The following is a 121896-nucleotide window of genomic DNA, read 5'->3' on the forward strand; positions in this document are numbered from 1 at the left end:
GTCTCTAGAGACACCTTGAGAGCTGTTCTAAAGCAATCAGGAAAGCAGTCATATCGCATCCACTAGTTTGGTAGCTCAGCTGGGTCAGACAGAGGCAGTCCTGAGGTTAAGGCTTTCTGAGCAGCTCTCAAGCATCGAGGGGCTGCAATAAAACTGCCATGCTGGAGCAAAGCCATTCTCCCTGTCCCCAAAGCTGGTGGGACACCAGAGAGAGTGGACCTTTGGCTGGGGGCCAGATGGAAGCTGAGGCAGAGTTTCATGGGTCTGCAGCTGGGGGTGATGAGAGAAAGCCAAGACAGCAAAGAGAACAGACTGTATCCTCCACTATAATGCCTCGTCACCACCACCCCAAATAATGTTGAAAGAAACCTCTTCAGTGTGACCTCAGACCCCTTAACCACTCTGGGCATCCATTTCCTCGTCTCTAAAATGAAGAGGTAGTTGGTATAATCTCCAAAGCTCCCTCTAGTCATGAAAGTTTGTGATTCTACCATTTAAATCAATGTCAAACCTCCTAATGCATACAGTTTGTAGTATGAAGACAACCTAATTAAAGTCACAGGTACCCCAAGAGTTGCAAAGGAGTTATAAGGCCTCATACTTAATGAATTTCAGGGATACTACCTTGACAAAAATGTCCTCTGTTATCATATCAAGTAACCAATTAAACAGAATTAATGAGCTTCTACTTTATGAATTTTAAGGTCAGATATTAAAACTCTATATTCCTTACTACTCAGCAATAAAATGCAGGAAACTATTGATATATAAAACAACATGGATGAATCTCTAAATAATTATTGAGTGAAGGAAGCCAAGCACAAAAGATTATGTACTGACCGATTCCATTGTATTAAACTTTCTGTCCATCACAACAGAGGCAGATCAATGGTTGCTTGGGAGGGCGGTTTGCAGAAGGGATTACAGAAAGTGCTTGAGGAAACTTCCGGTGGCGATGGATGTATTCACTATCTTGATTATTGGTGATGGCTTCGTGAGTGTATATATATGTCACACTCAGGAAATTCTACATTTTAAATATATGCAGCTTTGTCGTTTAGTCACTCAGTCATGTCAGACTCTTTTGCAACCCCATGGACTGTAGTCAACGAGGCTCCCATCGGCAAGGATTTCCCAGGACAGAATACTGGAGTGGGTTGCCATTTCCCTCCCCAGTATGTGTAGCTTACTGTATGTCATTTATACTTCAATAAGTCTGTATTTTAAAAAGTTTGCATTTTACAAAGCAAAAGAAACTTTATATATTTTTTCATTTGTCAACTTCAGTAGGAAATATGCGCTGAAATAAAATTTTAACTCAGTTATTATATTGATAAAAAGAAAACAGTAAGAATATATGAATATAGCAGAATATAAATATGCACAATACATAATATGTATGTTATATGCACGTGCTCAGTCATGTCCAAATCTTTCACGACCCCATGGACTGTAGCCCACGAGGTTCCTCTGTCCATGGGGTTTTCCAAGCAAGAGTACTGGAGTGGGTTGCCATTTCCTCCTCCAGGGGATCTTCCTGACCCAGGGATTGAACCCTCATCTCTTGAGCCTCCTGCATTGGCAGACAGATTCTTTACCACTGTGCCAGCTGGGAAGTCATGTATGATTATATGGACTCCAAATAAGTTTTAGAGCATATAATCAAAACACAAAGCATATAATCAACATGCTTTGTGTTTTCAGGGTGCTAAGCTAGTGGGCAACACGATTAAGGCCATATCCATTAGACTTCACGTGTCTGGAGTCAAAAGTTGATTATAGATTCTATCTAGATTGTAGATTCTATTTAGATTCTTCTGCTTTAATGGGTCACAACACTGAAATCAGATTTGCTAGACTTGAGTAGAAAGTGGTCATCCTATAAAGCAACAAAATATTAACTCATGAGATGCCATACATGTCTAAAGTATATATGGTCCAAGATCCTTAAGCTTCAAGATTTAAGTAATCATATTGTCATTTGTTTAGATTTTGTTCAGTCAGGACTGAGATGCTGTTTACTTCCTTTTGAATGCTTTTCCTGCAACTAAAATACAGTCATCGGTGAGCGGTTATGTCTCAGGTATCATCAACAGGTGTACATGGCAAGTCTTCCATCTCAGGTGTGGGTCACTGAGGGAGAGCAGCAGAGAGGAGCACTCGCCTTTAAAAAACTAAGCAAAACCTCTCTCTAAAATGATATTTATCAATATTGGTTATGTGCATTTGTTTTAACTTCAAAAGCAATTTTAGAAATCAGTATTGAAGTATAATTGGATTCTTGCAAATTCCTAATTGTCACACCTTTTGGTCTTCTTTGGAAAGGAAAGCTTTTTAAGAAACAAGCACTGCAACTCACAGAGAGAGCGGGAGAAAAGTGTGTCAGAGTGGCCAAAAACAAAAGTCCCTTGTTCTGAAGAAATGTGTGGATTTGAAAAGATTAGCAGAAGAACAACTCAATTCACATAATGGCATACACATTCTCCATAAGAATTCAAATGCTTTGTGTTTTCAGGGTGCTAAGCTAGGGTGCAACAGATTAAGGCCATATCTGTTGATTATGTGTGTGTCTGGAGTTGAAAGTTGATTTTAGATTCTAAAGTTTTCTTCTAAAAATAAAAAATAAAGTTTTCTTCTCTGTTAGGCAATGAGATTTTCAAAGATGAGTTTCAGGGCACGTGGTGACTCAATTTTTGTGGGGATGGGTTGACAATTGCAGCTATATTTTGAATGCATTGAGGGACCCTTTCATCCTGGAGTAGTTGAGAACTTGAAACTCGTCAGGTCAGGACTATCCATGTCTCATCATTCTGTTGTTAAATGAATAGCAGTGGAGAATGAGGCCAGAATACCAGCAAGGGAGAAGAGTCTGCTGCAATATGGATAAAAGAGGACAAAACACATGAAATCATCCTGTTTGGGAAGGTGGGTGGGAAGTCTTGGGAGACCAGAACAGAGTGTTTGCAGTGGCCATTTCCTCTGCTGGTAAGAGCCCTCAGGTTTTATTCTGAGGAAAGCACCCCTCGGCCATTATCAGCTGTGTGGTTTGCATGGGGTTGACCCCGGCTTCAATTCTGGGATGGACTGTAATTGGTTTAAGCCACCCTCTGCCCTTTGATCACCATCATCTTTCCAAAATAGGCACACAATGCAATCTTAGACTAGGTGCAAAGAGATACCATGATATGGGGGGTGTGAGGAGGGGTGGGTTCCTTCTATTCATTGGGAACTCTATTCCCCTGAAGAGTGGTTTTAAGGAATTCCCTGGAGATCCAGTGGTTAGAATTCAGTTTTCACTGCCGTGGCCCTGGGTTCAATCCCTGGTCGGGGAACAAAGATCTAATAAGCCACACGACATTGCCAGGAAAAGAAAAAAAGAGAGATTATAAAAGCTAGAGGCCCGGCCCACTTGGTAGTCATTTTCTTAACTGAGTTCGGGGGTGCCCAGAGCTTCCAGGAAGGCACTTTATGGAGGATAGAGTCAGCCCAGCAGAGGGCAGAGGGAAAACGTGAAGAAAAACAAGTCCTTAAAGTCATTTGAGCTACTGGATCAAAATATCCCCAATATCGGATACCACTGTACTTTCAGTTAAATAAACCAATAAACTCCATTTATTGCTTAAATGAATTTTCTATGACTTGAAACTAAAGAGTCCTAACTAATCACTGATCATTTTATAAGGTTTGTGGATATCCCTAAAACATGCATAAGATTAAAATGGTTAAATGGCAAGTTGTATGTTGTGCTGTGCTGTGCTTAGTCATTCAGTTGTGTCCGACTCTTTGTGACCCTATGGACTGTAGCCCCTGGGCTCCTCTGTCCATGGGGCTTCTCCAGGCAAGAATACTGGAGTGGGTTGCCAAGCCCTCCTCCAGAGGACTTTCCTAACCCAGGGATTGAACCCAGGTCTCCCACATTGCAGGCGGATTCTTTACTGTCTGAGCCATCAGAGAAGCCCAAAAATACTGGAGTGGGTACCCTATTCCTTCTCTGGGAGTTCTTCCCGACCCAGGAATCGAAATGTTATGTATATTTTAACATAATTTTTTACATGCAGCAATATCTAGAAAAAAATACCCAAGCTTATGAGTCTAGAGCTTCTGAGTGTACCTAAAAATCCCTGGAGAGGTCACCTAATTGTTCAAAATTCACCTTTGCCAGAGTCCTCTAAAAAGGCTTTTTTTTTCTCCCCCCAGCAGGTCTGTATAGGCATCCCTTCAATGGTAGCAGCTTTTTTTTTAACCATTCTTTTTTTTTTATTGATGTATAATTTATAATGTTGTGACAGTTTCAAGAGTACAGTAAAGGGATTCAGTTATATATACATGCATATAAATAAATTCTTTTTCAGACCTCCATCAGAGGTTATTACAAGATATGGAATATAATCCCCTGTGCTATACATTAGGCCCTTGTTGATTTATTTTATATATAGTACTGTAATATATGTTAACGCTAAACTTCTCATTTATCTCTCTCCCTCCCTACTAATCTCTTTGTTAACCATACATTTGTTTTCTATGTATGTGAGTCTATTTCTCTTTTGTAAATAAGTTCATTTGTATCATGTTTTTAGATTCCACTTATAAGTGATGTCAAATGATATTTATCTTCCCCTATCTGGCTTACTTCATTGAATATGATAATCTCTAGCTCCATGAATATTGTTGCAAATGGGATTATTTCATTCTTTGTTATGGCTGAGTAATATTCCGTGTGTGTGTGTGTGTGTGTGTGTGTATGTGTACTCCATTGTATATATGTACCATATTTTCTTCATTCATTCATCTGTCAAAGGATATTTGGGTTGCTTCCATGTGCTGGCTCTTGTACATAATACTGCTATGAACATTGGGGTGTTTTTCAAATTAGAGTTTTCTCCAGATATATATATATGCCCAGGAATCAGGCTGAAGGATTGTATGATAACTCTATTTTTAGTTTTTTTTAAGGAACCTCCATACTATTCTCCATAGTTGTGTAGCTTGTATTCTTTTATTGTTTCCAAACCATTTGGGCCCTGTAAAAACACACACATACACACACAACAACAGCAAAATTAGGACTAGCTCTCATTCAGTTGGGTGCTTGTTCTGTACAGGTACTGTGCTGATTAATTTATGTGTATCATTCAATTTTTTAGTAACAATTATTCTTATTATCATAACTACTTTATACATTGAAAAACTGAAGACTGGAGGAATTAAGAAACATGCCATGCTTGCACAGGAAGCAAATGACAATGCTATGACATGAACTCTTTCAGGACCATGTTGAAGAGTAAAAGCTCCCTCTAACAATGTTAGCTACCAGTGGAAGAAGCCAAAGAGGCTGGTCCAAAGCCTCTGAAGCATAGAGATGCTCTAGCCAATGTTTCCTCTTCTCCAGGCAACAAAAACAGAAAAGCCAGTATTGGTTAGCAGCACACACACTTGCACATAAATTACATGAAACCCCAGGATCGTTTATTTCTGATTAGAAATTTCCCAACAAGCTCACTTTCTTCTGCTTTTGTTACTTTTGTACAGTCAGTATATGTGCTAGATTTGTGGTCAGCTGTGGGGTAAAGGAGATGAGCATGGAACAGGACAAGAGCTGGGAAGGAGACCGAAGAGAATCTTGAAGGGTCCCGAATAGTTTGCCAAGGTTGTGGATTTTGATCACAGTAGTGACTTGGACAATTACCCAAGGACACAGATGAATTTGAGATATTGCATGAGTTGGGCTCCAAGGATATGAACTGAGGATGCCTCAAATTATAAAATGGGCAGATTCATTAGCAGAGAATGGGCAGACCAGTGTCCAGATCTCCAAGTCTCGTTGTTGTTCTTTAGTCACTGAGTCGTGTCTGACTTTTTAGTGACCCCATGGACTGTATCCCACCAGGCTCCTCTGTCCATGGGGTTCTCCAGGCAAGAATACTGGAGTGGGTTGCCATTTCCTTCTCCAGGGGATCTTCCCTACCCTGGAATCAAACCCAGGTCTCCTGTGGCTCCTACATTGACAGACAAACTCTACCACTGAGCCACCTGGGTAGACCCAAGTTTTACTTATCGTGTCTCATTTAATCCTCATCTATGATATAGGTATGGATGAGGAAAGTGTAATTTAGAAATCCATTTAACTCACCAAGTTAACTCAGTTAACTTACCAAGATGTCCCGTCTGTCTAGCTACAGACACCTGGTCCTTGACATAGTCTTCCTCGGTGAGGAACTGAGATGAGGCCTTGGGATTAGGAAGAGCATCTTGGCTATTGGTCTGGGGATGAAAGCTGTGGTTTTCAGTTAATGAGAATAAGTCAGACTCTGGAGGTCCTGATAATTGCTAAAGCAGAATTGATTTTTTGGGTAGTCATAACTTTCATAACTTTTATGCAGATGACACCACCCTTATGGGAGAAAGTGAAGAGGAACTAAAAAGCCTCTTGATGAAAGTGAAAGAGGAGAGTGAAAAAGTTGGCTTAAAGTTCAACATTCAGAAAACGAAGATCATGGCATCCGGTCCCACCACTTCATGGGAAATAGATGGGGAAACAGTGTCAGACTTTATTTTTGGGGGCTCCAAAATCACTGCAGATGATGACTGCAGCCATGAAATTAAAAGACGCTTACTCCTTGGAAGGAAAGTTATGACCAACCTAGAGAGCATATTCAAAAGCAGAGACATCACTTTGCCAACAAAGGTCTGTCTAGTCAAGGCTATGGTTTTTCCAGTGGTCATGTATGGATGTGAGAGTTGGACTGTGAGGAAGGCTGAGCGCCGAAGAATTGATGCTTTTGAACTGTGGTGTCGGAAAAGACTCTTGAGAGTCCCTTGGACTGCAAGGAGATCCAACCCGTCCATTCTGAAGGAGATCAGCCCTGGGATTTCTTTGGAAGGAATGATGCTAAAGCTGAAACTCCAGTACTTTGGCCACCTCATGCGAAGAGTTGACTCATTGGAAAAGACTCTGATGCTGGGAGGGATTGGGGGCAGGAGGAAAAGGGGACGACAGAGGATGAGATGGCTGGATGGCATCACTGACTCGATGGACGTGAGTCTGGGTGAACTCTGGGAGTTGGTGATGGACAGGGAGGCCTGGCGTGCTGTGATTCATGGGGTCACAAAGAGTCGGACATGACTGAGCGACTGAACTGAACTGAACTTTCATAATTTGACCAAAAAGAAATTGCTGAGATGTATCATAGCTAATTATCATAAATTATAGTGCTTTGAAATTTTCCATCTCTTGCATCATATGTAGGTGTATTGATTCATTCAACAAAGATGCCTTGATGTCCTACTGTGTGCTGGACACTGTCCTAGGAGCTGGGGGTGTAAAGATTAACAGGATTCAGCCTCTGTTTTCAAGTTTGCAGTATATTGAAGAAAATCAATATTGTAGAAAATAAAATACTATGTGCCAAGTGCTATAATAGAGATACTTGAATAACTCTGCTGCAGAAGCTTCAAAAAGGTAATGCTAGAACTGGGCCTTAAAGAATAAGCAGAATTGCTTCAATAACATTGTTGTTGTTTAGTTGCTAAGTTGTACCTGACTCTGCGACCCCATGGATCGTAGCTTGCCAGGCTCCTCTGTCCATGGGATTCTCCAGGTAAGAATATAGGAGTGGCTTGCCATTTCCTTCTCCAGGGGATCTTCCCAACCCAGTGATTGAACCCACATCTCTTGCATTAGCAGACGGATTCTTTACCACTGAGCCACCAGGGAAGCCCTCAAGGACATTACAGGAAGGAAAGATTCTAGGCAGAGAGGAATTGGGGTCTGCAAGGATGTGGCAGAACAGTCTGTCTATAGATCAACATCAGAGCTTGTGATACTGGAGTATAGGTTACATCAAAAAGGATTTGCTGGGGGAAGTGGGTAGTATGGAGGAAGTAAAACCCAGCACAATTCAGAAATCAAACAGGGATTAAAATGCAGTGCATGTGTTCATCCTTTTTGAGTTGGCTGAGAGGTAAGCTAGCAGGGTATAAGTTATGATTTGTACCAAGGTAAAGCAGTCTGGGTATAATCAAGGGAGATAAACCATATAGTAATTAGTAGGGAAAGCCTAATATAAAGAATTATTAACTATAACAGGAGTTTGGAGTCATGAGGATTGGCTCTAAAGAATATGGAAACAGTAGATTTAATGTATAACAGCATGTCTATTTTATAATATCTAATAGCCCTCACCCCTAGGATTGAATTAGAGCACTGAAGAAGAACCCCCATGGCCACCAAGGCTGAGATCCAGATCTTGTTGGAGAGGGCATGACCATGGCTCTCTGGATGGCACAGAGGTGTTGGGATGCTGCACCAGCAGGGCTTACCAGCTGTGTCATACACATCATTATGCTGGACACTTCCAACTTACATAGTGCAGGACGTTGCTGGAAGAAAAAGATTAAATGGAAAAAAGAGATGTGTCTTGAAGTAAAAAAATAAACAGGTAGATAGATAAATAGAAGCTTCCTGAAGGCACTAATTACTTGCTGGCTAGGCCAGAAATAGAATTCTGGTTTCAAATTTCAGTTGAATATTCTTTCTACTAAACCCTGAAGTGTGAAGAATGGTCATTAACTCACGCTGTGTGAGCTTTTAAAAATGATCAAGGAGGGTAATTTTGCTTGAAAAGGACAATTTGCAGTTATTTGGGCTTTAAATTAATATTCAATTTATTAAAATTATACATCAAAACCAATTATCTTAGATTTTTTTTTAACTTTACCTTATAAGTGTTATTTTAGTTACAAATCTAGTAATATTTTTTGACACTCAATTACTTAAAGTTTAGCAGGTTTAATTCTCCCAAATAACTAGTTTCAAATTTACCGTGTGTTAGTCACTTAGTTGGGGGAAGACAATGGCACCTCACTCCAGTATTCTTTCCTGGAGAATCCCATGGACGGAGGAGCCTGGTAGGCTACAGTCCATGGGGTCGCACAGAGTCGGACATGACTGAGCGACTTCACTTTCATTTTTCACTTTCATGCATTGGAGAAGGAAATGGCAACCCACTCCAGTGTTCTTGCCTGGAGAATCCCAGGGACGGGGGAGCCTGGTGGGCTACAGTCCATGCGGTTGCAGAGTCAGACACGACTGACGCGACCCAGCAGCAGCAGCAGCAGCAGTCACTTAGTTGTGTCCAACTCTTTGCCACCCCAAGGACTGTAGCCCACCAGGCTCCACTATCCATGGAATTCTCCAGGTGAGAAATACTGGAGTGGGTCGCCATGCCCTTCTCCAGGAATCTTCCTGACCCAGAGATCGAACCTCCCCAATGCAGGCAGATTCTTTACCATCTGAGCCACTGGGGAAGCACCTCAAATTTACTCATGTAATAAATACTTTAAGCAGAATTTGCATAATCTCCCCCCAAGCACTTCAAATAATTTATAGGTAAGACTTACAACCTTATTTGTAAAATCTTTTTAAGCACTTAAGCACTTCTTACAAATGCAATAAATAAAATGCTTTAATGTAGTAAATCAGTTTCTCTTGCAAAGAGTAATTCTGTTAATAATTATCATATCCTTCAGCTTAAAATAACAAGTCTAAAATAAGTCATATATTCCGGATAAAATAAGCTGTCTGATTCTCTGATATGCCAGATTCTCTCACCGTATTAGGCACTGTATCAGTCAGACGTTAATGCTCAGTAGGAAACAATTCCAAAAATCTTAGTGACTTAAAACAAGAATTTGATTTTTCACTCATACATCATGTTCACTTTGTGTTGACTGGGGGGTCTGCTGCAGGCCCTCCTCACTCTTGGACACGGGCTGATGGAGAAGTCACTAAATGGAGTGTTGCTGGTGGCAGAGTGAGAGAAAGGGGCAAATTGTGTCCTAGTTCTTAAAGCTGTCACACCAACGTGACACGTTATTTCTGCTCACATTTGCTTTGCTGAAGAAGTTACTTGGCCACCCCGAATTCCAAAAAGGCAAGAAAGTATAATCTTTACCATATTTCTCTGCTCTGAAGTGGAGAGCTAGAAACACTTTGTAAGGAAAGCATCAGTAGTCATCATAGACACTATAAATAGGAAATGTACATGTGATCCTAATGACTAAAAGCCACAATAGTAAACGTGTTGTTACTGATTTGACTTACCCAGTGGTCTGTTGGAGAAACCAACTTGTACCCACTTTTGGAGCTGACTGTAAAATTTACAGGAAATTTGCAAACCTATAAACAATCACTATTAAAAATTATTTTTAAAAATTAAATTATTTAAACTTACCATTAAATAAATTATATTTAAAACAGAAGTAATAAATACTCAAAACACTTTATTTTCAAATTATTTAGAATAATTTGACTTTTAGAGCTGACTGTAAAATTTACAGGAAATTTGCAAACCTATAAACAATCACTATTAAAAATTATTTTTAAAAATTAAATTATTTAAACTTACCATTAAATAAATTATATTTAAAACAGAAGTAATAAATACTCAAAACACTTTATTTTCAAATTATTTACATATTTTAATGTTATCTCTTTTCTTGAGGTTATTTCCATCTATTGTATCTGTAATGGTAGAAATAATTTATAATTTTGATGTTTTATGGTGCATCCTTTTCCAACTCTGCACTCAGTAACATCTCCTTAGATTATAATTGGCCATGGTAGGAGTATATACACCATGGAAATCAGCAAACACTATAAATCAGGGTTTGATTTATTGTTTTGTCAATTATCTAGACTTAAGGTAGTGAGGGAACAAATGTTAGTAACACAGTTTAAATTTCAAAGTGTATGATGTCTGTAACAATTACACTGTGACTAGCACAAAAATAAACTGAAGAAATATTCTTCCAGTGTTTTAAAACCATTATCTCATTCAGTAAAGATGTTAATCATGTTATCGACATGATTAATAAGAGAAGTCCTGACACCCATCTTTTTTGTTTTGTTTTCATCCTACCAGTTCATGTGAAGGAAAATATTTACCAACATTCATGTTGAAACTGTACTTAGCAGCAGCAACCAGTGGTTGGCTATGGCTGTAAGATTTAGGTAAAAATCCAGAGCGTTTTGTGACAATCCATTGTTATGTAGAATTTAAAATAAGTATTATATCTTATTATAGGTTATGTTCTAGCCTTTCATAGCCTTAAAAATAGCAATAAAAAATATATATGTATGTATATAACATACACACATGCAATCACACACTTTCCTCCAGAGAACTGGTTGTTGATAATTCAACAGCACCATGGGGCTTATCTCATCTCAATATACCTTACTGAATTTGCAGTCTTCTGGAAAAAGTTCAAATCCTCAATTCTTTGAGTCTGACATTGTGTCACGCGAGTGTATGTTCCTTGGTTCTTTGTCTTGTCACAACAAAGATTTGGAGCAACGGACATTAAAGCCCTCGGTGCATCACAGCTCTCGGGTCTTGGACAAACCGTGTTACAGCTCTTAGGCAAATCAGTGTTACAGCTCCATTTTATTTAGAAGATAGCAGGAGAATCCAAGACTTGAAGAGAAGAGAGTGGAAGAGTGCGTGGGGAGGGAGAAAGAGAGAGAGAGAGAGAGAGCATGCGCGCGCATGCGCGCACATGCACGTCGGAGAGAGAGTCCGTGAGAAAGCGCTTTGGCTCCTCCTTTTATGTTTTTTTTCCTCCACCTGGGCCTGCCCTATGCAAATTGGGCTTAGCCAGGAGTGCTGTTTGTTCTGCCTGAAGTTTTCACTCTGGTCCTCGGACCTTCCTTTGACCTTCCTTGTCTTTTAGTCACTGCCATTTTGGACTCCTTTACCCTATTCTACCTACCTAACATTCCCCCCTCAAGAGATGGGAGGCCCAATTCTTTGGGAATAGGGGCATCAAGGTCTTTCTGGCTACTTCCTGCTGAACTGGGACGGCGAGGGGTATTGGGCCTCCCCCTCTTGCTAGTCTCAATCCTCAGAGTCCTTATAGTGGTGTCCAAGGGTATGTGATATTTTCCGTGGTCAGCTATAGTTTTATATCTTTGTTGAACTGGCACTGCATGTTGTAGCTGGTTGACCTGGGCAGAGACAAAGCAGGTTAGACAATTGACAGTACATAGAATAATCATAAGCATCATCAATATAGCATAACAAAGACTAGTAGGGACATTGGTCAATTTTAAATTCACATGGCCAGGATGGTTTAAGTCCCTCCTTGTTCAGGGATCAGAAGATCTATCTCCTGTCTGTTTTGGAGTACAGTCTCTGTCAAGCTGTATTGGCTCCTTAGAGTTATCCTGAGAAATCTTATCCCCAGAAACCAGGTTTTGGGGGTGTTCATTAGAATGACACTCATTGGTAGTTCTGAATAGGTATCTGAGATCTCCCAGGGGCTCACAGGTGTATTGAGTGTCCTCTTCTGTTTTCTTCCATGGCTTGACTCGTGAGTAGTGAATCCAGGAGTCATGTCCTGGTACCTTGACTGCTGTGGGGGTAGAAAGTATTACAGGGTAGGGGCCCTTCCATGTGGGCTGGAGTTGAGCCTTTGGGGACCCATCTTTCCAGACTTTAATTAGGACTTGAGTTCCTGGAACATATAGTGGTAACTCTTTAGAATCTTTTGGGTCCTGGTTCATACCCCACAAGTGTATATCCTGTTGGAATTGCCCAATGGCTATGGTATAAGACTGGAGGGTCTGAACCTCTGGATCTAGGAAGAGGTCATTGACATAAACAAAAGGTCTCCCATATAGCATCTCATAAGGACTAAGACCAACCTGTTCCTTAGGGGCAATGCGGGTGCGGAGGAGAGCTATTGGTAAAGCCTCCTTCCATCCCAGGGAGGTCTCCTGGGTTATCTTTTTTATCGCTGGTTTTAAGAATTGATTGGCTCTTTCTACTTTTCCTGAAGATTGAGGCCTCCAGGCACAATGGAGATAATAAGTAATGCCCAATGCTTTCGAGACTCCTTGGGTGACCTTAGAAGTAAATGATGTCCCATTGTCACTTTGTAATGACCTGGGCAGACCAAATCTTGGAATGATTTCATGGAGCAGTTTTTTAACTACCTCCTCAGCCTTCTCGGTCCGGGTGGGAAAGCCTTCAATCCATCCTGTGAATGTATCTATCATAACTAATAGGTATTTATATCCTTGAGAAACTGGCATCTGGGTGAAGTCCATCTGCCAGTCCTCTCCTGGGTAGGCCCCACGTCATTGGACGGGCTGGGCCAGCTGGGGTCTTCGAGCTCCTTGAGGGTTGTTTAATTGGCAAGTGGGACAAGAGGAGACCACCTGTCTTATAGTTGTTTGGAGGCCTGTTCCTCTGAAGGACCTTTCTAGTAATATTTGGAGGGCCTTTTCTCCTAAATGAGTAGTGGCATGTAAGGAGTTAACCAACTTCCATTGGAGGTTTCCAGGCAGAAAAAGGAGTCCCTCCTTTTGGAACCACCCCATATGATCTTCTTGAAAGCCCTCACTCTTAGCTTTAAGAGTCTCACCTTCAGTATATGAAGGAGTTTCTGGCAAATTAGTCTGTGGAACTAAGGTGGCAATCCCTATTAGGTCATGGTTCTGTAATGCTGCTCTCCTAGCTGCCTGATCAGCTGCTTGGTTCCCTCATTCCACTTCTGTGTTCCTTTTTGGTGTCCTTTACAGTGGGAGACTGAGACCTCAGTAGGCAGATGGACCACTTCCAAGAGTCGAAGAATCTGATCACCATATTTGATTGGGGACCCTCGGGTGGTCAAGTGGCCCCTTTCTTTCCAAACAGCCGCATGTGCATGTAGCACCAGAAAGGCATACTTGGAGTCAGTGTAAATGGCTATTCTTTTTCCTTTTCCCAGCTCTAAAGCTAGAGTCAGGGCTATGAGCTCAGCTAATTGGGCTGAAGTACCTGGTGGCAGAGGCTTAGCCTCTATGGTCTCAAAATTGGAGACTGCTGCATACCCGGCTCTTCTTTTTCCATCCAAGACAAAGCTGCTTCCATCAGTGTACCAGATTTCCTCAGGATTGGTCAGAGGATCTTCCGACAATCCCTCTCGGGGTTTTGTCCAGTGGTCCAAGGTTTCTAGACAAGAGTGAAAGGGGAGAGAGCCCTCAGGGGTAGGGAGGAGGGTGGCTGGGTTAAGAACCTCACAAGGGGATATAGTGAGGCCTGGATTTTCCATCAGCATTACTTGATATCTGAGGATTCTTTGATCAGACATCCATAAGTGGCCTCTCCCATTTAGGAGTTGTTTTACTTGTTGGCTGGTAAAAATAGTTAGTTTGCCCCCAAAGGAGAGTTTTAAAGCATCTTCTATCATGATTGCAATAGCTGCAAGATTTCGAAGGCAGGGGGGCCAACCTCAGGAAGTTGGATTGAGCCTCTTGGATAAGTAAGCTACAGGCTGGGGCTCAGATCCCAACCTTTGAGTTAACACTCCCAAGGCTATTCCCTCTCTTTTCATGGACATAAAGTTGGAATGCTTTTTCTGGGTCTGGCAACCTCAAGGCAGGTGCCTGAGTTAAGGCCTGTTTTAGTGTGGCCTCTGCCTCCTTTTGAGGAGTTCCCCACATCAGTGGGATTGAATCATTTCGCCCCTTTAAGCTTTCATATAAGGGCTGGGCAATTAGACCATAAATGGGTATCCAGATTCTACAATAACCAGTTAGCCTCAGGAAAGCTCGCAATTGTTTTCAAGTCGTGGGGGAAGGCAACTGGAGGATTCCTTGTACCCGATCAGAGGACAGCCTCCTGGACCCGTGTGTAATCTGAACTCCCAGGTAAGTGACCTTTGTCTCAACCATCTGTGCCTTAGCACGGGAGACTTTATATCCCCTTTCTGCCAAGAAGTTTAGAAACTGAATTGCATGTTGTTGGGCACTTTTCTCATCTGGAGAGCAGATTAGTAGGTCATCTACATATTCTAATATTTTCCCATTAGGTCCCAGATCCAGATCTAGGAGATCCCGGCTAAGGGCCTGTCCAAACAGGTGGGGGCTATCTCTGAACCCCTAAGGTAATACTGTCCCAGTCATCTGTTGGTGTTTTTCTCCTGGGGCCTCCCACTCAAAGGCAAAAAGGTATTGGGATACTTTAGCCAGTGGTATGCAAAAAAATGCATCTTTGAGATCCAAGACTGTAAACCATTTGGCACTGGGTGGGATTTCTCCCAAGATTACATAGGGATTGGGTACTGTGGGATGGAGGGGGACTACAGCTTCATTTATGATCCGGAGATCTTGAACCATTCGCCAGGTTCCGTCTTTTTTCTTTACTGAGAGGATTGGGGTGTTACATGGTGAACTGGTGGGGACCAATAGCCCACAAGCAAGGAATGTATTTATTAAAGGCTGTAGTCCCTCCTGAGCCTCTCTTTTGAGAGGATATTGTTTCTGGTTAGGAAACCGAGTGGGATCTCAGAGGACAATGATGACCAGTTCAGCTTGGTGGGCTCGTCCAGGAATCCCTTGGTCCCACACCTGGGGGTTAATTTTGTCTTCCCATAGTTTTTGGTCCCTCTCTATTGAAGGTGTAATGGGTTCTTCAGTAGTAACCAGGAGCTGTAGAGCTCTAGGGGCTGAAAAACTTCCTATCACAAGGGTGGTCCCCACTTTAGTGAGTATATCTCTTCCCAATAAGGGAGTAGGACACTCAGGGACCACCAGAAACTGGTGGGAAAATATTTGTCCATCCCAGCAACAAAGAAGTGCTCGGGTGAATCTTTTAGTAGTTGCTTTTCCTGTAGCACCCAAAATGGTACAGGTTTGGGAAGAGAAGGCTCCGGAGTAGGAGATCAAGACAGAGTAGGTAGCCCCAGTGTCAACCAAGAAATTCTTGGACCTACCTGCCACACCAGCTGCACCCTTGGCTCCAGCCCCGTGATGGTTATCTGTGACAGGTGGGCTGGCTGGAGCGGGCCGCTTCAGTCCTCTTGAACCATCTGAGGGAAGGCTTGGCGCTTGACCTTGAGGCTCTTGGGTCCCGAGGGCAGAGTGCCACCCAGTGTCCCAGTTGATGGCATTTGTGGCAAGCCATTCTAGGAGACTTGTCATGGTTTGGACACTGTTTGGCCCAATGCCCCGCCTGTCTACAGATCAGGCATCTGTCTCATGCCTTGTGCCTCAAGGACTCGGGGTTTGCCATAGGGCTTCTCTGGAGGGCGGCCAGCATCTGGGCCTGCCTTGTCTCTTTCTTTCTCTCCTTCTCTTGGGCCTTGGCCTCCTTCTCCTGTTCTCTGTTATAAAAGGTATTGGTGGCTGTCTGGACCATCTCATCTAAAGAGGCAGCAGGGTCCTGCTGTTGCAGCTGCCGTAACTTAATTCTGATATCTGATGCACATTGGGACAGGAATTTGTCCTTTAAAATCACCTGTCCCTCATAAGAGTCTAAGTCCAGGTTGGTAAACTTTTGGAGTGAGTCTTTTAGCCTCTCCAGAAAGGCAATGGGGTTCTCATTGGGCTCCTGAGTTATTGCTGAGACTGGGCACAGTCCCACAAGTAATAGGCTTCTTTCTGTTTCCATAGGTAGACTTCCTTAGAGGTGAGTCTTTCTGAAGCTTATCCTACCCAGAACTGTTGCAACCTGAGAGCCAGGTGTCCCCGGGTCAGGGTGCAGATCCCCAGGCAGGCTGAGGCGTGACTGCCTCCTAGAGATCGAATCCCCGGGCAGGTCGAGGCGTGACGGCCTCCCGAGGATTGGGTCCCTGGGCAGGTCAAGGCGTGACGACCTCCTGGGACCCCTGGGACTAGAGGATCCCCCAACAGGTTGAGGCGTGACAACCTTTCAAAGACCGATCCCTAGGCCGGTCAAGGTGTGATGACCCCCTGGGATCCCCCAGACTGGAGTTTGGGCATCCCCAAGATCTCCAGTGTTAACAATGCTGGGTAGAATTAAGAGATTTGTCCTTAAGGGTGAGTCTTTCTGAAGTTTATCCTACCCAGAACTGTTGCAACCTGAGAGCCAGGCGTCCCTGGGTCAGGGTGCAGATCCCCAGGCAGGCTGAGGCGTGACTGCCTCCTAGAGATCGAATCCCCAGGCAAGTCGAGGCGTGACAGCTTCCCGAGGATTGGGTCCCTGGGCAGGTCGAGGTGTGACGACCTCCTGGGACCCCCGGGACTAGAGGATCCCCGAACAGGTTGAGGTGTGACAACCTTTCGAAGACCGATTCCTAGGCAGGTCAAGGCGCGATGACCTCCTGGGATCCCCCGGACTGGAGTTTGGGCATCCCCAAGATCTCCAGTGTGACCAGTATTGGGTAGGATTAGGGGGTTCAAGAGTGGGGTAATGTTACAGAGTATTTCCCTCACAAGGCCAACTAGTTTCTGGTTGTCTCTCCAGAAGATTGTAGAAACCTTGTGGGTCTGGATGGGGCTCAGGAAAAGAGCATGAAACAGGAGGGAAGGGGGCAGAGCACAACCTTTGAAGAATGACATAGCACAAGGGTATAATGTAAACCAATTAAAATCAATTGGGTCCAAGATGACAAGTCAACTTCAAGTAAACCTTAATCCCCAATCTATAAACCAACAGACACACCCAGAGGTGGCAAGACAGCTCCAAGGCACAAGGTCAGAAGAGGGAGGAGTGGGTGGTTCCCAAATGGCTGGGATGATCCTCTCACTCATTAGCATATGAATGCCATCCCCTCTCAAAACCTAGCCAGGCCTAATTCCTTGGCCGAAGCCCTTGCCCTCGGCAATGGTTCACACCCTGAAGGGTGGCTTCTCTGGATCCTAACAAATCTGCCTCTTTGTCTCTCAATGAATTTTTGCAATGAGACATTAGAGCCTGAGTTTCACTAGTTTTGGCCGGGCTTGAGTCCCGGGAGAGAGCTGAAGGACAGGAGGAAAAAGCAGTGGGAAAAACATGCCAAGGAATCCCCTTCATAGCCCGCCAGAAAATTTGCTAAATATCTGACCAGTGCTCACAGTTTCATTGGTCTGATCTTTGGCACAGAGAAGAGAAAGGACAGAAGAATCCCCACCGACTTGTGTAACAGCTACTGGGGCTCAGCAGATAGCGCCTTTGGGACATGCTGAGGAGTAGCCTCTCCTGAGTCCCTCAATTGTGCCCCTGCCACTCGCCTGTTTGCGGGAGGTTCGAGGAAACAAGAAATGAGAGATTGTAAAGGTCCCTCCAGCCATAGGAGTGAGGACCTCTTACCTTAACCGGAGGTCTTCTGGAATCTGAGACTGGGCCGCGTGAGCTTTCTGCTGAGTTCATTTTTTGCTGTTCCAGTTTCCAGCACGATGAGTCTTCCCCTGCACTGGATTTCTTTGCCTTCCGCTTCTAGCGTGGGAGCTTCGCTGAGTTGGGCTCCTGCTGTGCTTGGCCTCTTCCACGCGGAGGTTGTTTCATTAAAATCTACCAGAGGGTTTAAAAAAAAAAATCTACCAGGGTGTACTGAGGTAATCCTTGGGTTCTTGTGATAGGAAATTAAAAAAAAAAATTGCAGTAATAAAATTCTCCATGAGGAAAGAAAGACCCTGAACCATGGACTTGCTTCTGTGTCATGCAAAGGAAAATGAAGATACTGGGTCCGTGAGAAGGCCCTGACTTGCCCTCCTAAAGAAGCAGTCTTTAAGAGAATGATGGTGTGGATGACGCCGAGTGGCTGTGGCATCGGGAATTCAGGGTGATCTTGGCCTAGAGCACCTTGGGGATAAAGACCAGCAGCCCTAGCCCTGCCTCTGCCCTGCCAGGGTTTCAGCAGGCCTAGCCCCACGGCAACAGTGTTGAGCAAAAACTTCTCCACACAGAGGGCCAGTTTTGATGCTGAAAACTTGGCCTCTGTGCACTGGTGCTGAATCGATTCTTGGAGGCAGAGTTTGGGGTAAGGTAGAAAATAATAGCTTTACTGCTTTGCCAGGCAGAGGGGGACACAGCAGCCTGGTGCCCTCAAAAGCTGTGTGTCCCAACCTGGGAGGATTTGATGAGTTTTCAGGGTGGGATTCAAGGTTCGAGGGTGGGGTTGCTGATAAAGGCCTGCACACCTTTCCTCTAGCCTCAGGTTCTCCTAATCTTGATGCTCTTCTCCGGTTCCATTAATCTTGCCTCAGGTGGTTTCTTGGCTGCTCAGTATCCCCTCCCTTCCCCAACTAGCAACTGTTCCAATCTGCCCTTTGGAACGCAGGGAAGATCAGGGAGCCTGAAGTCTGTTCCCTACAAACAAGAAAGATAGAAAGGTTTCTGTGCTCAGGAGCCCCACAGTTTCCGTTTCAACTGAGTGAGCAGATAGCATCCAGGAGCAAATGTAGCAAACTTGAGACTCCAGCAGATCAGTCTGACTTTCAGCTGCAAAGCTTCAGAAGCCAAGCTATGCTAATGACCCAAGGCCTGAAGGTTTTTGGCTCTGAGTAAAGTTTTTGTGTCAGGTGAGATTCTTTTTCTAGAGACGTAGCAGAAGTTTGACTCTGAGAAGGAAGAGAGGAGGAGGAAAGAGAAAGAAGAGAAAGATAAGGAGGAAAAGCTTGGCCTTTAAGACCAACATGAAGTTGGGATTGAAATCCAGCACCAGGGCAAAGGGCAAGATATTCACTCTTTAAAAAAAATTTTTTTTAATTATTTATTTATTTAGCTGCACCTGGTCTTAGTTGCAGAATGTGGGCTCTAGTTCCTTGACCAGGGATCAAACCCAGGCCACCTACTTTGGGAGCATGGAGTCTTTCTTAGCCACTGGACCACCAGGGAAGTCCCAAGGACATTCACTATTAGTAGAATGGGAATGAAGGTACTCCATAGACAAATCGTGGTAGGTTCAGAAAACGAAGATCATGGCATCCGGTCCCATCACTTCATGGGAAATAGATGGGGAAACAGTGGAAACAGTGTCAGACTTTATTTTTCTGGGCTCCAAAATCACTGCAGATGGTGACTGCAGCCGTGAAATTAAAAGACGCTTACTCCTTGGAAGGAAAGTTATGACCAACCTAGATAGCATATTCAAAAGCAGAGACATTACTTTGCCAACAAAGGTCTGTCTAGTCAAGGCTATGGTTTTTCCTGTGGTCATGTATGGATGTGAGAGTTGGACTGTGAAGAAGGCTGAGTGCCGAAGAATTGATGCTTTTAAACTGTGGTGTTGGAGAAGACTCTTGAGAGTCCCTTGGACTGCAAGGAGATCCAACCCGTCCATTCTGAAGGAGATCAGCCCTAGGATTTCTTTGGAAGGAGTGATGCTAAAGCTGAAACTGCAGTACTTTGGCCACCTCATGCGAAGAGTTGACTCATTGGAAAAGACTCTGATGCTGGGAGGGATTGGGGGCAAGAGGAGAAGGGGACGACAGAGGATGAGATGGCTGGATGGCATCACTGACTCGATGGACATGAGTCTGAGTGAACTCCGGGAGTTGGTGATGGACAGGGAGGCCTGGAGTGCTGCGATTCATGGGGTCGCAAAGAGTCAGACACGACTGAGCGACTGATCTGATCTGACAGGGGAGCTTGCTACCAAAGCCAGAAGTACAGAAATATAATGTTTCTTAAAGAAAGAAGTACTTTAAAATATATAGTCTTTTAAAAGAACTGTTTTCTTGCTCTCTAAATTTTAGGCCCAACATCAGACAAAGCCTCAGTTACTCTGACCTAAATTATAGCTCTAGATCTTGGCGTGAGTGCTCAGTCATGTCTGATTCTGTGTGACACCATGGACTGTAGCCTGCCAGGCTCCTCTGTCCATGGGGTTCTCCAGGCAAGAATACTGGAGTGGTTTGTCATTTCCTACTCCAAGGGATCTTCCCAACTCAGGGATTGAACTTGGTCTCCTGTAGTGGCAGGCAGATTCTTTACCACTGAGCCACCTGGGAAGCCTAACTGTAGATCTTAGATAAGTCATTAAACTCTCTGATTCTCCATTTTCTCATATTGGTAAAAGAACACCCACCTTGCTGAATTATTGTGAAGATTAAGTGAAAACACATATGAAGTGTTTGGCATTTTTAAGTGGCCAGTAATGGGTAACCATGATTATTTCTACTTAGGCCTTTCAATCAGAATTAGACTAGCAGTACTTCATACTACATTTCTTTTTTAAGTCAAAGAAAGTACTGGATATTACTCAGGGCTTATTTTTTAATTATTTCCTTAAAATTTATAATTGCTTCATTAATGATTTGTAAAGAAAAATTTATTAAGAAATCTTGATTAAGGACCTCCCTGGCTGTCCAGTGGTTGGAACTTCAGCTTCCAATGAAGGGGGTGCGGGTTTGATTCCTTCTCTGGGAGCTAGGATCTCATGTCCTTGTAGCCAAATAAACCAAAACAGAAAACAGAAGCAATATTGTAGCAAATTTAATTAAGACTTTGAAAATGGTCCACATCAAAAATCTTAAAGAGAAAAAAAAAAACAAAAAACGATTAGAGGAGGTTACCTGGGACTTGGGGAAAACAACCCAGTTTGACATATAGTCCTATACAGGTACCATCACATCTTTTTTATGTTACCTAAATTTCAGGTATCAGAGAAGGCAATGGCACCCCACTCCAGTACTCTTGCCTGGAAAATCCCATGGAAGGAGGAGCCTAGTAGGCTGCAGTCCATGGGGTCGCTAGAGTCAGACACAACTGAGCAACTTCACTTTCACTTTTCACTTTCATGCATTGGAGAAGGAAATGGCAAACCACTCCAGGGTTCTTGCCTGGAGAATCCCAGGGACGGGGAAGCCTGGTGGGCTGCCGTCTATGGGGTCGCACAGAGTTGGACACGACTGAAAAGACTTAGCAGTAGCAAATTTCAGGTATAGTGTATAAACAGAGGGTGACAGAGGATGAGATGGTTGAATGGCATCATCAACTCAGTGGACTTGAGTTTGAGCAAAGTCTGGGAGATAGTGAAGGTCAGGGAAGCCTGGTGTGCTGCAGTCCATGGAATCACAAAGAGTCGGACAAGACTCAGCGACTGAACAACAATAAAAAGGAAAAAGTAGCCTCTGAAGGACTATGCAGAGCAAACTCATTAAGATGTGTGATTTTGTGGAAAAAATACTCCTGGTGATTGTGATGTGTGCTCATAAATATTAATTTGAATGAATGGATTTCCAATCCCCTAGACTCCACGGTGGAGAACCTCTGGGAGCAAAGTCAAATTCTGTTGCCAAGTTGTGCTTAGTTGCCCTCATTTCCAGTTAACTTTATCATGCCCAGAGGGTACACAGCAGACTTCAGACCTTTTAAAGACTTATCAGACAGGAAAAAAAAAAAGACTTACCAAACAGATATTTTACTTCCTGGTAGGTCCTTGCCTCTGCAAGGGTTTGTCCTGCCCTTGCCTGGAGCCAGAGTACACAAAGGTACTCCGGAGTGTCCCCTTTCTTTCCCATAGCCAATCAAAGGGAAGGGAGGGCCCCATATAAATCCAGTCTTGTCTGGAGAAGTTACACAAGTAAGCTTATTTTTTCTCTTTTCATGGAGACTAACGGACTAAGTTAGTGTAACTTTGGGTCATCAGTCTCCTCTAAAGACCCCATGGAGGTTTTTGTTCCCCTTTAGAACACTGGTGTCAGAAGTGGGGGATTCTACCCTCCATCCCCAGAGAGTTGGGCTCTGACTCAAAATGCCACTCCTTTCTCTACTGTACTTCCTGCTCTGTGCTCAGACTGAACTTCCAGCATTAGTTTGACTCACACTCCAGTGTTTCGGTCTGAAAGAACTCACATGACTTTTCCCTCTACCTAGCAGCAAATGATGGCCAGGAGTGATTCACAGACATGTGTGATTTTTCCCTGGGAACTTCACAAGCATTAGGAGAGAGAGGGAAATCTGAGATGTACCATACCATCTTCATATCAACTATTAATAAGTTAGGGCTTGGAGCTTGGAGATTCTGGAGTTTAGGATCAAAGGTGTTGCTAGAATTCAAGTCAAGTGTCAATGAGGTTACTCTTACATGAATATTCCAAATGTCACTTCTCCAATCCTTCTCAGATAGTTTCAGGGAAAAGATTAGAAACTATTTGGGTCCCTGCCAATCAATTAGGTAAGGTCTTGGAGCATCAAGATAACAGTTATTGGTGTAATTGTGACTCCACTTATATAATTCAGCTTGTGAAGTCTGAGATCTCAGAGTTATCAGTAGTTCTTGGTGGTTCAGGCAATCTCAGTGCTTCTTAGTGGAGCCAGACGCCTGATTCAATCACTGCTGAGCCTTCACAATCAAAGCCCAACAATTCCACTGGGATGCGGCTTTAGGCCAGCCTCTAATTCTACTGGATGCAGTACAAATCTTTAATTCATTAGGTAGCACTGCTCTGTGCTAGGCTCCTGAGGCAGTTGCTCCAAAATGTATTTCTGGGCTCCATAGTATATTCTCTGGAACTAAGCTGACATCATTTGAATTAAGACCAGATCCTCATACTGCCCCCATGCTGAATGTATTAAGGTCAGTGGCATCAAGTTGATACCATCTAGAGTGAGTGGCACCAAGCCCTTTGTGCATTCGATCAGAACCTGACATCCTCTGGGAGGTGGCTGGGACTAATCTACTCTGCACTTTCATCCCTGTTTTCACTGCCACATTAGTGACTGGTCTTCCATTACATCCATAGTCTGAGAGTGTGGTCCTTGGATCAAAATAGCCACACCAGCCGGGAACTTGTAGTGCGAATTCTCAGCTACTCAATCAGAAACTGTGGGAGTGGAGCCTGGCAATCTGTGTTTTAACAGGCCCTCCCCCTGATTCTGATATACTGGAAAGTTTGAGAATGACTGCACTATGCCGTCACCCCCATAATCCTCCCTATTTCCTTGTTCCTGTATTGGTTCCCCACTGTTCTAATACACACCTCCCCACCCAAACTTTTCAGCGTGCCCTCTGGAGCACCGGCCCTATGATCAGAAAATCCCCCTGTAGCTACTACAGTTTCCAGGAATGTTTTCCATATCTCCTGGCATCAGTTGAAACCTGCTTCCTTCTAAAGCAGCCCTCTGTGATGGTGGATCAAACTCATATCTGTTTACTCTGGGACAGGCCCTTGTCCTCCTTCTCCCCATCACCATCTCTAGGCCATTACTTCTACCCCATCCTCTTGTAAAATCTCCTATTCCTTTGAGGCTCATGCCCTGTGGTTAATCCACCCTTCCCCTCCTCATCTTTCAAGTCTTTTGTACCAGGTTCATCCTGGGCCACTTCAAAGTCCATAGTGATGGCTAACACCCAAGCCCCTCAATTTCTTGACCATCTTATCTCCAATGACCTTCTCCTTTGTCCTATACTACTGACTTCCACAGTTACACTGAGAACCTTTGCACTTTGAAATTGCTTTCCCTCTCAAATCACAAATATAAGCATCCCATTCCCCAACCACAGATTCTTGTATTACAGTTTGCTTGGTCAGGTGTTTCCATCATGATCAGTCTCTAACCTCTTTGGGATACCTCGGCCCAAAAGCTCCCTTTAACTCTATTTACGTTGTCAACTCCTTGGTTCCTTACCCAACTTTGATCGGATGGTCTATCACTGCAATCAGTCTCTTGCAATTATCTTCATTTGCTTTGTTTTTCTAATCTTTTATCACTACTCTGGTCAAACCCAACATGGTTATCAACCATCAATACATCACATATTGAATAAGCATCCACTTTGTGACGGGTGCTTTTATAGACACTGAAGATGCAAAATGAACAAGAGAGATCATGGCCCTGACCTTGTGGAATTTATATCCTGCAGAGGTGGGGGGTGGGGGTTGGTGGTGGTGGCAGAAAATAGACATACAGAAGTTTGATGCACATTAGCTCATGATAAGTGCTTCAAGGAAATATAAGTGCGGGGAAAGGGACAGAAAGCAATGAGGATAGGAGGGCAGAGAGTGGATGGGCAGTGCTATTTTAGATGTAATGGTCTGGAAAAGAACCACCAAAGAAGTGGCTTTTAGCAGAGAATTGCAGTGAGGTGAGAACCATGGCAAGGGAGGACATTCTCAAGAAGACCAGGTGCAAAGACCTTGCAGTGGGAGTGTGTTTTGCCTGTAAGAAGAGCAAGAGGACAGGTTGCCTGGAATGCAGAGAAGAGTAGAAGATGAGGTTGGAAAGACATCCAGAGCCCACATCATGAAGGCATTACAGACCCCAATGAGGACTTGGGACTTGGTTTGTCCAAAGAAGCCACTGAAAAGTTTTAAGCAGCTGATCAAAATAGTCTGACTTTATTTTGAAAAAAATACTGTGTAGAAAATATTTTGTGGGGAAAGCATGGAGGTAGCTGGGACATGGTGATGGGAATGTCACTGTGGTCCAACCCCAATTGAGAGATAAAGGTATTCAACTGTGGAGGTAACTGTTGAGGCAGGCCCAGCGTGGGTTGGAAAAGAATTACCAGACACAGGGCATTTCAGAAGGGAGTGAGTCAATTAAGAATAAAGAGCAGAGATAATGTGGGCACTGTGAGGGCAGTGGGCCAACCTCCTGACAGACCAGGGAGAGTCGACCATCTTTGTGAGTTAATAGTCAATTTTTATAGCCTCAAGACAAAGAAAATTCCTGCTTCAAGCTTGGCATTAGGTGATTGGTTGGGGCACTCTAGGGTGTTTACTGGAGTGGGCGTCTTTGCCTAATTGGGAGTCAGTAAGCTTGTTAGTGATTATCAGAGGGCTTTTGGCAACAGTTACAAAGGAGTTCAGTCAGCTTTGGAGGTGTCCTTGGTTCTGGACTCCTCTTCTGTGGCCTTGGTGCAAGGCCTCGCACCTGTGGCCGGGGGCAGGACTCAACAGCACCCATGTGCTTTCTCCGTACTGCTCTCTGAAAGTGCAGGCCCTGAACTAGCATCATCCGTATCCCCTGGAAATTTAGAAAGCAAATCCCTAAAGCACCCCCAACTCATTTACCTACATGTATTAAATTTCTGATCTCTTACCTCTCCCTTCATTCTCAGCAATTAGCCCTCACTTTCTGCTTCATGGCGGGGAGGGGGTGTGATAAAAGAATCTATCATGCAAAAATTCCTTCAATTTGTGGCTGCTGCTGCTGCTAAGTCACTTCAGTCGTGTCCAACTCTGTGCGACCCCATCCCTGGGATTCTCCAGGCAAGAACACTGGAGTGGGTTGCCATTTCCTTCTCCAGTGCATGAAAGTGAAAAGTGAAAGTGAAGTTGCTCAGTCGCGTCCAACTCTTGGTGACTCCATGGAGTGTAGCCTACTAGGCTCCTCCATCCATGGGATTTTCCAGGCAAGAGTACTGGAGTGGGTTGCCATTGCCTTTTCCCAATTTGTGGCTACCATATCTATAAAATTATTTCCTTCTATTCATACTAAATAGGTATCCCTCCTTCTAACTGTAGCCTTTCCTTCTACCTGTGAATGGCATTCATGAAGACTTGTCTGCCAGAATGTTACAAGTAAATAATTTCCCTCACTTCGACCACCAGCCATTAGTCTATCTCAAAGCCAAATATCTTAGAACATGTACTCTGTCTATCCTACAATCACCTTACTTTCTTTTTTTTTAATTTTTAAATTAATTTTATTTATTTATTTTTGGCTGCACTGGGTCTTCATTGCTGCACATGGGCTTTCTCTTAGTTGCAGCAAGCGGGGACTACTCTCCATTGCATAGGCTTCTAATTGCAGTGCACCTTACCTTCCTAACCTGCTTGAACCTGACTTTGATTCCCACCATTCTTCTGAAAGATCTCTCACGAGGGTCCCCAGTGATCTCTTGCTGCTAAAACAATAGAGAGCATTCAGCCTTGTCCCACAAGTATGCCTGTACCTCAGATGAAATTATTGGAATAATTTTGTATCAGTTTTATAAAGAGCTGCCACCCCAACTCCATCCCAATACTTCCACACTTCTCACTCAGACCCTTCCCCTTAGTTATCATCATCTAATAACTAAGAGGTTAATACCAGGACCAGTAAGGGTCTCCTTACCCAACTCCTGTGTCAGGCTAATATGCATTCTCCTTAGTTTGTGCCCAGCCACACCAGTTGTTAAACATTAAAAAAAAAAAAAAAAAAAAAAAAAAACCTCATCCAAGTTAAAATCAACACGTTTTCCAGACCCCATCGTCACTGTTTAGAATTATTTAGCACAATCAACTGTTTAAAACAATCTCTTCCTTTGATTTCTGTGATGCTACATTCTCCTGGTCTTCTTCCTGTGCCTCTCAGTTTCCTATTTTGACTTTCCTTGTTGACATCACCTTTATTTATTTATTTTTATAGGAGTATAGTTCCTTTACAGTGCTGAGTCAGTTTCTGCTGTATGGCAAAGTGAATCAGCCATATGATATATATATGTTAGTCACTCAATCGTGTCTGACCAACTCTTTTCAACCCCATGGGCTGTAGCCTGCCATTCTCCTCTGTCTATGGAATTCTCCAGGCAAGAATACTGGAGTGGGTAGCCATACCCTTCTCCAGGGAATCTTTCTGACCCAGGGATCAAACACAGGTCTCCTACATTGTAGGCAGATTCTTTACTGTCTGAGCCACCAGGGAAGCCCATATGTATGTATGTATCCCCTCTTTGGGGGACTTTCTTCCCATTTAGGTCACCATAGAGCACTGAGTAGAGTTCCCTGTGCCATACAATAGGTTCTCATTATTTATTTTATACATAGTAGCTAAGAGTAGGACTCGACTGAACTTCACTTTCACTTTTCACTTTTCACTTTCATGCATTGGAGAAGGAAATGGCAACTCACTCCAGTGTTCTTGCCTTGAGAATCCCAGGGATGGGGGAGCCTGGTGGGCTGCCGTCTATGGGGTCGCACAGGGTCAGACACGACTGAAGCAACTTAGCAGCAGCAGCAGCAGCAGCAGTGTATATATGTCAACCCCAAACTCCCAAGTCATCTCATCCATCTTCCCCTTTGGTGTCCATATGTTTTTTCTCTACATATGTGTCTCTATTTCTGCTTTGCAAATAAGATCATCTATACCATTTTTCTAGATTCCACATATATGCATTAACATTTAATATTGTTTCTTTCTGACTCACTTCATTCTGTATGACAGTCTCCAGGTCTATCCACATCTCTGCAAATGACACAGTTTTGTTCCTTTTTATGGCTGAGTAATATTCCATTGTATATGTGTACCACAACTTCTTTATCCATTTCTCTGTTGATAGAAATTTAGTTGCTTTCATGTCCTGGCAATTGTAAATAGTGCTGCAATGAGCACTGGAGGGCATGAATCTTTTTGAATTATGGTTTTCTCCAGGTATATGCCCAGGAATGGGATTGCTGGGTCACACAGTAGTTCAGTTTTTAGTTTTCAGAAAAACTTCAATACTGTTCTCCATATTGGCTGTATCAATTTACATTCCCACCAACAGTGTAAAAGAGTTCCCTTTTCTCCACACCCTCTCCAGCATTTACTGTTTGTAGATTTTTGATGATGGCCATCCTGACTGACTGAAATTTCTCAAAAGATATGTTTGTCATTCTGATCATTCAGGCCTCCTTTATTCTAATGATACTATCCACATGAATGGGCAATTTCACAACAATTTAACCTTCCTTTCCTCTCATGCAGTGGCAGGCTGTGGAGTCAACAAGCTTTAAAGAATAGAAGAATAATATTGACTTTGTCTTACTTCTACAGGTTTACAGTATTTCTCACCAGAAATACTGTAGATTGTATTCTTTAGCCATAAGACATCATCTTTAAATGTTGGTATTGTCCTGGGTTTTCTTCTCTTTCTCAATAGATCTCACTTATTCTGACCTCAGAACTTCAATTAATATCTGTACGTGAATGAACCCCACATTAAACATTTAACTAAGACCTCTCCTCCAAGCTCCTGACCTAACTTAAATATGTGCTTAGCAAGTCATTTGGTGTCTCATAAAACCTACAAATGAAATGTATGAACTTGAACTTTCTGTCTTCTGGTTTCCCATCTGGTCCTGCTGCAGAGATGGTTCTATATCCACCTAGTTGCACAAAGCAGAAACCTAGGAGTCATCTGTAACTTCTCTCTCCCTCACCATCCCCTCATATTCCATCAATTACCACATTCTATTTGTTCACCCTCTAAGATACATGGAATATTTATTAAATCCATTCCCCCTTTATCCACTACCAGTCTCTGGTTCAATCCATGATCACCTCTCGCCTCACTGATTAAAGTAGCCTCTTGTATTCCTACATCCATATTTGCCTCCCTCCAAATCCATTTTCTATAAAACAGCCAGAGTGATCTTTTAAAAATGCAAATCTGATTAAACCTATATATCCGGTTTCACTCCCCTGGGGTTCAAAATAAGGTCACATTCCTCTTCATGTTCAAATCAGGTGACTGGGAGCCTTCAACTTGTCTCCCTTGTGTGATAACTTCACATGCCAAAGGTTCAGATTGTCTTAATAAATGGAACTGGAAAACCTGATCCTATTCTTTTTTCAAATTTTATTTATTTATGGCTGTGCTGGATCTTTGATGCTGTGTGTGGGCTTTTCCCTAGTTGCAGTGAGCAAGGGCTACTCTGCAGTGCTTGGGCTTATTGCGGTGGCTTCTCTTGTTGAGGACCATGGGGGTCTAGGGCACGTGGGCTTCAGTAGTTGTGGTGCGTGGGTTTGGTAGTCGTGGCTCTCAAGGCTCTAGAGCACAGGCACAGTCATGTTACACAGGCTTAGTTGCTCTGTGGCATGTGGGATCTTCCTGTACCAGGGATCAAACCCATGTCTCCTGCATTGGCAGGTGGATTCTTTACCACTCAGCCACCAGGAAAGCCCAGCTCATGTTCTTTTTGACTGCTGCGACTGTCAGTAAAACACCAGACTCCACGGGTCCTCTGTCCTTGTCTAGTCCTTATCTGTTGCTGCATGATCTGCAGTGACCAGGCACAAATGTCCACCAGATAGCCCAAGGTAAGCCTTATTCAGGAAAAGAGAGTATTTTGATGATCTAGTTTCAACAGTATTTCAGTTCTGGAAATAGGGAAAATATCTTTCTTTCCAAGTGTTATATTCATCTATAACAGCACAATGCCATGGTGGGCCTGGGACTCAAGTGTTCAAGCTCTTCCCTCACACAGCTCATTTTGTTCACAAACATGGGTTAGAAGTGCTGCTGCTGCTGCTGCTGCTAAGTCACTTCAGTCGTGTCTGACTCTGTGCGACCCCGTAGACGTCAGCCTACCAGGCTCCCCCGCTCCTGGGATTCTCCAGGCAAGAACACTGGAGTGGGTTGCCATTTCCTTCTCCAACGCATGAAAGTGAAAAGTGAAAGTGAAGTCTCTCAGTCCTGTCCGACTCTTAGTGACCCCACGGACCACAGCCTACCAGGCTGCTGGTAGGTGTCAAAAATTGCTTACATTTCCCTGGGGCAAAACGTTAATGCCTTTATGAATTCAGTTCAGTTCAGTTTAGTCGCTTGTGTCTGACATTTGGTGACCCTGTGGACTGCAGCATGCCAGGCCTCCCTGTCTATCACCAACTCCCAGAGTCTACCCAAACTCATGTCCATTGAGTCGGTGATGCCATCCAACCATCTCATCCTCTGTTGTCCCCTTCTCTTCCTGCCCTCAATCTTTCCCAGCATCAGGTCTTTTCAAATGAGTCAGTTCTTTGCATTAGGTGGCCAAAGTACTGGAGTTTCAGCTTCAACATCAGTCCTTCCATTGAACACCCAGGACTGGTCTCCTTTAGGATGGACTGGTTGGATCTCCTTGCAGTCCAAGGGACTCTCAAGAGTCTTCTCCAACACCACAGTTCAAAAGCATCAATTCTTCGGCGCTCAGCTTTCTTCACAGTCCAACTCTCACATCCGTACATGACTACTGGAAAAACCATAGCCTTGACTAGATGGACCTTTGTTGGCAAAGTAGTATCTCTGCTTTTTAATATGCTGTCTAGGTTGGTCATAACTTTCCTTCCAAGGAGTAAGAGTCTTTTAATTTTATGGCTGCAGTCACCATCTGCAGTGATTTTGGAGCCCAAACAAATAAAGTCTGACACTGTTTCCACTGTTTCCCTATCTATTTGCCATGAAGTGATGGGATTGGATGCCACGATCTTCATTTTCTGAATGTTGAGCTTTAAGCCAATTTTTTCACTCTCCTCTTTCACTTTCATCAAGAGGCTCTTTAGTTCCTCTTCACTTTCTGCAATAAGGGTGGTGTCATCTGCATATCTGAGGTGATTGATATTTCTCCCAGCAACCTTGATTCCAGCTTGTGCTTCTTCCAGCCCAGCGTTTCTCATGATGTACTCTGCATATAAGTTAAATAAGCAGGGTGACAATATACAGCCTTGACGTACTCCTTTTCCTATTTGGAACCAGTCTGTTGTTCCATGTCCAGTTCTAACTGTTGCTTCCTGACCTGCATACAGATTTCTCAAGAGGCAGGTCAGGTGGTCTGGTATTCCCATCTCTTTCAGAATTTGCCAGTTTATTGTGACTTATGAATTAGTGTATGCAAATTGATTTGTTCCTGCTCAAGTTTACTCCTGTAACATTTAAGGCCTAAATGCAAAGGGTGTCACCAGAGGCTGGCAGTGTGACGTCCAGTGCTAATCAGGATGCACTTGAAGCTAAGGAGTTAGTTTAAGTGTCTACTTATTTCTGAGAAGTATTATATAAGTTTAAAGTGTACAGCTTGATGAGTTGGCTTACATACAACATGAAATGATGATTTTAGTGAATAACCATCATCTCATATAGGCACAAAATTAAAGAAATAGAAGACAAATTTCTTTCCTTGTGATGAAGATTCTTAGGATTTACTCTCTTTCACGGATAACATACAGAAGTGTTAATTATGTTTATCATATTGTACATTACATCTCTAGTACTTATAGCTGTAAATTTGTACCTTTCGACTGCCTTCAAATAATTCCCCCTCCCCCCAACTCTCTGCCGCTGGTAACCACAAATTTGATGACTTTTTCTTTTCCTTTTTTTTGGCCAAGCTGTGAGGCATATGGGATCTTAGTTCCATAACCAGGGATTGAACTCATGTCCCCTGCATTGGGAGCATGGAGTCTTAACCACTGGACCATCAGGGAAGTCCCTTTAAGTTTTTTTTCACAAGTTTGTTTTTGAAATATAGTTGACCTATAACACTATACAAATTCTTGTATACAACATAGTGATTCGATATTTCTTTCAAATATATATATACCTTTCAAATATATGATATACCTTTCAAAGTGATCAACAAGAAACTCATTTTTAACCAAAATGTTCCTGTCACCTTCTAGATCCTGTCTTTGGTAGGCTGTCTGATGACTAACTCACAGGAGAATCCCAGAAGCTATCACTTCCTACTCCTCACATCTAATCAGCCACTAATCCTTCCTTGATGATTCTATCTATGAATATCCTTAGAATTCAGCTCTGACATTGTTTTAGTTCAAGCCTTTATCTATTCTCTTATCTTCTAATCAGTTCCTGCAGGTCACATTGTCTCAACTTCCAATCCAACCTCCATGCTGCATTCACTGATCTTTCTGAAACATGAATGGTCCCACCTCTGTTCTCTTTAAAACTTTTTAATTAACACCCAGTGCCTATTGCAAGGATAGGATTCTTAATCTGAGAAGCATGAAGTGAAGTCCAAATGAATGGGCATCAGAGGAACTGTGGATTATATACATATTTTAGGTGTGCATTTTCCCAATGAGATGGCCCATTTTAATCAGAACTTCAGGGGAATATATTTCCATAGAAAAGCTAAGACCTACAGTTTGAGCTTAAGTTGTTTAGCTGAGATGAAAAAAGTTTTTTCATGACCTGGCCAGTCTTACCATCTGTATCTCCCTCCTGCCATCTCTCCCCAGTTCTACTCCAAGCATATAGAACTGCTATGATTCCTAAAACGTGCTATATGACTTTATGCCTCCATGTGCTTTTGAGCAAAGGTCTGTCTAGTCAAGGCTATGGTTTTTCCAATAGTCATGTATGGATGTGAGAGTTGGACTGTGAAGAAAGCTGAGCGCCGAAGAATTGATGCTTTTGAACTGTGGTGTTGGAAAAGACTCTTGAGAGTCCCTTGGACTGCAAGGAGATCCAACCAGTCCATCCAAAAGGACATCAGTCCTGAGTGTTCATTGGAATGACTGATGTTGAAGCTGAAACTCCAGTACTTTGGCCACCTGATGCGAAGAGCTGACTTATTTGAAAAGACTCTGATGCTGGGAAAGATTGAAGGTGGGAGGAGAAGAGGATAACAGAGGATGAGATGGTTGGATGGCAATACTGACTCAATGGACATGAGTTTGGGTAGACTCTGGGACTTGGTGATGGACAGGGAGGCCTGGTGTGCTGCAGTCCATGGGGTCACCAAGAGTCAGACACGACTGAGTAACTGAACTGAACTGAACTGTGCTTTTGAGCATGTTGATCTCTTTGCAATGTCTTTCCTATTTCCTTTATCAACTTTTGTCTGCTTGTAAAATTTATCTTTCAAATCCAGCTCTGGCAACATTTCCAGACAGCCTTCCCTGGTTCACTCCTACAAAGAGTTAACCAATCCCAGTTATGAGCCACCTTTCTTTGATATACAGGCATCCAGTTTTGCCTGTATTTTTGATCATAAAAAATGGAAATATTTTAAGGAGACATTTTTTATGCTATATAACATACCTGCAGAAGTGATCAAACCATAAACATGTAGCAGCTCAATAATTTTTACAAAGTGAATTTTACCTGTGTAACTACACCTATGATCAAGAAATAGAACATTTCCAGGACCCCCAAAGCCCCTCTTTTGCTTCATCCTAGTCATTGCTGCTGCTGCTGCTAAGTTGCTTCAGTCGTGTCCAACTCTGTGCGACCCCATAGACGGCAGCCCACCAGGCTTCCCCGTCCCTGGGATTCTCCAGGCAAGAACATTGGAGTGGGGTGCCATTTCCTTCTCTAATGCATGAAAGTGAAAAGTGAAAGTGAAGTTGCTCATTTGTGTCCAACTCTTTACAACCCCATGGAGTGCAGCCTATCGGGCTCCTCCATCCATAGGATTCTCCAGGCAAGAGTACTGGAGTGGGGTGCCACTGCCTTCTCCGATCTTAATCATTACCTAACCCCAAATATAACCACTGTTCTGATTTCTTATCATCACAAATTAGCGTGCCCATTTAAAAAAGTCTCATACTCTTGTATCTAGTTTCCTTGATTCAACATTCTGGATATTAGACTGGTCCATGTTGTTTCTAATGGAGGTGGCTTGTTGATTTTCAGGGCTGTATAGCACTTCTTTGTATGAATATACCACTTATATAGCCTTTTGCATTATTGATGGACATTTGAATTGTTTCCATTTTTAGTTAGAAAGACCAATGTTGCTCTGAACATTCTTGATCATGTCTTTCAGTTACCATATATATGCATTTCTATTAGGTGTACGTCAAAAAGTGAATTTTCTCCATTAAAGGGTATGTGAATATGCAGCATTAGGAGACACTGCCAAATACTGTTCTAAAATGGTGAGGTCAATGTATATTCCTGTTAATATTGTATAAGTATTCCAGTTTCTCTACATTCTCATCATTATTCATCCATTTCAGTTTCCAAATTTTAGCCACTTTAGTGAAAGTATAGTAGTACCATGAGATATATTACACTTTTATTTCTTTATATGTCTGTCTACCCATCCCCCCTTTTTTTCTGTCTATCCTTTTCAATCCTACTTTCCTTGAGGTCATGAGACTATGTCTCATTCAGCATTGTGTGTTAACATGGACGGTTTCTGGCACACACAAAGTACTAAGGAAGTGACTTCCTGAGTGACTACACTGTTTTCTGAGAAGTAATAAGGATCTGAGAAGACTTTCAAATGCCAAAATCAAGTTTTTAGGTAACCATCCATCTACCCTGCCTAAGTTTAAGTCGAGTGCTAATCATCATACATGTTTGAGTGTCCGTCCACTGCCAGGACTATTCTTCTGGTACTTTCTCAAGGATTCCCTAGCTAGGTACTTTATAGCATTGGCCAGGAATGTAAATACCAGAACTGTGACAGTTCTAAACACAGAGTTAAAAGAGAGCTTGAAATACAATTGTATTTTCCCTGCTTTCTGGCAAAATCTGAGCCAACCAAAGCAGGGAAGAAGCTCTTCTTGTTTAAGATACCCAATGGAGCAAATCAAACTCACAATGAGATACCACTTCTCACTGAGACACATTCACTAGGATGACTATAATAAAAAAGATGGATGATAGCAAATATTGGCAAGGATTGGAGAAATTGGAAATTTCATACCAGACAGGTAAGAGTGTAAAATAGTGTGGCTGCTTTGGAAATCAGTTTGGTAATTGCTCAGAAAGTTAAAGGTAGAGTTACCAGAAGACCCAGAAATTGTACTCTACGTATATACCTAGAGAATTGAAAGTATGTTCACATAAAAACTTGTATGTGAATGCTCACAGCAGCATTATTCATAATAACCAAAGAGTGGAAATAAGCCAAATGTGCATCAGCTAATGAGTGATTAAACAAATTGTTATATGTACATACAATGGAAAATCATTCAGCCATTAAAAGGAATGAAATGCATGCTACAATATGAATCTTGAAAATATTGTGCTAAGTGAAATAAATGAGACACAAGGCTGCATATTGTATGTGTGCTAAGTCACTTTAGTCATGTCGGATTCCTTGCGACCCCATGGACTGTAGCCTACCAGACTTCTCTGTCCATGGGGTTTTCCAGGCAAGAATACTGGAGTGGGTTGCCATTTCCTCCTCCAGGGGATCTTCCCAACCCAGGGATCAAACCAGCATCTCTTAGTTCTCCTATATTGGCAGGCAGGTTCTTTACTACTAGCACCACCTGGGAAAGTGAAAGTCACTCAGTCATGTCTTACTCTGTGACCCCCGTGGGCTGTACAGTCCATGGCATTCTCAAAGCCACAATACTGGAGTGGGTAGCCTTTCCCTTCTCCAGGGGATCTTCCCAACTCCGGGATCGAACCCAGGTCTCCTGCATTATAGGCAGATTCTTTACCAGCTGAGCCACCAGGGAAGCCCAGCACCACCCACGAAGTCCCACCTATATTGTATGGTTCCATCTATATAGAATATCCCAAAAAGGCAAATCCATACAAACAGAAATTAGTAGTAGCCAGGGGCTGGAGGAAGGGAAAATGGGGAATGATCACTTATAAGTACATGCTGCCTTTAGAGTGATACAAATGTTAAAATTGGATAATGATGATGATTGCATTACTCTGTGAATACACAAAAAACTACTGAACTGTACACTTGAACAGGGTGAATTATATGGTGTTTTAATTACACCTCAATATAGCTATTATACAACACATTAAATTTTTTTGCATATTTTACTTATTTGAATCATTTGTATAAACTTCTGTAATTTAAAAACAAGTTTAAAAATATATTTATGATTTGTATTTTTCCTCTTGTGAAGATGTTGCACAAACATATTGTCACATTAATACCTTTCCTTTTCCTCTCATCAACCCAGCCTAGAATCCTAAAGCACTGGTGCCTTTCTTTTGTTGGTGGTTATGTTTATAATTAACTAATTTTTGGTTGTGCTGGGTCTTTGTTGCAGTACTTGGGCTTCTCATTGTGGTGGCTACTCCCTGTTGCCGAGCACAGGCTCCATGGCTTTAGCAGTTGTGGCTCATGGGCCCTACAATGTACAGGCTCCATTAGTTGAGGTGCTGGGCTTCATTTGCTTTGAGGCATGTGGAATCTTCCCAGAACAGGGATCGAACCCATGTCCCCTGCATTAGCAGGTCGATTCTTATTCACCATACCACCAGGAAAGTCCTGGTGTCTTTTTTCTTTAGGTGGATGTTAATACTGCATTCATGAAGTGTCATCAGCTCTATCCCAGATGAATGCCAAGGGATGTGATCTTGCAGTAGGACAGTGTAGTGAGCAGCATTTGGTTTATACAAGAGCAGCCTAGGCAAAGGAGGGGCTGGTTCCTTCCCTCAGTGTCCTTTGGAACAGTGGCTTAATGGAGTTTGACTAACCTGTCCAATATCCCCATCTATTTAAAAAATTTTAAAACATTATTTAAAAAAGATTTTATTGGAGTATAGTTGATTTATAATGCTGTTAGTTTCAGGTATACAGCAAATCGAATCAGTTATACACATAACCATTCTTTTTTAGATTCTTTTCCTGCAACATCTATTTTCTTCTCTTCTGGCCTGTTAAAGAGGAAAATACAAAACAAACAGCAGCAGAAACTGTGATATTCTGATATATTAGAATATATTACTGTCATCATTGATGACTTTTAAGAATTTCTTCTCCCCTAGTTTTTCTTTGCTCCAATCTTTAAAGAAAAAATTCCTCTAATCCTGAGCTTCTCAAAATGTGGTTTCTAGACCCACAGCAGCAGCACTAGAGGGCTTGTTAGAAATGAAAATCATGGGCCTGTCCCACATCTGCACCAGGCTTCTGACACCGTGGGGGTGGGGCCCCATGAGCCCAGTGTTGAGAAGTCCTCCCAGTGATTCTGAAGCATAGCCCATGCTGTAGTATCACTAGATCGTGCCCCCCTTTTTTTAGCCAGCAGCTTTTCAGTATAATATACAGTAGTAGGCAGTATAGATTTGCTGAGTCACCTCCCTTTCCCTTAACCCTGAGCAGTCCATTCACCACTCTGGATTCTCTCCAGCGAATGTTTCCTCAACATTTTCTCTCCAATCTTGGAATCCGATTGCTCCTTTCTGAATAGAATTTGTGGTGCTTTTCATTGTTTCTGGGGATTGCCAACAATGCCCTACTTAAGAGATCCTCATAGCACTTCCTGGCAAGAAAGATAAGAGGATGTCATGAAAAGAGGTATTTTTGTTTGAATCTTTATGAAACGTTATGAAACATTTTTTTGTGAAAATAAGTGCTCCAATTCACAAACTTGAATGTGCAAAGGGGAATTTGATTTTTAAAATACATATCCCTAAGTCTCAGATTCTGGGATGTAGATGTACTATCTGGGGTGGAGTCCAGTTGTCTTCATGCTCACAAGTGACCCTGGTGATTCTGAAGGTGGTGGGCCTTGCTGCCTTTGAGAAACACCACACAAAGCAGGAGATTTAGGGTGGGGGTGGGGCTTCCAGAACTCTCCCTTTTGCAAAATTGACACTCTGGAAAATTCTACAGTTAAAAAAAAGTAACACAGGACCTACACCTTTGCAGGACCTTTTTCATTTCTTTAATTTAGTGATTTAATGTTTAGGAAATCTTTTAGTCAAGTTCTTTGACTCTCAAGATTAAAAAAAAAAAAAATTAACACCTGAAAGGTAAACCATTAATGTAGCAGCTGTTTTTTTGATGTGAAAGTTATTCTTGAATAATACATATCCTGACCAGTTGTAGAAACTATCCTGAATAAAGTACCTTCATTCTATACTTATATTCTCTTAATAACTTTGAGACATGGAAAGTTATATTCCTTCTAAAGTTTGTGTGGCAGTTGTCACTGTGAAGGAAATTCTTTTTCTTAGATTATTGTTCAAAGTGGATCGTATATATCAATATTAGTGGGTGAAATGAATACAGCCTGAAAGAGACCATGATTATGTCTCAGTTGCTAGGATTCAAGGTGATTATCTGTTCCCAGTTTAGTGTTACATCCTTTCACACTTTCTAAGGATTTTTTTCTGCCAATGTCATTTCAATATTTTTACTTGTAAAGCACTGGAAAAACGACTGCATTTTAAGTCTCATAAAATAGAATGGAGTTGCCAACCTCCCCATTATTGGCATTTGGACTTTGATAATACTGCAGGATATTTAGAAGCATCCGTGGGCTCCACCCACTAGATGTCATAGCACCTCCCCCTCAAGCTGGGACAACTTATACTCCAGACATTGCCAAATATCTTTAGGGCGGTAATATTACAAGTTGAGAACCACTGAAATAGAAACATCAAGTTAAAAGAATGTACAATTCACTTAAGTAGCCATACAGAACATTTTAATGCCTGTGGTCAAAGTATTTTTGCTTTTATGTTGAAAACAGTGTGTCGCTTCTAGGAGTGTTCAATAAGAAACAACACTATTTTGTGAAATCTGAAAAAACTATTCTGGACACATTGTACCTCTGTTAAATAAGAAGCGGATTTTGAAACATAACATTACAATTAAGAAAAAGCAGGCATCAGAAAATGTAAGTGGAAAAGAAGATTATCACAATAGAACAGGGAAAAGAGCAGTATGGACCAGTGATAGCAATGTTGCAGTGATACAATGACATACTAGTAGGCAATACTTATTGACAAAATATTTGTGCCAGGCATGTTATTGCTTCTGCAGATACAGAGATGAAAATGTTTTCTTCCATTGAAAAGCTCAGAGTTCAGGGACACAGACAAATTATATTATCATAAAAAAAGAATGTACTGCAAAAATTATGATAGAAATGTCTACTTCTGACTTGTAATAAAATGACTGAAAAATAAGAATCCTAGCTTGTGTGAGCAGGGTGGTTCACACTTGGCCAGGTTTCTGTCAACTTGACACAGAAAATCAGTTAAAATAATTCAGACAAAAGTTCTCTTCTGCAACAAAGAAGCTTGAAACATTAGCTTACTGGGTGATGTGAGTTGAAGCAGCTGAACTATTTTGCCAAAATGATCAGGGTAAGTGGTTCAATTATTCACTTCTCTAGACTGTGGAGATGTCAGAGTGCTATTGTCTGATGAATTAAACAAATGAACTTCAACTTGGGAGATTTGTGTTTTTAAAACATATTAATATTGGGTATAACTTTAATACCAGGGTTTTTGGAGAAAGTATTTTCCATTTATAGACATAGTCTGCTCTCCCACTGGCTTACTGGGAAAACCCTTTAATTTTCCTATTTCTTCAGTGATACTGTAACTCCAAGTACCAGGTGGCTCTTCAGCAGAAGAAAAGGCAAAAAGACAAAGTATTAAAAAGTCACATAAATGTAGCTTCAGTTGCCTTTTTGGCAGGTGGGATATAGGCAAATTTGGTTTGCTGGGATGGTGGCCTTGGGCTGAGTGAGGTTAAAGATACTGCTTTGTCTTTCTGGACCTGCTGACCTGAATAAATAACTACTAGAATGTCAGAAAACCAAGGACATGGGACTGGGATAACACTGTTGGAAGTGAGACCACAACAGCTATTAAGTCTACCAAGTATTTCTGGTTCACCTGGCTTCCTTTTGGGCATCTGATAGGATAGCATCTCTTGGTTGGATGGGGTCATGTGATTCTTTTTAGCGAATGAGGTGTGAGCACACAAGACCCAGGTCTACTCTCTGGAGTATCCAACTGCTTGAGAAACCCTCAAGCTCTTACTCCTCGTGGCATGCTGCTGCTGCTGCTGCTAAGTCGCTCGACTCTGTGCAACCCCATAGATGGCAGCCCACCAGGCTCCCCTGTCCCTGGGATTCTCCAGGCAAGAACACTGGAGTGGGTTGCCATTTCCTTCTCATGGCTTAATTAGCAATAGTTGAGACATGGTTTCTCTATCAGCTTGAATCTGAGTGCTGTGAGCAGAGCCCTCTGCTGAACCATGATGGGTATGGGTCATTTATTTTAAGCCAGAGTTTGGCAAAGTTCTTGTGTAAAGGATGAGACAGTATTTTAGGTTTTGCACGTCATAATGTCTCTATCACTATTCCTCTACTCTGCGGTTCTGTGGCATGAGAGGCCGTAAAAAAATATGTACGAGAATGGATGTGGCTGTGTCCCCTACCTCCCCAAACTATTTACAAAAGCAGACAGAGGGCCACTTGGTTCAGGGACTATAGTTTGCAGATCCCTATTTTAAGTCACAGTTTTCAGGACTATTCAGTCAGTTCAGTCGCTTAGTTGTGTCCGACTCTTTGCGACCCCATGAATTGCAGCACGCCAGGCCTCCCTGTCCATCACCAACTCCCGGAGTTCACTCAAACTCACGTCCATTGAGTCGGTGATGCCATCCAGCCATCTCTTCCTCTGTCGTCCCCTTCTCCTCCTGCCCCCAATCCCGCCCAGCATCAGAGTCTTTTCCAATGAGTCAACTCTTCGCATGAGGTGGCCAAAGTATTGGTGTTTCAGCTTTAGAATCATTCCTTCCAAAGAACACCCAGGACTGATCTCCTTTAGAATGGACTGGTTGGATCTCCTTGCAGTCCAAGGGACTCTCAAGAGTCTTCTCCAACACCACAGTTCAAAAGCATCAATTCTTCGGCGCTCAGCTTTCTTCACAGTCCAACTCTCACATCCGTACATGACTACTGGAAAAATCATAGCCTCGACTAGACGGACCTTTGTTGGCAAAGCAATGTCTCTGCTTTTTCATATGCTATTTAGGTTGGTCATAACTTTCCTTCCAAGGAGAAGCGTCTTCAGGACTGTTACTGCAGCATAATAACCTAGCCTATCATGATATCCTGTGGGCTGAGATGAATCCCCAAATGACAGTCTTTATCATGTGTTGTCATCTATCCTCTTTCAACAATCCACTTTCTCTTTTCTTGAAGCCTAATTTAACTGACCAGTCTCTTCATGTTCTTGTAACTGCTATTTCATAATGTGCCAAAGAAAAGCAGAAAAGGCGTTTCCTTCTTAACACCTAATCACAAGACCTTTTCAGCTCAAACCTGAATCACCAAATGTCTCCAAGTCACTGGTTCTCATATTTTAGCAGGTAGCAGAATCACCCAGAGGGCACAGATTGCTGGGTTTTACCTTAAGTTTTTGATTTTATAGGTTTGGGAAGAATTTGTCTAGTAGCTCATGTCTGATCTTAAAGGCAACAATCAAGTTCTAATAAAGCAGTAAAAAACTTTTAGATTTCACTGGGCATACAAATTGGCTGAGAAGCTTGTTAAAATGCAGATTACCTCTGCAGATTTGGGGTGGGGACTGAGATTTTGATAGTGATAGTCAGGCTGAGGACACTAATTGCTGCAAGAAGCTAAAAGATTCTACTCTTCCTTTATAGCACTTAGCATAGTGTTTATATTAGAGCCAAGCACAGTTCTGTGCTTAAGTCTTGAATAACCTCAGGTCAACTTTGACTTCACTCACACCTAATGCGTTAGCAAATCCTTTTGGTTCTGCTTTTACAATGTATTTATAAAGCATCCAACCACTTGTCACCACCTTTACCGTAACACCCTGACCTTGGCCACCACCATCTCTGGGCTGGATTATTTCAACAGCCTCTTAATTGGGCTCCCAGCCTCCGTTCTTGCTCCACCCTCCCTCTCACTTCTCACATTTACTGTAAATTCTTTATATAGCAGCAAGAGGGTTTCTTTAAAACCCAGGTTGATTAGGTTACTCCCTTGTTTAAGACTATGCACACAGTGACTCCCCATTTCATTCAGCAAAAGCCAAAGTGCTCAGTGGTCTATCAGACTTTACCTGCTGGCTCTCTTTTATATCTTAGACTTCATCTCCTACTCTGCTCTTGCCACTCTGGCCTCCTTGCTGTTCTTTGAACCCACCAAACACACTCCCATCTCAGATCCTGGCACATGGCTTTCCCTCTACCTGGAAAATTCTTCCTCCAAGATAAGTGAGTGACCTTTTTCCTTCAGTCTTGGCTCAAATGTCACTAACGCTTTTCCTGACCAGCTTTTTTTCCACCTCTTCACTCTGATATCTCCCAACTTAGAATGAAGCTCCATGCACACAGAAATTGTTTACAATCCCTAGCGTTAAAGAGTTCCTAAGGCATAGTAAGGTGCCCTATAAATATTTGAATGAATAGACAACAGACTGCAACTAACTGGAATATCTTGAGGATGTAGGCTGCTGCTTCTCCAGGCTCCCTCAGGATACACGTTGCCAACCAGTATTACTCATTTTATTCTCCAGTAAACAGTGGGTTTGGTAGCATCCTTTCCTAAATCCTTTTCTTGGAATTTAAATAATAAACTGGGTCATTTACTGTTGTCATACATTGTGTTGCTGAATTTTCCACTGCTTAAATTCCTTTTAATACATTTTCCTCCAGCATTTGGCCTTTCTTTTGTTCACCGTCCACAACCTTATTCCAAGGCTGGAATATTTCCCTTGGAGGAAAAAAAAAATCTCATGTTCATTTAACATTCGCTTAAAGTTTTAGGTAAATCTAAAACAAAACGAAAAAAGTCTGATCCATAATACTCAGGCCTATTGGGTACATGTTATCTTAAGATAGCCGAAGATTATTTGTAACATGAGTCCAGAGTTTTATAACTTAAAACCATCCATCTTGCTCATTTCCAGTGCGTTCTACAGAGAACTTCTAGGCTACCAGGTGATTGTGTTGTAGGGGAAGAGGCAACTTCTCTTTAGACCTTTTGAGGTGTGGGTTTGCTCGCTCTGCATATAAAGGAATTCTAGAAGCTGGGATTGCACCACCCACCCCACGCACCCCTTACTTGCAGAAACCTTTTTCGCCCCCCCAAAGCCCCCCCGCGAAAGGGCTCTCCGTGGGGCAGTTGCCAGCTCCAGATACAGCTGCTTGACACCTATTGTCCCAGTTTGGACGTCCAGCGATTTCGCCTGAAGGACCCTAGCTTCGATTTCGCCCCAAACTCAAGCTACCGCTCCGGCAGCCTCCCCGGGGCCCTGCCGACCTGTACCGGGCGGCCGCCCCTCAGACCAGCGCCTCGGGCAGGGCGGGCGGGCTGCCAGGTGGGCCCTTCCTCGCAGGCGTTCGCACCGGGCAGCCCGAGCGGCCACGAAGGCCCCCGCCCGCCGCTTCTCCTGCCCCCTCCGCCCCAGAGGGCTGGCTGCCTAAGTCCCTCCCGCTCCCGGCTCTCCGCCTCACTAGCAGCGGCTCTCGGTGCAGCGGGGACAGGGTGCAGCAGCCTGTGCCCACGGAGCGCACGACACTGCTCGGAACGCACCACCACCCTTGTCCCCTCAGCCGCCCACTCGGGATCTCCAGCAGCCTCCGCGCGTGCACGGTGAGCGCCACCCCGGGCGCTGAAGGGGAAGCGGGTCGCTGCCCCGAGTGTCCTTTACCTCCGGATCGTCTGGACCTGCGCGAGTGGCTTGCTCCTCAAGTCTCCTTTTCCCCACCCCCACCCCCGGTCATTTCCAGTGCCCTTCACCCTACTCCGCCTCTCAGCCCCGACCTCTCTCTTCCCTCCCTTCCTCGCAGGGAGGCGAGACCCGGCCCTTCCCAGTGGGGACCGTTGCTCTGGCCGTTGGCGGCCGGCGCTGCGAGGCCCCGCCCCCGGCGCGAGTCTTGGTGCCCCGGGGCCGGTAGGCCGAGCCGGAGGCTTGCGCGGGGGAGGGGCGGGGCGGGGGGCGGTGCGAGGCCCGTCCGGGCGCCCCGCTGGCGGGTCGCGCGCGCGCCCGCGGCCCCTTCCTGCCCTGGCGGCGCGCGCCGGTCCCGTCCCCACCCCCACCCGCTCGCGCAGGCTCCCGCCCGCTGCGCGTTTTGTCCCGCGTCTCGCCCCGTCCGCCGACTGACTCGCCGCTCTTGTCCTTCCTCCCGCTTTTTCTTCTCTCCCCTTACGGTCTCAAGATGCCTTCGGCCACCAGCCACAGCGGAAGCGGCAGCAAGTCGTCCGGGCCGCCACCGCCGTCGGGTTCCTCCGGGAATGAGGCGGGGGCCGGGGCCGCCGCGCCGGCTTCCCAACACCCCATGACCGGCACCGGGGCTGTCCAGACCGAGGCCATGAAGCAGATTCTCGGGGTGATCGACAAGAAACTTCGGAACCTGGAGAAGAAAAAGGTGCCAGGAGCTGGCGGGGAAGGGAGGGTTTGGTGCTCGGACCCTGACTTGCTGCAGGCTTTTACCCTCCCAGCCTCGGACGCTTCCCCTTCGCCCAGGCCCGGCCTCCGCAGTTAAGCGGAGCTTCGAGCCCAGAAAACGGGCTCCGCGGGGAGGTGCTTGTCACCTGACGCGGACGCGGCGCTGGCCCCCAGGCCTCTTTATTACCGTCCTCCCGCGGGGGCCAGGCCTCCGGCCTCGGCGACTGGGTTGTGTGAGGGTGGGGGCCTGTCCCGTCGCCAGGCATTTAACTGTGATGCCCTGCTCTCGCTGGCGGAAGCCCTTTTTCTGTGACGGGTGTCAGCGGGGGGAAAGGAAGAGGTCCCGGGGCGGGGGCGTTCAGGGTCCAACCGACTGCCTCGTGGAGTCGGGGCGGCCTGCGTCCTGGAGCCTTGGGGCTGGTCGGCTCCGTTGCCGTGTACTTGAGGCCTGCGCAGCGGCCCCTCTGCTCCCTCGGGAGGAAGTGCTTGGGGTTCTTAAACGAGAGTCGCTTCTCCCTCTCAGGTCCCTCTCAGGCAGGCCTTGGATTTGCTACCCCCGCCCCCCTCTGACGGGCGCCCCTTCCTCCTTTGTTTCAATTGTCCGGGTGTCCCCCCGAGCCTCACGCTTTACCCGACCCCTAGAAGATTTTCTGCAGCCGCTCTTTGCCCCTTGGGGACGCACTCAAGAGGGCTGGGAGGGAGACTGCACGGGTTGAGACTCGCGGGGGGTGGGGGAGGGTGGGTCCGGGTTGGACGGAGGGGCTCGCTAGGTCTCTGGGCACATGGAGAGCGCGTCTAACATGGCGGCGGCTGCGGGGAGAGGGAAGCGCTGTACGGGAGCTGCATTGTGAGCACAAAGCGAAAGAGGGGGAGGGCAGAGACCAGGCAGTCGCCCGGCTGGCCTCCCTCGGTCCCCCCTCCAAAAGAAAAATCGAGCCACACCCACAAATTTTGGATTGAATATTTAACCATTCCTAGGTCACACTGTGAGGTTTATCTTCAAGTTAGCCTTTTGTTTTATGCTTTCAGCGCAGGACTGTGCCAGCTCTGTTTAGAGGGACACGTGTGTGTGTGTGTGTGTGTGTGTGTGTGTGTGTGTGCGTGCGCGCGCGCCTGTGTGTGTACGTGTAGAGAAAGGGTCTTAGCAGAATGAATAATTCAGCCTTCAGTAAGATTGGAGGTGGAAAGGGAAAACAAATCAGTAGTACAAAAAAAAAATGGAGTAGTTACATCTGTAACTATTATGCAAACTTTTGCCTTTTACCTTAAAAAGGAAATAACTTGGTTTCAAACAGAATAAATCATTTAGTAGTTTTTGTTTATCTGCTTTTAGTAAAACATTTATTGTAACATCTTGAATTTTGAAGAAGTTACTTTAAAATGTTTATTTTGCCAGCCACCAAATAGTGTTAAGATGTAATGGTAAGTACTTGGCTAAAATTTGGGCTGTGGGAAATAACTTGAAAACTGGTTATATTTAGGCCTTCAGTATTTTGATCGCTTGTTTAATGATTCATTTTACATTTTTCGGGAGAGTTTTAAAGCATTTTTAGAGTTTTAAAGACTGTCTTCTATGTTTGGAAATTTACTTGCACTTTATTTGAAATTGAGAGATGTGCTAGTTGTGGATTTCTACCTTTTGCTGATCCTTTATTTTGATTAAATAAGTGTGATTTATTAAATAAGTGTGAAATAATAGTTTTATCAGTGCTACCAAAGCAACAAAAGCATTTTTATTGTTAAGGAGCTACATTCAAGTATGTAATAAGATAAGCGTGCTCAAGACCAGTGTCGTTTGAGTTTGCCATCTTTGTAAACTGTATTTGAAATTGAGACTTAGCTACATTATAAAAACCTCTTAATTCAGTAAATAACCCTGTCAATCTGGTATTTTTTTTTTTTTTTTTTTTTTTCAATCTGGTATTTAATACCCAAATGAAGAACAGTATTAATGATGTAATATTTTAAGATATCTTAATATAGATATTTATGTTTTAATGACTGAAAAATGATTCTTGAAAGACATTTATAATATAAAGTCATGCACTGATTACCACGTAACTTGGTTGTGAGGTAGGTTGGATTCTAGTGTTCAAGTGTATCTGAAAAAATTAGTAAGCTAGTTTTATGAATCCCATGAGGGCCTGAGCTGTGACAGGTCTTTCCTGTGTATAGGTTTGTAGTACTATACATTGCCTACCCCCTTTCCCCCAATTATAAAGGAGAAAATAATGTAGTTATTATTACAGAGATTATAGACAAGGCTAGCAAGTAGTGAAAAATTCCCTTGTAATGATGGAGATTTAGTACACTACACAAAGCAACAAATGCTTTTTCTTTTTTCCCTGTCTTCCCAGTGTTAGGGTGTTAGGTAGCAGAAAGGTCAAATTTCAGTTACGTGAGGCTTTTTGGTAACTCAGAGACTGAGCTACCTACTTGTTAAATAGTTGAGTTGGTAGTACCAATGTTGTGACTTACTATTAAAACTGTAGGTTTTAATTTTTGAGAAACTCGGGGCATTCGGGTTTTCCTCTATAATTTAATCACATCTAGTTTCTAGTTTAAATAGAAATTTTTCTATATCTAGATGATTACTATATGAATGGATTTAACTAGGATCCGTTTTTTAATAGTGTTTCTAATACACCTAAAGTAGGATTTACGTTACAAATCAGTTTTCAGTCTTCAGCTTTTTGAGCAAGTTAGATTTGAGTCGTATTTTAGTTTTGACCTTTTCATAGGTGCCTTCTGGACAAAATGGCTTTTTCCAGGGATTCTGAAATTAAGTATCCCGATAAAAATTAATGCTTCATAGGTAATACCACAAAACATAGAGAATTGAAATAATTTTATTGTACTTCAATGAAAAAACAAAGTTATTTGGTGGAAAGCTAAGCATCTGTTCAGTGAGAATGCATACTTAACTTTGAAATATGATCCTATTATGTAATGCAACTAAATGGCCTGGTGGTTTTTTGAAATTTGGGCTTTTAAACTATGTGAGTGTTCAGCAAAGAGAAGAAACACAGCTATAATAAACAGAATCGTGTCAAATTCCATTTACCAATCTCTCAACTGATTAAAGCACAAGTAACAATGAACTGAGTGATTGTCTAGTTCATCAGTTGGCATAGAACTGGGCCCTAGGCTATGCAAGATGATATTTTAACTCAAGGTGGTGGGTTTAGTCACTAAGTTGTGTACAACCCTTGCAACCTCATGGACTGTAGCCTGCCAGGCTCCTCTGTTCATGAGATTTTCCAGGCAAGAATACTGGAGTGGATTGCCATTTCCTTCTTCAGGGGATCTTCCAGACCCAGGAATTGAACCCTGGTCTCCTGTATTGCAGGCAGATTCTTTACCAACTGAACTACCAGGGAAGCTGCTTTAACTCAAGGGAGAGCTCTTTTCTATGGTAACAGGTAATCATTTTTGAGATAGAATAAAGGATGTTTTAATAGATGACATTTAAAATTGTTAAACTCCATTGCAGGTATAGTAAGTTTAGACAGTAGTGACTTTGGTAGGTGAAAGATGAATCAGTGCTGTCTAGCAAAATGACCTGGCAGTTTTTAACCAATATGACCAGAAGTGATAGACAAGTATACTGTTTTTCATACCTCCTAAAGTCTTTTTGTTCTGTGTTTCTTTGCAGTTCATATTATTCTGAAAAAAGGATTGCTTATTGTTAGGATAACATTTCTTTACAGAGCAATGCAGTGTGCCTCTCTTAAGGATTTTCAGTGCAGATGTTGTACAGAATTCTCAGTCTTTTGAAATAAAAATGTTTATAACTTGTATAAGCAGACCCTTTTCTTGGGGATAACATATGAAGTTTTTCTTGACAGTTAAAATCTCTGAAGTGCTAGTTTTCCCATTGGTTGCATGGACTATTCCTCTGCAATGCAGAGAGCAAGATTACTTTGTTTTGCATTCACCTTGTCACAGAAGAAAAAGTATAATGCTTAGTTTGTTTCCCTCTGCTTGTCTGGGTGTGCTCTGTGAGTGTGTGACATAGAAAAGTATTTAAAAATTGAGTTTGAAAAGAAAATGATGTGAATTATCTCATGTGATGATGCAAATACCTTTTTCTGGAATGAGAGTAGAATCCTAAGTATGATAATAAGAATGTGTTGTTTTAAGCTGGCCATATTTTATTCTAGGATAATTCCTATGTTTGTATCAGAATATTTGTATCGGATATTTATATCAGAATAAGTTTTGTCTGAGTTAGAGGTTAAGCATACAGTTTGTCATAATTTTATGTAATTTCTTAGTTTATGTTTAGAACTAGACGAGGACTAACCTAGTACTATTTCATCTTTTAAAAAATTAATATTTGCAAAAGTTTAAACTTAAAAAACAGTGTGGTCTTACTTTTATTATCATACTGTTACAGAATCTTTGAAATATGTTAAGAGCTTAAAGCCATTTTAGAATTTATTCCAATTCATTTTACAGAGGAAGAAATTGAGATGCTCATGTGAAATGACCCAGGTTAAATAGGTGAATTCCAAGGTCTCTTGTAATGTTTTAGAGGGGTAATTAGAATTTGTAATGCTTTGCAACATAGTGTAATTTTTCAAGTTACAGCTGATCCTGTGGAACCAAGCCTTTTACTTCAAATAACTGAATTTTATTATTTTTAAAAAATTTTTTATTTATTTTTTGGCCACACTGTGACATGCCAAATCTTAGTTCCCAATGGGATCGAACCCTTTCCTCTTGATTTGGGATCATGGAGTCTAAATCACTGGATTGCCAGAGAAGTCCCCCCACAGACTTTAATTTTAGAGTTTCTCTATTTAAAAAAGGTGAAAGCAATAGAAAAAGGCTTTTTTATTCTTCTGTAGACCTATATAGTAACATCTCATTGCTAAATTTGTGTTTGTAGGCTGTCTAGGTAATGGCCTCCAGCGACTAGCAGTACAGGTGAAGTTCCATTTAAAGTTTGTCTTCATGCTTACTTAAGCCCCAGATGCACATTTGCTAGTCTCTACTCAAGCTTGGTATGTTATAGGCCAGAAAATCTGGGGATAACATTACCAGTAGAGAGAAGTAGGAGATGTGTCAATATTTACATCTTAATTCTCGTATTCCAAGTTTCTAGATTTTTTTTTTTTTAATAATTTGTTCCTTTTGGGAGAGGAAATAAATAGTATGAATGCAGTAGAGGAGAATGAGAGGAGTAGCAGAAGAGAAAGTCAGTCAAAGTTGAAATTATAAGTGCTTGACTTCTCATCTTTTTATTTCTCCCAGTAGCTGTATACTAGTGCTTTAGTTGGATAGAGTATAAGTGTAAACACACAGATGACAGAGACCTTATTGTGCCTCTGCTCAATTGCTATTTCTGAGGAAAGAGTAAGGTGTGCTTCTTGACCATGCAGTCTGTTTCCTTTAACTTCTTGTGCTACCCGTTGTCTGTACATTTTCTTTGCATGTTTATATTGTCTTATGTTCTGACCTTATGCATTTTTTCTAATAGGTAGTAAACTGCTGGAGGGCAGAGACTATTACTAGTATCATACTGTGCCTTGCACATGGGGAATGCTAAATAAATATTTGATAGATTGACTAAATCATTACATAGCAATACTTGTATTTTCATCAATAAAATCTTGTTAAAATGGATTAATCCATGAGGGGGAAAATGCTTTTTTTGTATAGAGCTGTTTACTTGCACTGTGTTTTTTTTTTTTTTTTAATTGGGTTTTTTTCCTGAAGGATTTTTTTTTTTTTTAAGTGAGTAGAGTTGATGAATAAGCAATTAGAAAACTCCTATCTTAAAATCTAGGTAGTGTAAACAAGATTTGTTAATAGTCTTTAGGAAGGAGGACAGATGATTTTTGGTATTTGAACCATTGTAGATTATTAGAAATTTCACTGCATTCCCCTTAATACTCTTATCCAAATATAGACATAGCTGAAATATACTAATCATTGGGGAAAAAAATTTTTGGTCTCCATTTTAAATGAATTAAAAGGTTCACATCTTTCTATCAATAATTGAAGTCCCTGCGGAGTATATAAACCATTTAGTTGTACCAACTCATTGGCTGAAGCAACTAACAATTCAAAAGACACTTGTTAAGATTATCTCTGGTCAATTGTTTCTTTCTTTTTTGGATCATTTGTTTTTCAAGTTCACAAGCTTTAGACTTTATAAGAATAAAAATCAAAGTAGGTGATGTTGGAACTCTAAACTTTTTCATTTTCTTACTAAGGTTAGGTGCATTCTTTCATTCAGACTTAACTACATAATTACTGCCATGGACAAGGAATAAGTTTTTATAGGATTGTCGTTTTTCCCCCTCCAGTTGAACCAGTGAAAGTGAAAGTTGCTCAGTCATGTCCGACTCTTTGTGACCCCGAGGATTATATAGTCCATGGAATTCTCTAGGCCAGAATACTGGAGTGGGTAGACTTTCTTTTCTCCCGGTGATCTTCCCATCCCAGGGATAGAACCCAGGTCTGCTGCACTGCAGGCAGATTGTTTACCAGCAGACCCACAAGGGAAGCCCAGTTGGACAAAAGTCTTGTCAGATTATAACTCCTGGTTAGGTACTTGCCTAAAAAATTATCTTACAACGGGACATTAGATAACAACTGATTTAGCATCCTTTTACTGTTCTTCAGTGTTCAGGAATCCTGCAGTCTTGATACTCAGTGAGCTTCTGTATTAATCAGTCTTCTAGGGCCTGGTAAATGCTCATTTCTCAGTGAAAGTCTGTTTCATTTTTGGACAACTCTTAAGTTCATGATGTTGGAGTTACATCCCTGACACCACTGTTAAATATTTTTTCTGTAACAGCTCAGACTCCTGCAACATGTGAAGGCTTCTAGCATTTGGAGAGAGCTGCTATGAATCTTCTATGAATTGTACTCTATGTTATCTATACCCTCCTTTTAAAAATTGAAGGAACTTGATTCTTGATGCCTTTCCTGTCTGCTGTGAATTTTACTAGCAACTCAGTCTCAGTTGAATTGAGGAACGTTTGCTGGAGGCAGTCAGGTGCCTACCACTATGTAGGCAAAGTCAGAACTCATGTTTCTAGATGAAGAACAGGAATGCAGGGATTGGGGACTTGAAATGTCTAGAAAGGGCCACTGAAGATTATGGAAAGATAAGAGGAAAAGAAATCTTTCTCTTGTTGTATTTACATTATCATTCTACAAGGTCTTTCAGTACTACAGAAGTGATTTATTTGGCCTGGAGAGAAAGTAATTTGAGATATAGCTAGGTATTACTACTATTTTTGTTATTTTAAGCTTCATTTTTAAGTATTTCCCCACAGTTTAGAGATTTCCTTAATTGAGAATGAGAGTTACATAGTTTCCTAGGTAGTCAAGCTAAAGATGTTGTCTCTGCTAATTTTTCTTGTTGTTACTCTTTACTAGTTGTCTATTAGTAACTAGTTGTTACTGTTTACTAATTGTCTACTAGTAACTAGTTGTTACTGTTGTCTGGTTGGTAAAGAATCTGCCTGTAATGCAGGAGATCCGAGTTAGATTTCTGGGTTGGGAAGATTTCCTAGAGAAGGGAATGGCAACCCACTCCAGTGTTCTTGCCTGGAGAATCCTCAGGGACAGAGGAGCCGGGGGAGGGGGGCTACAGTCTATAGGGTTAGAGAGTCTAACACGACTGAGCGACTTAGCACATAGCCCTGTAGCACCTAGTGAATTTTTAAAAAATGTTTAGATAAAGCAGCTTTGGTGATGAAAAAAATCTTGGAGGGGGCGGGATGGAAGATCTGGGTGTACTGCAGTTCTGGAGAAAGGAAGAAGACAGCAGCAGGAGGGCAGAAATGAAGTGTAGCAATAGCTGGAATAGAGTGGAAATACAGTGCTGAGGCACAAGTGATTTTTCTGGGATAGGTGACCTTCAGTTCAGTTCAGTTGCTCGGTTGTGTCCGACTCTGCGACCCCATGGACTGCAACACGCCAGACTTGCCTGTCTTATTATCACCAACTCCTGGAGCTTGCTCAAACTCATATCCATAGAGTTGGTGATGTCATCCAACCATCTCATCTCATAGATGACCTTAGGCAAGTTATTTAATTGTCCTTTCAGTTTCCATTTAAATGAAATGTGATTGATAATAGTGCCTGCATGATACTTTAAATTTGAATGCCTGTCATAACAAATACTCTGAACAGTTACAGGCAACAAAGAAACCAAGAGTGGGACTGGTTTCTCGGTACTACATGACAGTATAGTCTTAGTCTTTGACATGTACTGGGTAGCGTCTAATTCCATGGTTCTGCTTTAGAGATTCTGATTATGAGTAACCTGGAAAATGGCCCGATTTTTATCTTGCTCATGTGTGCTGTGCTCAGTCACTCAGTTGTGTCCAACTTGTTGGAGCCCCATGGGCTCTCTGTCTGTGGAATTTTCCAGGCAAGAATACTGGAGCGGGTTGCCATTTCCTATTCCAGGGGATCTTCCTGACCCAGGGATCAAACCTCCATCTCTTACGTCTCCTGCATTGGCAGGCAAATTCTTCACCACTGCGCCATCTTGCTCATATGTGGTGCTATAAATGAATTTTTAACACATTAGGGATGCTCAGTTGAAAAAGGAACCCTGAATTGAATTTTCAAGATGGATATTTCAAGATAGAATCTAAGAGGGCAGGTTTCAGTTATATCAATATTGTGGTAGGCTTTCTGACGAAGATATCTGATGCTAGAAAAACAACTCCATTCTGCTGGGAAAAAAACTTAATATTCATTTTATGTGGATGATACGAATATCTAACAAATTTGTAACACTATGTTAGAAACTGTCTTCAAGCTTAGGGAATGAAAAAGCTGTGTTGGTCTAGAGTACTTTATTCCTGTCTTTGCCCCTCTGTTTTTGTGGGGGTTAAGGTTGGACCTGTCAGTTTGACAAGCAAATCCTTATTTATGTAATGATCTTAGTTTGTACTGCAAATTTTAACCCCAAGTGGGCAATTTTTCTACTTGTATTTAATGCATAGATCTTTATTTTGGCTACACAGAGATCCTGCGAGTGACAGTATTTCAAGAATTTGTGTACCATGAAGCCCAGTTTCACATAGTAGCTGCTTTCTCTTGTCATTGACCTCTTAACCGTCCAGTTATTGCTGTGTGACAGATTACTCCGGGACTTACCTCATTTCGTCATGCGCACAGATGATGCCTGTTAGGGATTCAGGGCATACAGTGGAGTTGACCTGCTCTGTGATGCCTGGGGTCTCAGCTGGGAAGACTCAACCTTGTTTCCTCACGTCTCATGCTTGGGCTCGGTGACGTAATGCTAGAATTGCTGACCAGAATTCTTATCTGAGACCTCTCTTCAGAGTTTAGCTTCCTCATAGCATGGCAATCCCAGGGTTATTGGACTTGTTAAATGATGGCTCAGGGCTCCAAACATGATTGGTTTTAGTGACCAGCAAACAGGGCAGAGATGCATTGTTATTATGACTCAACCCTGGAAGTCACATAGGATCATCTCCACTGTTCTCTTGGTTGAAGCCCGCTCAGTACTATGGCAGAGGAATTAGACTAGTTTTTAATGAGAAGTGCCAAGGTCACATTGTAGAACAGTACAACGTGAGTCGTCTTTAGAAAATGTAATCTGACGTAGATCTTGGGGTTGGATGAAAAGCAAATTTCCTGCCATGTAGAAAATTGTAGCTTTTCTGCCGTATCTCGTCCTAGGATAATATAGACGCATACTCAGGGATTCTTGTAGGTGGACGTCCTGACAGTATCCTGAAATCTGACAATCTTAACATTTTTGTGTAGCACAAGATTTTAATTTTTTTATCACTATTATATAAGCTATGTCTTTGCAAAATAAGTGTACAAAACAGAAGGAAAAGATTCTACCTGTAATTCTACCACTCAGGTACCATTCTTAACACCTTAAAAAATATTTATATATATGTGTACATATACACACACACATACACACACAGTTTTTAGGAGTTTTAAGTTCTCCAGACATTTAATGATAAAGCTAGGTATGTGAAACCATCCCCTGTGGATTTGTAGAACATTCATTATGTGCTAATGTCCTGATTTAGCAACAGTTTTCTTGAAAAATGTATAATGCCATTAAAAGGGGGAGATAATATATGTATAAGCTAACAGCAGTTTTTCTTTTGCCTAGTGGCTAGAACTTTAACTGTGTACTGGCACTAAATTTCAGGCATTCCTGTTGGCATATCTTTATTTGTATATTTCTAAGTACTGGAATGCAGAGTATAATGCTATTATTACATCATAAATCATAATTAAAAGCAAATCTTTAACTTGTTTAGTTTTGTTTTTTTTTTTAAAGTAGCCTGTCCTTTTAAAAACATGAACTGTCTTTGTTCATCCTCAGTGTTTAAGGCAGTTTAACTTCTCTCTTAGGGGTTAGGTGTACCGTATCAGTGTAAAAATCTTGATTCATTTTCTTAAAGACTAAGGTTTCTTTTTAAACAGAGTAAGTACCACAGAGTCTCTCATGGTTGGAAGAAATTCAGAATAATATGGTTCACTTTCCTAAAGTGTCAGATTTTTTTAGGTAATACATGGACGTGTATTAGTCAAGTTTTCTTTCGTCTGATTACTAAAGAAAATCTCAAATTGTTGACATTGTTATTCTAGACTTGAATTTTATATGAACTTAGTTGGAGGCTTATTTTTTTAATGTATATATTTAATGTTTTAATTATTATAAACGTATTTATTTTTGGCTATGCTGGGTCTTCATTGCTGTGCAGGGGCTTCTCTAGTTGTGGAGAGCAAGCTTTCCTCAGTTGCTGAGAGCAGAGGCTGCCCCTAATTGTGGTGTGTAGGCTTCTCCTGTTGCAGAGCATAGGCTCTAGGGTGCAGGTTCAGTAGTTGTGGTGCCTAGGCTTGGATGCCCTGGGGCATGTGGGATCTTTCTGGACCAGAGATTGAACTGGTATCCCTTGCATTGCAAAGTGGATTCTTAATAACCGCTGGGCCACCGGGGAAGCCCTGGGGGCTTACTGTTGTGTAAATAGTTCACCTAAGTAAGATTGAATAGTTTCATCATCCATTAATGTTTTAATGATTGTACTGATTTTATTTACCTTTAGTATATCTAAAGTGTGATAAACTTTAATTTAAGGTAAAATGATTATGAAAGTTGAATACTGTTTGTGGTACAAACAAAATGGATCATTTGAAAACAACTTTCTAACACTGCTTTTAAGCTTGTTTCTGTGCCTCTGAGTTTTATCAGAACCTTAGTTTGTATCTGTTTTCTTGATTTTTTTTTTTTTTTTTACTGTTGCCAAGGGTAAGGAATAACTATGTATGTTTGTAATTTATTGTGATTATTTAAGATTTTTCTTCCTTAACTTATATTTCTATTTATTTCTCCTCTGACCCTTAAAACAATTGAATTTTTGACTATACCTTATTACCTGAGTATGTTTGTGGTGGAGTTTTTTAAATTTAAGAATAGTAGCCTAGGAAACCTCCAACTTTGGGCGGGTGGAGGGATGAGAGAATGATCTTAAACCAGAGGCTTAATTTTCTTCCCCCACTCTTGCTCATTTAGTTACGTTTGTGAGAACATAAAGAGCAAAGCTGATGACTAGTGTACTGAGACTGTAAGTGATAGCTTGAATTTACTTCATTTTTAAGGGAAATGAGTGGGGCACATCAAAGACAGTATGCACATGTGTTTATTGAGAAAAACAAATACACAACGTACATGAATTCTTTGGCGAGGAGAAGAACAAAAATTTAACACTTAGTAAAATAAGGTATCTGATATGGTCACTTGAGTGTAAGTGGAATCCTCATTGAATTGTGGCTGTCACTCATGTAGATGGGTATCATAAGCTTGGGCCATCTGGTGCACATCTTTTTTGAGAAGCCCAAGGATGGGGAGGGACACACGTATACCTGTGGTGATTCATGTTGATGTATGGCAAAAATCATAACATTGTAAAGTAATTACTCTCCAATTAAAATAATTTTTAAAATAAGCAGTAACTTATCATTGACTTATAATACAATATTTGGTATCAGCATGGCAGAGATATTTAAATTCATTTTTTAAATTCACAATTAAACTAATGCTATTTTACATACTAACTTAAACTGTAGTTTATCTAAAAAGTATGTAAAAAGTACGTTTAGGGCAAGATTTCAGACAAACTTTTAAAGAATTATATGGGTTTGTTATTTTAGCATTGTTAAGCTGGTATATACTTCCAGTATGGAATATAATTATTTTTTTCTTTTAATATAGGGCAAGCTTGATGATTATCAGGAACGAATGAACAAAGGGGAAAGGCTTAATCAAGATCAGCTGGTAAAGATGTTATATTTTATTTAGATTTTATGTTACTTATTTTAATAAGATTAATTTTGTGTTGCTTTGTGTTTCCAGTAAGAGTTGGATTTTCTTTTTGTTATTTTAGGATGCCGTGTCTAAGTACCAGGAAGTCACAAATAACTTGGAGTTTGCAAAAGAATTACAGAGGAGTTTCATGGCATTAAGCCAAGATGTAAGTAAAAGGCATATCTGTTTATAAAATATTAAAAATGAAGGCAGAAAATTTTGTTGTATTTTTTGAGTTTTAGTTTTTGCATTACTGTTGATAAGTTCTCTGCAAAGCGGAGAGGATTGGATCCAATTATATCTAAGTTTCTTTACAATTCTGTAAAGTTTAATGTAACTCCTTGAAGATGCCCTTTAAAAGGACTGAATTTCATATATGACGGACATGTATCATTGGTCTAAAAAATTATCTGTGCAAATATATACAGTCAGCCTTCTGTATCTGCAGGGGTCTGGATCCGAGGATTGAAATCCTAGGTTGGTTGAATCTACAGATACAGAGGGTGTACTGTAAGGTACTTGGAACATCTATAGATATTTTGGCATCCATGAGGTGTGGAGTAGTGTGTCCTGGAGTTGAGTCCCCTTGGATACCAAGAGATGGTTGTATAAATGTGATAGACTTCTATCTTCCATGTATTCCCTTATGCCTCAGGACTATCTTACAATACTGTTAACCATCAGAAAATAAAGAGGCTTGTTTATATAATTGGTTACTACTTTCTCCATTAGGGATCTTAAGGTGTGTGGCCGGCTGATATGTTGCACTTGTTTCAGCTCTTGATCCAACGAAGTGGTGTGTTTTTCCCCAACATCTTTTGATGTGACCAAAGTCTTTGGGAACAGGATAAAAAATACTAGCAAAGTCAAATACTTTTCTTGACAGTTGAGACCAGAAAGTTAATATCCTTCTGAATTAGTGTTGGCTTCTTGGAGAAGGGCTTGCAAAAACTTTGAAATATAAAGTTGCCTCTGATTTGTTGAAATAAACAGTTTATTATGTGATGAGAGACAATGTAGTACATAGATGAAAAGTTCTGATTCTGGAACCAAGCTGCCTGGTTTGAATCCTGATTCTGCCACTTTTACTTAATAGTTGTAAGACTTTAGAGAAAGGATTACTTAACTTTCCTATACCTGTATCAGTCAGGGTTTTCCAGAGAAAGAGCCAGTAGTTTAGAAAGGAAAGGGAGAAAGAGAGGGACGAGGCTGTCACATTGCTTCAGTTTTCTTATCTGTAAACAAAAGAAAACAATTAGTGCCTACCTCATTATAGGGTTGTGCTTAGAACAGTATTTGAAGCGTAACTAATGGTTCATGCACTTAATATAATGGTTCATGCACTTAATATTATTGTTACTTATTAAATTTGATTGAAGGTGGGAAATATTGATGATACTCCTGAAAATGGAGTAGGGGTTATTTGATTTACATCCAAGTAGGGATTTGTTCCATTTAGTTTAGGTCAGAGCCTCAGGCTTGAAGAACCCTGCCCAATTTCCCAATTTCTTGTTTCTGATTTTTTTTTTTTAATGAGTCATAGAAGTAGAATTACCATATACAATTTAATATAGAGTATCTATTTCTGAAGCTCCTGTCACAGTGTAAATGAAGATACTTGTATCTTCCTTTGATTTTTTTTTTTTAACACTGGTTAAAAAGGGAACTTTTCACTGGGCCCTTAACTTCGTTGGCAGTCTTTTAACTCTGATCCTTTGTTGCATTTTCCACAGTTATTAAACACATTTTTTGTTTTGTATTCAAGAGCTTCTTTAACCTAGTTCAAGCCTACCTTTTCTAGTCTTCATATTCTTCCCTACTTCTCATTTCATCCAAAGTGGTTTTCTTTATTGTCATACTTCTTTTGCTTTGTCAACTTATTTTCTCATTCCTAACTTTCTTCCTAGAATGGAAGTGGTGGATTATTTGGGATAAGAGGGTAGTAGTGTGTTTGACATCTCCTTTTAAGTCAGTAGTAGGCAATTGAAATTAGAATTTCGAACCATTTTCTATTAAAGATAGACATAAATTTTTTTTTTTTAATTGTGGCTGTGGTAGGGTTTCTTTTTTAAAATTGACTCTGAACCTTAATGAAAATTTTTAGTTTTTATACTTTTTATAATGGAAAATTTTAAGAACTAAAGACTATAATGAACTTACATTTACCTATGCCTAGCTTCTACAGTTAGCATCATTTCATGAGCAATTATATTTTACCTATACGCACACTTATGTCCTCATTTCCTGTCTGCTAGATTATTTTGAAGCAAATATTTGTTTCATTGGTACCATTTCTGTAGTGTAATACCTTCTAGGAAAACATGTGTTTTGAATTTCTAATAAATAACTACTTAAAACAGTTCCACTTATTAAACTTTTAATGTTGGGAGTCATTCTTTTGTATGTCAGAATCACATCTAACTCAGTGAGTGAAATGTGTCTTATTTACTTTGGACCTGAAATTGAAGTAAAAGTTTTTATAAAATTTATTTCTATGTCTTATGTTTATGTCTTTATGCAGATTCAGAAAACAATAAAGAAGACAGCACGTCGGGAGCAGCTTATGAGAGAGGAAGCTGAACAGAAACGTTTAAAAACAGTACTTGAGCTGCAGTATGTTTTGGATAAACTGGGCGATGATGAAGTGAGAACTGACCTGAAGCAAGGTTTGAATGGAGTGCCAATATTGTCTGAAGAGGAATTGTCGTTGTTAGATGAGTTCTACAAATTAGCAGACCCTGAACGAGACATGAGCTTGAGGTATAGTGGTATAATAGAAACTTCTAAATGTTGTGTTGACAACTGAAAAGTAATTAACCAGATGTTTTATTATTATTAGGTTGAATGAGCAGTATGAACATGCCTCCATTCACCTGTGGGACTTGTTGGAAGGAAAGGAAAAACCTGTATGTGGAACAACTTGTGAGTATCACTGACAACTTTTGATTTTTGTGACTAAGAACCTTTAAAGTTTAATTTCCTATTTAAAAGTAATGTTAATTGAAGAAAACTTTAGAAATATGTAAGTAATATTCATCCACTGTTTACTTTTTTACTTTTTTGTTTTGTTTCCTTTTTGTATGTTTTTATTTTTTGCAATTTTTTTTTTGTGTATATAAATCAAAACATCAGCTCAAACAACCAAAAATCGGTAAAGATGGGAGTCCTAAATTAACATAGTTTTGTTCTTAACGTATTCTGTTTCAGGGGGACAGATTAACACCAAATTGGCTTTCATTGTTTTTGGTGTTAAATGGGGACTGGTTTTTCCTTATGGATGAAATCTTGTGAAAAACATTTACTCCACCCCATGCATTCTATTCATGGTCATTGCCTTTTTTTTTTTTTCTTCTTAGACTTCTGCTAATTTCGGATATTCTTTTGTTTGTATTTTGAAAAAGCTAATTAATTATCTAGACCAACAATCTATATATGAGCTCCTTAACTGTAAATATGTAGTTTTTTTTTTTTTTTTAAGATATTTTTAAGTTATACTGCTGCTGCTGCTAAGTCGTTTCAGTTGTGTCCAATTCTGTGCAACCCCATAGACGGCAGCCCACCAGACTCCCCCATCCCTGGGATTCTCCAGGCAAGAACACTGGAGTGGGTTGCCATTTCCTTCTCCAATGCATGAAAATGAAAAGGGAAAGTGAAGTCGCTCAGTCATGTCTGACTCTTAGCGACCCCATGGACTGCAGCCTACCAGGCTCCTCAGTCCATGGGATTCTCCAGGCAAGAGTACTGGAGTAAGGTGCCATTGCCTTCTCTTACTTCAGTAAATTAGGAATTTTAGATTTTAACCACTTAGTAAAGGGGACTGGATTGTTAGCAGTTTTTAATGTTGATTTACGGAAGTAGATATTTGAATATACTTAGGAGAAGGAAATGGCAACCCACTCCAGTATCCTTGCCTGGAGAATCCCAGGGATGGGGAAGCCTGGTGGGCTGCCGTCTATGGGGTTGCACAGAATTGGACACGACTGAAGCGACTTAGCAGCAGCAGCAAGGCAAAAGTATCTGTATGCCTTGTTTTTTAGCTTTTATGATTGAAAAGAAATTACAAGAGTTTTTGGCAAAACTGTATGATATAATTTGGGACTTAAGGAAATGGGTAAATCAAATATGAGGAGCCAATGCTTGTGTATCTTTTCATGTAAGAAATCCGTTTTCTTGATTTGTTGACCTATGTTGTTTGTATTTCTTGGTTAAAAAAAAAAAAAAACAACTTCTTGATTTAGTTTTGCTACAAATATGTCCTGAATTCCCCACTTGTATTAGAAAGTAATTGACATGGGTGTAAATTTGTTAGATTCAAAAGTAGCTTTTGGTCATGTCTGATAAAATTTTCATGAACTCTGTTGAGTAATAAGGGTTAAAGTCTAAGCCTGTCCCTTGTTTGATGTTATTTTCTACCTAGCCTCATTCTTGCATCTTAGGAATGTACAGTTAATAGAAAGGTGTAATTTACTCAAATTAGTGTGGTTTTTGCATTCAGCTTTCATAAGTTTTTAAAACGGCTCTGAGGCAGGAGATTCTGAAGGAGAGGGAGAGAGAGCACATGAAGTGTTCTGTTCGGTATTCAAAAAATTGTTAAATAGTTTATTTGGTTATGCTGCGCATCTTGTGGGATTTTAGTTCCCGACCAGGGATTGAACCCACGCCTTTGGCAGTGAGAGCACAGAGTCCTAGCCACTGTATGGCCAGGAAATTCCCAATAGTTTTATACCACAGGAGTATAGGATTAACTTTATACTCCTTTGATATAATGTCTCTGAAGTTTCATTTTTATGTATAGTTACCTATTAATAGCTCTTGATCTACATCTACTATACAAGGCCAGGAAATTAACTCCTGACATAGACCTTCACTTGCTGCCCTGACAGCTTTATGTACCAAGTTCTGACAGTTATATTTGCCTTTTAAATATCTTTTGAATCTACTTCTTTCTCTACTTTTCTGCTTTTTCTCTTCTGCAATGCTCTTACCTGAATTCACCATCCATCCCTTTTTAGAATCTTTTAATGGTTTTATTTTAATTACATTTTTTATATATATAGTTTGTAAGACCTTGCAAATTCTGGCCCTTAACAGTCTTTAGACTTATATCTTCCTTATGCTTTTTCCTTGTTTCCTTTGCTTCAGCCTCAATGCATACTTAAATTGACTTGTATTTGGCACCCTTCTTTGTACAGGGCTTTGTAAATGCTGTTGCCTCTGCCTTGAAATACTTTTTTCCTCTCTACGACTCATCTTCCAGATCTCTTGTAATCCTTATACCAGGAAAGCCTCTTGTAATTCTTACACCAAGAAAGCCTCTCATGGTCTCTGCTTGATTAGGTCCAGTGCATGTACTTCTGTGTAGTTCTTTTCACAGATGGTATTTTACTGTTTTTGTGAGTAGTTGAGAGCTCTTCTCTATTGGACTGTTAGCTTAGGGAAGGCAAATACTACGTTTCACATACCTTTCTGTAGCCCCAGTGCCTAGTACACTTTTTAACATATAGTTAGGTGCTAAATAAATGCTTAATGAATGAATAAATGATAATCGGGAGGGCAGATACTGTGTCTTTTACATACCTTTCTGTAGTGCCAGTGCCTAGTACATTGAGTAACGTATAGTTAGGTGCTAAATATATGGTTATTGAAAGAATTAATGATTTTATTTTGGACTTTTTTTTGGACTAACTTATTTAAAATGCTTAAAATTTAATACAAATAATTTCTTGTTCACTTATTCTGTAATTTCTTTTGGTATTTAATGTTTTAATTTTTTAAGTAACAGTTGATGGGTTTTTTTTTTTTTTTTTACTATATCTTGTATAATGTTTAATCTTTTAAGTCAGATAGTCTTAAGATTATAATTCATAATGTGTTTTTAGATAAAGCTCTAAAGGAAATTGTTGAGCGTGTTTTCCAGTCAAACTACTTTGACAGCACCCACAACCACCAGAATGGTCTGTGTGAGGAAGAGGAGGCAGCCTCAGCACCTACGGTTGAAGACCAGGCAGCCGAAGCTGGTGAGTACTCAGGTGGCTATGAACTTTAGTTTAGGGTCTTGGTTTTACTTTCCTCTGCCACAGGTTCAAGCTAGACATTTATTTAGTTACATTTGTACACTTAGATTTTTAGAGAAACTTGAAGCATTACTAAATATTGACAAAACACATTAAGAGTAATTCCCAGAGGTATTAAATATCAGTTATTTATCTTATTGCTCTTTATCCCTGTTACAGATGTCTTTCCCTTGCTACATTATTGGTCGGTTGGAATATGGATAAGGGGGCAACTATTGTATATATGGCTTTTCAAATAGATTTTTGACTAATGTGTGCTCATTTATTGTGGCTTATTACCATGCCAGTATTTGAGGAGAATGGTATGAGGTTTTGTTGTTGTTGTTTTCTATGATGGAGAGTTACAACTATAAATGTCTCAGGCACCAGAGATCTATTCTAGCACCCAGTGTATCACTAATATATAGGTAAACAGTTACTATGAGGACTTTTATGTTACGTTGATGAATAAAATTTTGAGTACTATTGGAAGCATTATCTAAGGAGTATTAGTTTTGTTGTGATAGGTAAAAGCATGGATTCTAGAATCAGATTGCCTGGATAAGATCTTGGCTACAACACGTGTTAGCTATGTAAAACTTGGGCAACTTACTGAACTTGTATACATTCAGTATTCTCAGGTTCTTCATTTAGGAAGTAATATGTATACGATGGTAAGCATTTCATACAAGTGTTAGCTATTAGGTTGAAACTAGACAGGAACATTGCAGATTGGTGGAATTTACAGTTGCAGATACATATAAAGCAATTTAAGTCAGGGTTTTTTGTTTTTGTTTGAGGGGAAGGGGCTTGCAAGATCTTGATTCCCTGAGGAGGGATTGAACCTGGGCCCTGGCAGTGAAAGCACTGAGTCCTAACCACTGGACTGCCAGGAAATTCCTAAGTAGTCTTTCCCACCCCACCACCACCACTTTTATGAAGTAGATAAGTGTGGAGACTAGGGTGCTGGTTTATTGGCATCATATTTGATCCAGAATAATTACTGTTGAAATAAGCCTGGAATACATGGTAAAAAAAAATGTTTTCTACTATTGTAAGAGTAATAAAATACAGAAACTTACTATTAACTAACTTTGTAAATTCAGACTATATGATGGGGAACTGGATTTAAATGAATTGTTAACTTTTAAAAATATATTTTACACTCTTTTGTATCATTTTTTAACCTTTTAGAACCTGAGCCAGTGGAAGAATACACTGAACAAAATGAGGTTGAATCAACAGAGGTATGATTTTTATTTTATGCTAGCTTTTTCTTTCTGTCTTTCAAACAGAGGTCTCAAACATTTACTTTGCTTTGCAGTATGTAAATAGACAATTTATGGCAGAAACACAGTTCAGCAGTGGTGAAAAGGAGCAGGTAGATGATTGGACAGTTGAAACAGTTGAGGTAAGAGTTCTCGGTTACAAGGTTGTCTTTTGTCTTTAATTAGTACTTTTTATCTCTCTTAAGAACAAATTTAGATTTTTAAGTATTTTGCATTATAAGTACACTTATTATAATAACAGACTCATTATATAAGACTATTCTATTTAAAAGGTGATTTGTTTCTGTTGATATTTAATATAATCACCGCTTTACTGTTCCAATTACAAGAAAATATACAAATATCTATGTGGTTTATGTGCTCAATCTATTAAAGTACACAACCTGTTAATCAGGTTGCACCATGAAAATCTAGTCTCCTGCATGGATAGCCTTCAGAAAGACTACCTGACGGGATACATTGATGTGTCATCTCAGACTCTTCCTTCACCCTGATGCTGTTGATTACCAAGTTCTGTTAGCTCAGTATTGCGTATAAAGGAACTAAGGTTTTGACTTGCCCAATGGCACCCCACTCCAGTACTCTTGCCTGGAAAATCCCATGGATGGGGGAGCCTGGTGGGCCACAGTCCATGGGGTCGCACAGAGTCGGACACGACTGAAGCGACTTAGCAGCAGCAGCAGCAGCAACAGCCAGGCAGAGAATTTTGTAAATTTGAAATAATAATAATTAGTGAGATTTCTTAGCAGAGCAGGGAATTACTTAAAACAATAATTAGGAGAAATTATTAGGAAGATGATAGGTAGAGTGAAATTTGGCTTCTGTAGCAATTTAGACAAGGTGGGATAGAGCTTGATCCTATGGTACTGGTGGAGAGTGAAATGATAGGAACTCAAGTTTAATGATAATAATAGCTAACATTTTATTGAATGCTTAGTATATATCAGGTACTGAGATAGATATATGTTTATATATAGGTGTATAGGTTACTTACTGTAGAAGGGTTAATAGTTTAAGCAAAATACTTGGTTTTAGGACATAGACACAGTAGTCTTTTTTTTTTTTAAAGCTGTTTACAAGGTAAACCTGAAATGCTATTAATATGTGGCAACCCTGTGGAATTGGAAACACTGTAGAAGTGAGAGCATTGATCCAAATGTTAACTTCGACTTAATTTGGTCAGGTTGACGACATTCAAATCTATTATTCTGTTTATAGTATACATGGTATGTGTAATTTGGGGACCAGTCATGACGGTGATGGATGTAGCTCTGTCATTCTACCAACCTGTCTTCCTCTTCTGCTTTAGGTGGTAAATTCACTCCAGCAGCAACCTCAGGCTGCATCTCCTTCAGTACCAGAACCCCACTCTTTGACCCCAGTGGCTCAAGCCGATCCCCTCGTGAGAAGACAGCGAGTACAGGACCTTATGGCACAGATGCAGGGGCCCTATAATTTCATACAGGTAGGTACTAGTCAAACACTGTGATAGATAGGTTAAGTGTTTACGTTAACTTAATTACATTATATCCTACCTAAACTTTATATATTATATCCTACTTAAATATCAATTGCATTATATCCTAGGATTCAATGCTGGATTTTGAAAACCAGACACTTGATCCTGCCATTGTATCTGCACAGCCGATGAATCCAGCACAGAACATGGACATACCCCAGCTGGTTTGCCCTCCAGGTTGGTAGTGACATGTTTATGTGAGAAATATAGAACCAGTGTTTTTAGGTTATGTAAAGTTTGTGAAAATTAATCTTTTTATTTTTAATGTTTACTTTCAGATCTTGTGTCTTTTAATTTGGTAAGAAATGGTAACTCTTTTTTCATATGATATGAACCATAAATGTAGTTCCATTGTTATTAGTGGTGGATTTTTTTTTTTTGGTGACTTTATTGGCATGTTGGACATACAGAAACATACATGCAAATTTAAAGTGTGATGAGTTTTTACAAATTTGAACTCACCAGCACCCAGAAGTGGAAGATTACTAATACCCCAAAAGCCTACTTGTGTTCCCTTGTAGTCTAGTTACTACCTCTTCCCTTGCCCTATAGCAGCCACATCCTGACTTGTACAACTATAGATGTGTTATACCTGGTTGGTTTTTTTTTTTTTTTTTTTTTTGGTATGATGAAATTTTGCTTGGCTTTTTAAATTTCAAAATTAACCTAGGAATGGACTTCCCTAGTGGTCTAGTGGTTAAGACTCTATGTACCCAATACAGGGGGTGCGGGTTTGATCCCTGGCAAGGCAACTAGGATCCCACATGCTGTGTGACAAAAAAACATTATCTGTATTTGAAAAAAGGAAAGACTAAATTACTTTTAAAAAATTAATCTAAAAAAGATAGGTGTCTTTCTCTGAAGGATGATTGCAGCTTTTTAGGAGGATATCTGAACATTTTATTACTTAAAAATGAGATGGAGTAGTGAGTGGGTAAGGAAATGCTTAAGAGGAAAGTAGAAGAGATGGACTAGAAACAGCTGAAGTTTCCATTTCTCACTAGTTTTATATACAATTATTTGAAACAGCAGCACAATAAATAGGGTTGGTGCTTTTGTATTGGGTTAAGTGGAGCATCTCTTAAAGACCATTAGCAATTTTGAGTCTTGTTTTTTTCCTACAACATGTCAGCATTAAGGGCATAAACATGGAACAATATGAAGTAACATATTTATTGTCGATCTTAAATGTTATAAAAGGAGTTGCTGGTGAAAGCAACTAGTAAACTATGTTTAATGCTGGTAAGTCACCTCAGTCGTGTCCGACTCTGTGCAACCCCATAGACAGCAGCCCATCAGGCTTCCCCGTCCCTGGGATTCTCAGGCAAGAACACTGGAGTGGGTTGCCATTTCCTTCTCCAATGAAAGTGAAACGTGAAAGTGAAGTCGCTCAGTTGTGTCCGACTCTGTGCGACCCCATGGACTGCCGCCTATCAGGCTCCTCCGTCCATGGGATTTTCCAGGCAAGAGTACTGGAGTGGGGTGCCATTGCCTTCTCCGAAACTATGTTTAATAAACATAGTTAATATGATAAGTTAGGATTTTTCTAAAGGAAAGGGAGCTCTTATCTCTACCAAGAGTTAGAAAACAGATCAGGGACTCACAAAGTTATTAGTGTTCACTTTTTGAGCTCTACCAGAGGAAGAAAATACATAGTTTTCTTAGCTATGCCAGTCAACACATGCACCACTGATGTAACCTGTAAAGCTATTTAGAATTTTCAGGTGGTGGTAAGTCAACTAGACTCTCCAGTGAAAATGGATGATTTCCAAATGACTAACCAAAGATACTGTATTTTTGATTATCTGTTTAACCATGATTTGGAAGAGTAGTGGAAGAATGATGAAAGTTGACAATAACATGCACACTGAATTGAATATAGGCTTTTTAAAGATAAATTTTTATTTTTTCCAGTGGAAGCATTTGAAATTATATTGAAAGTAGATAGTTAAAATACTTCTGAATATTATCTATCTCAAAATATTGACTATGCTCCTTTGTAGTTAACGGCTTTAAAAAGCTCTTTTTTAGGGATAATTCTAGCATTAATTCTTACTCTGCTTTACACCTATTTGCTGGTATTGTTTCACTAACACTCCAAAAAAAAAAGGGAAAGGCATGTGGTAATTGATTAATAATAATGAGTATCAGTTAATTGAAAATGCTCACTTGAAAGCTAAAATCCTTCCTGTACTTCCCCATTTATTTTCCTAATTGCTAAATAGTTTATTTAGGATTTGGCTATAGAAAATTGACTTTAGAGACTAAGTAAAAGATATTTATACATCTCTGAAGAAATTTGATTTTGTATGACAGTATTTTTTTGGTCAATTTTACAGTTCATTCTGAATCTAGACTTGCTCAACCTAATCAAGTTTCTGTACAGCCAGAAGCTACACAGGTAAGACAAATATTTTTGCAGTTTTTGTTTTTAATCAGTTCTTAGGTCTCTTTCTTAGCTAGCTTATGAAAACCAAGTGTGAGTTTGATCACTGTCAAGTCTGGCATGAGTAGCTATCAACTTTTATTTCCATGTTTACATTTATTTTTCTTTCAATAAACTGATAAAAACAATGTATTTGTTAAACCTTATGGTTTTTAATTATAATGAAGTTTTTAAATTTCAAACTGAGAATTTGAGATGACATAATTTAGATTTCATAATTTTAAAATTTAGTGTAGATATTATCTGTATTTATAGGGAACTTCGTAATTGGGCTTGGGTTTATTAACTTTGAGCTTTAATAATATATGTATTTTTCCAGTTGTTAGGTTTTATAGTCTCTTTAACATGACTGTCTATTTCTTAGCCCTGTATGTAATGAAGTTGGTTTATAACAGAATGAAGCTTTGATTTCTTTACTTCTTTGTTAGGTTCCTTTGGTTTCATCCACAAGTGAGGGATATACAGCATCTCAACCCTTGTACCAACCTTCTCATGCTACTGAGCAACGACCACAAAAGGAACCGATTGACCAGATTCAGGCAAGTTGTGTTTTGAATTGGGTGGAGGCAAATAACTGTTAATACAGTATCTCTTTGTTTTGGACCTAACGCATTCACTATATTATTTTTATTTCATAAGATAGTTGAGTTTATTAACATACGTATGGGTCTTAGTTCACTGCATCTGTTAAAGTGCATCTGTTCACTTTGTGTTTAGGCAACGATCTCTTTAAATACAGACCAGACTACAGCATCATCATCCCTTCCTGCTGCTTCTCAGCCTCAAGTGTTCCAGGCTGGGACAAGCAAACCTTTACATAGCAGTGGAATCAATGTAAATGCAGCTCCATTCCAATCCATGCAAACGGTAAGCAGATTAAGTCAGTTGACATTAAGTGCCTGGTGTGTACTATCTTAATGTAAGAGTCTCAGCAAAATGACACAAAAACTTTGTGCTTGAATCTGCATCTACTGTAACTTTAGGTTATGTTTAATTGAACATAAAACTCATTTTTTTCTGTTCACAGAGATAAACTTGAATCTTAGGAGTTATGTGCCTACATCTTGTTTTGTAGTTTCACCGTTTAACAGAATTTTAAATTTGAAAAAAGTAGACTGATATATATCATTGGTCTTCCCTTGTGGCACAGTGGTAAAGAATCTGCCCCCCAATACAGAAGATGTGTGGGTTCGGTCCCTGGGTCAGAAAGATCCTCTGAAGAAGGAAATGGCAAATCACTCCAGTATTCTTGCTTGGAAAATTCCACGGATAGGAGCCTTGTGGGCTACAGTTCATAGGGTCCTAAAGAGTAGGACACGGTGGAGCATACACACAACACAGATCATTACCTAGAGATTAATTGTTTACACTTTATCATATTTACTGAATCTTTTAATTTACTGAATTATATCTCAGAGTAATAGATGTTATGATACTACTCTTTGGTTCTTCAGTGAGCATCTCTAAATTGCAGGATTTCTAGAAAATAATGATAATGAAAATACTGTGATCAATGCAATATAGCTAGAACAGTGCTCACAGGAAGATTCATAGTCAAATGCTTAAAATACTAATTTTCGATTAAAATATAATGAAATACTCAACTTAAAGTTCATAGATTTAATTTATCAAAGTGATAATGTATCAGGGGTTTGCATCGTTTAAGATTTCTCATTTATAATAGCATTTCCAAGGATTCTGATCCTGTGTCTTCTCAGATTTTTAATCTCTGTTTATACTCTGCTAAAAAGTGCTTTATGACGTGTGTGTGTGTGTGTGTGTGTGTGTGTGTATGAGAGAGAAATAAATGTCTTGAGACTTTTGTGATACTTGTTGTTTACATCTCAGTTAAAACCAGCATGGAGATCTGCCATTTTAAAAGTAGGAAAATGATTAGCATAAAGGGAAGAACTAATCATTTACTTTATTTACTTATAGGTATTCAATATGAATGCCCCAGTTCCTCCTGTTAATGAACCAGAAACTTTAAAACAGCAAAATCAGTACCAGGCCAGTTACAACCAGAGCTTTTCCAGTCAGCCTCACCAAGTAGAACAAGCAGAGCTTCAGCAAGAACAGCTTCAAACAGGTAGGAAAACCAGTGTCACCTCATTGGCTTCTTGCTTTCCACTGGAGTGATTGACATTGTTAGGTGAGTTTGGACTTGACAGTGGCAGTTACCAAGAGTTTTTATTTTGGTAGTAGTCCAAAACAAATTAATTTTTCATTGCTGATTCTGAGTACAATCAAGTCCATATTTGCTGTATGTGAATTATGTGCAGGTTTTGGAGACCATATGCCCATTTTCCTTTGGTCAGTGAGTTTTCATAATAGCCTATGTCATTGGTGATTTTAGTGGAATTAAACTTGCTATTTGAATTAGGATCAACTTTGGTTTTAATTGCTAATAATTGAAGCCTGGTAGCATGATATCTGGCAGCAAGTCAGTTATACAAAGTTAAGCAGTAAAGGCATGGTAAGGCTACATTTAGTAGACTAGGTTAAAACAAAGTCCTTGCCAGCAAATAAGGTCAAAATTTGGCTGGTTACCATATCTCTCACAATAGTAGGTTTCTTATATTTGTAAGACATACATATATATATTTTTTAGGTCTTTGCTAATTCAATTCAAATAATTAGAGATTTAATTTGAATCTCACAGCAAACTAGTAAACCTGACTGATGTGAATAACTCTTCTGATTTCTTGACAGACTTGGGTCAACAATAATTTTTCTTACATATCCCTGTGGTAGTTAGCATCGCTAATCAGTAGAGTTTGAATCAACCCTACTCTGATAGAAATTTGGCAGTTATGCAGTCTATGCTTCTGAATGATAAAATTGGACTTCTCATTCTCAGGCTTCTTTAATTATTCAGTGCCATGTAAAGGCATACCTTGAGGAGATTGCAGGTTTGGTTCCAGACCACTGCAATAAAGCAAATACCTCAAAGTGAGTCATATGAATGTTTTGGTTTCCTAGTACATATAAAAATTCTCTTAACACTATACTATAGTCTATTAAGTGTGCAGTAATAGCATCATGCCTAAAAAACAGTGTACATGCCTTAATTAAAAAATACTTTATTGCCCCAAAATGCTAACCATCCTCCAAGACCTCAGAGTTGTAACATCAAAGATTGCTGACTGCAGATCACCATAACTTATCTAATAATGAAACAGTTTGAAATATTGTGACAATTACCAATATGTGATTTATCATATTGATAAATTTATCAATTTGATCTATCATTTGATTTGGTTAGTTTTGCCTTTTGTGCCAGTTGAGTTCAAGTTATCTTATATTCTACTCAGCTTCACTAATTGACTATGAAGCATTGATGCTAGATAATCTTTTTTTACCGTGTCAAAATATGTTATTGATGAAAATTAACTTCAGTACATTTACAGAGATTTTCAATACAAAATAAATCAGCCCATATGCTTTGCTCAAATACATCCACATTACCACTAGGTAGCCATCAACTCTTATCTAGAATATTGCAACTCTCTCCCTTGACTCTTACGTTAGCCCAGTCTGTTTTCCACACAGTAGCTAGAGTGATTTTAAAATGTAAATCAGATGTCTCTCTTCCTGTTCAGAGCCTCCCAGTGACTTTCAATTATATTTAGAAAAGAAACCCAGTCTTTACCTTAGTTTACGAGATCCATGATCTAGGTCCCTGCCTTGATCCTCTTGTATGTCCTGTTTTCTTCGTTATGTGCCCAAACAAACAGCCACAGACACAAATTCTCTTCTTTCTTTAATGTAAAGAAAAAGTCGTTTATGCTTTGTTTTCTTTTTGCCTGAAACTTTATTCCACTGTTTGCATACCTTGCTTTGTGACTTTTAAGCCTGTGCTCAGATACCACCTCACAGAGACCTCCCTTCATTGCCTTGTCCAAATATAATGTGCTTACTTTAGTCATTCACTTACCCTACTTGGTGTTTTCCTTAATCTCTTATTACCTGAAATAATATAGATGTTTTTACTTGTATGTATATTTTATTTACTTATTATTTCCTACTATTAAAACTTCCTTATGGGCAAGGATTATGCGTCAGAAACTATCTCATCCCTTGTGTCTAGGACCTGGCTTGGCATGTTGAGGGCGTTAAACGATATTCATTGATTAAGTCAGTGTATCCCATCGTTTTAGACATTTTTTTTTTTTTTAATATTTATTTGGCCACACCGGGTCTTAGCTGTGGCATGTGGATCTTTAGTGGCAACATGTTGGATCCAGTTCCCTAACCAGGTGGCTGGCCCCCAACATTTGGAGCGTGGCGTCTTAGCCACTGGACCACCAGGAAAGTCCCCTATCATTGCAGAAATTTTGGATTAATATCTCATCAAGGATGACCTGAAAAAAAGATCTGGCAAGGATATTTGACTTTTTTATTATGGACTAAAAGTGCGTGCTTATGCTTTATGTGCACGTAACTAGGATCTTTAAAATAAAGATCACACTTTAATTGTTCTGCTTTGAGTTTCTTGCAGTGAGATTTGACCAAGGATAATAAAGTTCTTACTGACAAAGTTGAAAATTCACTTCTTCTGACCATTTTCTACCTGTGTATGAATGAATCTTTTTATTAAAAAAAAAAAAAAATTTTTATAGCCACACCATGTGTCATGGCAGGATCTTAGTTCCGCCACTAGGGATCAAACCCGTGTCCTAACCGCTGGATCGCCAGGGAATTTCCTGAGTGAATCTTTATGGATAGAAAATGTTACTGGTACTTGTGATATTTGTTTTATAATTATGTTTTGAGAATGTAGTAAAAGATAATTTATATAGAAAGATCACATTGTGCTTAGGTGTATTTGGTCCATTACATAGTTCAAAAAAAAGAGCCTTTTCTTCCTAGGCATTCTCTATAGATTTTTCATTGCAAAATAGCATTCTGAGAACTCATAAACATGGATTTCTTAAAGATACAAAGTAGGTCAGATAAATTTTCAAGACTCACACTACCTTTTCTCTCTGCCCAAACATACGAGATTTGGGCTGACTGGAGGCTGCTGACTTTTTCTTCCTTGAGTATGGCTCTTCCTTTGGTCTATACCTTCCTTATCTCCCTAAGTTACTGTTAGCATTGTTTTTTCTCTCCTGTGAATTATGAGCATTGGGGTAATACCAGGAATGTACCTTGCTATTTTATTTTTGAAGGTTTCTAGATTTTAGGCTTCTCCCCATTGTGGAAGGAGGAGGGATCTAAGAGTATGGACAACCTTCCATACTAGAATACTTCCATACTTCCAATAATAGAACCTTCACTTCAGGGGGTTAAGTGCCAGTGTGAGTACTATTTAATTCTTTTCTAAATTGGCTGTGCATTAAAGATACTTGAAATGTACTCAAGTATTATGATAGGGTATATGTTGAAGGCCTCTGCTGATTTATCTTTGTAACTGAGTATTCTAGCTATAGCTGCTTAACTATGGGGAAGGTATGTTTTTGTATGTTTTAACAAATATCAAGAGAAATTTCGAGGAATAAGAAAACTAGCAATAGGAGCTTTATTATAATGAAAAGAATTAAATGGTACAGAATCTAAGTATTTCAGTACATAAAATCTTTTGATTATTGTAGGTCATTTGTGCTATACAGAGGTGCCTCTCAGAAGATGTTTAAATAATACAGCTTTTCAAGTCACTTGGAAGGGTAGAACGGTGTGCTTTCACACAATGTGTGCTCTCAGAGATCTGGAATTATTGTTGGAGAATTTCATTCTCTTAGCTTAGTACAGGGGTAGGAGCAAGACAGGGATTTCATTAATGTGTAGTTTTCTCTGTTATTAATATGAAAATTTAAGGACAGAATTAAACTTTGAGGAGACTGTAAGACATTTCTTAAGCGAGAAAGCATATAGGAAATCAGGCAGATTGTAATGGTGTGTGTATTTGTGTGTGTGTATACATGTATATATGTATTTTTTTCTTTCTGTTATAGTGGTTGGCACTTATCATGGTTCTCAGGACCAGCCCCATCAAGTGACTGGTAACCACCAGCAGCCTCCTCAGCAGAACACTGGATTTCCACGTAGCAGTCAGCCCTATTACAACAGTCGTGGTGTGTCTCGTGGAGGTTCCCGTGGTGCTAGAGGCTTGATGAATGGATACAGAGGACCTGCTAATGGATTCAGAGGTAAAGACAAAACCCCCCAAAAGAAAGTTCATATTCTTTTATGATTTGCACAGTATATAGAAATATGTCATGTTTTTTATGAAAAAATTGTATCTCTGCATTTGCTTCTTAGGTACAGTGTAAACCTTTTTTTTTTTTTTTTTTTGTATGTGTTGATAAGAGTTATTTAAGTTGGCAGAATTGGGACTGAGTATTTTGTATCTATTAAACCCATATCTACCACTATCCTGTAAGGGATAGTGCTTTTTATAAATTACGAGACCTTATGGAGATTTGTTGTTTTTTGTGTGTGTATGTGCAAGGATGGGTAACTAGTTGTTTCATCTTCTAAGGCAATAGAGACAAATTAGATCAGGGTAGGAAATTAGAAATTAGTTTGAATAACTAGCATGGCTTACAGTTTTTCAGTTCTTCTTTGGTCAGTAGTGAGAAGGTAAAAACTCCTTAAGATAAAAAAAAAAAAATTTATTTTTTTTCTTCTTGTCCTAAATTTTAGGAGGATATGATGGTTACCGCCCTTCATTCTCTACTAACACTCCAAACAGTGGTTATACACAATCTCAATTCAGTGCTCCCCGGGACTACTCTGGCTATCAGCGGGTAGGTGAAATTGTTTAAAAATATAAACCTGACCTAAGTACCGCAGTGAAAGGAACTAATGTAGGTGCTTGATGAACTAGAATAAGTAATTTGGGGCTAATTTTGAACCTCTGTACAAGATACTTCTTTGTGGAGAATGATGACTTTTGCTTTCCTTAGCACTCAGTATAGGGATTCATTTAATAGTTTTCTAAACACAGTGATTTTTATGAGCAAAGAAGTGTATCTCGTTGATCTTGAAAATCAAAGAAGTACTACTACGGAATATCTTACAGCAATGCTATGTTTAAATGTCTAAAAGAATAACAAAGAATTTTGTATGCTATAAAAGACTGTAAGAATAGAGTAAGCATTAAAAATTACCTTTTCTTCAGTACTAACTAGCTTGTCTTTTAGGATGGATATCAGCAGAATTTCAAGCGAGGCTCTGGGCAGAGTGGACCACGGGGAGCCCCACGAGGTAATATTTTGTGGTGGTGATCCTAGCTCCTAAGTGGAGCTTCTGTTCTGGCCTTGGAAGAGCTGTTCATAGTCTGCATGTAGGTTACATGTTAGGAATACATTTATCATTTCCAGAGTTGTTGCTAGGGATTAAATGAAATGCTCTGTTTCTAAAACTTATCTTGAACCCAAATTTAATTTTTTGAATGATTATCCCTGTTACTATATAAACTGTCTTGAAAACTAGAACATTTCTCCTCCTCAAGAAAGTGTTTTTCCAACTGCAAATTATTTTTCAGGTCCTAAAACCTGCTAAATGTTTTTAGGAAGTACTTAAACCGAAACATTTTTGTAAGACATTTTTGGAATGAGATTGAACATTTATATAAATTTATTATTCCTCTTTCATTTTTGAAACATGCTTATTATATTTTAGGGCCAGAAACCCTTTAATGGCCGGATAAGCCATAGTTACATTTAGAGAACCATTTAGAAGTGATAGAAAATTGAAATTTCAATGACTTTTGGACCACTATTAGTGATATAAATGTCATTATTTCTGACTTTTAAACAAAGCCTCCAAATTCATAACCAACTTGCAGGACTATACTTAAAAATTACATGTTTAAGAGTTTTTTGTTTTGTCTCTTAATATAGGAAAACTACTTCCTATTTGGGTAGGAAGTCAATCTGTGTAACAATTAGAGGTAGCATTTCATACGATCTGAAGTTCTAAATGGTTCTCTGATTTGAGGGAAGTTGAATTGATTTCCTCTAGATATTGGCCATAATATGTATACAAATGTATATTAAGGAGGAATTACAAAATTCTTTAATTTCAATGCTAGTAGAAACTGGCCAGCAAAAAAGGTGCATTTTTTTTTTTTTTAATTATGGATCACTTGGGAATTACTGACTTGAAGTATCAAAGGATATTTGCATGTGAATGTGGGTTATGTTCTTTCTCACCTTGTAGCATATTCAATGAAAGTTGAGTTGACTGGTAGCTAAAAATCTGTTTTAACAGCATGTAAAAAGTTACTTTTTCTGTTACAAGTCATTATACAATTTTGAATGTTATGTAGTTTCTTTATAACAGTTTAGGTAATAAGGTCTGTTTTTCATTCTGGTGCTTTTATTAATTTTGATAGTATGATGTTACCACTGAAATGTAAGCTAGCGTGTGTACTAGAATGTAAGCTCCATGAGAGCAGGTACTTTGTCTGTCTTCACTGCTGTATCTATTTCCAACGCCTGGTGACAGTGCCTGGCACATAGTAGGCACTCAATAAATACTTGTTGAATGAATGAATGAATGAGTACTGGTGGAATACTCCATTAGCTCTACTCTTCTTTTAACTAGAGAACATGAGCAAATTTGCGCATGACAACTTCCAGGACAGGTGAAACTTGAACACTGAAGAATTGACCTCTTAAACCTAATAATATGACAAGCTGCCCACATGCTTCTTGACTTCAGATGAAAATCTGCTTGAAGGCAAAACAAATAATATTTGAAAGAAAAACCAAATGCCATTTTTGTCTTCTAGGTCGTGGAGGGCCCCCAAGACCCAACAGAGGGATGCCGCAAATGAACACTCAGCAAGTGAATTAATCTGATTCACAGGATTATGTTTAATCGCCAAAAACACACTGGCCAGTGTACCATAATATGTTACCAGAAGAGTTATTATCTATTTGTTCTCCCTTTCAGGAACCTTATTGTAAAGGGACTGTTTTCATCCCATAAAGACAGGACTACAATTGTCAGCTTTATATTACCTGGATATGGAAGGAAACTATTTTTACTCTGCATGTTCTGTCCTAAGCGTCATCTTGAGCCTTGCACATGATACTCAGATTCCTCACCCTTGCTTAGGAGTAAAACATAATATACTTTAATGGGGTGATATCTCCATAGTTATTTGAAGTGGCTTGGATAAAGCAAGATTGACTTCTGACATTGGATAAAATCTACAAATCAGCCCTAGAGTCATTCAATGGTAACTGACAAAACTAAAATATTTCCCTTGAAAGGAAGATGGAAGGAGTGGAGTGTGGTTTGGCAGAACAACTGCATTTCACAGCTTTTCCACTTAAACTGGAGCACTGAACATTTAGATGCATACCAAATTATGCACGGGCCCTAATCACACAGACAAGGCTGGTGCCAGCCTTAGGCTTGACACGGCACTGTTCACCCTCTGGCCAGACAACTGTGGTTTAAGACACATGTAAATTGCTTTTTAACAGCTGATACTGTATAAGACAAAGCCAAAATGCAAAATTAGGCTTTGATTGGCACTTTTTGAAAAATATGCAACAATTAAGGGATATAATCTTGATGGCCGCTTCTGTACTTAATGTGAAATATTTAGATACCTTTCAAACACTTAACCGTTTCTTTGACAATGAGTTTTGTAAGGATTGGTAGTATACATCATTCCTTATGACGTACATTGTCTGTCACTAATCCTTGGATCTTGCTGTATTGTCACCTAAATTGGTACAGGTACTGATGAAAATCTAATGGATAATCATAACACTCTTGGTTACATGTTTTTCCTGCAGCCTGAAAGTTTTTAAAAGAAAAAGACATCAAATGCCTGCTGCTGCCACCCTTTTAAATTGCTATCTTTTGAAAAGCACCAGTATGTGTTTTAGATTGATTTCCCTATTTTAGGGAAATGACAGTCAATAGTTTCACTTCTGATGGTATAAGCAAACAAATAAAACATGTTTATAAAAGTTGTATCTTGAAACACTGGTGTTCAACAGTTAGCAGCTTATGTGGTTCACCCCATGCAGTTTAGTGTTACAAATTTTATGGTTATCTCCAGCAGCTATTTCTACAGTACTTGCACTTATCTTTTGTCTAACCCTAACTGAATTATCTGTTTCACATGGAGGTATTTATATTCAAAGTGGTGATTCCCTCCCATAGATGTATAGAGAGAGTCCCAAGCCTGATGATGATGGACAGTTTAGTAATTTATGTATGATGTTGAAATTTGTGCTAGCAGTTGGAGCACTAGTTCTGTGTGCCTATGAACTTAATGCTGCTTGTTGTATCCCACTTTGACTTCATGGGAAATTAATCCCACCTTATATTAAGCAAAGGCTACTAAGTTAATGGTATTTCTGTGCAGAAATTGAATTTAGTTTTCAGCCTTTAGCTAAGGACTTTTTCCAGTAGGTGCTCAGCTACTTAAACCCATAAAACTATTCTCAAACATTCATCATTAGACAACTGGAGTTTTTGCTGGTTTTGTAACCTTCTAAAATGGATAGGCTATTGAACATTCCACATTCAAAGTTTTGTAGGGTGGTGGGGAAGGGGGGAATCTTCAATGTTTATTTTAAAATAAAAGAAGTTCTTGACTTTTCTCATGTGTGGTTGTGGTACATCATATTGGAAGGGTTATCTGTTTACTTTTGCAAATAAGTATTTCTTCTGCTAGCACCTCCCCTTGTGTGCTTTAAATGACATCTGCCTGGGATGTACCACAACCATATGTTTGTTTTGTTTTAGGCAGATAGATAAAATATTTGTGGTTTACTGGGTAATCCCTAGATGATGTGTGCATACAATCTTTCTATATATAAAACTAACTTTGCTATCTGTGTAGAAATAATTTCATGACATTTAAAATCAGAATTGAAATAAGTTCTTTATACAGTGATCTCTATGAATCAGTTCAGAGATGGGATGGGGGAAAAATGCTTTCTAGGTTTCAAACTTCTATGCATTAGTGCAGATGTCGTGAATGTGTAAAGGTATTAGTAGTTTGATTATTTCTATGTATGTTTTTAAAAGAATCGTTTGTTCTTTTTGAGATATTACACCTTTTTTTTGGCATTCTACCATTGTAGTCTAAATCTAAAATTTTTATGCCTCAATTCAGACTACATTTTTTAAAGGAGCACCTCTCTGTGGGGCAGAGAACTTTTTAAAAAGTCCCATTAAGATCTGAGTCTTGGTACTAAGTGTTCTGTATAATTCGTGGGTGCTTGATGCTTGTCCTCCCTGCAGGAGGCCTTGTGTGGGCAAATGCATATTCTAGCAGAGTTGAAAAGAGATGGTTGTCACATGTGGCACTGTGGCTTGGTATAGCAAGATGCCATATATAAAGTACTTTCATTTAAATGCACAGTATCAATCATCTCATGAGAATAATGAGACTTCTGTTTTAAAGCTTTACAGTGTCATTGATTACCTTGGCTAGGGCAATTTTATTTTCAGATCTTAATATCCCTAAAGAATATTATTGAAAGAGGTTTTCTGATCATCGTTATCTTCATATTAAAACAAAATCCGTTAAGTATTTTTAATCAGCTAGCTTCTGCTGTTCTTTAACCTCCTATGTGTGTATATATATATATATATATGACTCCGTGATGTGGGAGACGTCAGAGACATGAGAATGTGTATTTATTCTCAGAAGGTTAATTAACAGATGTTCTGTTAACAACCAGTTCATAAAATGTAGAAAGTAGTTGAATATTCAGCCTCCTAAGTGTCTTAGGAAATTTGTATTGTTCATTATATTTTCAATAATCTATCTTAGGGGGAATTGGATACAGGTAAGCACAAAGTTAAAACCCATCATTTCATCTCATCTGAGTTTTTGAATCTCATCCCATTTGAGTTCTTATTAAGCACTCTTTGAAGTTTTATTGACTGTAAGTTATATTAAAAAAATCAGTATTGCTCTTAAGCTTATTATCCCTTCTAAAGAGTTAATGGGGGGAGGGAAAACCCTCAGGAATATGAAAATAATTTGTTAAGGTTCATTCTATACCCTTTCCCATTTTGAATTCTACAAATATACTGGAAAAGACTAGTGAATGTTTTAAATTACATTAGATTAAATCATATTAAAACCTGATACCTTAATTGTCCTTGAGTGAAGTTTGCTTTAGTTGTTTATACCACTGAGCAAAGCTCTAAGTGAAGAAGTGCTGCTTGTGAGAAGAGAGGAAAAAACCTTAATTTCTGTTAGCCTCACCTTGTTAGACTACTACAATTCTTCTCAGTTGGGATCTTAATACCTTAAACAGCGGTTCTGAAGCCTAATCCAGTCTCATGCAGAAGACTGGCTCCTTGAGTATGTAAGTAGTGAAAGATAACCTGATTCAGTGAAGGCAATTTTTACTGTTCTTTTAGTACTGGTTTTCTGTAAGTACTGTATTTAGATTAGGGAGTCACTGTATTAAGTCAGTACACCAAAGCTTCCTTCAGCAAATTTGGGTCCTCTTTGCCAGGTCACCATTCCAAGCACTAAGCATTCAGTGGTGACAGAATCGCTGGTTCCTGCTCTTATCAATCTGATCAAAGATGTTGATGTGATGATACTGAAATACAGCAAAAGCCATGATGCAGCAACATGGTTGACGATATAGATACTAAGGCTGTGATAGGATATGACCTAGTCAAAATTATCAGGAAAGACATTTTTGATGTGAATAAGACTTGAAGGATGAGGAGTAGTAAACTGGTAAAGAACGGGAGAGAACTGCATGTCCAAGTCCAATCGCCAATGACTGAGAAACTGGCTAGAGTGAAGTGTAGGTTTTATAGAGCTAGAGAGGCTGAAGCAACAGGTAAGGACTACTAAGAACAGCTTTGTAGTTCTATTCCATGGTAAGTTTTGTTTCTTGGGAGTTGGAAACAGGTAAGTTTTAAGCTGCGTGTCTAGTGGTTGGGATTGGGGGAGGCGAGGATGGTGGGTCACCTAATAAAATTGCCATTTAATAACACTCAAGGCAGGGGATTTCCTGGCAGTCCAGTGGCAAAAGCAAAGACAACAGTGTTGAGAGCAAAATATTATGGTGCAAGAGATGACTTGGTGTAGCCCGTGTAAGAAATGATTACAACATAAAGTGCAGGGTGGTTGTGAATGGGTTCTACACATTTCTATCTGGCCACTGCTCAGTATCCTTTACTGAGTTTTCCAGGACTTGGTTGCAGACTCCATCCCTAGCAAATATTCTTCCCTAGTTGATCTTAACCAATCCCATTACTGACTACAGTCATCATTTTAGTCACTCAGAAGTATTTCTAGGTCCTAAACTCCCTCAAACACACCCAAACTTCATGTCTTGATTTTGAATGTCATGAGTATTTCAGATTTATCTGTTGATGGACGTATATCCAGTGGCTCAGAGCAAATACCTTGATATCATTGGTTTCCTTTCATACCTTGTATCTATAGTCCTTAAGCAAATGCATATGATTCTACCTTAAAAACAGGATATATCCTAAGTCAGCGAGCACTTGAGACCACCACCACTATCAGAACAGGTAACAATAGTAGCTTATGATGGTTCTGTTTCTACTCTTGCTCTCCTGTAGTACAGTTTTCTTGCAGAGCAGTCAGATTGAGCCTTAGAGGGCAAATCAGGTTTTGTCACTTCCCTGTTATTCAGACTCCAGTTGTTTCCCTAGAAACCATGCCACACTTAGAATCCTAAATCTGGCCCATGTGCCTAATGTGTCAGGCCTAATTTCCTACCGTTTTCTATCTTGGTTACTGTACTCTGGCCACACTGAATGCTTTGCTGAGACTTTCACCGTCCTGGAAACTTCATGTGTGGAAAGCTTTCCACTCAACTGTTAAAAAGAATGTTAAGGCTCATTCTCTAAATTAAGGTCTTTGCTCCAGGTCACCATTTCACAGTCCTTCCATGTCTTCTGTGTGCGTTAGTTTTTACTCACTGGATATTTTTTTTCTGATCACCTTTTTCTTACCAAGACTATGTTAAACTTCAAAAGGGATAGGAAAATTTTGATCATTTTTATCTTGTCTAGCATATTGACATTTTGTTCAGGGAATTATGAAATTATGGTTGTTGGACCTCATGGGTGGTGCTGATTAGGTCTGTAGCTACAGAATTACATTTTGATTTGACGGAGTTGAAGGTAGAAAGGGAAATTAGTTTGGCTGATAGAGGCATCAGGGAAAAGTTGAGCAGAATGTGTTTAATTCAACCTTCTGGCCCCCAAATTCATGACTATATATGGCCTTTAAAGTGAACTGCTTGACAGTTCGCTTAGGGGTGGGGTAGAGGGAAGTAACTAAACAGAGCAGAACCCCAGAGCTGGTTTTCATAAGAACTCCAGCATTTGACAGCCAGGTACAGGCCTAAAGAGCCTGCAAAGTACAGCGGCAATAATATTGGGTAGAAAACTTACGGACTCCCAGACAAATCTACGAGGTCATGACTGAGGATGAGGAGGGTCAAGTGAGCTGAACGAAAAAGGTCTGCTGATTGAGTTTCCCTATCTTGTCACATTAGGACGTTATTTAAAATAAGAGGACTCAAAATTATGCGCACATCTTGGGAGCCAGTCATCTCGCATAACCAGGCTAACACTCAAAACCTGGGCCTGTCTGGGAACCCGAGCTAGCTCCACGCAGTGACAGGCCATGCGGGTGCGAACATCTACTTATTCTGCCCTCCGTAGCCACGGTATCTTAATTCTGACCTGGAGAGGCAAACGACACCCAGCGCCACTGCTACAGCCAGCGGAGACGAACCGTACAGCTGCGGTTGATACAGCTCCGCCCCGCGAGCTCTGACGTCATCACTCAGCGACCGGGTTGAAAAGATCCGTTCTCGCCGTCGCCGCTCCTTTAGTGCGTCGGCGCACGCCCCGCCTTCAAGCGCCCGAGCGAGACGCGCGTCGCGGAGGGGTGATCTGTGAGAGCCGGCAGCCAGACATCCGTTAGGCTGCGCCCGCCTCTTCCGCAAAAGTTCGGTGTCCCCACGTGCTTCCGCTTTGCTCCTGGCTGGAGTCCGCCGGGCTCGGGGCGCAGGTATCCTTCACGGGATGGCTGGGGGCGGGTGCCGAGGTCGGCGTCGGCGTCGGCGTCCTTTTTGGGCCCGATGAGACTGGCTCCAGGACGAAGCCTTTGCATTAGTGCTGGTGCCCGACACATGCCGACGGCCGCTCTATCACGACTGCCACCTCATCCGGGTGCTCCTAGATGACAGGACCCTCTGCTTCTAAGCACTCTTGGGGGTTGCATGACTTGATCGCTTCCCTCTAGGGGCTCTAGTTGGGGTGGAGTGGGGTAGGTTGAGTGGGTGAGTGACAACACTTTTGGTTTCCGCGGAGCTTGTCCACAGTTCCTGATGGCAGCACCTGGCATTGAACAGAAACTATCTCATTTCATCCAGATCCTCCCAAGTTGGTAGCTGCATCACTATCCTCATTCGTTTATACTCTGTATTCAGCAGGAACACTCAGGACTTTATTTTGTTTACCAGTGCACCTAGAATGATGGCCTGGCGCGTAGATAATATGTATATTTGTTTGACTGATAAATGAATACTGAAGAATAACTATCCTTCTCTGCCATCAAGGCCTTCCTCATCCATTAAGCCTTCCTTGGCAACTGCAGCCCACAGTAATCTCAGACTTTCACCTGTCTGTAACAATTAGTGTTACATCTAATTTTATCTGTCTTTAGGCAGATTATCCCTCATTTCTTTCTCTTAAATATTTTCTCTAAGGAAAATGAAAACTCTGAAGTCAGGACTTTATTTGGTACTACTTCGGGGACTCCCACAGTAACTAGAACAAAAAGCAATAATTGGTTGTTGGTTGGTGGTGGGGTTTTTTGTGTGGCTGGCAACTGAGCTCACAAGCTGGTTGGTGAACTGGAAACAGTTCATACTTTGAAATCAGGAGGGCACCTGAATGTGAATCATGTCTCCATCATTTTTCTTCCTTGGTTGTATTTGAGTATTTATACTGGGTCCTTTCTTTATAAAATAAGAGCCATTGGTTGTGACATAGTGTTTTACAGTAAGAAAGAACTGCTAAAATCCATGTTTGGATTGAGAGTTTAGGAAGACAGTACAGGGTTAAGTTTCAGTTAATGAGCTTTGTGTGTAGAATGCAGCTAACACTGGAGAGTCTAAGTAACATGTCATTTCTATTTTTAATTGTAGAAACAATTGATACTTCTGGTGTTTTTTGGTGTATCTATTATGGTAATGATGCAATGTTCTATCATATGTAATCACAATAACTTGAAATCTCTTTGTACAGGCTTAGGTATAGTTTTCCTTCCCTTGAGGAAGCAATTGTACGCATTCCATCATAGTAATATTCATTGATTTCTTCTTCTGATTTTGTTAGTAATATATGTTAATTAGAAGAAAAAAAAAACAACTCAAACTCCCCAAAAGAACAAAATAAGAATCATCCATTATCTCACTGTCCATTAATAACTACATTTAAGTTTTTTTTTAAATGTGTATTTAAGATATATACATATACATATCTTGCCATGTTTTCCTCTAATAAGCATCTATATCCATATCCTTAGATAAATCTTGAAAGTGATTTTGAACAAATATTTTTGAAAACTTCCTTATTTTCCCATGGATATATCATAGGTTTTAATTCTTTTTTTTTTGTTTTTTAACTTTGTTTCTGATTTTTAAAAAACTCCTCCAGAGGGGTGTGAATTATAGCTTTCCATGCCCATGGGAACATTTTCTTCACCTTTCAAGCCTAAGTGAAGTGAAAGTTGCTCAGTCGTGTCCAACTCTTTGCCACCCCATGGACTTTGCCAGTCCATGGAATTCTCTAGGTTAGAATACTGGAGTGGGTAGCCTTTCCCTTCTCCAGGGGATCTTCCCAACCCAGGGATCAAACTCAGGTCTCCTGCATTGCAGGCGGATTCTTTACCAGCTGAGCCATGAGGGAAGCCCAAGAATACTGGAGTGGGTAGCCTAACCCTTCTCCAGCGGATCTTCTTGACCTGGGAATCGAACCTGGGTTTCCTGCATTGCAGGAGGTTTCTTTACCTACTGAGCTATCAGGGAAGCCCAAGGGGACATACCCTAGGTCAACTATTTGGTAATGTTTTTAAGCCAAATCTTAAATGACTTATTATTAAGACTATCAAAACAGCTATTTCAAAACAATGTTATCAGAATGTCCTTAGCATTGTGATTAAGATTAAAAGCATGAAAATGTACAAAAGATACATAGCAAAGTCACACAGTTCTTTTAATCTATACATTTCTTGAGGTATTTTTAGAAGTTCTGTTTCCTGAATTTTTCTTCCTTCATCTCTTTTTTTTCTGAGCCTCAGTCATGCTGTGATAGAGTCAGATTACACGTTTGCAGTTACAAGCTTAAGTTTCCTAATACAAAAGAGGAGGCTGATGTCTTCCCTAGGGAGCTGTTTGAGGGTTAAAAAAATACTTTTAAATGTGTGTAGTTCAGCTCCTGTCCCACAGGAGGCAGCCAGCTAATGGTTTTCACCCAGAACCTGGATGTTCATGTCCAGTTATATTTCCTTTCCTTCTGTTTTAGTGATAATTTTTCACCATGCATCGGAAGAAAGTGGATAACCGAATCCGGATTCTCATTGAGAATGGGGTAGCTGAGCGGCAAAGGTCTCTCTTTGTTGTGGTTGGAGATCGAGGGAAGGATCAGGTAAGACCTGGTAAATGCTTCCTGGCTTTTTGTCCTGTTCCAGAGAGTCAGCATGTTACGGACCATCTGGGGTTTTACACATAATGACATTAAGGTCTCTTTGGTGTTTTCTTTAAGTGAAATGCCTAGTGGGAACGTTCCTTTGTTTCTTGAAAGTGATGAATAGGTATTTAGAGTTATTAGCAGATAGGTTAACAGCTTTTGATACTGAGCACAAGAGTAAGTGTATGTGATCTGGTTTCTAGTCCCAACCTGGGTGCTGCTTGCCTTGTGGTCTTGGGCCTGGCCATCCCAGAGGTCTCTTTTGTCCCTAAGAGTCTGTGGCTTTTTTCTTTGGCAGGTAGTCATACTCCATCACATGTTGTCCAAAGCAACTGTGAAAGCTCGGCCTTCGGTGCTGTGGTGCTATAAGAAAGAGCTGGGCTTTAGCAGGTAAGTCATGCCCCTTTGAGTGTCCCATCCCATTTCCCATCCCTGCTCCTTAGTTAAATGCCAGGAAATGATTCTTTGACCTAGGTTTTAAGGGGTTGTTAGTAAAGGTGCTGTCTCTGAGGACACTTCCCAGTAGAGAAAATAATAGAACTGATGTTCATTCTTAATTTCTGACAATAAATTTCAAAATCTTTTCATGCTTTTTTATGTTCCCAGCCCAGTTCCTTGCTTTCTGCATGCCATTTTTCTTCCTAGTTTTCTCAGCTGATCGAGCTCATCTAATAATGCTGGTTCCACCTGATACCTAATGCAGCAGCTTTTCTCTTCTTCTTTTCAGAGCTCTTCTACTAGTCTGCTGTCTGACAATTGGCTAGTTTTTTTTTTTTTAATTGTTGAACTTAAGACTTCTTATACTAAATATGAGACCTCTAACACAAACATACTTAGGCACAAATGGAATCTGTTGAAGTACAGTTGTCCCTTGAACAGTGTGGGTTTGAACTGCAGGACTCCACTTACATGTGGATGTGTTTCAGTAGTAAGCTCTACAGTACTCTGTGGTCTGTGGTTGGTTGAATTCTCTGATACAGAGGAGCTATGGTTACAGAGGGGCCGACTCTAAGTCAGACATAGGTTAACCCTCAGGTTTTTCAAGGGTCAGCAGTATTCGGGTTAGCTACTGAAGCCTACGGGGGTGAGATTTCAGCTTTGCCTTGGGGGTGCTGAACAGCCGCGGTGCTGACACCCTGGTCCTTGCTCTGTCCCCAGTCTTTGTGTCATCCCTCGTGTCTGCTCTATTCTTTCCCACTTCAGGACAGCTCTCTGCCTTCTGTGGTCCCCATTGCAGAAATCGCCCTTGAGGTTTACATGGTTTGGGTTCAACAGCACAGAAATCCATCTTTCTCCCAAATTCTTTTGGAAAGATATCCAGCCCTGGGCCAGAGGCAATGGGGTGGGCCACCGAGTAGGAGCCTGGCAGCTCTACCTACACCCGTATGTGGGGAGGAGTTTGGTGTGCGGGGTGCTGATCCTTGGCAGATACACCACTATAGCACGACGTCAGAAACCCTCTCCTTTTACTCCGACCACCTTCCTAAGCGCTTCCCTCTCTCTGATCTCATCTCCCCCCACAACCCGTTCACCTGTGTGGTTCTGTCCTTGGGCCTCTTTCCCCTCCATTATCCCCAGATGTAAAGCTTGTCTCTGGGGTGGACTCCGAGGGTGCGTCTCCAGCCCCGGCTGCTCTCTGCTCTGGTGAAACCCCCTGCCTTTTGCCCCTGCTCCCTCCTCCACTTGGGGTGCCACTTCCACCTCTCTGTACTCACCTGCTGAGATGGTCCCCTCGGGTGCTCCCCTTTGTTCAGGGCCTGCGTCCTGCAGGAAGCTTTTCCTAAGGCCCTCAGACTTAGCGCATGGCCCCTCTGCCCTCTTTAGCCTTTGTCTCTTTGTACAGTGCTTGGCACCTTACCTTCTCTCTCCCTCAAGATGTGATCACTTGCCCACTGGTAAGTAAGTTCATTTAGCGAGGAGGCCTCTCCTGCTTATCTTTATATTTTCATACTTTCAAAGGATCTGCCATGTTTTACTAGGTGCTCAGTTACTATTTGTTGAGTGTATTGTTAACAGGCTCTAACATTTTAATTTTACTTAAGTACCAAAGGCTATATTTGATTAGTTCTTATCCTTTGGTCTTTAAGAGACTTGATTCTGCTTAAAAGAAACTCGATTTTGAATTAGATAGTTTTGCTTTAAAAACATTACAAAAGCTTTATTGTAAGAATATGAAAAATACAGAAAAATCTTAAAGGTGAAAATAAAAAGCACCATATTTTCAATACTTAGGCATTGTTAGCATTTAGCTGTATATGCAGTATGTATTTTTAAGACATAATTGGCATATTCTTTCATAATTGGGCAGGTAACCATTTTTAATACAGATTGAGAATAAGGCCTGTTGCCTCTCAGCAGAATTTTAAGTTTCTGGTGCTCTGATTCTCATTGCTGTACACTTGGTAAATGTCAGAATGGCAATTCAGGGTATTCTGGGCAGATTTGCCTTTCAACTTAACCCACCTGATCTCACTTTTAAAAAAAAATCCCTCCTGTGCCTCTTGTAGCTCTCCCAGCCCTGTCTAGATGTGGCAGAGCATCAGGTTAAAGCTGATGCTAAGTCACAGGCTGAGGAACTGGAGGCCCAGGGGGAAGGCCTTGGCCTTACTCTTCAGTTAGAAAACTGTGATAAAATTTTGGTCTGCTGTACCCCTTGGTTCTGGAGTTTTCTTGTTCTCTGTTTTCTCTGAAAGAAAGAGTTGGGACTTCCTGGCGGTCCAGTGGTTAAGACTTTGTCTTCCAGTGCAAGGGCTGGGGGTTCATAGCCCGTGGTCCAGCAGCTAGGATCCCATGTGCCTGGAGGCCAAAAAAAACAAAATGTAAAGCAGAAGCGGTATTGTAACCGATTCAGTAAAGACTTTAAAAACGGTCCACAGCAGAAAAAGTCTTAAAGAAGTTAACTGACACTTGGGTATTCAGAGATGTTTAGGATGAGAGAGAAGTTCAGGGATGTCTGGGAGATGTCCAGATTCCACTCTGACCCGTGTATCCTCTGTTGGTGTTGTCTTCAATTAGAACTGCCCTTGAGGACTTGATCCAACCATCTGGGAAGGAAGTGGATGAATTCATTTAGGAAAAATGAATAAAGTAACCCACCATCATGATGCCTCTCCTAGGTTCTCTGGGAAGGAGTGCCGTGAAATTGAAGTATGGGCTTGAGACTGAGATAATGAGTCCACCAGGGTTTAGGTTCAAGCTCTGGCTAAATGTGGGGTTTAGGGACTCCCATTACCCTTCTTGTTAAGTGAAGTATCAAAATGGCAGGGTTCACAAACAGACTTATACTATCTCCTCTGAAGCCCTTCTCTTCTAATGCTTCTCCAGTTTTGTTTTTTCTTTTTTTTTTTTAGCTTTAAAGCAAGGGAATTAGCCCTACAATTTCCAAGTTCCCTTCTAGCTCTGAAAGTCTTAAGTGGGGGATTGTTGAGTCTATTCCCTTCTCCCAACTCTAGCCTCTCCAGTTAACTGGCTCTCATGGGGTTGGGGGTGGGGTGGGGTGATTACAGTCATCGGAAGAAAAGAATGCGACAGCTGCAGAAAAAAATAAAGAACGGGACGCTGAACATAAAGCAAGATGACCCCTTTGAACTCTTCGTAGCTGCCACCAACATTCGCTACTGCTACTACAGCGAGACCCACAAGATCCTGGGCAACACGTTTGGCATGTGTGTTCTCCAGGTGGGTGACTTCCCCCAGCCCGCACCCGGGGGCAGAGCACTGAGGGGTGCTCGGGCTGCCTGGTTACCCATGAGAACAGAGGGACAGAGAGGAGAGAAGATGCCTGTGTATTCTCCTTCCCCCAGAATTTATCAGTGGAAGACTTGGCCATTTTCCCAAGGAACTTGATAACTCACCACCATAAAAAGAGCGTTTTCTATCTAAAGCAGCACTTGTCCAGAGGTACCCAGACTGGTAGTGGTGCTCCCTCACACCTGGGTCTAACCAGCTTGATAGAGCACAGAACTTTGCATGACCCTAGAACCCCAGACCTTGTTAGAACCAACTGAAGGCTTTTATTAGAACTTACTGTCTTCTTAGAACTAACTGAAGACCAGACAGGAGTCAGACTTGTTTTAACTCACTGGGTACAGACCTGAGCACTCTTACATCCTGTCCAAAGTGCTTGACTGAACAACCAGCCCCCACAATCAACCGTCTAATTCTTAAAGTCCCCTCACTCCACCCCCTCACCCCCAACCCCCCCGCAGAAAACTCTGGTGAGTTTCTTCACTGGCATATATTTTCTCTTGCCTGGCAAGTTCATAGATTGTTTCACATTTTTGTTTTGAGCTCTGGTGGTCTTTGTTTTATTCTTTGATTTTTTGACACCTGGGATTTCATCCATTGCCCCCTCTCCTGCCCCCGAAAGAAAACATTTAAGCACAAATCTCCACATTTAAGCTCAGGTTCCCACTGTTTCATCATGTATTTATTATATGCATGCACTGCTATAATTACATGTATTATAAAACATACCTTATAAAACATAAATTAAGAAATGAGATGGGAAATTCTGAATAGAAGTTCTGGTTTTTTCTTTCTGCAGTCCAGTGGGTTGTCCACGCATTTTTGGGTTACATCCCACCTTGGAGGCTGAGGAGAGCGTTTTGCCTGTTCTCACCCCATCACTGACTGCTAGGGAGTTGCTTCTGCTCGCCAGTTACCAGATGCAGTGATGATGGCTCGTTTAGGCAGTGGCTCCCCCGTGTGGTACAGTAGAGTTTTGTCAGTTTCTGCCTATGAACATAGAAAATGAATGTGAGATATTTCTGAAATTCTTGTGAGAATTAATGAAGACTGGAGAACTTCTTTCCAAATAAGATTTTATCAGGGATTATGGGAAACACTTTGACATATAAAACCAGATACACCTGTTCTAAATAAGTCCTAAATAAGGACTGTGTGTGTGTATGGGGGTCCTGGTGAGTTGGTAGGGGGTATCATCTTGAGTTTGTACTCTAAAGCCTTCTTTGCCTCCTGGTTAAGCTTCCCTGCCATGCTCTTTGCATCATCAGCTAGTTCTAAGGTCTCCTCCTTCCAGGATTTTGAAGCTTTGACTCCAAACTTGCTGGCCAGGACTGTAGAAACAGTGGAAGGCGGTGGGTTGGTGGTTGTCCTCCTGCGGACCATGAACTCACTCAAGCAGTTGTACACAATGACCATGGTAAGGCCCTGCTTTTTTAAACTTGATTATGGGGGTTCAAGTTAATCTGTGTTTTTCTACTTTCTTTTAAGAATTCTTACTGAGCAACTCCAGTGGACAGTCAGCATCATCTCTGGGCTGGGAGCTGTAACTGCAACTAAGGAAAAAGTGACTGCGGAGATGTCTCACTGGCCCTGCGTCTACTGGGGAATGTGAATTGTGCCTTTGCTCTCAGGCATTTGCAAATATTACACCAGTGAGATGCAGATAGGATGCGGCTGTTGTGTAGTTAAATTTCTGAAGCAGTATTCAACAGAGAGCCACGCCAGGGCCTGCACTTGTGTGCTATGAAAAGGGGACCATGTCCTGACGTCCTCCCCTGCCCTCTCCCTAGTAGGTGATGAAGGAACACTGCCATTCCACTCCCAGGTTGGCAGAAACTTCGACTCCAAGTGGTGGGGTGGGGGGAATATTTTCTGCCCAAGCTTTGGACCTGGCTGTAAGTGAGGAAAGTGTCCCCCTGGATGCACAGCTGGTCTCTGACTCATCGGCTCTGCCACGTGGGTGTCGTGTTCTTCGAGGCAGGTTTTGAATCATGTCCATGGCCAGCTGCTCGGGAACTGTTAGGATTGGCCTCGGGGTTTCGTGAGCTGCCTTCATCTGGTGAAATGGGCTTTCTTCAGATCTAGAGCCTGCTTCTTGTCGCATCCCCCCACCGCCACTTCTCCTCACCCCAGCCCCTCTGGCCTCCTTAGAGGTCCTCAGATGTGCCCTCTCCCCTCAGCACACTCTCACCGGAGGGCCTTCCCACTGGCTCTTCTCACGGGAATGTCTGCTGGCTCACTTCCTCACTGCAGTCCAGTCCCTGCCCAGATACCACCTCCTCAGCGTGGCCCTCTCTCTCACCCCCTGTAGAATATGTGTTTCTCCCATCACTCATCAACCTGTTTTATTTGGCTTCAAAGCATGTTACAGACCTCTAAAGTCAGACAGTACTTGCTTATCATCTGGCTTCCTGTGCTAGTCTCCAGACTTCATGGGAGCAGGGACTGTTTTCCTCCCTTGTATATTCCTCGATCCTGGAAGAGTGCCTGGCCTTTAGTAAGCCCTCCTTAAAATATCTGTGAACAAAGCTGTCTCTTTATTCTCCCCCTGCTCTTACTTGGCCGCCTGCTTACCACCTCAGAGGGCCTTCCGTCACTACCCTGTGTAAGGAGTCCCCCTTCCCACCCCACCCCATTAGCTGTCACTATGCCCTGTTTCTCATTTGTAGCATTTCCCAAAATTTCTATCTATTGATTTGTCTCCGTCCAACCATTTGATGATAAGCTTCATGAGAGTAGGGGTCATGCTTTACCAAACTCCAGCGTGTACCCCTCATGTCTGGTGTTGGCATGTGCATTTTGAGCAAATGAATATATTTTGAGATGCTAGATAAAATGTGGGAAAAGCTAAAGATGAAGTGAGGGGATGTTTGTTGTGATGAGAAACACTGCATTTAGCGTCTGATTCCAGCTCCAGCAAATCGCATTCAGCCAGGTTAGCACAGCAGGTTAGGTGGGAATGGATTTCGATCCTAGCAGCATCGCTGGTGCCTCTTTTATCCCAGGGCTGCTTGCTGAAACTTCGTCACATCTGGACGCTGAGCCTCAGTGCCATTAGCTTCTACTAATGTACGTTGTCTCTTTTAGGACGTGCATTCAAGATACAGGACAGAGGCCCATCAGGATGTGGTGGGAAGATTTAATGAGAGGTTGGTCTGAACACATTTTCCACTTCCTCACCTGTGGGAGACACGGGGGTTGGGGGGGTGGGCGCGTTTTTGTCTTGGACACAGCTGAAAGCCATGCTCTATGTGAGGGAGGGTGGTGCAAGAGCCCCAGACAGTGAGGTCCCCAATCACAGTGGTAGTCGTGCAGCTCACTGGAAGCGGTAGAGTGAGTGGAAGGCTGGGGCCTGGATTCTGTCTTGCTTCTGGCCCTCACCAAGTCACTGTCCACTCTGGCTTTTCGCCTGCGCAGCTGTCAGAGGGGTAATCTGTCTGGATCCTGTTTCCCCAGATGTGTTTCACAGAACATTGGTGTTTAAGAGGGATCTTATGACAAAAGGGTTTTCTGGCACACTATGTCTAGGAAATGGCTGATACAGTTTTTCCTTTCTGAAGACTCATGTGAGCCTGTTGTAGCCTCTGAAAAGTCTCACAGCACGAGGGACCCCAGTTTATTTGACCCAGAGCCCTGTTTAGGGAATACCAGTTAGCAACTTTTGACAGCTTTAAGAAGGAAGAAGCCATGGCCTAGAGCAGTGGTTCTCACCCTGAGCAGTCTTGCCCTTGGAGAGACTTGGCAGTATCTGGAGACACTTGGATAGTCGGGACCTGGCTGGGCGGGGTGGGGCGGGGCGGGGGTGTTGGAAGGTACAGGCCAATGATGCTGCTAAAAAGCTGAAAGGGGCCAAAAAGCACCACCACCACCCCCTAAGAAAAATGATCTGGCCCACAGTGTCAGTGCTACTGCAGTTTAGGAATTGGCCTGGGGGAATTGTGGGGCCTGGTTTCAACCCCTCTGAAGCTGCTCAGTGGAAGGTGCGGGTCTGGAAGTCACCCGGTGCTGCCAGATGGGAGTGAAGCCCGTGAAAGTAGAGCAGGAGGCCCTTTTCTTGCAGCTGTGGGACAAGCTTGGATTTTACAGCCAAACATGTTTTTCTACACGCAGAAATGTTTGTGCACTACAGCTAAAGGGAGCTGTCCTCTTCACCCTTTTCTTTGTTTTTCCCTCACTGTGGCAGAAGGGTGTCCATTTGTGTGTGTGTGTTTGCTTCTATGGTTGGTGAGAAGATGTGGGGTGGCTTTGGGGTTCCCAGCTCAAGGAGACACCTAGTGTTAGAGGGTAAACCTGGAGGATGTGGGAAGGGCCAGGGGACCCGGAGCTGAGGGACTCTGCACAGAAAGAGCACTCATAATCAGTCTCTCAAGAGAGTTCCCCGTAACTGGTCTCCTCTGCAAAGCATGTTCAGGTGCCTTGTAAAGGAGGCAGGAATCATCCAGCCCTGTTCTACAGATGATGGTTTAGAGAGGTGGGCTGGATAATTTTCCTAAAGAAAAGCCGTTCCTTGTTGTGTTGACATTGCTCCCAGCACCTCACAACGGTGGTTTTGTTCCTCAGGTTTATTCTTTCTCTGGCCTCGTGTAAGAAGTGTCTTGTCATCGATGACCAGCTCAACATCCTGCCCATCTCCTCCCACGCCGCCAGCATTGAGGCCCTGCCTCCCCAGACGCCGGTGAGCTGCCAGGGCCCGGGAATCTGGGGAGGCTGTGTTTTCCTGGGCTGACACTCCGACGGCAGTGGTGAACCTTCTCCTCCTCCTCTCTGTTAGGATGAGAGTCTTGGTCCCTCTGATCTGGAGCTGAAGGAGCTGAAGGAGAGCTTGCAGGACACCCAGCCTGTGGGCGTGTTGGTGGACTGCTGCAAGACCCTCGACCAGGTGACATGTGTTCGGAACACCCCCATCCCTGTCTGAACCACACAGAGGGAAAAGACAGCGAGCAGAAAACAACAGAAGCCAAGTTAGGATGAGGCTCGGCTCTCTGTGGGGCAGGGGCCTTTTCTGTTGCTCACACGTGGGCACGCAGCACCAGCATAGCACAGAAGTCTGGGATTATCTGCCCCTTCCCCCTGGTTTGTTGTTTGTAGCTGTTGTTCAGAGAGCTGGGGTCGGGAGGAGATGGGTTGCGTTTAAAGAGGAACCCCTCCAGCACAGGCTGATGGACCTGCGTTCTTTCATTCTCACTGAGTTTTGATGACAGGTTTTTGCTTATGCCTTGTTCTTAAGTGAGGAGGGCTGGAGGCACCTAGTACTCAGCCCCGCTCCAGTGTGAGTGCTGAGGAGGGCCCTGTGATGAGGGTACCCGGTCCACCTGGTCTCTAGGTACAGACAGCAGGCTGGGAGGGAGCTTCCAGGATGCATTTCTGTGTTCCAAGTGACCGGGGCTGGTAAACTTGGCTTCTCTGGTGGTTCCTGGATGGTGATGGGAGCTGAATAGACATGGCCCGGAGACCTGCAAGCTGTCAGGTGTGTGCAGAGTTCTGATCCAGCCTGAGCAGACAAGCAGCACAGGCCTGTCAGCCCTGGGATCTTCCCTCGTGATGGAAAACAGCTGCAGTGACGCCGCCCACTCGGGGCTGAATCCCAACAGGCTGGTTTCCCTTTTCTTTCTGGAAATAGAATCACCAGCTACACAGCGCTCTCTGTGGCCCAGGCTGCAGGCTCCAGGTTGCTTTTCAGCTACTTCCTGGTACTTTCTTTATCATCAGAGAGGGGGAGTGAGAGAGAGGATGGGGAGAGGGCAGAAGTGACCACGACTGGTAGCGCCCTCCCTTCTCCTGGCGCCCCTGCCCTCCGTGCTGCTCTTCATGTCTCCCCATGGCCACCTTCTACGTTCACGACTGGGCAGTGACACTTAGGCCCAGGCAGGAGGAAGGGGCGGGGCTCGAGGAAGCTCAAGTCTCTCCAGCTGGAAACACTCAGAGGGGATCCAGGTCCTACTCACCCTAACCTGGCCTTTGCTGAACCCTGTATCATATCCTTTTCTTGTTGCTCTAGAGTAGAGAAGTGAAGCACTCTGATAAAATGTACATGGAAAAATCCATGAACATAATAAAAGGGTATGAAATTTGGACTAAAAATGTACTCTAAAATAATATTCTAAAATAAATGAAAAACCAGTCCAAAAAAGCACATAATTTACAAACAAAATAGATAGCCAGTAATTATATCGATTTGAAAAAGTGCCTGCTTTCTGTCATAACTGAAGTAACACAAACTGAAACAATGATCCTAAGTTCCCATTTTGGGTTGATCAAGACTTAAAAGTTTAGCAGTACCCAGTGTTGGCAAGTGTGGGGAGAGAGCAGATTAGCCAAGATGGTGGTCGTCAGACCCCTCTTGCCCACAGCCTCTCGCTCTCGCCCCACGTTTTATAAATACACAGTTATGTAACAGCTGAGCTCACTCACAGCACTGCACATGCGTGTCATGGTGTATCTGCTTGGCCACAGGCCACTTTTGCTCTGTAAACATACATGAGCTTGGAGAACACAATGGTACCCCACTTCACTACTCTTGCCTGGAAATCCCATGGGCGGAGGAGCCTGGTAGGCTGCAGTCCATGGGGTCGCTAAGAGTCGGACATGACTGAGCGACTTCACTTTCCCTTTTCATTTTCATGCATTGGAGAAGGAAATGGCAACCCACTTCAGTGTTCTTGCCTGGAGAATCCCAGGGATGGGGAAGCCTGGTGGGCTGCCGTCTATGGGGTCGCACAGAGTCGAACATGACTGAAGAGACTTAGCAGCAGCATACATAAGCTCCACCTGAAAAGCCTTTGCCACTCGGTTGCCTCTGCATTATGGCTGTCTTATGGCTGTGTCCACTGGGTCAACCATAAGAGGAGAGCTTAGCGAGTCTGCTGCTAAGCTGCCGTGCCAGTCAGAAAAGAATAAACATATTTGCAGTTCCTATGACTCCTTGAGTTTTCTTCCAGCTTCTCTGCTCACGCCTTGCCGACCGCGGGCTCAGCAAACAGTGTGAACAGTGAGATAGTTGGCGTAGTTGGCAGGATTATACAGCAAGACAGCAAGGCTGCAGAGAAGAAGGCCTTTCGTACATGGGTGGGGGTTCCATAACTTGGCATGACACCCATTTTAATGCACACATACTCTAACTCAGCAGCTCTTCTCCTGGAAATGTATCCTAGAGATAATGCCCACTGCTGTATCTGTAAAAATGGTGGCAGGACACAGTGGTGGCTTCGACCATAGTGGTGGAGGAAGAGGATAGTGAGGAATGTGGGATTTTTATGTTTTGAAGGACAGGATTTGTTGATGAATCGGGTATGAGGAGAAAATGGAGGTGACTTTTGGCCTGAACAGTTGGACACTAGCTGAGCTGGGGAAGGTGGTAGGTGGAGGAGGACTGGGGGGACATTAGGTGTTGAGCGTGAGACGGGTAGTGGACGTAGAGGGGGCAGTTGGGTGTATGGAAGAGTCTGGTGTGGGGGAAGAGGTCTGGATGGAGATGTGCACTGGGGGTTTATCAGCATCTGGTTGGTGTTCAAAGCCTGGAGACTGAGAGGAGATGATCACGGGAGTAAGAGTCTAGGCTGTTGGTCGGCGAGAGCGGCCCCGTGTCCCCTGCTCCCCACCAACTCCAGTTTAAATGGCTGAACCTTGGCCTTTCTCACAGCTCATCCAATATGTTTCTCTTGCCACAGGCCAAAGCTGTCTTGAAATTCATTGAGGGGATCTCAGAAAAGACCCTGAGGAGTACTGTTGCGCTCACGGCTGCCCGAGGAAGGGGGAAATCTGCAGCCCTGGGACTGGCTATTGCTGGGGCGGTGGCTTTCGGGTAAGGGGGATCCCGGGCTTCAGGCACCCTGAGCTCTGCGGGAGCCGTGTGCAGGACTAGGGGTCAGAGGGGCTGCTCCCAGTATAAGCGAGCTCCTGAGTGATTTCGCTAGATCTTGGGCACCTATCTAGAGAGAGCAGGTGTCCCTGGGGGCTAAGTGGTAAAGAATCCACTTGCCAGTGCAGGAGATGCGGGTTCAATCCCTGGGTTGGGAAGAGCCCCTGGAGAAGGAAATGGCAACCCACTCCAGTGTTCTTGCCTGTGAAATCCCAGAGAAGCCTGGCGGGCTACAGTCCATGGGGTTACAAAAGAGTTGGATACAACTTAGTGACTTGTTCAGTTGTTGTTCAGTCGCTAAGTCGTGCCCAGCTCTTTGCAACCCCATGGACTGCAGCACGCCAGGCTTCCCTGTCTTCACAACCTCCCAGAGTTTGCTCACACTCATGTCCGTTGAGTTGATGATGCCATCCATCCATCTCATCCTCTGTCACCACCCCCTTTTCCTCCTGCCCTCAATCTTTCCCTCAGTCTTTCCTAGCATCAACTTAGTGATTAAACAGCAACAGCTAGAAAGAACAATGCTGTTATCCCCAGATCCCAAAGGTACACGTATATGTGTCCTGGCACACAGATACCAGGGCCTTTGTGATAACTATTTAGAGTTGAACAAACACACAAGAGCAAAGAAATGGTGGTAAGGAACTTTAAAACTCTCAGGAACTGAGCCTGTGTATGACCAGCTTTGCTGACCGAGAAAAATACAGGTTTGTCGTTTTAATGATTTGATCAATAGACAATCTTGTTTGCATTGAGGAGCTGCCTTTGAGAATGACATCACTTGCCATTCTTTTGTCCTGGACTGAAGATTTATGCAGCTGCCAGGAGAGCATGTGTTTACAGCTTCACAGATACAAATAATGGACTGTAGGATTTACCGTGTCCTATATACATGATCTTCCTTGGTGCTCCTGAGAGCAACGTTAGTGTTTCATAGATGGATAAACCCAGGCTCAGGGAGTTTCAGTGACTCACCCAAGGTTCCCCCAAGTCAGTGCTGGTTGTGCTGGGACTGAACTCGGCTCCTAACTGTTACTCTGGCTGCTCTAGTGGTACCTCCTGGCCCTCTGCCTTTAGCATCCTTTATACTCGACAAGGATCCCTCAGAGGCTCACTGTGGCCTTCGCCTGCTCACGACGGAGCACTTTGGCTTCATGATTTGAAAACCTGTCAGCATAGCTAGTGATGAGAGTGAAGCCCCCTCTGGGCCAGGGGTGCAGGGCTGGGGAGCTGGTGCTGTCTCTGACACTGAGGGAGCGGTTCCCAGAGCACCCTCTTGTTCAGTCGCTCAGTTGTGTCTGACTCACTAAGTTGTATGCGACCTCATGCACTGCAGCACACCAGGCTCCTCTGTCCTCCCCTGTCTCCTGGAGTTTGCTCAAATTCATGTCCATTGAGTCGGTGATTCTCTCTAACCATCTCATCCTCTACCACCCTCTTTTCCTTTCGCCTTCAATCTTGCCCAACATCAGGGTCTTTTCCAGTGAGTCGGCTCTTCGCATCAGGTGGCCAAAATATTGGAGCTTCAGCATCAGTCCTTCTCATGCATATTCAGGGTTGATTTCCTTTAGGACTGATGGGTTGGATCTCCTTGCAGTCTAGGGCTCTCTCGGGAATCTTTCCCAGGACCACAGTTTGAAAGCATTGTGCCCTCAGCAGTGTGCTTTCATGGATGCTGGTAGCTAATTGCTGGGGTGTGCTCCCTTCAAATTGGCAACTTGTTTTCATTAGTTTGGGAGCAAAAATACCCTCAGGTCTGCAGTTGTTTTACTTTTCCTCCTCAAAATGTGTGTCCTGATTTTTTTATCTCCCACCACTGTCTCTTGTTATCACCTGTGTAACAGGGGCAAACAAAAATATTTTCTTTTTTTTAAATTCTCTTAACATTTCTTCAATTTCCTAATTACTTAAAAGCAAAAAAATCCTCCTTTTGTTCAACAGGTACTCCAATATCTTTGTTACCTCCCCGAGCCCGGATAACCTCCACACTCTGTTTGAATTTGTGTTTAAAGGATTTGATGCTCTGCAGTATCAGGTAGGAAGTTAGGATAAGAGATTATTTTGATTCCATGCTGAGTATAAATCCAGGTGAAGTCTGTAGAATGCAAACTTATTTTTGTTTCGAAAGCTTGTTTCTGATGTTTGGTATTGGTTTGGCTTTTTCCCCGTCAGGAGCATCTGGATTACGAGATCATTCAGTCTCTCAATCCTGAATTTAACAAAGCAGTGATTAGAGTGAACGTGTTCCGGGAACACCGGCAGACCATTCAGGTGAGGCGTGTTCCAAATCCTGCCACGTGGGGCCAGTGTGCTGCTGTGTATAAATGTTCTAAGATGTCTCTATTATAGCTGTTTTATGTGATGTGTAATTACGTATCTTTTAGACAGTGTTGTTGCTTTACAGTAAACCTGTTCCATATTTTCAGCCTCTTCTAAAGAAAAACATTCAAGCGAACTAACAAATGTATGTAAGCCAGATTGAAAAGTTGTAGTTTTGTCCCTTGAAAACTGAGTATGCTAATCAACTAAGAGAAATGGAATCATTTTCTCTGACGTCATTTCTAATTCTGCTTAGTTACAGCAGGTTTTGAAACCATGCATCTATAGCTAGAACAATAACCTTACCGTTTGAAAGAAGAAAAGGTCTTTGTGAGATGTACTCGGAATCTTTGTGGTTTAGTCAGTGGCCTACTTTCCTTTTTAAACAGTGTTTCCCCGAAAGCTCTATAAATCTCCTGTGCTTTGTAAGCCTGAATGGTCTGTACTTGTCCAAAGGCTACAATTTTGTTAAATCATGACAGGCTTGCAGAAGGGATGGGGCCCTATGGGCTCCTAATGGAGTAGGTCTATTGAGAATTTTTTGGAGCTGGGCTGGGGTGGGAAGCGGGCCAGGTAAACGTGGCAGGTTACACCCTTGACCTTTGTGTATATGTCTGTCAAGTAGGTATACCTTTCATCAAAGATCTAGGCTATAAATAATGTTAAGTGCTCATGCCTTTTTCCTCAAGTACTGTAATTTTTTTTCTTGCTGAGTCTCTAGACTGTTCTTTCTGTAATTTCTTCCTACTTTGGTCTGGTTCTCTCAGCTTCATGGAGGAAAGGCCAGTGTTGGGGTAGGGGTGAGGGGCAGGCTGCAGGCCGTGAGAATACAGAGATCTGTTGAAACTTAAGAGAAATACACAAACCAGAGAAGGGAAGCCTTGCCCTGAAATGCCTGGCTCAGCCCTCGCTGCTCCTGGGGTCTGTCTTCAGAGACCCTCTCATATTACCAGAGTCATTTTGTCTCTAGGCTAGAGTTGAAGTGTAGAAGAGGTGACCTGATTTTATGAGGCTACATTTATGTTCCTTTGAGGCCTCCTCTTGTTGGAAATTGAGATATAGAAGAATATTAGGTTTAAAGTCAGCTCCGCCTCTCCAGGGTCTGCTGCTTTTATGAGGTGCTTGTTTAGTTCTTCTCTGTAAAAATCCAAGACATGGGGCCCCATTGAGGGCATGTATCCTACTGTTGGAAATGAGAGGGGTCTCTGCCTCTTTGATCCCTCAACTTCTTGCAAAACAGTTACAAAATCTTATTTGTAATGAAATAGTTCAGACTACAGAAAAGCACAGAGACCGATGTAACACAATACTGAGGTGCCCAGCACTCAAGCCTAAGAAATGCTGGTATTTTGCTGCTTGCTGTGTTTGTTTCATATCTTAAAAGCCATTTATATTGGTGTTTTAAAGATCTAAAACCTCAGTGTGGAAGTCCCTCTTGTACCCTTCCCCATCCGTTCCCTTTTTTCGCTCCCCTTAGATAACTCTGCTCTGAGATTGTGTATCTCCTTTCAATTCATGTGTTTATATTTTCCTACGTAATTATGTATCCATAAATGGTAGCATACTGTATAGGCATACTTTTTCAGCATGCCTTTTTTCACTCAACACTTGTTTTTGGGTTTGTCCAGATTGAAGCTTGAGATCTGATTCATTTTTAAGCACTGTGTGAGTACATTAGAGTTTATATGTGTCTAGAATTGGAATTGTTGGGTTTTAGAATATGCATAGCTTTCCATCTTTCTCGGATTTTGCCAAATTCTCCTTTCAAGTGTTTGTGCGGGATTACCTTCACCCCAGCACTTTCCTGAGTTCTTGTTTCCCCATGTCCTCACAAACATTGGTGTTTTACTACTAATTAAATTTTGCCCACATGCATAGGAAATAGGATCTCCTTGTCTTCAGCATTGTGCTAATTACTAGTGAGGTTGAATACTGTTGTTAATGTTAATTGGCTCTTCAGGTTTCCTCCCCTGTAAAATACCTCTTCGTGGTCTTTTGCAAACTTGAAAGCAGCAGGAACCCCTGAAGGGACTGAAGAGGTTGTTGATGCGCGTAAGGGAGCCAAGTTCGTGGCGAGTTTGTGACAGGCTAGTAACACAAGTGTGTGAGCACTAAGAAGACCATGGGTTTTAGAAGTGCCCCCACCAGTGCGGGGAGAACTGGGCTTAACAGAGACGGTGTCACAGCAGGGCACACAGTGCGCAGCGTGCCGGAGATGCTTGGAACCTGAAGTCTTCCTCTTCAGCCATCGCTGGGGCCAAGCTTGTCTCTGGCCCACAGGTCAGAGTGCGGCTGGGGGAAGCATGAGAAAGAGGGGAGAGAAAGGAAGTGGAGGCATCACCTGTCACTCGCCAGGTCCTAGGCAGAGCATTGGTGCAGATTTACTTAATTTTACCTAATTTACCTAATTTTTTTCTCAAGCAGCCATCAGTATTTCCTCCATTTTCTGGAGAGGAATCTGAGGCTCTGAGAAGAAGGGCCGCACAGTCAGTGGTTGAACTGTTAGGCCCCAGGCATCTGACTCTAAGCTGTCCCTGCTTTGTCCTACCAGGGAAGGAAGAATGAGAGAAAGAAGACAGAGGACGGGGGAGAGCGGAAAGAGAGGGCCTTTATGGTGACTCACCAGCGACTGCAGCCATGGTATCGGCGGCCAAGCTAACAATGTACATTTTTCCTTCCCGCAGTACATACATCCTGCAGATGCTGTGAAACTGGGCCAGGCTGAGCTCGTTGTGATTGATGAAGCTGCTGCCATCCCCCTTCCCCTGGTGAAGAGTCTTCTGGGCCCCTACCTTGTTTTCATGGCATCCACCATCAATGGGTGAGCACCGGGGCAGGAGCCGTTGCCCCCTTTACAGGGTGTTGCCAGTTAGGTGGGATTTAGTGAATGTGACCTGGGCCTGGGTGGATAGGGCTGATACCTAAAGTTTGAGTCTTTGGGCCCGCTTCACTCTCTCATCGGCCTTCTCTTTTACCCCTTCATAGTAAACTATAGCTCCCTCTGGTGTGAGCTATAGCCCACCAGAACAGGCAACACCAGACTGAGGAATTTCATTACCCAGTTGATGAATGTCTCCTGTCTAGGTCTGACCAGGTTCTAGGGAGCACATGGATGGCAATACCAATGTCTTGGGCTTCCCAGGCTAGTGGTAAGAACCCACCTGCCAGTGCAGGAGACATAAGAGACTTAGGTTCAATCCCTGGGTTGGGAAGATTCCCTGGAGGAGGGCATGGGCAACCCACTCTAGTATTTTCGCCTGGAGAATCCCATGGACAGCGGAGCCTGGTGGGCTGCAGTCCATAGGGGCACAAAGAGTCGGACATGACCCGAGTGACTTAGCACACACACGCACCAATGTCTTATCCCCTAGAATTATGTGAAAATGTAGTATTAAAGTAACTGTGTAATTATCATAAGAAAGCAGACTCAAGAGCTTTTTCAAAATTTTGAAATATTTAGTTGTTTGCTATGGGAAAGTGAGAAGGGAAAGGTAAGCAAAAAGAAATCCAGTGATCTGACTCTCTAGAGATAGCTTGTTAGAATTTTGGTGTACATTTATTTTACTTTTTCATTTTGAATAAGAACATAAGCATAGTTTCCATAATGTTTTGCGTTTGCTTTTTCATGTAAAAATATACTGGGAATTCTTTGGTGGTTCAGTGGTTAGGAATCTGAACTTCCTCCGCTGGTGGCCTGGGTTTGATCCCTGGTCAAGGAGCCAAGATCCCACAAACTACACAGTGTGGCCAGAAAAAAAAAAATATACTGTGAAATCGTCCCAGGTCAACGTGTACTTGCCTTCATTGTTGATTTCTATATGGAGGTCACATTTTGAAGAAATGATTCTATATTTTAGATTTATTATTTGACTGCTTTACTTACACTGAAAATAGTTAAATAAGATGGATTTTACTTTTTCTGGTAACATCTTTATTGAGATATTATTCACACACTATACAATTTACTCATTTAAAGTGTGTAATTCAGTGATTTTTAGTATATTCATAGAGTTGTGCAGCCATCACGACAATTTAGAACATTTTCATTTTCCCGGAAAGAAACCCCATACCCTTTAATTATCATCCTCCAATTCCTTCCTTTTCCTCAGTTCTAGGGAATCACTAATCAACTTCCTATATGTATGGATTTGCCTAGTGTGAACTCTTGATATAAGTAGAATCTTTGAATATGTGGTCTTTTGTGATTCTAACCATAATGTTTGCAAGGTTCTTTCATGTAGCTTATATCAGTACTTCATTCCTTTTCTTGGCCAAGCAACATTCCGGTGTGTGTTTATGTACATCTTGTTTTTCCATTCGTCTGTTGATCATTTATTTCTCTCTTGGCTAGTACAGTGCTGCTGCGAACATTCACATGCAGGTTTTGTGTAGACACGTTTTCTATTCTCTTGAGGGTATACCTAGAAGTCAAACTAGTGGGTCAAATGGTAACTTTCTAACTGAAGAACTGCCAGCTTGTTTTCCAAAGCAACAGTACCATTTTACATTCCCACCAGTAGTGTGTAAGGGTTCCATATCTTTGCTAGTATTTGTATGACCTTTTTGACTGTAGCCGTCCTAGTGAGCATGAATGGTGGCTCGTGTGACCTTCCTTTGCGTGCCCCTCTTAGTTGGCTGATGTGGGGCGTCCTGTCATGTGCTTTTTGGCCACATGTATCTTCTTTGGAGAAGTATCTATTCAGGTCCTCTGTTCATTTTTCTAATTCAAAATTAGAAAAATTTTCTAGTTTATGTCCTCTTTCAAGGGAAAGTAGTCATGAAAAAAATTACTTAGATGGTGGCTTTGTTTAATCTTGATTTTTCCAAACTGGAAATGCTCTCTGTTCATCTTTCAAGCATGCAACTTCTCATTAATCGACCATTCATCTTTGTTCCAGTTCCATTATACTACAGGCTTTGTTCATGTCATCTTTTTGGTCTTTTAGTTCGTAGTACAGCCCTGTGAGCTGTGTACACTAGTCCCCTTTTGAGGAGGAGGCTGAGAGAGGTTGAGTTCCTGGCCCAGAGGTACTAAACGGACATGCCAGGACTTGAGCCCAGGCCTAGATGGCTCAGAGCTGAGCCACCATGCAGCCCAGCTTCCTTTGGGTGTGCACATGCCCTGCTGGAAGTTCAGAGGTGAAGGGCTGTTCTCAGCAAGCAGGAGTCTGGGGTTTCATCAGGTTGAGGACAGAGAACTACTTTCTCAGTCCCCTCCTGGAGAGGTGATTTGGCAGCTCGAGCCTAACTGCCTTTGCTTTTTCTCCTAGCTATGAGGGCACTGGCCGGTCCCTGTCCCTCAAGCTAATTCAGCAGCTCCGCCAACAGAGTGCCCAGAGCCAGGTCAGCACCACCGCTGAGAACAAGACCACGGCGACGGCCAGGCTGGCATCAGGTACCCCCAGAGCTCTGGATGGGCCTGCATTGCACAGCAAGTCACATCACACTTTTCCTGGATCCTTCCCCTCATGACATTATGGGTGATAGCAGACCTTCTGATGATCAGGCAGAGAGGCTGAGTCCCCAAGAGATGACGTTGCTTTTCTCTGAGGAACAGCAAACTAGTGAGCAGACGGGAGGCTGACCTGGGCTTCTGGTGACTGGATTCCTGTTTGTCACCATCTCGGGGCATTGGTTGCCTTCACGTAGTGAGACCTTTGGGGATTGGTGTCCAGACGAGTTGAACATCCACCGGAACAATTTAAAACCACTCAGTTTAAATTCTTGAGCCATATTTATGTGGGTACCACATGACAGAGATAAAGTAGAACATTTGCCTTGATCTCCTGGACAAAACGTATTTAGTCTTGTGTGTGTTTTGAACAGTGCGAACCCTGCATGAGGTTTCCCTGCAGGAGTCGATCCGATATGCCCCTGGGGACGCCGTGGAGAAGTGGCTGAATGACTTGCTGTGCCTGGATTGCCTCAACATCACTCGGATCGTCTCCGGCTGCCCCTTGCCTGAAGCATGTGAGCTGTATCCTCCTGGGTTCCATTCGTCCTGTGAAAGGGAGAGATGATGGGAGAGTTAAACTGAAGGTTCTGGCCCTTTGCCTCATAGGCTGCTGCTCTGGGAAGAGGAGAAGGTGGAATGTTCTTGATTTTCCTTCTCTTCCTTCCCTGCTATGTTTCTGCTTAGAACCAGGGCCTCCTCTTCCCAGGCTGAGGGAACCCACTTATCCAGGTTGTCCTTGGAAGTAGCGTGTCTTGTTTGGGGCTCTCTTTGATATGTTTTGGTTGCTTAACCTCAAATCCAGCTACTATGTTAATAGAGATACCCTCTTTTGCTACCATAAGGCCTCCGAGGTTTTCCTCCAACGGCTTATGGCTCTCTACGTGGCTTCTCATTACAAGGTAACTGAAACCAGCCCTCAAGTGGACTTCAGCAGTGAATTCCAGCTCTTGGCAGTGCCTTTTTACTTGACTTTTTTCATCTTGTGTTACCCAGTGGCTCAGGTGACCATTCCACTGGGACTAGAATGTCCTGATGTTGGCAGGGGCCGGGGGTTCTACTTCAGGGTTGCATTTCCCATTGTTCAGGCTTGTCTTTTGCTCCAGCTTTGTATACGGAGCATGGGATTTCTGCATGTAGCTCCTTGTGTGGTGGCTGGAGAGGGTGGTAAGTGTCGCCCATTTTAAAAGGGGTACTTATATTTCTTGCCACTTGGCTGAATGGATGGGCTGAGATGACATAGCATTTGTAATCTGGGGGGTGCTCTGTGACCTGAGACCGGCCTTACACCCCCCCGGCTATTTTCAGGGATCAGTGAGTGAGAATTTAGAATATTTGGAAGTCTTAAAAACTAAAAAGATAACATTGGAAGGGACACTTTGTGTGTGTCTAGGTAGCATTTTTATGAATAATAGCCTTTAATAGAAGGCTGAAGGGTTGGTGTTAGAAGCCCTGAGAGGTTTTCCTAAAATAGCAGCCTCTTATCAAGAGGACCTTCGCTTCCCAGCTGTGAGGTGCGTAGTGCTGACTAAGCAGTCCTCCGCCCCCGCTCTGCAGCCTCAGCGCGCGTGGTGAGGTGACTGCGAACATAGGAGGCGCGTCGCACTGAAGCCCTTATGGAGAGTGTCAGGCTGCCCAGCCGAGATGCTGGCATGTGCTTTCCTAGGCGTCAGCACTTCACTCGGCTTCGGGAAGGCAGTTCTCCAGTCGTGATTCTGGAGTAGCTGCTCGAATAAGGACGGGATGAGGAGTGGTTCTCACTGACCATGTTTGTGCTCCACAGAACTCTCCCAATGACCTTCAGATGCTTTCTGATGCCCCTGCTCACCATCTCTTCTGCCTCCTGCCTCCTGTGCCCCCCACCCAGAATGCCCTTCCAGAAGTGCTTGCCGTCATCCAGGTACAGAAGCTGAGGTGTCCTTGTGGCATCAATTTGGGAACCGCTTAGGCAGTCAAGGATTAGTGGCTCAGTAACGGGAGTGCAGAAGTAGAAGCTGTTGATTCCTGGGCTGGAGCCAAGTGACTGGGTGTATCCAGGCAGGCAGTTAGGGTGCAAAGGAAACCACCACCCTAACACACACCCAAAGCTTCACTGTTCACGGATGGCTGAAAGGCAGAACTGGCTTTGCATATTTTGACTTACAGCTCCTGAAACAGAACTTTGTTTTCCTGTCTATTTCAAAAGCAACCCATGGTACTTGTAAAATTAAAAGGCAGATTGGAAACATGTTTTTAGTGCCTGGCACGTATTTATGCATTTCTTTATTGTTTTTCTTATTCACAAACATGGGATCATAGTATTTGGCAATCTTTTTTTCCAACATGTCAAATATTCATAATTTGCATAATTTTTAAGGGTTATAGTTGTATTTCGTTATATGCACATACCGTGTTTAACTGTGTTTACCCATGCATGAGTCATTGTGAATTTGCACGGTTCTGTACAGAGCCATATGACCCTCCCGAGTCTTAATTGATGAGCTCACGTGTACACCGTGTGTGGAGACCCTCGTCTAGTGTGGTTTTGCTTTCTGGGCCAGGAGGATGTCAGTATTCTGCCTCCTTAGGTGACGGTGTCAGGATGCCCACAGGACATAGTAATGAAACTTCCCTTAGAAACAGATGAGTTGGTTACAGGGTTAAGTGTGAGCGGGAGTGGAAACAGCTGGTCTGGGCAGAGCAAGGGGAGGGCGCAGGTGAGGTTCTGTGGGTGGGCGCTCTACCTGGAGCCGGCCTCTCTCTCTGCACCATCCTGCTTTCCCTACAGGTGTGCCTTGAGGGGGAGATTTCTCGCCAGTCCATCTTGAACAGCCTGTCTCGGGGCAAGAAGGCTTCAGGTGACCTGATTCCATGGACCGTGTCAGAACAGGTGAAGTGCTTTCCCTGGTGTGTCTCGGGGGGCTAAGCTGGCGATGTTGGAGGCTGTCTTTGTTGCTAAGTTACTGGCTTGTGCCTCCCTCACAGTTCCAAGACCCAGACTTCGGCGGTCTCTCAGGTGGAAGGGTGGTTCGCATTGCTGTTCACCCGGATTATCAAGGGGTAACGTGTCCTCGTGCCTTCAAACCTGGTGCTATTATTAGTTGCAGGCGTGTTGCTGGCCGCTCAATGGGCCAGGTGTACTTGGTTGTTTAAATAGGAAGCTGCTCAAGGAGTAGCAGACCCAGGTGCTGTGGGCGGTTTGCCCAGGGCTGGATGGGCAGGCGGGATGGTTGTATATGGTTGCTCTTCCCTTTGTGAGGACAGAGAGCTGGGGAACCAGATCTTACTGTCATGACTGCCTGTCTTGGAAGTCTCCACTGAGGAGTTAGCTGGAGAGTCATCAGTTTGGGGCTGGCTGAGCCGTGGATCAGAAAGCGTGGCCGGCTGGCCTCCCACTTGGGTGGCAGATGGGCGGGCTAGATGGTACAAGAGCGAGGGTCTTGCTACATGAGGTCTTGAGGGTCTCTGCTTTGACCTTGTTGGGGGGTTTCATTGGTTCTCTTTGCCAAGGGCAGGGTGACCTGGAGTGAGGCTTTCTAGAAGCGGTACAGGGGTGCAGAAGTGCGTGGACACTGAGGACATCTCTGCTCCCCTCGCCCGTTTCCCTCGTGTGTGCTCACAGATGGGCTACGGCAGCCGAGCCCTGCAGCTGCTGCAGATGTACTACGAGGGCAGGTTCCCTTGTCTTGAGGAGAAGGTCCTGGAGACGTCGCAGGAGATTCACACCGTCAGCAGTGAGGTAAGCGTCTTCTGGCCGGGTTCCTGGCTCCTGGCAGAGACCAGGTTTCTCTCTGGGTCTTCGGGATCATCCTCAAGAGCAGTCTCGTGGTCTGGGCTACCATGGGCCACAGCAGCTGAGCTCCTCTCTGGCTTTGGAGATGCTTCTCTCTCTCCAGCTAACACTGAAACCGAGGCCCTCGGATCAGCGTCATCAGCCTCATCTGGAGACATGTTAAGTCTATCACCGCTGAATCGAGGCTCTGGGGCAGGACCCAGTAGTCTGGGTCTTCACAAGCCCCCAGGTGATGCTGATGCACTTTTGAGCTTGAAGCCCTAGCTCTGCAGTCTCCTCCCCTCAGTACTGAAGCCAGACGCAGGGAAGCTCTGTCTTTCTGGACATAACACTAGGAACTGGGGCGGCTTTTCATGTGGGTTCATTTGATTTTTCACAACGTGCCTGTTCAGGAGGTGGGGAGGGCTTCTATTTAAGGTCAGGCTCAGAGGTTTGTCACTTCCAAGACACTGCAGCCATCTGGTGGCAGACCTGCGTTGTCAGCCCATCTTGAGAACCCTGCCTCTATGTGTTCGGTGTTTCTAAACATGTGGCTGTTTCCTGAATTCTGGGTTCTGAGGAGTGTGATTCCAGGCTCGTCTAGGGGTTTGGGATTCTTGGGAATGATCACTGGGCTTAGTGGTGTGTTTCCATTTTTAAAACCATGGGAACAAACCTAGAAACCCGCCCCAGTTTTTGGTGTGTTCGTCCAGAGCCTGGTGTGGCTGGGGTGCTTGGGCATGTTGCTAACCTTCCTCCTCCTCTGCTGGGTGGACATGCCCTCCCCCGATGTCCGCCAGGCCGTCAGCTTGTTGGAAGAAGTCGTCACTCCCCGGAAGGACCTGCCTCCCTTACTTCTCAAGCTGAACGAGAGGCCTGCTGAACACCTGGACTACCTGGGGGTGTCCTACGGCCTGACCCCTAGGCTCCTCAAGTAAGTGTCCTCTGGGCCCTGGTGTCCTGAGAACTCGCGCTCTATGGGCTGTGGCTGTCTGTCTTGGGGCAACAGCCATCGAAGATTCCCCGTGGCCCTTCCCAGCCTTGTATGCCAGCCGCTCCCAGAAGGCACACATGGCGACCTGCTGTCTCGGTCTTTTGCAGGTTCTGGAAACGAGCTGGGTTTGTTCCTGTTTATCTGCGACAGACCCCGGTGAGTGAGGCATGTGGCAAAGAAGGGGCTGGCGACAGGTGTGTCCTTGCAGAGCCCTGGCTCCTCTGGCTGCGCTCTGAGCAGGCGCCCCTGTGCTGCCAGGAGGTTGGCTCTGATGGCCCAGGGCAGCCGGCCTCACTGAGACGCCACGTGGTCACACTCATTCCTGCCCCATCTCCGCCTCACGCAGTCGAGCGGCTTTGTGCTCGACTGAGATGCACAAGAGGTGCAGATGGACTTGTTCCCCTGGTTCTGGAATCCTGTCACTGGGGGCCTTCTCGAATATGTACTTTTTAAAAAAACAGGAAGGAAAGTGGTTTTAGCAGTGCTTGGGGTAAGTTGGTATCTGAAGGAGGGATGTGATTGTGTGGTCAACAGAGCCGTAGAGAATAAAGTGTTAAGCTGGGAGAGCTAGTGAGTCAGGTTATTAGAAAAAATATTTAGCACCTGTGGTGAATCAGGCTGTGAGTAAGATAAGCCAGGAAAGCTTGTTTTCTGATGAGTGGAAATTGGCAGCATGAAGTGAGCAAGCAAGAAATGCTCAGGTGGCGATGGCGTGGTCAGTGGCCAGGCTTCCGGGGTGACCTTTCACACTGCAGCCTGAACGGCCAGAGAGGGCCAGCCGTGTGACAGCCCTGCCCGCAGAGAAGAGCATTTCCAAGCAGAGGGCACAGCAAATGTGAGGACCTGAGGTGGAAAGGACATGGGTGATTTGAAGGAGATACAAGGCCGGTGTGGCTGGAGGACCCTTGAAAGGATGGTGGTTCATGGTCCCTGTTCTGGTGGAGGGAGGGGTTAGAGGGAAGGTTCTGGGGCTGCCATGTGGACACTGGACCACAGTTGAGGCGGGGAGATGAGCGGATGAGAGGGGTGGCGTGGCTCGGGGGGACATAGGGGAGAGAAGGGGCCAGATGCCAGGGGTGTTTGGAAGGTGAACTGAGTAAGAGTCGAAGGGTGGAGATGTGGAAGATGAGTGAACAGAAGGCTTGAGGGTAGTGCTTTGATTTTTGGCTTGAGACACTGGGTGTTGGAAGTGCTGTTTGCTGACATAAGACTCAATGGGGAGGACCAGATTTGGAGGTGGAAGTGAGAACTGTTTTGGGGTCTAATAAGACCTCCAAGTGGACATAGGGAATAGGCTGTTGACCACAGGAATCTGGAATTTGAAGAAGAGGCTAGGCCTGGAGACAGAGATTTGAGTCATCAGTGTGTTCTTAATAGAATATACTCCTGGATAAAGGATCTTGGAGGGGGTCAGTGTCTGTTTTCTTCACAGCTGTAGCCCCAGCGCTTAACAGCATCTGCTGTGTATAGTGTGCGTTCAGTACATACTTTTGTTCAGTGAGTAAGTTTTTAAAGCTGTTGAAAATAGGGGCTGAGAATAAAGGTGAGTCCTTGGACGTTCCAGCATTTAGAGGAATGAGTTGGAAAATACATCAAGGTGGGGGGCTGAGGAGGAAGAGCTGTGATCTGTAGGAGAAGGGCAGGGTCTGTGGCTTAAGGAAGGGGAGTCATTGCCCTCAAGACAATGAATAAGTTGAGGACATTTGACCAGTGGACTCGGGCACTGGTGGTTGGAGTGAAGGTGGCTTCTGTGGAGGGGTTACCCTGACAGGAGAAGAGAAGGAGGGGAGGAGATAGACTGAATAGGTGGTTCCTACACGAGGCAGAGGGGCCAGAGGAATAGGTCGCTGGAGGGAGATTGGAGTTGGGGTGGGCTCGTCAGCCGGGAGATTCCAAACATGCTCGTCGGCTGCAGGCGGTGGTCCTGCAGAGCTCATGCAGACACAGGTGAGGGGGCTGATGACAGGACTGCAGGCCCGGAAGAGGCCGGAGGGCAGGAGAGGGGCCAGCGCATCCCCCACAATTGGAGGGCAGTGAAGAGTGTGGGCACAGTGGGCATAGGGCGGCTGGTGGAGGTCGTGCCAGGAGGGTGACGTTTTCTTGATTGCTGTGTTTGGCCGGAGAGGGGAGGCCAGCAGCTCAGAGGGAGTGTGGGAGGTGTGGTTTTGGAGAGCTCAAGGTCAGTATCCAAGGGAGATGCTCATTTGAGAGTTCAGAGCTGGACTGGTGAGGAACACGGGGTGTGGCTGCTTCCACGGGGCAGGGGCGGCTGTGGAGGGGCTGGGTCCTCATCAGCGAGGCTGGTCGAGGCTGGGGCGTGCCTTGGCCGTCGACTGCAGGGAGCACACAGGAGCCAGCAAGTCCAGCACAGTCCGCGGTGCGTGCCTGTGTTCTGGTGCCGTGCCCTGCTTGTTTGTGACTTGGTGGTGGCGTTTTGTTACTTGAATGCCCTTCAGTTGAAATCCGTTAGATATTTTTATGGTGTTGGGCTGTGTGGTGGTTGTGTAGTAAAAAATCTTAAAACCTGTGGCCACTGTTTTAGAACCTAAAGGAGCCTGCCCCGTAAACCTGTTGCCAGCATGAGAGCCCTCGCCGTGCTGTTTGCTGGCCATGGAGTCTTTGCTGTGAGCGCCCAAAACATGTTGACTGGGTCATGTGGTGTTTAAGCTGTAATGCCTCTCGGCTCATAGTCTGACCTGGTGTGAGCCAGGGGCTCACAGCAGAAGGCATGCTCTGAAGGTTTGAGCAGCTTTGCTCCATCGCGGGGGCCACCAGGACAGAGTAGCCTCTGGAAGCTGTCATGTAGGCAGTGGGCCCTGCGAGAATGAGGGCGAAGCCGCCCCTCCCTCTGGGGAGGAAGCAAGGGTCCGTAGAGCGTACTTATCCATGCGCGTTGACAGGGGCTTCATAAAAGGGGGCCTTGGTGCCAGTCAGGGATCTGTGTTCCCCAGAATGACCTGACCGGAGAGCACTCGTGCATCATGCTGAAGACACTGATGGACGAGGAGGAGGCAGACCAGGGCGCCTGGCTCTCCGCCTTTTGGAAAGGTGAGTGGGGAGTGGACACAGGGAGCAGCCAGGTGACGGGCCCCGGGCTCTGCAGACCTCTGACTCCATCTGGTTGGACCCACAGATTTCCGAAGGCGGTTCCTAGCCCTGCTGTCTTACCAGTTCAGCACCTTCTCTCCTCCCCTGGCTTTGAACATCCTTCAGAACAGAAACATCGGGAAACCTGTGCAGCCGGGTGAGCTGGCTGGGCGGCTGGAGGGGCTTGGTCGTGCGGAACATATGGGAGGCGGGTGTGTGGTCCAGGACGCGGGCTAGACTAGGCTTGGAGAGACCAGCTGCAGGCCTGTATCCCCCGCCGCCACCTCCACTTAGCAGTCCTTGCCCCATCCCAGGGCCTCTGTCATGCGCTGTGCCTGTCATCCCCACGACAGGACTAGAGGCACGTGTGACTTGGCTTCAGAGACATATGTAAGGCCTGCAGCTAGTCAGTTCTGGAACCTGTTCTAAATTCCATGAGCTAGGGCAACTAGCTCGATTCTGAGGCTCCATTTCCTCATTCATGAAATTGTAATAAGAATCTGCTGCCAACCTTCTGTAGCCAACACACAGAAGTGCTTTGGGCACACAGATTCTGTTTGAATACTTAAAATATAAAAAAGGTGTAAAGGATCATTAGTGCTAACAGCTGTGGGGATTTTTCCCCCTGTTGGTTGTTATGTTAATGTGTGTCTCTTTTGGAATCAATTATATTTGGGTGGAAAAATCTATTTCTGGAGCTGGGGGTGGGAGCCTGTGTGCTGCCTGCGAAGCTGGGTCCTGAAGAGAAGTGACTAAGTGGGGAAAATGCTGGGGTCCTCTAACCCCAGGGCACTGATGCTCAGAGTCCCATGCCAACACGAGGGTCACACACCACCCACCCCCGTCACACAGCCCGGACTGCCTCCCCTCTGCATGAGGAGGTCAGGGCTGCCTGAGGCGGGGTGTTGTATGGGTGGGCAGGCACTTGCGGGTGGTCCTCCCCTGCTCTGGCTGAAGACTAGTGGAGAAACAGCTGCTGAGTGCCACCCGGGGACCCTTGTGCGTTCCATGTGGGAATTCCGGCAAGGGTGTCAGGCTGCCCTGACCCGTCTGGCTCTGTTGCATGTCCAGCCCTACGCCGGGAGGAGCTGGAAGCACTCTTCCTCCCCTACGATCTGAAGAGGCTGGAGATGTATTCACGGAACATGGTTGACTATCACCTCATCATGGACATGATCCCAGCCATTTCCCGGCTGTATTTCCTGAACCAGCTGGGGGACCTGGCCCTGTCTGCGGCCCAGTCGGTAGGTTACCCGCTGCTCGTGTGCTGGCTTTGTGGAGCAGTTTATATGCTGGGAGTTGATCGGCTGCTATGACATAACTTTGGGCATTTAGTTCTTCGTGGTTCTGATAGCATTTACTTCTTCATGGTTCTGATGAGGGGGTAGCGGTCCCCTTTTGCAGGTAGGGGACCCTTGGGCTCTCCAGTCAAGCCATGCACCCAGAAAAACAGTTAGTAGAAGAGCTGCTGTCTGAATCCACATTCTTCTACCCCACCATCTGCCTCGATTCTTTCTCTGCTTATCAGAGGTCCAGGAGCACCCTGTATAGTCACACAGCTATGAAGCGGCTGTTTGCCGGGATAAGAAGTTAGTCTGGGGATTTCAGGAGGAAGGCGTGCTTCCTGGTAGATGAGCGGGAAGATTTCCTAGTGCCAGTCGACGTTTTGACCAAGGGAGAGTAACTCTGGTTCTCGGTGCCATTTTAACGGATAAAAGCCTGTTCTGGCAGCCACTCCAACAGATTTCCTGTCCCCAGGCTCTTCTCTTGGGGATTGGCCTGCAGCACAAGTCTGTGGACCAGCTGGAAAAGGAGATCGAGCTGCCCTCGGGCCAATTGATGGGACTTTTCAACCGGATCATCCGCAAGGTTGTGAAGGTAACCTCAGCCAAGGGCAGGGTTTTGGCCCATTTTCTGCCCAAAGATGCAGAAATGTTAACATTTGGTTCTGATTGCCTCGGATCTTCTCTCTCTCACACACACGCAGAAATGGGGGGCTTCAGCTGTAACATTCTCTCCCAGAGGCACCCCTGATTGGAGTGTACCTTGTCTCCACTCTGTTTTCCTGCTCCCCCACGAGTGCATGGACTCCTAAACCACGCGGAGTGTGTGCTAAATGGTTTAGTAACTAGTGGCTGGGTCTCGGCTGCTCCTTCATCTTCTGCTTCTCGGCCTTGGTCTTTTGTAGCTGTTTAATGAAGTGCAGGAGAAGGCCATCGAGGAGCAGATGGTGGCAGTGAAGGATGTGGTTATGGAGCCCACGATGAAGACGCTGAGCGACGACCTGGTACAAACACCGAACCTCCTCTCTCTGCCCTGGAGGAAGAGCCCTCGGCACTGGCCCGGCTCAGGGGCGCTGGGGTCCTAGGGGTGTGAGGAGCGCAGTCCTCAAGTTTCCCTGCCTTTGTATGTGCTCCCCGCCCTGGACAAGGCCTCCCGCTGAGTGTGTGTGAGAGCCGGCAGTCAGGCCACTTCTGTTGCGATACTTGTTTGTCCTTTTAGATTTTTCAGAAGGCACGTTTTAACGTTCGTGTACACTTCAGTAAGAGCTTCCTCGGCAGGGGTGGGAGGTGGTGCACGTGGTGAAGGAGAGGTGTGATGGTGTTCCTCCCCCTCACCTCTGATTATCCCCTGCCTGACTCTGACCACAGGATGAAGCGGCCAAGGAGTTTCAGGAGAAACACAGGAAAGAAGTGGGGAAGCTGAAGGACATGGACCTCTCTCAGTAAGGCCCCTCGGCTGCTTGCGGGAAGCACAGAGACTCTGCTCCTTTCTTCTGATTCACATCCTGGGTGCCCCGGAAGTTGTGTTTCATGGGATTGTTCTTAGAAGCACTAATAGCTAAAAACCTCCCCATTCACTATTTGCATAATTTTGAAAGATTTGTTTTCCCCATATCTGCTCTGCCACTTTGTAAGTCACGACTTGCAAATGGTGTTGTGTCCCAGGCCCCTTAGGGGAGGGGGCTGCTGATCCATAAGCACCCACTTTCAGTGGCTACTTTTTAATACTTGGCTTTTGATGTGAATTTGAAGAAAGGGTTCTATGGCCAACATTCCAACAAAACTCCCTTGTTCTCCAGCCTTCTATGCCCTGGAAGTTACAGCTCTTTTTGAGCTTCAGCTACAATGGTGGTGTCTGCCCCATAGATTGTGAATAATGCTCCAGAATTGGGTAGCCTCTGAGCCTTTTTGACCCTTAGTCCTGTTGCTGGGTCATTAGGGATGGTGGTTGGACATCAAATGGAGGCAGCCTGGAGGTCCGAGAGCAGGGTATTGAGCTTTGCCCTTGGCTTTGCAGCATCAGACCCTTGACTTGCCAGGACTGCTAGATCCCAGAGGTGGGGGGGGCAAGGCGCAGTCCAGGGGCTTGTGGGCTGTGGAGGTGGGGGCGAGCAGGGAGATTGTGGGGGTGATAGGAGGCTTCTCCTGGATGGTTGCTGAGTCAGCTAGAAGTCGGGTGGCTGCCTTCCGTGCCCATGACCCCTGCTGGCCCTGCTTGCTCCGGTGACGTTCCCGTCCCCTGCTCTCTGATGTACAGACGCTGGCATATTTCAGCCTGGCTTTCATGGCAGGACATGTGTGATGAGAACGTCACCACCCTCTTACTTTCTTTTAAGCTGTCTTTTCTTCCTTTGAGCAGGCTTTGATATTTCCTTTTACTTTTTTAGATATGTAATCCGTGGGGATGATGAAGAATGGAATGAAGTTTTGAACAAAGCTGGGCAGAATGCATCAATCGTCAGCCTGAAAAGGTGAGGGCCCGGCATCCACCAGGCAGGGGAGGCCTTCTGGCCTTCTCTCTGCTTCCCTAGTAGCTTTCACTTGGGAAAGGAGGCTGGAGCAGGTGCTTTGAGGAGTCACTGTTCTCTCCTTTGAGGGTTGCTCCTTTTGTATCGTATGTCCTACTGATCAGTTGGAGGCTTGGATCTCTGCGTCCCTCATGTTCCTAGACAGTCAGGGAGCTGGGCTTGAACAGCCCTGGAGTTGCTGCTGACTGAGCACTTCCTGGGGGCTTTAATGCTGCTTTCCCTTCATGCTCAGGACAGCAGAGGTGGCTTTGTTCTTACATCACTGCTTTTCTTGTATTGAAGTGTAATTGACTTGCAGCATTGCTGTACCGCAGTGAAATGACTCGGTTATACACACATGTACTTTTCATGTTCTTTTCCGTTCTGGCTCGTCACAGGATGTCGACTGTAGTTCCCTGTGCTGTATAGTGGGACCTTACTTATCCATTCTGTATGAACCAGTTCGCACCTGCTAATCCCAGGCTCCCACGCCATCCCTCTCCTGCCTCCCTCCCCCTTGGCAACCGCAAGTCTGTTCTGTTTCTGTGACTGTCTCAGAGAGAGGTTCATTTGCGTCACATTTTAGATTCCAGATATCAGTGATGTCATATGGTATTTGTCGTTCTTCTGACTTACTTCACTTAGTATGATAATCTCTGGTTGCATCCATGTTGCTGCAAATGGCATTATTCCATTCTCTCTGTGGCTGAGTTACTTCATTGTGGATGCGTACCGCATCTTCTCTACCCACTCATCTCTCAGTGGGCATGTAGCTGCTTCCAGATCTCGGCTGTTGTGAGTAGTGCTGCTGTATACATAGAGGTGCATATACGTTTTTGAATTGTAGTTTTATCTAGCTATATACCCAGGAGTGGGATTGCTGCATCATTTGGTAATTTTTAATTTGCCGAGGAACCTCCATGCTGGTTTCCGTTGTTGTTCAGTCCGTCTCTTTGCGACCCCATGGACTGCAGCACTCGAGCCTTCCCTGTCTTTCGTCATCTGGTGGAGTTTGCTCAGATTCATGTCCATTGAGTCCGTGATGCCATCCAATCATCTCATCCTGTTTTCCATATTGATTGCACTAACTCACATTCCCACCAACAGTGTAGGAGGGTTCTCTCTCCACATTCGCTCCGGCATTTGTTAATTGTAGACTTTTTAATGATGGCCCTTCTGACCAGCATGAGGTAGTACCTCTGTGCTTTTGACTCGCGTTTCTCGAATACTTGGCAGTGTTGGGCATACTTTCGTGTGTCTGTTGGCCATTTGTACTTCGTCTTTGGAGAAGGGTCTCTAGGTCTTCTGCCCATTTTTTGTTTTGTTTTGGTTTTTTTAAATTGAGCTATATGAACTGTTTGTATATTTTGGAAATGGAAATTAAACCCTGGTTGATTGCATCATTTGCAAATTTTTCTCCTATTCTGTAGGTTTCTTTTTGTTTATGGTTTCCTTTGCTGTGTGAAAGCTTGTAAGTGCGATTAGATCCCATTTATTTATTTTTGTTTTTATTTCTATTTGGGAGACTAACCTATGAAAACATTGGTATGATATTTGTCACAATGTTTTGCCCATGTTCTCTTCTAGGAGTTTTATGCTTATATCAGTGCTTTAAAGATGAAGTAATAACCAAGGCTCTCTGGTGTTAAGTGGCCTCCCAAGAAGCATATAACTAGTAAGAGATAAAGCCAGAATCAGGACCAGGTCTTTCCACTGCAAAGCCCGTAGTTTTACCTGCTGTACTCTCCTGCCTCTAAGCCAGTGGTTCTCAACGTTTTGCGTTGTAGACCCCAAATGGCTTTTGTGCATGTTGGTTGTATCAATATTTCCCATTTTAGAAATGAAATACTGAGAAGTTTAAAAAAAAGTTTTCTCATTCAAAATTAACAGTCATGGACTCATTATGGGTTTAAAATTTTTTTTTAAATAATCTTTTCATAAGAATTTCAGTGAGAAGAGTGGGAATGTTTTACATTTATGTTTTTCCAAATCTCTTTAATATTTGGGAAACTAGAAAGCAGCTGGATTCTCTAGTCTGCTTCTGCCTTCAATCTGCTGTGCTATCATACGGCTGGTAGCCTCTGCACGTTATGTATTAGGATTGTCTTGAAAATAGTTTTGACTTTGGGGCCCACCTGGAGGGATCTTGGGGAGCTCCAGGACTCCCTGGACTGCTTTTTGATAAACCTTTGCCCCAGCTACTTCTCTGCGGAGCCATATGTCTGAGGATGGAGTAGTTCCGTGGGCCAGAACCTTCGCTGGAGTTTCCCTGGGGAGCACGTGAGGCCTCCCCTGCCCTGGGCCTCTGGAGGTGAGGCTTCCAGGGTTGGCTTGGGGGTTCGTGGAGAGGGTGCGTTGTTGGCATTGCCATCAACAGGGTCCGCTGAAGAGTTTATTTGGAAAGAGGACATCTTGTGACTCTAGGAGCCATAGACCCCCCAAATCAGGATATCCTCTTCTGCCATCTCCATGAATCACTGTGCTGCCTGGAAGCTTCCACCGTCAGTGCTGGCCTTGTTTTCCTGATGGTCTCTGTTGTGGCACAAAAGCCCACTGTCGGTGCGTCCTAATTTCTGGCTTGGATGAAAAAGCAGACGTGGCCCAGGGCTGATGGTGGCTGCCGCCTCGACTGTGGTGGCTTTGGAGTGAGGCTGGCTGAGCACGCGGTGTCTGACAGCCTAGTCCCGTGCTCCGCCTCTCCTGCCTCTGGGTCGGCTGTCACTGCCTGGAAGAGCCTTCCGCATTACTATCCAGCCTGTGCGGCTGTTCGTGCATCCACGGTTCAGTGTTGACGTCAAAGCTTGTGCTTTTGGAGGTGAAAACGCTGACTGTCATTATGTATGCATCTGAGGCATCTTTTCTTTGTTTTATTAGCAGTGATTTCATTCAGGTGATGTTAATGGTCTCCGGACAGAATTGTTCATCCTCTTCTTCTAAGGAGGTGTTTGTTTCCAGGGCAGAATGAGACTGGAGAGAAATTTGTAACCTGTAACCTGTCAGGAAGGTGGCCGTTTCTAGCCATTCTCTTGTTAATCTGTCAGCGAGGACCAGTAGCCAGCTGAAGTGTGTCCCTATGCCTTTGGGTTTTCTTCTCACGTAGGAGAGGTTAACAGCACATCAAGAAGAACTGTATGGCTTTTCTGGGAATTTCATGCTCTGTATTATATTGGGGACTGTCCTCACGGTCACTGGGATAATATGGCTGGTTTCCAGGGTAATCCTCAGTGGTAATTGATGGGAATGAATTTTTCTTGTGATGCCTTGGATTTTTCTTAAGTTTTAGGAGGGGAAATTTCAGGAGTTCAGGTGTAGGTTTTTTCCCCTCCACAGACTAAGCCTGGTTAGGGCGGGAACTGGGTTGGTGCGTTGTGTCCTCAGCCCCCAGCACAGCGCCCCGTAGGCCTGCAGAGAACATGTCTGTGTAACTGCACATTCTTACATCAAGTTTCAGATGACGGAAACCCTTTTTCAGACAAAGCAGAGCAATCTGAAAGAGGTAACAGATCCAGCCTGTTTTTCTTTCGACTCTTGTTTTTTCTTTTCTAGTGACAAGAAAAGGAAGCCGGAGGCCAAACAAGAACCCAAACAGAACAAAAAGTTGAAGAAAAACAGAGATATGAAGAACAAAAAAGATATGAAACTGAAGCGGAAGAAATAGTGGAGAGACACTTGGGCGTCGGCGGCTGACTCGTAAGGAAATACCCTGACTTGCGGGACTGAGTGGCAGCTGACTGGACTATTAAAAGCAACAGGATCCCCAGGAAACCCAGGAGCTGGCCAGGAATTCAGTCTGTGGGCTGAACATGGCTTAAGGCAGAGTCGCTTCCGAGGGGGTCTGCTTAGAGCTCGACGGTTGGCACACCGTCCGTGCCGTCTCTCTTCCCCCCAGTCCAGGCCTGCCTTTCCCATGCGTTCATATTTCGCTTTGGGCCCAGCTTTCTCCATTCCTTCCTGCACGTGTTGAAGCCGTGCTGGCTCTCGTCTCTTCTCAAGCATCAAGTACATGGCTGTCTGGAGACCCCAGAGGCGGTGGGGGGAGCATCAAGGCCTGTCGTCATGAACTTGCCCAGGCTCCCTGAAGCCTGGAGTCCCAGGAGCTCTAGTCTAGCCGTATGGCCGTGTCAGCCACGTTTAAGCACCGGGACCCACACTGCCATGTTCCGACCCTTTCCTCCCCCAGCAGTGACCCAGAAAAGCTTGACTTCTCAACTTAGGGAACGATATGATATCTGAGTCCTGGAAACCTGTTATTTCATCCATTTGGGGAAAAAATGTTGGGAAAGACCCTTTTGCTAGCATGGATGAGGGGAGATAGAGAATCTATTTTTAATAAATAACATCCTAGAAAGACCAGCGGCCTGTGTGCTCGTCAACTGCACCTAAATGGGAGTTGACTTTGCCCGTTTCTTCTGGTAGATCTTGGCTGCAGGTGCACTTGGGAGGGTGCCGGCATCGAGGCTCAGGGTGGCTGGGGCTTACCAAGCTGGGAGCCTGTGGGAGAATTGGCCGCGCTGACCCGTGCTTCCTGTGGTCATTCCGTAGGGCTTGGTGCGGCACCTGGAAGCCAGCCAGAGGGGCCTCTCTTCATCGCTAGCTCCTGTCAGGTCATTTGGTTCCCTCGTTTCTTGTGGACAGGAGTGCGGTGGCTTCATGTGTACTTTGGAATGTTTGGTATCTATTTTCCAGTCCTAAATCCGATACCATTGTTACTGAAACCTGGACCCTGCCATCCTTGACCAGGGATCGAACCCGGGCCCTCGGCAGTGGAAGCTTGGAGTCCTAACCACTGGAGCACCATGGAACTCCCCCTCTGCTGATTCTGTACAGTCGTTCCCTATTCATGTCACCAAGTGCAGGGAGAGTTCAGAGTGGAAGTTGGCTCCGACGTGCTCTGGTTCTGATCTACCTTTCTCCTCGCCTCTGCGTGTGAGTTGCTGGTCATTTTTCCGAGTTCCCTGAGTCAAATTTCAGCTTCTGTATTTTTTATTTTTATCTAAAAAATTCCTGCGGTGGCCTTGGTTACTGTTCCTCCTTGGTTTTTCATAGACTTTAAAAGGACTGTCT

The 121896-nt window shown here is 43.0% G+C and overlaps 2 protein-coding genes and 2 long non-coding RNA genes across 7 annotated transcripts; 2 read left to right on the forward strand and 2 right to left on the reverse strand.

Annotated features, from left to right (window-relative positions):
* Positions 1 to 11428: 11428 nt before the first annotated feature.
* LOC129629300 (uncharacterized) lies at positions 11429 to 19349 on the reverse strand. Of its 2 annotated transcripts, XR_008703131.1 has the most exons (4): positions 18078 to 19349; positions 15760 to 15855; positions 13824 to 13997; positions 11429 to 12007 (listed from the first exon to the last, which is right to left on the reverse strand). It is a non-coding gene; the product is annotated as an uncharacterized LOC129629300 (long non-coding RNA). The 2 variants fall into 2 exon arrangements; XR_008703130.1 differs by lacking the exon at positions 15760 to 15855 and having other exon boundaries at positions 18078 to 19323.
* Positions 19350 to 43497: 24148 nt separating this feature from the next.
* CAPRIN1 (cell cycle associated protein 1) lies at positions 43498 to 78716 on the forward strand. 3 transcript variants are annotated; one of them, XM_055549294.1, is made up of 19 exons: positions 43498 to 43697; positions 44264 to 44473; positions 56738 to 56800; positions 56910 to 56996; positions 59352 to 59590; positions 59670 to 59752; positions 62710 to 62847; positions 64078 to 64130; positions 64208 to 64294; positions 65482 to 65637; positions 65760 to 65868; positions 68031 to 68092; positions 68566 to 68676; positions 68855 to 69004; positions 70076 to 70226; positions 74095 to 74289; positions 74786 to 74889; positions 75286 to 75349; positions 76881 to 78716. In XM_055549294.1, exons 2-19 carry the CDS (start codon positions 44264 to 44266, stop codon positions 76943 to 76945), a joined length of 2127 nt encoding a protein of 708 aa, XP_055405269.1. In that variant the 5' UTR covers positions 43498 to 43697; the 3' UTR covers positions 76946 to 78716. The 3 variants fall into 3 exon arrangements, with proteins under 3 accessions (XP_055405269.1, XP_055405270.1, XP_055405271.1); XM_055549295.1 differs by lacking the exon at positions 64208 to 64294; XM_055549296.1 differs by lacking the exons at positions 74786 to 74889; positions 75286 to 75349; positions 76881 to 78716 and having other exon boundaries at positions 70998 to 74240.
* Positions 78717 to 83016: 4300 nt separating this feature from the next.
* NAT10 (N-acetyltransferase 10) lies at positions 83017 to 121182 on the forward strand. The gene is made up of 29 exons (XM_055549292.1): positions 83017 to 83150; positions 85670 to 85792; positions 86133 to 86224; positions 89341 to 89512; positions 90876 to 90998; positions 92669 to 92730; positions 94142 to 94256; positions 94353 to 94460; positions 97249 to 97382; positions 99381 to 99474; positions 99612 to 99710; positions 102443 to 102579; positions 105029 to 105153; positions 105585 to 105735; positions 106016 to 106112; positions 106994 to 107110; positions 107978 to 108079; positions 108175 to 108249; positions 108812 to 108928; positions 109762 to 109895; positions 110063 to 110111; positions 112907 to 113003; positions 113089 to 113199; positions 114114 to 114286; positions 114801 to 114920; positions 115231 to 115329; positions 115694 to 115767; positions 116713 to 116796; positions 120379 to 121182. The coding sequence occupies exons 2-29, from the start codon at positions 85685 to 85687 to the stop codon at positions 120488 to 120490; spliced, it is 3081 nt and encodes a 1026-aa protein (XP_055405267.1). The 5' UTR covers positions 83017 to 83150; positions 85670 to 85684; the 3' UTR covers positions 120491 to 121182.
* Positions 88492 to 90446, reverse strand: LOC129629305 (uncharacterized). The gene is made up of 3 exons (XR_008703133.1): positions 90311 to 90446; positions 88740 to 88878; positions 88492 to 88630 (listed from the first exon to the last, which is right to left on the reverse strand). It is a non-coding gene; the product is annotated as an uncharacterized LOC129629305 (long non-coding RNA).
* Positions 121183 to 121896: the final 714 nt, after the last annotated feature.

This window comes from Bubalus kerabau, chromosome 15 (assembly GCF_029407905.1).
Source record: "Bubalus kerabau isolate K-KA32 ecotype Philippines breed swamp buffalo chromosome 15, PCC_UOA_SB_1v2, whole genome shotgun sequence".
In the NCBI taxonomy this organism is placed as follows: domain Eukaryota; kingdom Metazoa; phylum Chordata; class Mammalia; order Artiodactyla; family Bovidae; genus Bubalus; species Bubalus kerabau.

What these genes read in the sequence shown, in the direction of transcription:
- CAPRIN1 (XM_055549294.1), top strand. Translation starts at nt 44,264, where the DNA reads ATGCCTTCGGCCACCAGCCACAGCGGAAGCGGCAGCAAGTCGTCCGGG. An exon ending in GGACAGTTGAAACAGTTGAG is followed by an intron (nt 64,295 to 65,481) that starts GTAAGAGTTCTC and finishes CTTCTGCTTTAG; the next exon opens with GTGGTAAATTCACTCCAGCA. An exon ending in ACCACGGGGAGCCCCACGAG is followed by an intron (nt 75,350 to 76,880) that starts GTAATATTTTGT and finishes TTTGTCTTCTAG; the next exon opens with GTCGTGGAGGGCCCCCAAGA.
- NAT10 (XM_055549292.1), top strand. Translation starts at nt 85,685, where the DNA reads ATGCATCGGAAGAAAGTGGATAACCGAATCCGGATTCTCATTGAGAAT. An exon ending in ATGGCATCCACCATCAATGG is followed by an intron (nt 102,580 to 105,028) that starts GTGAGCACCGGG and finishes TTTTTCTCCTAG; the next exon opens with CTATGAGGGCACTGGCCGGT. An exon ending in TTCACACCGTCAGCAGTGAG is followed by an intron (nt 108,929 to 109,761) that starts GTAAGCGTCTTC and finishes GATGTCCGCCAG; the next exon opens with GCCGTCAGCTTGTTGGAAGA.